Below are 144,179 nucleotides of genomic sequence, written 5' to 3' on the forward strand. Positions count from 1 at the left end.
CTCTGAAGACACAATTATTAATTTCCTCTGTGGTGCTCATCACTATAATATCTAAGTGCTTTACCAACCTTAATTTCTTTTCACAACACCCCTGTCAGGTGAAGGGGTGGTATTATTCCCATTTTACAGATGGGAACTGAGGAACAGAGATTATGGTCAAGTTTCCACTAATTCTGGGTGTTCAATTTGAGATACCTAGGACCTTTTTATTCAGAGTGCATATCATTTTATATGTTCAAAGCAGAGCTCCCCTTGACTTCAGTTATCGCTGTGAGCACTCAGCATGGCCAGAAAAACAGACTCCAGGGTCTCAAGTCTGGCACCCAAAAACTGAGGACAACGCAATGAGTGACCACCTGTGAAAAGTCTGGTGACTCGCCCAGCATCAGCTGCAGGGACAGAATCCAATTCTCCGGGGCAGCATTCATTTGACTTGACCAACCTTTCTCTTCCTGCAGTTTACTGCCTCCTGCACTACACAAACCTGCTCCATCCCAAGAGCAGGTCCATTCTGTGCAATGAACGAGGCAGGGGCCCGATGGAAAAAATAGTATGTGATCATGCATTTGCAGACTATACCATAATGCATGCACCAAGGGGGGCAAATTAAGGTTTCACAAGGAAAGGACAGTTACCTGTTCCGTAACTGGCGTTCTTCGAGATGTGTTGCTCAGGTGTATTCTGCTATAGGTGTGCGTGCTCACCACATGCACCGGTGCCGGAAGTTTTTCCCTTAGCAGTACCCGTACTGGGGGAGCACCGGTGAGACCCCTGGAGTGGTGCCTGTATATCGCACCATAAAGGGGGCTGCACGCTCCCCCCACCCTCAGTTCCTTCTTGCCAGACAACTCCGACAGAGGGGAAGGAGGGCGGGACGTGGAATACACCTGAGCAACACATCTCGAAGAACGCCAGTTACGGAACAGGTAACTGTCCTTTCTTCTTCAAGTGATTGCTCATGTGTATTCCACTATAGGTGACTCCAAGCTATACCTGATGGAGGTGGGTAGGAGTGTTAAGTGTTACCCGGGCGGAGCACCACCCTACCAAACCCGGCGTCATCCCTCGTTTGGGAGACGATCGCATAATGCGAGGAGAAGGTGTGGACAGAGGACCACGTAGCAGCCCTACGTATGTCCTGAATAGGGACATGAGCCACATAGGCCGCTAACGATGCCTGAGCTCTCGTCAAATGAGCCTTCACTATAGGAGGCGGGGGCACCCCTGCCAGGTCGTAACACGTGCGAATGCACGAGGTGATCCAGCGGGAGATCCGCTGGGTGGAGACCGGTCGCCCCCTCATGCGCTCAGCCAATGCACCAGCGCTCTACGCACATCTAACATGTGCAGGCGTCGTTCCTCATTGGAGGAATGGGGCTTCGGACAGAGGATTGGGAGGAATATATCCTGATCCATGTGAAAAGCCGAGACTACCTTCGGCAAAAAGGCGGGGTGAGGGCGCAGCTGAACCTTGTCCTTGTGGAAGACTGTATACGGTGGTTCAGAGGTCAGGGCCCTGAGCTCAGAGACCCGGCGGGCTGAGGTGATAGCCACTAAGAACGCCACTTTCAACGATAAGTGGGACCACAAACACGTGGCTAGAGGCTCGAAAGGAGGCCCTGTGAGGCGTGAGAGCACTAGGTTCAGATCCCAGAGCGGGACCAGGGGTCTGGTGTAAGGAAATGCCCCATCTAATCCCCTTAGAAACCGGGACGTCATGTGATGTGAGAACACCGAAAAGCCTTGCATCGGGGGGTGGAAAGCTGAGATGGCCACTAGGTGTACCCTGATAGAGGAGGGCGCCAGCCCCTGGGTTCTAAGGGACAGGAGGTAATCGAGGACAAGCTGGATAGATGCGGAAGAGGGAGAGGAATCTCTATTCCTCGCCCACATGGAGAACCGATACCATTTGGCTAGGTAGGTTTGACGCGTGGAGGGTTTCCTATTCTCCAGCAGGACCTGTCTCACATCCTCAGAACATCTCCCTTCCTCCTCATTCAACCACGGAGCAGCCATGCTGTCAAGTGGAGCGCAGCCAGGTTGGGGTGGAGGAGACGATCTTCCTCCTGGGAGAGGAGGTCCGGGCGGAGCGGCAGCCTACGAGGGGGGGAATGCCAAGAGTTGTAGTAGGGTCCCGTACCAATGCTGACAGGCCCAGTCCAGGGCTATGAGGATAACCAGTGCCCCGTCTGACCTCACCTTCTGTAGGACCCTGCCTATCAGGGGGAAGGGCGGGAAGGCGTACAACAGGGTCCCGACCATGGGAGCAGGAACGCATCCGATATCGCACCGTTGCCCTCTCCCGCTCTGGAGCAGAATCAGGGACACTGGCGATTCTGGGCGGTGGCGAACAAGTCTACCTGGGGAGTACCCCACTGTAGGAAGATCCACCTGGCCACCTCCCTTTGCAGGGACCACTCGTGTTGTTGGGAGAAAACCCTGCTCAGGTGGTCCACGAGCGTGTTGCTCTTGCCGGGCAGGTAGAAGGCCCGCAGGAGTATGTTGTGGGCTATACAGAACTCCCACAGGAGCTGGGCTTCCTGGCATAAGGCCCGGGAATGTGTGCCCCCCGCTTGTTGACATAATACATGGCGGTCGTATTGTCCGTAAAGACTCTGACCACTTTCCCTTCTATGTGCTGGCAAAAGGCCATGCACGCCAGGCGTACGGCCCTGAGCTCCCTGACATTTATGTGCAGGGTCAGTTCCTCGGGTGACCACGTACCCTGGGTCCTGAAGTCCCCCACGTGGGCTCCCCAGCCCAGGTCCGAGGCATCCGACACTAGATCTAGTGAGGGAGGGGGCTCTCGGAAGGGGATACCCTGGAGCATGTTGCTCGGGAGGGACCACCATTGCAGGTCTGCCACCACCGTTGGCAGCACTGTGACTACCTTGTCCAGGCCATCCCTGGCCTGGGAGTACTGGGAGGCCAGCCAAAGCTGAAGGGGCCTCATCCGGAGCCTGGCATGTCACACCACATAGGTGCATGCTGCCATGTAGCCTAGGATTTGAAGGCACACCCGCGCCGTGGTTACCGGAAAGGCAGTGACCGAGGCGATGAGAGCTTTGAGCGTCTCAAATCTGTCCCGTGGGAGGGAGGCCTTGGCCACCCGGGAATCCAACAGCGCTCCTATGAAATTTATGCGCTGAACCGGGACTAATGTGGATTTCTCCTCGTTCACCACTAGTCCCAGAGCTGCGCAGGTGTTTAGCAGGAAGGTCATCTGCTCCTGCACCTGAGACCGAGACTTGCCCTTGAGCAGCCAGTCATCGAGGTAGGGGAAGATCTGCAGCCCTTTTCTCCTGAGATGGGCCGCCACCACCGCCATACACTTTGTAAAGACCCTGGGGGCAGTAGAAAGGCCAAAGGGAAGGACCGTAAACTGATAGTGATCCACCAGGAAATGGAGGAAGCGCCTGTGACCCTCGAAAATGTGGATGTGAAAGTACGCATCCTGGAGGTCCAGCGCCGTAAACCAATCCCCCGGGTCTAGGGAAGGAATAATAGAGGCCAGGGACACCATGCAGAACTTGCAACGAACCAGGAACTGGTTGAGATTCCGCAGATCGAGGATGGGCCGAAGCCCGCCCTTCGCCTTGGAGATGAGGAAATACCTGGAGTAAAAACCCTTGCCCTGAAATTCCCGAGGTACCCTTTCCACAGCTCCCAGGGAGAGGAGGCGCTCTACCTCCTGACTGAGGTCCCCGGCCAGTTCCCTAGACAGAGGATGGTGGGGAGGGGACAAAACGAACTGTAACCTGTACCCTTGGGAGATGGAGCTGAGGACCCATTGGTCCGACATTATACGGGACCATTGCAGTCGGAATGCCGATAAACGGTCAGTAAAACTCAACTTTATTAACTGGGGGGGTACACTGGCAACAGGCCCGGTGACCCCCGCAACGAGTCAAAAACGCCGTTTCCCTGGCCTCTTGGCGTTCAAGGGCCCAGGTTGTGGGGCCGAACGGGATTGGCGTTGGGACCGACGCCTCTGCTCTCTGCCTCTTAGGCGGGGGCTCATATCTTCCCCGAGCCGGAGGAGTGGAGGTTTGAGGCCTGGTCTTGTCCTTGGAGGGCGGGACATACAGGCCTAGCATCTGCAGGGTCGTACGGGAATCCTTCATCCCATGCAGACGCGTGTCCATTTGTTCCTCAAACAGAGCCCTGCCGTCGAATGGCAGGTCCTGCATAATGGACTGGGACTCCACTGACAGCCCCGAGAGCGAGAGCCACGACGCCCTCCGCATGGAGACGGCCGCAGCCATCGAACGGGCGGCTGTGTCCGCTGCATCCGAAGCCGCCTGGAGAGCCATCTTTGCCGCCGCCGCACCCTCGGCCACCAAGGCCTGGAACTCCTTCCCGTCCTTGTCTTGAAGGAGGGGTTCGAACTTGGGAAGGGACCCCCAGAGGTTAAAATCATAGCGGCTCAGTAGCGCCTGGTGGTTGGCCACTCTGAGCTGGAAACTCGCGGAGGAATAAACCTTTTTTCCAAAGGCATCGAGTCTCTGAGCGTCCTTGTCCTTGGGGGTGGGAGCGGGCTGGCCGTGCCGCTCACGGTGGTGAACAGACTCTACCACCAAAGAGTTCGGAGCTGGGTGGGTGTATAGGTACTCGTGTCCCTTCGTGGGCACAAAATACTTTCTTTCGGCCTTCTTGGAAATGGGCCCCAGGGAGGCCGGGGTCTGCCAGACGCCAGTGGTGATATTGGCCACCCCTTGATGCAGTGGAAGGGCCACACAACCCGGTGCCGAGGAGGTGAGGACATTAAACAAAGTGTCCGAGGGCTCCTCCATCTCCTCGGCCTGGAGCTGGAGGTTTGCTGCCACCCTCCTAAGCAGCTCCTGGTGCGCCTTAAAGTCCTCCTGAGACTCCGGAGGCAGCACTGCAACTGAATCGCCCAGTGCCGGGGAGATAGGTGGCGCGGTGCCTTCAGCGACCGGCGGCATTTTGGCTCGAAGTCCGGGCCCTGGCCCGGGGTCAGTGCCGGTGGTTCAGCACCCGTGGTCCGATCAGGGTGCCAGAGAGGCGACGCCGAGTGGGCCTGAGAGGCTCCCGCCACGGAGCGGGGTCCCAGCTGTGCGGGTGCCTGAGACCATGGTGTCCACTGACACCATTGTCCTTGCCAGGGAACCGCCTGGCACTGAGACGTATGGGGGCCTGGCAGAGCCGGTTGCTCCTGCGGTGCAGAGCGGCCCGGGGAGGGACGGCTGCGCACCGATGCCGAAGTCCTGTACGAGAGCACGGTGCCATATGAACGACTGGAGCGGTCTCTACCATGACATCTCCGGCCCCGAGACTTCGACCTGGACGACGAAGACAGGTAGATGTCAGAGGAGCTGTCTCTGGATTCCCTTCGGCGCCCGTGGCCACGGCGCCTCGGTGCGGGGACTCTCGGGACGCGCTCCGAGTATGGTGTCTCTGGCGGCGGGCGCTAGAGTACGGGCACTGGTGCCGACGGCAGCGAGACCTGTTCCTCTCAGGCTGGCTCGAGGAGGAACGGCGTCGCCTCTTGTTACCTCCTCTACGGTCCCCGAGTCCGGAGGAGTTAGACTCGCTCGCAGAAGACCCGGCTCGCGGAGTAGAAGTGAGTCGCAGGCCTCGGCTCGGCCCTTCCACCCGGGAAGGCACCTTGACCTCTGATACCTCCGGGGAGGGCTGATGGGCGCCCAAGGGCGGCTTCCCACAGAACCAGGTGCCCGACTGAGGTGGCGCTCCTGGCACCGGAAGGGCTAAGATGTCGCGCGCGGCCTAGGCTGCCTCTGGCGTCAAAGGCACCCGCACTTCTGTAAAGGCTCGCACGGACGGGACCGGACTGTTCCGCTCAACCCGAGTTGGAGGCCTCGGTCCCGACAGGGATCGTGGGCTGCCCAACTCGGGTCTGGCCTCAACCCTCTCCTTCTCTCGGCGCCGCTGAGTCTTGCCCTGCTTCTTATTTGGGGAGCGGTGCCGACTGGTCGACGGTGCCTCGCTACGCACCGAAGACGCGGTGCCCGGCGCTGAGTCAGGTCGACGCGCTGGTGCCGGGGCCAATGTCGACTCCATTAGTAGGGCCCGGAGTCGGATCTCACGCTATCTCTTCGTCTAGGGCTTGAAAGAGTGGCAAATCTTACAACGCTCACTAACGTGAGCCTCACCCAGACAGCGAAGACACTTAGAGTGAGGATCACTTCTGGGCATAGAGTTGCGACAAGAGTCGCACAACTTGAAGCCTGGGCCACGGGGCATGCCCCGAGCCAGGCAAGAACGAAAGAAAAGTTCACCGAACTGGATACTACTAAAGGCTATAAGCGCTGCAGCCAAGGCTGGAACAAGTTCCGACTACCTTCACTGGCGGCAAGAAGGAACTGAGGGTAGAGGGAGCGCGCAGTCCCCTTTATGGCGCGATATACAGGCGCCACTCCAGGGGTCGCAGTGGTGCTCCCCCAGTACGGGTACTGCTTAGGGAAAAACTTCCGGCACCGGTGCACGTGGCGAGCACGCACACCTATAGTGGAATACACCTGAGCAATCACTTGAAGAAGAACCCTAATTCTGACATTTCATAGCTTTTGAGTACTTGACTTTGCAACACTAATAATGTTTTTAATGCAGCTTTTTGTGTGTAGTCTCCTACGTTTTTAAAAAAGCAAACTGAAAAACCAATTTCTATCATGTGACATGATACTGACACCCACAGGGTCTATCACCAGGGTTGGGACCCTTGGATCTACCACTTGAGCTAACATTGTAAATGATAACAGCAGGTTATCTTCTATGTGGACCAGCACTAGAGGATGAGACACTTTGTCAAAGGGTTTCACAGATATTTGCTGACAGCAGAGTAATGATTAGACTCAGGAATCTTGGATTCCATTCCCAGGTCTAGAGGGGAGTGTGCTCTAGTGGCCACAGACTCATCTGCCCATTTCCCCAAAGCTTGACCTCTTCTTCCCTCCAACCTGTCGTCCCCACGACCGACTCCTCATCCCAGTCCCATTCTCCTCACCTAGCCAGTCCCAGTCCCAACTCAAGTTTATCGTCCCAATCTTCCCCTCCAAGCGTGTCATATTTGTTTTTTTATCTATTACACAATTCAGCGTTTTGTAGTATTCTCTCATGCACCTTCTTACTCCTTTCTGCACAATTCCAACTTTTTCATTTCCTCATGACATGAACGTCTTTCCAGACCTCGAATCATTTTCCTTGCTCATCTCTACATCCTTATTTCCTTTTTCAGATAGTGTTTGATTTATATAATGGCATAACTTTTTCAGTATTATTTTTCCATTGCATTCCTTATGCAGCCTAATGTAATTCACTTTGACTGTTGTTTCACTTTGAGCAATGATAGACAAGTCTTTTTCTTCAGTATTTAAATTTTGAACCCAGTAATATATCTCAGTAGTTCAGAGTATTATTTCCAATGTGCATTACCATGCTTTTATCAGCAATGAATTTCATCTGCCATCATGCTACTCCGCTGAAGTCAGTTCGAGATACTTCTCTGGTCTCAACTAACCTAGAGATGGTGTAGGCTAGATATTTTCCCTATTGTCCTTTGTGGTAATGACTGATGCAAAGAACTGACTTCCTTGCTATGTCCTTCTCTTCCTTTATTTCTTCCTTTATGCCCTTGGCAGTCCAGCAAACCCAGAGTATGTTGCCTGCTTCTTATTCTGATATATTTTGCACAAAATTGAATTGCTCTTCAGATTCCTTCTAAATTCTTTTTTTATATTCTACTTACCATAGTTTACAATCCTTCATATAAGCTTGCTAGGATTGGACTTCCTTTTCCTGAATACCTGTTTGGCTTGAATAATCTCTTGTACCTTGCTGTTTTTCTTGGTCTTTTTACTTCTTTGGATGAATAGTCATGGCAATTTAAAAATCCTTTATCAGCCTGGAGGGATATGCTTATCTCCTCACTCTTGTCTAGCTTCCTCTTTTTGACCTCCTCCTTTCTAAAGCGTTGGGGCACTGTGCTAGTTTGATACAATTCTTCACCATTGCCAGTATCAGAGGAGCGACTGTGGAGACAGCCAAACAAGCATTTAAATTCGTGTTGTCCCTGGGGTGGAGATCCTTTTCTGTAGCTTAAGCTGGTTGTAAAAAGTTTTTTTTCTATTGCAGGAGGGCAAACCCTTTTTCAAAAGGTGTAACACCATCTCAGTTTATAGTCTGGGATTATTATAGCATTAGTTGGCCACTCAATCCTCACCATAGCTGCTAGCAGCCTTAATAAGATGTACTCTATCACCTTTGCAGAAGGTAGGATAAAATTAGTGTGCTCTCTGCCTTCAACCCATCCAAAATAAGGTTCCTGTGGAACATGATCCAACTCCTGATGAAGCAGCAGTTACCCAGTCTCTCTCTTCTGCAGGGATTAGTGTGGCAGGAGCAACACTTAAAATGACCTAGTTAAATCTTCATGGCCAGAGGGAAAAGATGGGCTCAAGTATTTAGAAAGTTAGCAACTAGGGTCCAAGGCCCTGTGTGTGCTTTTTCTGAATGGGGAATTTGGTAAGTAGTTACAAGTCTCTTGACCAAGTTTTATACACCTGGCTGAATTTCCAGGTATAAAAAGCACCCAGAATTCTCGGTATAGCTTTGACTTTTCCAGCTCAGTACTCAGGAAGACCCTGGATCCACAAAGGGACTGGAGCATTGCAATGCCTAATACCACTGGACCAGTGTACGCCGGAGGGCACTCTGTGCCATTAAAAATTGTGCCAAAAAATTAAAATTCTGCCAATTGTATGTGTCAAATGTGGCGGCTCCAGCATGGCACTGGGGAACACAGGCCAATGGCTGCACCGAGGTGGGAGATCACTGTGCAGCTCCCCCGACCCTGCCAGGACACGGACTCTGGAGAGGCTGCACCCAACCCTGACCCAGCGCAAGGATGGCCTGCCCCAGAAACACCCCAGGGCCCTGCCCCTCCATGCCAGGCACAGCAGGTATGAGTGGGCAGGCTCAGCAAGGCAGGATCCCAGTGTGGAAGGGCTTAGTATGGGGGGATCCAGGTGCAGGTTGAGGGTTCTGTGTGGGGTGGCTCAGTGGGGGATCTAGATGCACAGGGGTTTGGGGGATTTTGGGTGCAATGGTAATGGGACTTGATAAGGGGGTCCAGGTAAAGGTGGTTGGGGCTCAGTGGGAGGGGTTCAGTGTCCAGATGCTGGGGGACTGGGGCTCAGTGGAGTGGGGATCCAGGTGGCTCATCAGGCTGGTCCAGGTGCAGGGAATGTGTGAGGCTCATCAGGGGGATCTGGATGCACAGGGGAGCAGTTCCCTGTACAGGCATCCCTCCCCTGCAGCTGAGGAGTGATGGGTGCAGGAAGGGAGGCAGGGGGAGCTTGCTGCAGTCGGGGGAAGAGTCTGATCCAGCCCCAGATGCCATGCAGGGGAAGAGGAAGTCCCATCCTCCCCAGCCCAGCCGGGGACTAGCAGCTGAGCCCAGTGCAGGGTAGGAGCCAGCAGTTGGGTCTTCCCCAGTCCCGCCCCACAGTGATTTACCTCTTTGCTGGCTGCCCATGGCACCTGAAACATACTGCTGGGGAGGGTCGTAGGACTGCTCTTGTGGTTTCTCTCTGCTTCCCCACCAGAAAGTCATTTTTCTGCAGGGAACAAATTCTGTGCATGTGCAATGGCACAGAATTCCCCCAGGCATAAACAGTGGGACAACCAAGCCAGAGTTAGGCACCTAGGCTCCCTGTACAATCAATGGAGTGAGATAGGCACCTAAGATTGGAATCCACAACAGCTTGCATACTAGTTGGGGAGCCACTTAAGGTAGTCAGTTTGAGGGCTTATGAGAGGGGTGTGTCCTAGGCCTTGCACCTCTAACAGATGCCAAGTCTATGCTGCTGGGAGGCACTTATCACTGTTTGCAATCCACAGTGGAGAACAGTGTCCTGGTGTCAGGTGGCTTATGGAGTTTATGCCAGAGGTGGCAGTACAGGGGTTCTCAAACTGGGGGTCAGGACTCCTCACGAGGTTATTACATGGGGGGGGTCACGAGCTGTCAGCCTCCACCCCAAACCCCACCTTGCCTCCAGCATTTATAATAGTGTTAAATATGTAAAAAAGTGTTTTTAATTTATAAGGGGGGCACACACAGAGGCTTACTAGGTGAAAAGGGTCACCAGTACAATAGTTTGAGAACCACTGATAGTACTTCCCTTAACTTTTATCCCAGTGGTCAGATCATTCACCCAGGATGCAGAGACCCAGGTTCTGTTTCCCCCTCTGCCTTACAGGGAGAAGAGCCCTGTTCAAACCCTACCTCTCAGGAGAGTGCCCTAACCATTAGCCTATGGGACATTCTGATGGGGGGCTCCCAATTGAAGCTGTTCCACCTTGTAAAAATTAGGTTTGGAACAGGGAACTGGACCCTAGGTCTCCCACTTCCCAGGCGAATGCGCTAACCACTGGACTGAAAGTTAAAGGAGGCAACACTACATGTCTGGCCAGATGTTGATCAGGGCCTGAGCTGGTAGGCCTGCTCTCAGCATGCCTAAACAGATTGGGTCCTATAGGGAAGATTGGGGAAAGATAGGCAGAGGAATGACTATCTTTCCCCAGTTTGTGGATCGCAATGGGGATTAGGTATGACAGAGGCCCTTGGGCACCTAGAGTAAAGCAGCAGTGCGCATGTGCAGAGGCAGGAACTTTTGACAGAAATTTAGGTGCTGAGTGAGTTTAGGCACTTACAAAGTTGCAGCTGCTGAACAGGGGTTTTGTGGATCACAGTGGTACCTAAAACTGGGACTTGGCGCCTAAATCCCTTTGTGGATCTGAGCCAAAGAACCAGACAGTAACTACTCGAGTGAGAATCAGTCTCACAATCTATTTCTCCCCACCCCATCTCAGACAAGTTTTCATCTTCACACACTGGGAGACAGCTAATTTGTTGCATTTCACTAGAAGTACCTCCTAGCTTTAGCTGTGCTACTATCACACTTCACTACTTAGTCAATATCTTAGACAGAAATAAAGAATGGTTTCCTTTCTGCTCTGGGTATGGTTGGAACGACAGCATGCTGCAACATGGTCTAACTCCCTTAAGCCTAGGGAACGGCAAGAAACGCTGTTCCCTACAATGCAGTTCTTGGACAGATCATCCGGTTACAAGATGTCTCTTGAAACTATGGCAGTTTCCACTTGGGTTCCTGCTTCCAGCATGAGACTAAGAGTGAAATCCACTGAGGTGGGGTCACCTGTTCTCCAAAGACATTCAGCTATTGAGGCTAGTGTGCAAGAACCAGGATTATTTTAATGTTCTCATGTTGTGCTCACACATCTCTGAAAGTTTTAAAAGCTAGTTTAAGACATTCCTAGGTGCTTCCAGACATGAACTATGTTTCACAGCACATGCATTCGAGGTTTCTGAACTACTTGCTCTATTTATACCAAGACTTTTTAAGCATAAGATTTGCTGCCAGTAATTGATGGATCAATGATTGAAAGCTTTCAGTAACCGGCATTTATTATCAAAGTCATACCGTATACATCTGTAATGTCAACAAGAGGCCACAACTACAAAAAAGATTGTGCACATTGCAGTTTCAATGCAAAACAGTAAAATGGAAATCCATTTGTTAAAAAAGTAATTAAAATTACTCCAGAAAGCAACTGAATTTTTGTAATGTCTTTACATCCAGTCAAATTAAAATGGTTAACAAGAAAAATACAAATTCAAAAGATCTGGTATCAGTGTTTAAAAAGGCAACTAATTTAAGCATTTCTATCAATTCGCACATCAATTTCCCTGCCACGAAGCTGTATCCCATTCATCATCCGGCAAGCTCTCTCAGCCACTTCTGGGGACTCAAATCTAACAACACCACAACCTTTGGACTTCCCATTCTCCATCTTGATGTCTGCGTACAGCACGTGACCTGCAACAAAAGGGTTTGTGTTTAGTGTAATGAAATTACTGCATGAAGCTTAATACCTAACCAGGTTCCTACATGAAATCATCTTGTGATTAAGACTCTGAAAGGTCTCCAATAGAGCATTCCAAATACAGTGATAAAAAGATGTACATTTAGAACATATTTTGGAGTCAAATGCAGCAGAAACAGTTCAGGTGTGATTGACTATAAAGGACTGTTCTCAAAATTAAACAATTTGCCTCACTTAAGATATTTGATTGGAATCTGTTTCTCTTTCCACTGATCTACCCCTTTCAAGCATTTCCCAATTTTAAGAAGATGCAGCTTGACACTCAGTTTTGAGAGAGCCAGACAAGACTTGCCCCCCTTTTTAAGGAGTTCACAGGAAGGGTGCATTGATGCTCCTCTCTATTTTGTAGTGAAGGCCACAGTGCAGTATTATTATTCTTCACTGATGGAACTAACAAGGAGTCAGCATATGGGACTAACTATAGGTAAGTAAAACTCAAACTCGTCAAACAGCTTTGTATCTGGCATCCCCCTCCCAAGATATCCCTACAAAGCCATTCCAGCAAAATACATGAGCCACATCATTGTAAGATTAATCTGTTGGACTGATCTACCCACATCCAGAAATCCTTCCAGCACAGCAGGGAAAATACGTGACCATTAACTGAATGGTTCTAAACTTAATTTGTGTTCTGAAATATTTCTACATGTAAGGCATATCATCTGTGCCAGCAGTTCTCAATCTTTTCCTCTACATAATAAGAGGAAGAATTTCTGAATCTGCCTCCCATCTAGTCCAAAAGCCAAGTCCTTCTGGACCTACTTGAGACCTGCCACCCTCTCCATGTTGAGACCCCATGATGTACATAATGAACTCTTGTAAATGAAGCCATTTCCTCCTTTCACTTTAAATCATCTCCAGTAACGTAACACTAAAGATTAAAGGAATTTGGTTAGATTTCAACTTAATCTTTTATTGGATGAATCTGGTAAGACACAGGACTAGAGTTTTAAAGTGAAGAAGAGTCATGGAATGTTGGTATTAACCGATAACCAGCAAGTGGCATTCTGGGCTCATGGCTCAATGTTACAGAAGACCGTCTCTATTTTAGTATTGAGAAGGTTTGGGGCTTATTTACACTAAAGTTTTCCATTAGAGGAGTACTTCGAATTGTCTGATCTATTAAACTCCTGTAAGAAACAATGATTTACAGTTACTGGTAGGGATGGGATTACTAGTAAGCCTGATGTACCCAGGCGGTCTCCAACTATTGCAAGAAAGATGTACAATTATTGCATGTTACTTTTGGTGGAGAGTATTGCCACTAGAAGGCACAATTATTGGGGAGGATAAAAACCTGACACAGTTGAGGACTGTGCAACAAGCATTTATTCAAAATACAGGTTTTTACTAATATCCAATATTTTCCTAGGTTTGTATGAAGTTTTGGTTAAGTAGTACAGGCAGCAGTTGAAGTTATGATTCAGAAAGAGAATTTCTGATATGTTACATAATGATTTTGTCCTACAGTAAGTTGTTTGGAGGTTCTTCAGTAGTATAAAGTAACTTACCACACTCATTAAATTTGTCCTTCAGCATTTTCCATGTGAAATCAAAAGGAAGCTGGAGAAAGAAAGCAGTCACTCACTGAGAATCTGTTCCATAGTTTATCAATATAATAAGTATAAAACACATGGAACACACAGCATTGCACTGTCCGCACTTACAGGTGCGGAGGGTTGTGTGTCCAGTTAGTAGCAATTAAATGAAAGATTTTTCTACTCAGACTTTATATAACTGTCCCCTGTGCAGCATTAATACATTTGATGGAGACTACACAAATACTTAAGATAGTCTAACTGAAGCCATCAAAATGTGTAACTACTTAGTACTAGCATTTCTTCATCCTCTAAGCACCAACACAAGAGTTCTGTGCAGTCATCTAGATTATGAAAGTGTTACTCACATTTCTCACAAATATCTGGCAGGCTTTTCTGGCCACCCCAGCTGCAGGTCCTCCGGTTCCTCCAAGAGTGCCTGCAAAACTGCCTGCGAAGTTTCCACGATCCATGTCCATTGTTCTTTCAAAACTGCTTCCCATTGCAAGTCCCATCCGATCTATACCTGCCCCCATTCCCTGCCCCATGGTAGGCCCCATTCTCTCCATATTAGTGGCCCCCATGCGATCCAATCCCATTCTGTCCATACTAGTGGCCCCCATGCGATCCAATCCCATTCTGTCCATACTAGTTGCCCCCATGCGATCTAGTCCAGTTGGCATTCTATCTATAACTTGACCCATTCCAGTTCCCATTCCAGCAGGTACCATACGATCCATACTTAGACCCATCCTATCCATGCCAGAACCCATGCGATCTACTCCTGAGCCCATTCTGTCCATAGTGGTACTAACACGATCAATAGCAGTACCCATTCTATCAATACCAAAACCTATTCCAGAACCCATTCTTTCTATACCAGAACCCATTCGCTCAATGGTTGGGCCCATTCTGTCAATGCTGGAAGCTATGTGGTCTATGCCCAGAGGGGCCATTCGATCAATTCCTGGGGCCATTCGATCTACATTAGAACCCATGCGATCCAAAACAAGACCCATTCGATCTATTTCAGACCCTACTCTCTCCATCCCATGTCCCATCCCAGAAGGTATTCTTTCTATTCCCGCACCCAGACGATCAATGCCGGGTGCCATCCTCTCAATTCCAGGAATGCTGGCACTTCCACCTAGAACACAATACATTGAGACGTCATTACCTATGATCATGTGAAGAGGATATTAAATTTGATGCATCTGGATATTCTTGATTGAAACTGTACAATTTGTTAGTGTCCTGTGTATTCTGTAGTTGCAGATTCTGAAGCAGAACTGTGCTTGAGAACCTAGGGTTGTTTTTTTTTTTTTTTTATGAGAAGTCAAGTTTCTAGCCCTTACACATAAAGCTTTCAAATGTGAACCAAGTGTAAAGAGATGCAGCGTCTGAAGCCGGCAAATTCAAGAGAACAGTTGTTGGATTTGTGTTCACAGCTCACATCAACAATTTAAGTGTAATTTCAGCTGTCAAAACATAAGCCTGCTCAAGCACTAGCAGATATTGGGGTTGGGCAGTGAGGTTGCTAGTTGCTGGGAGTAGAATGAGTTCAAGACCCTTCTCCCAAAAGGATCGGAATAGACTCTGCTCCTGCCAGCCAGAAGTGGTAAAGAGATGCAAGCCAAGAGTTTTAGCTTTCTCCTGGTGCTAAAACCAACAGATTCCAGTGCAAGTATTCACTGCCAAGGCAAAAGCCTGCAGTATATTTAGCTTTTTAATGTGGAGAGAAGCAAAAAAATATTTTAACTATTTCTTTGATTTTAATGTACTGATCGTATCATTTCCATGTATTCCTCCATTTCTGAACGCTCCTAAATCTGCTACAGAATTGTGTCTGTTACAGAAACCAGATAATTTGGGTGTCACTTGCTATGGAATACAGGGTCTCAGTTGAGTTTATAGAGAACTTAATTACTTTTTAAAGTTCTGTATGTTGCCAAGTGTATATTAGGGTTGCAACCAAGGCTTAGTTTTATCACCAATAATTTATGCTTGGAAAATCTGTTTGGCCTGAAAAGTGTCAGGTTTATTGTTAATACTAGTGACAAGTTTTCTGCAAACAGGAGTAATTTCAGTTACCATCCATGTCTAAAGTTTCTTTGAGCACATCTAGCCCCCCAAATCAGCTATACCACTCCAAAACTTTCCCTCATCTCCTTGAAAAGATGTGCTAGAAAGCAAGCTGTGATTAACTTAACAATTGTTTGACTTTTGGCAACTGTCTGAGCAGGATTAGGCACTATATTATGCATTTGTGTGAGCATGCTGCCATCTATTGAGCAACTGTAGCTTAACAAAGAACATATGGTATTTATACTGCTGACAGCTGACATCTTCAGCTCATGCCTAGGGAGTAGTCTCAGCTAGCAGGTGTTTTATTATGAAGGGATAAGCTCTTGGTATTTAAATGTTGCATGCTCATTTGTATCTTAAGACAAATTTGAACCCCACTGTGACTCAAAGGGGGAAAAAAGGCATGTTTGGGCTCAGGCTCATTTACAACTTCCCAATATTTCTGAATAATGATTATGTACGAGATGCTGATGTAGTCTGACATTTTTGCAAACAGTACTGACATTATAGTACACCACAAAATTTGAACAGTAATAAAAGGGCCTGAAGTTTATTTGGTCTTTCTTTCTGGGCTTGAGGTGCAAATGTGGTACAGATAGCACAACATGCCGGGGAATGATTCTCCCTGAATCATTTTAGGCATCCGGTATGTGCATGAGATGCCAACTGCACCGCTTGAACTAGTGTTTCTTCACACTGGGATTGTGCATACTGAACAATAAAGCTGCCCTTAAATTTACGATCCAGTCTAAATCTAAACTAAACATTCTAAAAACTGACTACTAACTATAAAACTTCAATTAACATAAGCTAAGGTAAAGGCAGTACGTAGGTGGATCAGAGTGGTTCACATCCTTTCACTGATGTGGTTAGCAGGTAGATTTTAAATAACATGAACTAATTTAAAATGAAGGTTGGTTACTTGTAAGCAGAGTTCTCTGACAGCAGAAAAACTAGGGTATTTTAATTTGGACTCCACAGGAATAGGGAAAGGGTGTTGGGGGTATGAATATGCAGAGTCCATCTCAAAGAACTCCAATTACAAGTAACTTATCTTCATTTCTTCAAGTGTCCTCTGCATATTCCCACTCTTGGGACAGTTTGGCAACCAACATAGTAAATTGGATGGAGCGATGTGGAGTTCTACTTGCACAAGGATTGGAGTACCGCTCTACCACGCTGGGATTGGATGCCATATCCAATGCATAATATGTTATGAAAGTGTGAAATGATTTCCATATACCAGCTCTGTATATATCTCAAAATAAGGGGAATGTGTTTATTAAAAAAAAAAAAAAAAAATGTAGATTCTACTAGAGCCATAACAATGAGCTCTAAATGGACTAGGATGGACACTCTAAATGGACACTCAAAAATCTCATTGTTATATCATTAGAAAATATAGAACGGTTGACCATGTGAGGATGGAAAGCGGATATTGCTAATAAGTGAGAACTAATTGCCAAACCCTGATGTTTTAGGTGTAGTAAGTTATCCACGAGATGCTGAATTGAGGACTGCATTGGCAAAAGACCAGATGGAAAAACACTTCCACTTCAACATGGAGGACGACTTTCTACTATTCAACAAGTCATTTGCTTGGAGCAAGTTCACAGGCTCGTCTAGGATTTTAGCCATAGAGCATCCAGGCTGTTAATTTAAGTTCCTGCCCATAGGTTTGGGTGCAACAGCTGACTGTGATCTTGCAAGATTAAGTCTAGGTCCAATGGAAACAAAACCAGAGCCTCCAGTGACAGATCCAGGGGAGTGGGGAACCAGTGCTGCCGGGGCCACTCTGGGGCTATTAACATAGACGGCATGATCCAGTTTGATCTTTAGCAACACTGTAAGAGTGAATTGGGAAAACATAGTAGGGTTTATCCAGGGTATCAGGAAAGTGTCTGATGGAAATGGGACTGCCACCTGGTAGATAGAAAATTGATGGCATTTCCTGTTGGGTTTTGGTTGCAAGTAGACCTATCTGAGGATTCCTCCACTCTGGAAAATGCGTCTGGCTACATCTGGTCAGAGAGACCACTCGTGGGGACTCGTAAATGATCCACTTTGGCAGTCTGCCCACTCATTCTGTGCCCTAGAAGGTAAGAGGCTTCAAGAATGATTGAACTGGCGCTCCAATATTCCAATTCTGAACTGCCTCGACATAGTGGGGAAGAGCAAGCTCTTCCCTGCCTGTTGAGGTAAAACATTGCCACTGTGTTGTCAGAGAACAGACTTTTCCACTGCCAGGCTAGGCAGACAGCCTGTAGGTCCCTGATGCTGATATGTAGAGCGAGATCCCCTTGAGGGACATAAAACCTGAGTATGGAGGGCAACAGATGAGCCGCTCACCCAAGGGCAGACATGTGCATCAGCAAAGATTGAGGGTGGACAAAGGCAATGCCTGCACAAACACTGACTGGGTTTGTTCACCAGTCTAGAGAAGTCAATACTCAAGAGGGCACATTTAGCAGAGTCCCGATGTTGAAGATTTGATGAATAAACAGAGGTCAGACAGCTCTGAAGAGTCCTGAGATGTAGGCTGGCATGCTGGACTATGTATGTGCCATATGCCCCAGCGCCTCATACAGTTTTGAGCTGTTGTGAGTAAGCACTGAGATCAGCAACAAGGGATCGAACCGTTTGGAACCTTATATCGGGAAGGAAAGCTCTGGCCTGAGTAGAGTCCAGCACTGCTCCTATGAACTCTATCCTCTGATCTGGGCAAAGTAGCTTTTTCTAAGTTGATCAGCAGACCCAGGGTTTTACAAATTGACTACATGAGAGATAGACTGGACAGTACCTGAACCCTGGACTGGCCTCTGACTAGCCAGTCATCCAGGTCAGGGTAGACTTGTACTCGGAGCCTCCTCAGAAAAGCAGCTACCACTATCATACCTTTTCTGTCAAGTATCAAAGGGGTAGCGGTGTTAGTCTGGATCTGTAAAAGCAGCAGAGAGTCCTGTGGCACCTTATAGACTAACAGACGTATTGGAGCATGAGCTTTCGTGGGTGAATACCCACTTCGTCGGATGATGCATGAAAATGTAATGAAAATGGCCCATTTCCAGCAACTGACAAGAAGATGTGAGGAACTGTGTGTGTGTGGGGGGGGGGGGGGGGGGGGGGAGGAGGAGGAGAGGAGAAGGAAAGGAGGAGAGAGGAGGGTAGGAGAGAGAGAGAAGCATGGGGAAATAGTTTTACTTTGTGTAATGGCCCATCCACTCCCAGTCTTTATTCAAGCCTAATTTAATGGTGTCCAATTTGCAGATTAATTCCAATTCAGCAGTCTCTTGTTGGAGTCTGTTTTTGAAGGTTTTTTTGTTGTAATATTGCGACTTTTAGGTCTGTAATCGAGTGGCCAGGGAGATTGAAGTGTTCTCCAACTTGTTTCTGAATGTTATAATTCTTGACATCTGATTTGTGTCCATTTATTCTTTTATGTAGAGACTTTCCGGTTTGGCCAATGTACATGGCAGAGGGGCATTGCTGGCACATATCACACTGGTAGATGTGCAGGTGAATGAGCCTCTGATGGTATGGCTGATGTGATTAAGTCCTATGATGGTATCCCCTGAATAGATATGTGGACAGAGTTGGCAACGGGCTTTGTTGCAAGGATAGGTTCCTGAGTTAGTGTTTTTGTGTGTGGTTGCTGGTGAGTATTTGCTTCAGGTTTGGGGGCTGTCTGTAAGCAAGGACTGGGCTTTCTCCCAAGATCTGTGAGAGTGATGAGTCGTCCTTCAGGATAGGTTGTAGATCCATCCTATGACTGTGTGCAGAATGCACACATGTAATCACTTGAAGAACCACTCAGTTTGGGATACCTCCCATACAGCTCATGAGAACACGTAGTTTCTCAAAAGGCATGGTTTCAAATACATTTTAGGGAGTACACTAAATTTTAGTCAAAGTTGCAACTAGATTCTCATACCACAGCAGAAGAGATTATTCCAAACATTACTTGTCACTATTGTAAGCACAATTCAGATGAATAGCGCATAGCACAAATACAGCCTTTGTTTGCTTACCTATTCCCCTGTCCAGGGTGTCTCCAAAACTACGAGACATTCCCATCTCATTTCTTCCAAAGTCTCTGTCAAATCCTCCGCCCATCGCACGATCCATCTCTGCAGAAAGTATTAATTTAGTAGATTTCCAGGACAACTTAGACATCCTGAAGAGAACATGTCTCTTGTAATATTTTAGCAGGTGAACTGTGAAACAAGTGTTTTTGCCATGTATTGCTTCTTTGAAATACAGACCCACACACGGAGGTTTTTTTGTTTGTTTTTACACACACACACAAATTGCAAGATCCTTGCACTTCCTTTTCCTAGTGGATCTTGGCAAGGTGTTTGGAGGACCTGTATCTATGGATTACATAGGACTAACCTAAGCTCCTGCTCTGTCCCCTAACAGAACATCAACACTCCTCTCTCAACCTATTTACGATGATGAGGAAGCCAAACCTTTCCAAGTACAACTGTAATATCACTCTATCCAGGTCCTCCCAAGAGCTAGCCAAGATTTCCTCAAAGTTAGGATTTAATATTTCAGTGTTAGAAAGTGGTCAGGAAAAGCTCTGGAAAGTTTAGGCTGTTTTATACCCCATACGAGCAAACAAGTGTTTATTTTTAAATGTGAATCTGCAAGGGAAAGATTGATTGTGATCATTTTTGCTTCTTCATGATGAATAAAGAAAGGCTAAATCAGTTTTCAAAACTCAAGGGTTTTCCTAATTTTAATTTACATGTGAAGGTAAGGTCTTATCCATCCCAGAAGACTAGGGAACTGAGTAAAAAGGGCTATCACAAGTGAAACCTGAGCAATTGAGAGGGAAAAGGAATTTTTAGTCAAGCTGGTTGGAACTGTTTGTTGGCATCTTTAACTGAAATGTGTAACAAGTGGAAAATGAGATCTTTGTTGAAGATGCATCACTCCCATTCCGACAAGAAAAGATTGAGAAAACTCCAGTTTTTTCCAGGGAGACCTACAGCAAAAGTTAAACTTGACACTGCTGTTACCGCTAGTGGTAAAAACAAGCAAAAAAATAAAGCTTTCAGGTTCTCTTTACACAATATAAAGGAAATGTGTTCTTTTCCTCTCTTTTGTAGGTAGCCTTAAAGCATACAATGCTCCAACAGGATTGCCAATCATTACTAATTCAATTATACCATCCAAATTTGTGGAAAGGAAAAAAAAAAAAAAAAAGAGTTCCATGACAAGACATTTACTGAGGCTGGGGATCTATAATGTAGGAATCAGTGCCTCACCACTCATTCTGCCCATATTCATTCCAGATGGAAAGCGACCCAGGTTGTCCATGCCACCAAAAGGACCCTCCATCCCTGAAACAAATTATAGTATCTCTAAGATAAAGGTGACATTAAAAAGTGCATTTCAAATAAGTCACCACACTAGATCAGAATGTGTTATTCCACCTATTTACTCTTTGGTAATATTGCTAGGAATATTCTAGGAAAAGCAGCCACATGTAAAATGCCATCTCAAAACGGTACACGTTGGAGGCATAAGGGAATGTTTACAAAATTAAAACTAGCATTAACAAAAATTCCTTGTAACTGAACTGTTCAATTTAGTCTCAAGATGTAATATGGCCACAAGCCCATGCTCTAACTTTTGTAAATATCCAGCAGCAGTCGTTAAGAGTCATAAGTGGTTAACATCTTGGTTTATATTTCATCTGAAGATCTCACCCCTCAAGGAGCACAATACCTATTAGCACAACATATGGTAATTTATTACTGCTTTAAAAACAAGGGTCACTACTGACTCAGTGACTGTTTCCAAGTAAACAAATGCTTATCTGGCATTATTCTCCCTAAATTAAGATATTTCCAGGGAGATGTCAGCCTACGTAAATGTTAGCTAATACCAAAGACAGATAAAGATATATCTATATATGAAAAAGCTATTTGCACTTCAGAACTGCATGTACAGTAGCTTACCTCCCATTTTATTCATTCCAAAGCCCATGCCTTCCATTCCCATTCCTCAAAATAAAAAAAGAAAGCTTTATTTACAGATGGAATTATACATGCATACAATCAATCTGATGTTTGCAGGAATGGGGACTTAGATTTTGGTTTAAAAGCTTATACTGAGAAAAGTAGTGAACGAGCGGATCTACTAACAAGAGCTCTTTGGGGGAGAAGATGACATGGAATCCTTTCTAAAAGGACAAAACAGCAGAAAAATCATGAGCTTACACAAATTGAAAGTTGTTAGATATGCAACTTCTCAATTGGTTCATTCACAGTAGCATGTAATGAATCCAGTATTCATTTTCCAGGCAACTTAGAATTATGGATTCTAAATGGAGGTCAAATTAACAGTTACTGATGTTTGGTATCTAGTAGGAAGCCACAAATCACTTATGAATTATGACAATACTTTGAAATGCAACACCTTCAGGTATCTGACTTGGAACTTGTGTGTTCTATTTTGACAAGAAGCATTATAGCCTCAGGTGAAGTGCCACTTCCCTATCGGACATAAAAAGAAAGCCTGACCCAAGCACAAACAATCCCACCTCAGAATATTACCATAGAGGAACACTGATAAGAGGGAACACTATCAAGTAGTTCGAGGGCTAAATGTAGATTTCTGAAATCAAAAGGCTTTCCAAACTCATTAAGAAGTTTTCAACAGAAGACTACTTTGAAAGTTTAACATCCCCTTGTACTGTTTGCTCCTAGTGTACAAGAACCAGAAAATGAGATATGTACTAGACAAGGGGTTCCCAAAGTGTGGTATATGTACCACGGGTGGTATGTGAGCTTGATGTTCCATCTATTCATTTAGAATTTAAGGTGGTACATGAACCAATAGAATTTAAGGTGGTACATAAATCCACTCTAGTTTGGATCATCAAGGAGGAATAATACTTACTTTAGCGGTTTGGATTTTTTGAAGCATGTTTTGGGTTCTCTTTACTGGAAAGACAGCAACCCTAAGGTCATATGAAAAGCTAGGAAAAAGACTTAATGAAGCGCACACACAGTAAGAAGTGTGATTTTCTTACCTCCAGGTCCCATGTTGGGCATTCCCATGCCTTTGTTTAAATGATTTGCATCAATAGGCTGACCTCCTGGTCCTAATCCCATGCCAATACCACCAAGCCCATCTAGAGAAAAAAGTAATTTATTTTTTTTTGGCACAGATGATAGCAAGCTTTGTTCTTAAAGTGACAAAATTACTATTTTGTTCTGAAGATCTCAGTGGATTCCCACTCTTGGTTCTGTATTTCTAGCACTTAAGTGTGAACTCTCAAAGCTCTGAAGTTGGATCTGAAATAGCGATGATAGGTGGTGTGATGCCACCTCTCTCTACTTCCTCAAGCATCTCCCTCCCTCTCCCCATTTAGGTACTTTCAAAGGTAAGCCCTGATGCAAGAGCTGAAAGTCTTCTAAACAGCAAGATGGAAAAAAGAATGAACGTTTACTTTTGGATGATGGAGGATAAGAAACGAGTCAATATAAAAGTTAACACCCCTCAGTTTGAGATCAGTGGGAATCCAGTGGGGCACATCTCATCCTTTTTAGAGTATTGTTCTTGATCATTCAATAGCCAAAGTAAGGAAACAGTCAACTTCCGTCCCACATACAAATGCACTTACTAGGGATTGTAGATGCATCCCTGTGGATACTTAAATGCTATACAGTCCAAAGCACAAAGCCAGCCTCCTTCCTTTAAGAGGCATGATGTTTCCAGACACCATCTTGACCTTCCCTTGACCCAGAACTGATTGAGGGATCCCCAAACCACAGAGGCTAACCCTTCCTGGTGCCTTGAGTATTAGGGAGTACCTGGAATAAAAGCCCTTCCCCACCTCACCTAGCAACATTAGCTTTATGGCAACTCTTTGCCAAGGAGGCTTTCCTGCACCATTCCTGCAGTATAGCAAACTGAACTCCTGCAAGCTAAAAATTCAAGGTGTTCGTTTTAAAGGAACTTACGAGGAAGCTGTTGAGGTCGTTCTGGAGGGAAGAAGTCCCCCTTTGGAAAGGCTCGCTCATCCTGAAAACAGTTAAACAGCGTTAAACCCCACACACGAGATTACTGGCAGCACCTTTTAATGGAACCAACACTCTGAAAGCTATGACAATTCCTGGCAAACAACATCCATAACTGTACTATGGACTTACTGCCAAGTAGGTAATTCATAAATATGGCCATTTCCTGAAGTTACGTTTTGGGGGATTACCCAAGAAGAGAATTCTCTATGGGCAAGGTACTGGCACTTTGGCCTCCTCAATGCAGCTTGAGAAATAGCAATAGGGGAAACTTGGAAATCTGGATTTAGCTACACTAACAAGATCAAATGTATTTAAATAGTTTAGATGCTTGCTGATGGCGTAAATAAAATTGTTTTAACATGCACTAAAGCATTCTGTTAAAGCAATTGCAGCTGTCCTCAAGAGTGCTCTACAAACAGCGATCCTATCCATAAGACAGATATGTATCAGTAAACAAAATGTTACTCCAGCTTTGAGTGATGAAACTAGTTCAAAATCCAGATTCATTTGCTCCTTTGCCTCCGTTATGCTGCCACACCACCATTCTATGGTAGCTGCTTGTGTTTCCTATATGCTTAGGCTGGGTTTGAAGCAGCAGCACGATGGTGAAGAGTTCTGAGTGCTTAACCAGTCTGATGACCTCTCACATTTCATCCTACAAACTAAATGTGATGAAACAATGCTCACAGTTGCATCTCCACTTCTCTCCTTGCCTTCCCCTGCCACACCAGATTAACACATTGCTTGGTTCTCAACTTGTGAGTGTTCCATGGACCACAGTTTGAATGCCAGCCATAAGATATCCAACACAAGTTCTGATATCACATTACACAGTAAGAGGACTGAATATACTTACCATTTTTACATGCATTGGTCTGTCAAAAAGCAGCTGCCCGTTGAACATTGCTAATACTTAAGTTAAGGATATTTTTTCAAAATGTTAGTCCAAAAATCTTACTGCTAAAAAGAACAATTTAAAGTTAACAGCAGTACAGCTTCAAATGTCTGGCAGTGTATCAGCGCCACCCCACAGCAGGGAGGCTCTTAAGCAAAACAGGCAGACATGGAATAAATAACTGGTAACTCGTGTATCAGTAACAGGTTAAGAGATAGGACAGAAAGGGTAGGAATAACAGTTTTCATAGAGGAGAGAGATAAATACCAGAGTCCCCCGCAAGGATCTGTACTGGGACCAGTGCCGTTCAACAAATTCATAATTGACCTGGAAAAAGGGTTAAACAGTGAGGTGGCAAAGTATGCAGACAAAAAATTACTCAAGTCCAATGCTGACTGTGGAGAGTTACAAAGGGATCTCACTAGACTGGGTGACTGGCAATAAACGGCAGATTAATTCAATGTTGATAAATACAAAGTAATGCACACTGGAAAACAATCCTAACTACACATACAAAATGATGAGGGCTACATTAGCTTTTATGACTCAAGAAAGATCTTAGAGTCATTGTGGATAGTTCTCTGAAAACACCTGCTTAATGTGCCGCAAAAGTCAAAATGGTTAATGTTAGGAACCATTAGGAAATGGATAAATAAGACAGAAAATACCATAATGCCACTGTATACATCCATAGTACGCGCACACCTTGAATACTGCATGCAATTCTGACCGTCCCATCTCAAAAAAGGTATTAGAATTGGAAGAGTACAGAGAAGGGCAAAAGTGATTAGAGGTATCGAACAGCTACCACATGAGGACAGATTAAAAAGACTGACTTCAGTTTAGAAAAGAGTCGACTAATGGAAGAAACAATAGACGTCTATAAAATCATGAATGTTGTGAAGAAAGTCAATAAGGAAGTGTTATTTACCCTTTCACATAACACAAGAACCCAGAAGTCACCCAAAGAAATTAACAGGCAGCAGGTTTAAAACATAAGGAAATACTTCTTCACACAACGCACAATCTGTGGAACTCATTGCCGGGGATGTTGTGAAGCGCAAAAATATAGCTGGGTTCATGGAGGACAGGTCCATCAATGGCTATAAGCCAAGATGTTAAGGAGCACACCACTGCTCGCTGGGTGTCTCTAAACTTCTGACTGCCAGAAGCTGGGACTGGATGACAGAAGATGGATCATTCAATAATTGCCCCATTCCATCCATTCCCTCTGAAGCATTGGTCTGACCCAGGATGGCCATCCTTGGTATCCCTCCCTGGAACTTAAAATCCATCAGTTGAAGCTTCAAAAGTATCTTAATCAGTGTTTTTTGGTTGGGAAATATTAAGATTATAAACATATTTAATCCTAACCAAAAGAGTCATTAAGACATTATGACAGGTTTAGAGTGGTAACCGGGTTAGTCTGTATCAGCAAAAAGAACGAGTACTTGTGGCACCTTAAATTTGTAAGACATTATGTATCATTAAAAACTATGCATTTGAAAGTCAGAAGATGATTTTGGAGGAATTTTAAACTAACTCTACTCCAGAAACTTTAGCAACTTTGCTCAGTCCTGTAACTCTCAAACTCCGACATGTCCAGTTTGACACATGTACCTCTACTATAAGATGCAATAGTACTTAGTCTTATATGAACCTCATTCCTGACATACACCCCATTCTCTAATCCAGTGGTCTCCACTTTTTTGACCGCGCACCCCATCAGTAAAAAATTTTGAGCACGCACCCCCAACATATGTATATTTATTTATGTATAAATTATATACGTGTACTACTGTACTAATATATTATGTACATTATAAAACAAAAAATAGAAATTAAAAAAGGATGAGATAAAGAGGAAATAAACAATATTTTTTAAATATTTTTTTATTTTATTATTAACGGTACAAAAAACCTTTTTGCTCTCACTAAAAATATTATTAATAATAATATTTTTAGTGAAAGCAATGTGATTGAATATGCTTCGTTATTTTTGAAAATCTTAGTTTAACACTTTGTGATACAGCGATTCTAAGTTCTGGTTTCGCACCTTGGTTTTAATGGCTGTCATAACTGAAAAAGATGCCTCACAAAGATACGTAGATCCAAATGGAAGAAGTGCATCATTAGCTTCGCTTACTAAATCATCAGCGAACCTCTGTGTGGTACAAAAGATTTTCATGGTCACTCCCCATCTCATTACAAAGTATTGTAAAGATTCTACTTTTTTTGTAAAGGTCTTGTTTTTATAAAATTAACCACATCGATGACATCCTGTAGCACTTTGTGCACTTCTGGATCCAACTTCTTTGCTGCAATAGCTTGCCTATGAATGACGCAGTGAATTAATTTCACGTGTGGTGCTCTCTCTGTAACCTTACCCTGGAATCCTCTCTTTATTCCAGTCAAAGCAGCCGCTCCATCAGTGGTTACACACACAGTTTTTCCATAAAACATTGTTTTTATTAAAGAAGTCATTTACTGTTGAGAATATATCTTCTCCAGTACATCTTTCCTTTAGTGGCTCACAAAAAAGTAGTTCTTTGTGTATTTCATTATTGAAACAGAATCTAGCAAATACCATAAGCTGAGACATGTTAGAAACATCTGTACTTTCATCCAACTGTATAGCAAACCTCCCACACTGTGTAATTTGTTCTAATACTTGTTTTTTCAAATCTTCAGCAATGTTTTCTATGCGTCTTCCAACAGTATTTGCTGACAAAGGAATGCATTTTAGTTTGTCACCATATTGTTTTCCGTATATTATTTCATCCATTTTTACCGCGGCAGGAAGAACAAGTGTTTTCCCCAATGGTATGTGGCTTTTTGTCTTTTGCTATTAAGTAAGAAACCTCAAGAGAGGCTTCTAAACATTTATCATTAAGTTTAGTGAAATTTTGTAAAGTACTGGATTGAGTATTGCATGACTTTAAACATCGCTGAAAAAATTGTAGAGGTTTGTCTTCATGTTCTGGATGCTTAGTTTTTAAATGTCTTGCTAATCGTGATGGCTTCATACTATCATTAGCTAATATCTCAAGGCACAATATACACTTAGGGAGAGGTTCATCGTTAACGATAGTGGATGTAAATCCATATTTCAAATAGTCTTCTTGCTCATTTCGAATTTTTTTGGCCAACTTCTTGTCAGATCTGATTAGATCGGCATTGTTTTTACCTTGTAATGTGGCTGACGAAGAGCTTGTACTAGGAGTAGGAGAACTGTCAGCTCTGTCATTTTCTTGTTGTTCGCTTGTGCTCACGTTATTAGTATTATCTTCAATCCGTGGTTTCTTTGCAGGAATCTTTTTAAGCCACTTGTCCATTTTGTGTGGGTTAGTTTAGTTAAAACTAGATAATATGATCCATAAATCCACTTAACCGGGCACACGTAAACTGCAATACATCGCAATACGCTGAAAGCGAACGAACGAGTGAGGGTGCCACTGTCAACCCCTCCGCGTTGTGGAACTCCCACTCTTCCCTCAGAATACCTCGAAGGGCTGGCTCCAGGCACCAGCGTAGGAAGCATGTGCCTGGGGCGGCACACTGTAAGGGGCAGCATTCTGGCCAATCTTAGGGCAGTGCTCCTCCGGACGCCCTTCCCCCGCCCCCACCCCCCCTCCAGCGGCGCTCCTCCTGCCTTGCTGCCCTTTTGCCCCGGCGGCGCTCCTCCTGCCTTATCACCCTTTTGCTCTGGCAGCGCTCCTCCTGCCGCGCCCCCCCAATAGATCCTCTTGCACACCCCCTGGGGTGCACACACCCCACTTTGGAGACCACTGCTCTAATCCACCTCCCATTGTGAGCCAGCTTAAAAACATCATAGCTATCAAATCTCATCTCCCCCCCTTTTATCTGGATGCCTGATTTGGAAGACAGTACTCTGAATGCTCAGCCTTTAACTGAAAAGTTGAATTGTAAAATTCTTTCTTCCTTTATTTGTTACAAGTGCTCACAAAGAAAAATATGAATAAAAATTTGTTTCCCCTCTGCATCAGGATCACTTGCTTGGCATCTGTGATTATCACATTTATTAGCTATCTTCCAAGAAAGCAAGGGTAGACAGGACCAGAGTTTACAGTATAAAAAGCAGGTACGTTTAAAAAGGTCCAGACCTTCATACATCATAAAACAGGGAATGCCACAAACCTCTCTCTCCCAATCTCCCTCACTGGTCATCCATAAAGGGATTTAAAATAAACCCCTCTAGCAAATCTATATTGTGTTTAATTATTAGGTACACCCAAGAGGCAGCTGTGTATATTTCCAGCCAAAGATATGCAGTATGTTGTTGCAAACTGGAGCCCCTTTCCAATACGTTCTTGTTTCCTCAAGTCAACAGTTTACTTAAGCTAGAGAAAAATAAAGTTTCATTTACACCCAGGTTTCTTCACCGATTTCCTCAGTGTCTATGACAGGGTGCCAACGTATTACCACGAGGCAAGATGATGGTGCTTAAATTTCAATATGAGACACAGAAGCACTATCAGAGTTTCTTAACTAATGCCAATTCTACTAGTCTGCCATTTGCTTTCACACGAGAAATCAGATGGTACATGATGGACTGGAAGTCTTGTCTGGTACCTAGGAAAACCTCATTTTAGGGGTCTTTGCGTCACTATTGCAGAATTTCTTCAGAAAGGATACATATAGCCTGAACAGCTTCAATAGATTGTTCAAAAGTAACAGTGCCAATCCCACGACTTTTGCCATCTTTGTCTTCTAGTATGTCAGCTCGAACAACCACGCCAGCCATGCTGAACACTTCCTTCAGTTTCTTCCAGCCAACCTTGTAATCCAACTGAAAGAAAAACACACAGTTTGAAACGTTCTGTAATGTTTCTCCCAACAAGTAGCCACAAATATTGTTTATTGAAAGCTTCCTGAACTAGGTACTATAGATTTGAGAATAAATTCAATAATCTTTGCAAAAATGGTAGAAAGTGTTAACTCAAAGATAGTCAGCTATGAAAGTTTCAAACCAGAGCAAAGTGAATACAAGCCGTTCACGCATAGTGAGTACCTTAACTCTAGAAGAATCCCGCTGATCAGTATTAGTGATAGAATACCTTTTAACTGAGTTACTGAGTTTTGCTACAGTGTAAGTGCACAGCAAGAAGTATTCTATAATAAAGGTTTCAGAGTAGCAGCCGTGTTAGTCTGTATCCACAAAAAGAACAGGAGCACTTGTGGCACCTTAGAGACTAACAAATTTATTAGAGCATAAGCTTTCGTGGGCTACAACCCACTTCCCCACGAAAGCTTATGCTCTAATAAATTTGTTAGTCTCTAAGGTGCCACAAGTGCTCCTGTTCTTTCTATAATAAAGTGATAGGTTTCTTTATACAGCTAGATGTCATTTTTTAATTTATACTTCGTAATGTAGTAGTCTGGAGATTCAGTGCAGGGTGCAGTACTGAGGTGTCATTATGTGGAATGTGCACTTTTTGGCTGTATGTCACGTGAATACTGTATTTCATCTAAGCCATGATACGGTCACCCCTACTCATGTCAAGTATGTAGGCAACGTTGTTGTAGCCATGTTGGTCCCAGGATATAAGGTGTGTGAGGTGAGATCTTTTATTGGACCAACTTTTGTTGGTGAGAGAGACAAGCTTTCCAGCTTAGACAGAGCTCTTCTTCAGGTCTGGAAATGTACTCAGTGTCACAGCTAAATACAAGGAGGAACAGATTATTTAGAATAAGTAGTTAGCACATTTCAAGGGATCATTCAAGGTAAAGTGGTCCCAATAAATGCACTAAATGCCTATGTGGATGAAACCAAACCAATCACCATGCGAGTCTAGAATGAACTCGCACAGGAAAATGATAAAAAAGACAAAAACACCATGTTACCTGTGGGCGAACGCTTTTCACAAAGCGATCACTATCTCTGACCTATTAGTCTACATCCTCAAAGGAAACCTGCACAAGACTTTCAAAAGACGAGCCTAGGAGCTTAAATTCATAAGTTTGCTAGACCCTAAAAATCAGGGGCTGAATAGACACTGGTTTTATGGCTTATTACAACAATCTATATTCCACTAACTATATTCCCTCCCCTACCTCCAATGACTGGAGGGATGTTAACGGACCATTTCACCTTGAATGGTACCTTGAAATGTGTCAACTACTTATTCTAAATAATCTGTTCCTCCTTTTATTTAGCGGTGACCCTGAGTTTCCCACACCTCAAGAGCTCTCTGTAAGCTCAAAAGTTTGAATCTCTTGCCAACAGAAGTTGGTCCAATAAAAGATAATACCTCACCCATCATGTCAAGTAGTACTTTCCTCAGCAGGTAGTCCAACTGAAGACAACAGGACTGGTTACAGAGTAGGACACTAGATGATCGCGATGGTCCCTTCTGACCGTAGTCTATTAATAGTCTGATTACTCAAAGTAAGTAAATTTGCCAGAATAGAGCCTGATCCCTGGCAGATAGCTCTTCATTTGGAGAGCAGTACCTAATCCAGTTAAATCCCAAATCTTCTGCCCAGACACCACACTGTACTTACATTTGCAACAAATACTGTACTTCCAAGTCTCCCAGCCTGTAAAGCATGGATAATCTCATTGGGTATGTTGGGATTATTGAGGATGCTGGGTGGTATATTGATCATTCCAGGGCCTCCTGGTCCTGGGCCAATACCCATGCCACCAGCTGCTGCCATGGCCTTCTGCATTGCTCTCCTGGCATGCTCGCCATCAGGATCCTGCAAAACAGTAAGAGTAACATGTACAACAAGATGGCAAAACTCACTAAACTCAATATGGACACTACAGAGCCAACACTTTACTCCCAGTAACACAGGGGGGTTTAATGGCAAGACTCCCATGATTCAATAATAAAGTCATCAGTAAAAAGTAGTTCATAAGCCTGTATCAGGGCACCACTTCACTGCTTGTTTTTGAAAAAAGTTAATAGGTAAGAGGAACAATCTAATAGTGACTCAAGAATCATACTTGAAAAGCTCAAACTGAATTGAATATGGGTTTCACTGAAAGCTGTCTGAAGGAGCATGAAGGGCAATAAATGACAGCAGATTCCAGATAGCAAGGAGGGAAAACCTACTTACTCAGATACTCGGGATACAAAATTATAAATGCTTAAATGACCTGGAACATGGGTTAACAGCAAGCTACATGTGCAAAGGATACTAAATTGAGAGCGTGAATATCAGTGTAGATGGATAACAGGGACCCAGAGAGGCAGGAAATTAAGATTCAGTATAGAATAGAGGCCCTGTCTACATTAGTTTTAGCCACTGGAGCAGTTACACCAATATTGTTGTACTGCTGACTGAGCACCTTGTGTAGACAAGCCAAAGAAAGCTTCTACCTGAAGAAAATCCAGAAGAGAATTAACATGGGGAAAGCCACCACGAAGAAGATCTATTTAGGAGACTGTGGACAGCAAGTTGTAGATACAAGCTTATGATGCAATAAGGAACAAGAGAATTAGTGCACATGTAACCCAAAATTACAGAGGCATAGCAAACTATGCACCAGAGGAATGAGATGCAGTACATGCAGAAAAGAATTAAGTGGATTAGGGGACTGGAAAGGTTAATTTGAGAGGAAATACGGTTTAAAAAAACCCAAGACATTCAAAGGCATATAAATGCTCAGTTAAGGTCACCCAAATGAATATAATTCTGTCTCCAACAGTGACAACTAGAAACAGACAACCTTATCCATTGATTCACCCACCACCCAGGAGATCATTAAAAGCCAATAAATAGGAAATAAACAGGATTTTTGGGATAACTTTAGAAGTTTGTTTCCATACTTTTCAATAATACAAATATTTTTGTAAACTGGTTCCTTAGCCTGTAATTTCCAGACAAGCATTAGTTTGACAATCACAACTATTTGGGGTTTCTGGCAGAGTGGATAAATTCTTGCAACTTTAACTCTGGGTTAAGATCTAGTTTTTTAAAAAGTCTTCAAGATAACAGCTCTCTCGACAAACCTTGCAAGCCATGCAGGGACAAATCCCAGGGTCTCCCAGACAACCTCCTAGCTCCACATACGGCTCTCTCTATTCAGGACCCCGTGTTCCTCAAATGGCCTTCCCTTCTTGCTCTTGTTCAAGGCTAGCCACACCTACTCTCATCTGGATTCACTCCAGTCACTCCAACCATCCACACTCTGAAAAGCATGCAAACTGGGGTGACTTAGTCAACTGAATGAGGGAGGCAACCTAGTGACAGAGGATGCGGAAAAGCTAATGTACTCAATGCTTTTTTTGCCTCTGTCTTCACAAACAAGGTCAGCTCCCAGACTGCTGCACTGGGCAGCACAGTATGGGGAGGAGGTGACCAGCCCTCTGTGGAGAAAGAGGTGGTTCGGGACTATTTAGAAAAGCTGGATGAGCACAAGTCCATGGGGCCGGATGGGCTGCATCCAAGGGTGCTAAAGGAGTTGTCGGATGTAATTGCAGAGCCATTGGCCATTATCTTTGAAAACTCATGGCGATCGGGGGAGGTCCCGGATGACTGGAAAAAGGCTAATGTAGTGCCCATCTTTAAAAAGGGGAAGGAGGAGGATCTGAGGAACTACAGGCCAGTCAGCCTCACCTCAGTCCCTGGAAAAATCATGGAACAGGTCCTCAAGGAATCAATTCTGAAGCACTTTGAGGAGAGGAAAGTGATCAGGAACAGTCAGCAAGGATTTACAAAGGGCAAGTCATGCCTGACTAACCTAATTGCCTTCTATGATGAAATAACTGGCTCTGTGGATGAGGGGAAAGCGGTGGACGTGTTATTCCTTGACTTTAGCAAAGCTTTTGATACGGTCTCCCACAGTATTCTTGCCAGCAAGTTAAAGAAGTATGGGCTGGATGAATGGACTATAAGGTGGATAGAAAGCTGGCTAGATCAGGCTCAACGGGTAGTGATCAATGGCTCCATGTCTAGTTGGCAGCCGGTATTAAGCGGAGTGCCCCAAGGGTTGGTCCTGGGACCGGTTTTGTTCAATATCTTCATTAATGATCTGGAGGATGGCGTGGACTGCACTCTCAGCAAGTTTGTAGATGACACTAAACTGGGAGGAGTGGTAGATATGCTGGAGGGTAGGGATAGGATACAGAGGGACCTAGGCCAAAAGAAATCTGATGAGGTTCAACAAGCACAAGTGCAGAGTCCTGCACTTAGGACGGAAGAATCCCATGCACTGCTACAGACTAAGGACCGAGTGGCTAGGCAGCAGTTCTGCAGAAAAGGACCTAGGGGTTACAGTGGACGAGAAGCTGGATATGAGTCAACAGCGTGCCCTTGTTGCCAAGAAGGCTAACGGCATTTTGGGCTGTATAAGTAGGAGCATTGCCAGCAGATCGAGGGACGTGATCATTCCCCTCTATTCAGCATTGGTGAGGCCTCATCTGGAGTAGTGTGAGGCTTAAAACGGGATACAGTACAAGAAGGATGTGGAAAAATTGGAAAGTCTAGCAGAGGGCAACAAAAATGATTAGGGGGCTGGAGCACGTGATTTATGAGGCGAGGCTGAGGGAACTGGGATTATTTAGTCTGCAGAAGAGAAGAATGAGGAGGGATTTGATAGCTGCTTTCAACTACGTGAAAGGGGGTTCCAAAGAGGATGGATCTAGACTGTTCTCAGTGGTACCAGATGACAGAACAAGGAGTAATGGTCTCAAGTTGCAGTGGGGGAGGCGTGGTTGGATATTAGGAAAAACTTTTTCACGAGAAGCACTGGAATGGGTTACCTAGGGAGGTGGTGGAATCTCCTTCCTTAGAGGTTTTTAAGGTCAGGCTTGACAAAGCCCTGGCTGGGATGATTTAGTTGGAGATTGGTCCTGCTTTGAGCAGGGGGTTGGACTAGATGACCTCCTGAGGTCCCTTCAAAACCCTAATATTCTAGGATTCTAACTGTGCTTCAGTATTCGTGGTAATATTGGTCTTTCACTGGTTTTGAAAGGGCTCTTCGGCTTGTAAAATATTACAGAGATGTAGCTAAATCTGTTCCTGAGATACAAAGAGCCAGAAGCACATTGGGAAATTTAATAAAATGACTCTTAGCTGAGATTTGGAACCCTAAGAGCTATAAAATACCTTGCCTGTTCAGCATAAAAATCGAACTCAGACAAATATGGTGTGTACAGTTTCAGGTGGACTACTTTGGTTTTAGCATTATTAGGGAAAGGTGGTTAAAAAAGACTTACCAGAATAGCTTCAATGTTAACTACAGAAAAGCTTGTTTGTCTCCATAATGACTTGGCTACCTACTAAAGAATACTTGTACAGTCAGACTTCAAGGAGGGCAAGAACACTTTTCATCTGAGGATCTCAAAATGTTTTAGAGGACAAGTATCATTAGCACCATTTTACAGATTTGAAATGAAGGCAGAAATGATTAAGTGATTTGTTCAAGTTCACTTAATAGTCAATAGTAGTTTGGACTCCAAGCTGCCTAAACAATAACTAAATGTAACAAGATGACAGAAAAGAGGTGGGTGAGATAATATCTTTTATTGGACCACCAGTGATTTCTGGACCACATTTCAGGTTGCATAGAATGTAGGTCTTAAAAAGCTAATACTAATTAAAAATGTTTTGATTATGGAGGGTTTTTTTTAAATTCCAATAGCTACTTCCTTGTAGCGAATGATAATTTGAACACTGCAGCATTGCACTAGTGTATTAGAAAGTGAAATGGACAAGGGGGAGTGTTCCAACAAATACAGAACTCAAAATGACAAAGACCCCTCTAGTAATTAAAGGTTAGTTCATTCATTCAGCCTACAAGACTTCCAGTAAGGGGCCCTAATTTATATCAATTGGGAAGGTGGATTTTTCTATGTTAACTAATCACTGGTAACTGAAGTGAGACCAGACAGCAGTCAGATGGCAGCAATTTCACCAACTCCTGTGCTGGACCAAATTCAAATATATGGAGATATACCTATCTCATAGAAAAGACGGTTACTCACCGTTGTAACTGTTGTTCTTCGAGATGTGTTGCTCATATCCATTCCAATTAGGTGTGCGCGCACTGCGTGCACAATCGTCAGAATTTTCTACCCTAGCAACACCCGGTGGGTCGGCTGTGGAGCCCCCTGGAGTGGCGCCTTCATGGTGCTGGATATATACCCCAGCCGACCCAGTGCCCCCTCAGTTCCTTCTTGCCGGCTACTTCAACAGTGGGGAAGGGGGGCGGGTTTGGAATGGATATGAGCAACACATCTCGAAGAACAACAGTTACAACGGTGAGTAACCGTCTTTTCTTCTTCGAGTGCTTGCTCAGATCGATTCCAATTAGGTGACTCCCAAGCCTTACCTAGGTGGTGGGGTTGGAGTGAGACATTGCTGTGTGCAAAACCGCTGACCCGAACGCAGCGTCGTCTCTGGATTGCTGCACCAGCGCATAGTGAGCTGCAAATGTGTGGACTGACGACCAAACTGCAGCTCTACAAATGTCCTGGATCGGGACTTGAGCCAGGAAGGCCGTCGAGGAGGCCTGGGCCCTTGTGGAGTGAGCGATGAGGCGCGGCGTCAGGGCGCCGGCCAGGTCGTAGCAAGCACGAATACAGGACGTGATCCAAGAGGACAGGCATTGTGAGGAGACCGGCGAGCCTTTCATCCGGTCGGCCACTGCAACGAAGAGTTGTGTTGTCTTCCTAAACGGCTTTGTACGGTCAATATAGAAAGCCAGGGCCCTACGTACGTCCAAAGAATGCAAACGCTGGTCTTGGCGAGTAGCGTGTGGCTTAGGATGGAAAACCGGGAGAAATATATCCTGGTTCACGTGAAAAGGTGAGACTACCTTGGGAAGAAAGGCAGGGTGGGGGCGAAGCTGCACCTTGTCCTTATGGAAAACAGTGTATGGGGGCTCGGACGTAAGAGCCCCGAGTTCAGAAACGCGCCTTGCTGAGGTGATGGCTACCAGGAAGGCTGTCTTCCAGGATAGGTACAGGAGTGAGCAGGTAGCCAATGGCTCGAACGGAGGCCCCGTGAGCTTGGAGAGAACCAGGTTAAGATCCCACGTCGGAACAGGCTGGCGTTGCTGCTGGTACAGTCGGTCTAAGCCCTTGAGGAATCTAATGACCATCGGGTTAGAGAAGACTGAGGAAGCGAGTTCTCCTGGGTGGAACGCCGAAATCGCGGCGAGGTGAACCCTGATTGAAGATATCGCCAATCCCTGCTGTTTTAGGGATAGGAGATATTCAAGTATGAGAGGAATAGGCGCCTGTAAGGGGGACGTGGCTTGCTGCTCGCACCAACAGGAGAACTGTTTCCACTTGGCTAAGTAAGTGGTCCGTGTAGAGGGCTTTCTACTTCCCAGCAGAATCTGCTGGACGGACTGCGAGCATTGCCGCTCTGTCCGATTCAGCCATGGAGCATCCACGCCGTGAGGTGGAGCGATTGCAGATCGGGGTGACATAGTCGGCCGTGGTCCTGAGAGATGAGATCTGGACACAGGGGAAGTGTGATCGGTGTTTGAACCGATAGCTCCAACAGTGTGGTGTACCAGTGCTGCCTCGGCCAAGCTGGAGCGACTAGAATTACTTGCGCCTGGTCTCTGCGTAGCTTGAGCAGTACCCTGTGGACCAGTGGAAATGGAGGGAAAGCGTAGAACAGGTGGTCTTTCCAGGTTAGAAGGAACGCGTCCGACAGAGAGCCCAGAGCTCGCCCTTGCAGGGAGCAGAATGCGTGGCACTTCCTGTTGGCTCGAGATGCAAACAGGTCGACCTGGGGAAATCCCCACCTCTGGAAGACGGAATAGATGATGTCTGGGTGAATTGACCACTCGTGTGTCTGGAAGGACATGCTGAGACAGTCCGCTAGTGTATTCTGGACTCCAGGGAGAAACGATGCCGTGAGATGTATCGAGTGGGCGATGCAGAAGTCCCACAGGCGGATGGCCTCTTGGCATAAAAGCGACAAGCGGGCTCCTCCTTGCTTGTTGATATAAAACATGGCCGTGGTGTTGTCGGTGAGAATTAACACACAACGGCCCTGTAGGAGATTGAGAAATGCCTGGCATGCCAGGCGCACCGCCATCAGCTCTCGAACATTGATGTGCAGGGCTAGTTGGGGTGCGGTCCACAGGCCCTGGGTATGGTGCTCCCCGAGGTGAGCGCCCCATCCTAGAGATGAGGCGTCTGTGACCAGGTGCAAGGAGGGTTGTGGGGCGTGAAACGGCACTCCTGCGCAAACCGCCTTGTGATTCAGCCACCAGGTGAGGGAGGTCAAGACCGAGCTCGGAACCGTGACCACCATGTTTAGGTTGTCCTGATAAGGACGGTACACCGATGATACCCAGGCCTGAAGTGGGCGAAGCCGAAGTCTGGCATGCCTGGTTACGTAAGTGCACGAGGCCATGTGACCCAACAGGGCAAGGCACGTCCTTATTGTGGTAATCGGAAAGGCCCTGAGCCCTCGAATGACGCTTGTGACGGTATGAAAGCGATTGTCTGGTAGAATAGCTCGGGCACGTCTGGAGTCTAGGACTGCCCCAATAAATTCTATCCTTTGGGTTGGCTCTAGAGTGGACTTCTCTTTGTTGAGTAGAATGCCCAACTCGTGGAATGTGTGTACTATTATGTGGACGTGAGCTTGAACTTGCTCTCTGGTGCGGCCGCGTACCAGCCAATCGTCTAAGTATGGGAACACCTGTATCCCTTGTCGACGAAGGTATGCTGCCATGACAGCCATACATTTTGTGAACACTCTGGGGGCCGAGGACAAGCCGAAGGGAAGGACTGCAAATTGGTAATGCACCTTGTTTACCACAAATCGCAGGAAGCGCCTGTGAGGCGGATAGATCGCTATATGGAAATATGCGTCCTTCATGTCGAGGGCGGCGAACCAGTCTCCAGGACCCAGGGAAGGGATAATGGTCCCGGATCCAGGGAAGGGATAATGGTCCCCAATGATACCATGCGGAACTTCAACTTTACTATGAATTTGTTGAGTCCACGCAAGTCTAAGATGGGTCGCAGACCCCCTTTTGACTTGGGAATCAGGAAGTAGCGGGAATAAAACCCCCTGCCCCTTAACTCTGGCGGAACCTCCTCTATGGCTCCCATAGCGAGGAGCCCAAAAACCTCCTGTGTAAGGAGATGCTCGTGAGAAGGGTCCCTGAAGAGGGACGGGGAGGGGGGGGGAGGAAGAAAACTGGAGAGCGTATCCCCTCTCCACCGTGCGAAGGACCCAACGGTCCGAAGTTATAAGGGACCAAGCACGGTGGAAACGGGAGAGGCGATCCCGAAAGGAGGGAGCTGGATCCTGGGTAGTGGCTGGGGCGCCGTCCTCGACCGCACCTTCAAAAGTTCTGCCTAGGGCCTGAAGGTGGCCTAGGCGGCCCCTGGTTCTGACCGGGTTGAGGGCCGGTCGACCTTCGCCTACCACCTCGGCCCCGCCTTCTGGCGAAGTCCTGTCTAGGACGAGGCGGGGGAGGGTAGAACCTTTGAGGCTGGGGCCTAAAGGGTCTGCGCTGGGGCCCTGGGACATGCATCCCCAGGGAGCGCATGATCGTTCTGGAGTCCTTGAGGCTCTGCAGCCGAGAGTCCGTCTTCTCCGAGAACAGCCCCTGGCCTTCAAAGGGTAAATCCTGCAGGGTCCGCTGCAGTTCCGGCGGCAAGCCCGAGACCTGGAGCCAGGAGACTCGCCGCATGGCGATACCTGAGGCCAGCGTCCTCGCGGCCGAGTCCGCTATGTCCAAGGAGGCCTGTAAGGAGGTCCGTGCCACCTTCTTACCCTCCTCCACTAAGGCCCCGAACTCTTCCCTTGAGTCCTGGGTAACCAACTCTTTAAATTTCCCCATAGAGTTCCATGAATTAAAGTTGTAGCGGCTCAAGAGCGCCTGCTGGTTAGCCGCTCTGAGTTGTAGTCCTCCCGCTGAATACACCTTACGCCCAAACAAATCGAAGCGCTTAGCGTCCTTCGATTTGGGCGCTGCAGCCTGCTGGCCGTGACGCTCCCTTGCGTTCACCGATGACACCACTAGTGAACACGGTTGGGGATGAGTATATAAGTACTCATAGTCCTTGGAAGGGACAAAGTACTTCCTTTCCACCCCTCTGGCTGTGGGTGGAATAGAGGCGGGAGTTTGCCATATTGTAGTGGCATTAGCCTGAATCGTCTGAATCAGAGGCAATGCCACCCTGGATGGGGCATCAGCCGAGAGGATGCTCACCACCGGGTCCTGTACCTCTACTATCTCCTCCGCCTGGAGATCCATATTACGCGCCACCCTACGTAATAGATCCTGGTGGGCACGAAGATCTATCGGGGGCGGACCTGTGGCGGTCGTGCCCGCCACCGCCTCAACTGGGGAAGATGAGGAGGATGCCTCAGGTGGCAAGGGGTCTAATGGCGGGTCCTGCTCCAAGGGTCCCTGAAGCGGAGCATCACCTGCCCCTGGGTCCAGGGCCTCAGGCGGTGTCGGCACGGGAGCCTCCATGCCCCCTGAGGGAGGGCGGGAGATGGTGGCCTCCGGGACCCTGGGCTCAGACTGTGCCGAGCGAGAGGCTGATGGTGGAGCCCCCTGCGCCTGGTGATACGCCCACGGGGTCCAGAACGACCAGTGCGTAGGTCCCTGTGCAGGGTCCTCCGCCACCTCCTGCCAGTGGCCCAAGTCAGCCGCAGCAGCCTGACCCTGAGGAGGGTATGCCGATCTCGAGGCCCCATCGGAGGAGCGAGACGCTGATCTCGATGGCCAAGGTGGTGCCGAACGCGTCGAAATCGGCTCCGGATGATATGGTGCCGACCCGGAGGTGATCGGTCCCTGCACGGTGCCGGTGAGCGGTACTGGGATCGGGATCGGTGCCGGTGGCCATGTCGGTGCCGAGATCCGGATCTGGACCTAGACGAGGACGACCGCGAGTAGACATGGTACCGGGAGCGGCCCCTCGAACTCGAGCGGCGCTCGTACCAGTGCCGGGAACTAGTCTGGAGTCCGATCGGTACCGATGATCGTGACGGTGCTGAGACGTAGAGCGGTGCCGCGAAGAAGATCTTGGCCGCGAGTACGACCGGTGCCGAGGCGATAGTCGGCGCCGGGACTGCGAGCGGCGTCGGGACCTGCTCCGAGACCGGGAGCGGTGCCGTGAGTCCACGTCCTGAGACGGCGGGCGCACCAGGGCAGGCTTGCCCCTGGATTGCACTGCGCAAGGAGCCGACGGTGCCGGTGGTTGGGGCGGTGCCGGCTCCGTGAGAGCAATAAGGTCTCTCGCCGTCGCGAAGGTCTCTGGGGTGGACGGAAGACAAGGCTCCACCACCGACCGAGTTGGTGATGCAGTCCGCACCGGACTCAACGGCCGCAGTGCCGGAGTCGACGGTGTAGCAGGGACTTGCTTCTGGCGGTCCAAAGGCGGACGCGGCTCTACCCCCGGCACCGGGGGAGCCGGCGTCTTCAGGACAGCAGTCTCCTGCGCCTTGCGGGATTTCTTGTGTCCCGGAGACAAGGACCGGCGCCGAGGCCCCTGTGGCGGGCGCGGTGCCGAAGGAGGCCGGTGCCGTGAGGCCTTGTCCGACTCTGCCCGCGGTGCAGTACCGGTCGGTGCCGCAGGGGCGCTGCGCACCGAGGCGCTCGGTGCCGGGGCTGGACGCGCTGATGGAGGATCCGGGCTAAGTGCCGCCTTCATGAGGAGCTGCCTAAGCCTAAAGTCCCGCTCCTTTTTGGTTCTCGGTCTGAAGGCCTTACAGATCTTACACTTATCTGTCTGATGGGACTCTCCTAGACACTTCAGACACGAGTCATGCGGATCACTCGTAGGCATAGGCTTAGCGCAGGACGCGCACGGCTTAAAGCCAGGAGCCTTGGGCATGAGCCCGGCTATGCGCCGCGGGGAAAAGGGGGGAGAACAACCCCCTTAACCCCCGCTAACTATTTACAACTATTAAAAAAAGGAAACTAATATGAATAACTATCTAACACTATACAACAACTATAACTACAACTATCTACAGAAATAACAGGATAAGCTAGGGAGAGTGGAGAACAGCTATGCCGCGCTCCACAGTTCCAACGACCGTCAGGGGCGGTAAGAAGGAACTGAGGGGGCGCTGGGTCGGCTGGGGTATATATCCAGCGCCATGAAGGCGCCACTCCAGGGGGCTCCACAGCTGACCCACCGGGTGGTTGCTAGGGTAGAAAATTCTCCGACGATCGTGCACGCGGCACGCGCACACCTAATTGGAATCGATATGAGCAAGCACTCGAAGAACTGGAAGGGACCTGAAAGGTCATCGAGTCCAGCCCCCTGCCTTCACTAGCAGGACCAAGTACTGATTTTGCCCCAGATCCCTAAGTGGCCCCCTCAAGGATTGAACTTAATCTTGGGTTTAGCAGGCCAATGCTTAAACCACTGAGCTATCCCTCCCCCCACCTAGCTATCCCTCCCCCCAAACAGTCACCCATTTATCCACAGAATGTCAACTCTGCTTTGGAGGATAGGATTAAAATTCAAAATGATCTGGACAAACTGGAGAAATGGTCTGAAGTAAATAGGATGAAATTCAATAAGGACAAATGCAGAGTACTCCACTCAAGGCAGAACAATCAGTTGCACACATACAAAATGGGAAATGACTGCCTAGCAAAGAGTACTGGGAAAAGGCATCTGGAAGTCACAGTGGACCATAAGCTAAATATGAGTCAACAGTGTAACACTGTTGCAAAAAAAGCAAACATCATTCTGGGATGTATTAGCAGCATTAGCAGTGTTGTAAGCAAGAAACGAGAAGTAATTCTTCCCCTCTACTCCATGCTGATTATGCCTCAACTGGAGTATTGTGTCCAGTTCTGCGCACCACATTTCAGGAAAGATGTGGACTAACTGGAGAAAGTCCAGAGAGAAGAGCAACAAAAATGATTAAAGGTCTAGAAAACATGACCTATGAGGGAAGACTGAAAAAACTGGGTTTGTTTAGTTCGGAGAAGAGAAGACAGAGGGGACACCATAAGTTTTCAAGTACATAAAAGGTTGTTACAAAGAGAAAAATTGTTCTCTTTAACCTCTGAGGATAGGACAAGAAGCAATGGGCTTAAATTGCAGCAAGGGAGGTTTAGGTTAGACATTAGGAAAAACTTCCTGTCAGGGTGGTTAAGCACTGGAATAATTACCTAGGGAGGTTGTGGAATCTCCATCATTGGGGATTTTTAAGAGCAGGTTGAACAAACACCTGTCAGGGATGGTCTAGATAATACTTAGTCCTGCTATGAGTGCAGGGGACTGGACTAGATGACCTCTCGAGGTCCCTTCCAGTCCTATGATTCTATACCAGCAAGAAAATAGCAAAGTTTAGACGGCAGAGTTTAACTGAAAGTTAGGAAAAGAGGTAGTCAAAATATGTGTGGGGGGAGGGATAGCTCAGTGGTTTGAGCATTGGCCTGCTAAACCCAGGGTTGAGAGTTCAATCCTTGGGGAGGCCACTTAGGGATCTGGGGCAAAATCAGTACTTGGTCCTGCTAGTGAAGGCAGGGGGCTGGACTCAATGACCTTTCAAGGTCCCCTCCAGTTCTAGGAGATAGGATATCTCCATTAATTTAAAAAAAAATGTGTAAGGATGAAGATAGCATTTCCATGTATAGTTATCCAGGGGGCAACTTGATTTCCTACCCCAAGAGTACTAACGTTGAAGCTACATTCCCATATCTGATGAAATTAGTCTCAAAGACAGATTCAGGTTCTGCAATGCTAGAACTATACTAATGGCAAATAACTCATAATTGAATATTAGTTACTGTACCAAAACTCTGAATATCTGTAGTATTATTTTCTAACTGTGAAATTATATTTAAAATGGAAATAAGTCTCCAGTGACCTACAGGAACATGCTTACTTGGTGTTCAGATTCACACGTTTTACAAACACTTCCATAACATTCTCTGGAACAGATTTATGGAAAGATTCAGAGAGTCAAGAAAAGTACATATATGTTTTGCAAGTCAAAACACGGAAGTGTACTAGCAACAATGGCCACTTTTGCTTGGTATCTTTTTGTCAATCAGTTCTGAATTGTCACATTCAACACCTAGACTTTAAATTTGGCCAATGCGCACATGTTCATTTTTACCTGAATTTCAGAACAATGCCTCAGATTAAGTAAAGCATATACCTATAACCAAAAGTTTTGACATCCCAGATCTTAGCTGGTGAACTGATTTCATATAGAGGTTTTAGTTTATTATTTTATGTACATACCGTTTCGGTGATTTCATATCCCAATTAGCCAAGCATAAAGTTTATTAGATTATGAACAAGCACTTTAAAAACCAAAACAGAGCAGATTTAAATCTTACTTCTTTCACTTTCAGAGGTCTTCCACTGAGACTATGCTTGTTCAGAACCTCGGCAGCCTTCTTCATGCTTTCTTCCATCTTAAATTCAACAACACTGAGGAGACAAGATAGATTATTAAGAACGTTGCTTGTAGTTTGAAATTGCCCACCCCCGTAATAACTGATAAACTTACGCGCATCCCTGGATGTGGTGATTTCATGGACGAGTAAGAAGGAGGGGAGGAGGGAAAGAGAGAGAAGAAAGTAAGTAAAGCACAAAATGCCAAAAGTTAACTTTAAAAAGATTTAAAATTCATTAAAAGCTACTTGATTTATAATTTAACTCTAAAAAAAATAGTAAGAACAAAATACAAGCTTACCCAATATAACCTTCGTTACCTGGATTCCAAAAAATATTAACTCCTACACATTATCAGGATTATACTGTAGTTTTTGAAGTTGTAATAAGCAAAACTAAGTCCAGGTTCTCCAAGAAAACACCACAAACTTAACATTTCCTGTTCTCTGTAGCCTGTCAAAATCCTCACCATGTTCCTTCATCCTCAATCCATATCCTTTCAGTACACTTAAGTGAGTTCCTATTATGATTTTGCTAAAACATTCCTTCACTTAACAGAAAGTAGCTGGACGCCTACTAAAGCTACGCATGTCTTAAGTTTAGACATTTGCCTTATATTAACTGGCATGGGAAGTGTCATGTTTACAGAACCTGCTTTTGCACACTGAACTTATAAATTCAACAACTACAAATGACATTTTCAAAGACACGTTTTACGTTAACATACCACTGTAGATACTGCTAGGGTCCATGCATAATTCACTCACAGCCAACACCGACTGAGCACAATGCTGATACTATCTGCACATCCCTTCCCACCTCCTCCCCATCCCACAAGGGGCTTTGGGCAGTGCCTAGATATATAGCCACTATCCATACACACTACCTTCTTGATTTCATTTGGTTCCACGCCACCATACAATTACATTTGTCATGTAGTAAAATCCACAGAAGAAATTCTCTCAATCACTTACCCTTGACTTTCCTTCAGCGTCCATTAAGAGCTCCACGTATGTTACCTCACCAACTACAAATCAGATTCCAGACGACACATATACCAAGGGAGAAAAGCCAAGAAAACAATGGGAATTTAGAACAGTCAACAACCTTGTATGGAGCCTCTGCCTTATAAGAAAGCCCAGAAACACTCCATATTCTCTAAACCACCAAGCTGGACATTACAGGTGTGCAGTAAAGTCTTAAAAAGGTAATTAAACAGGTTCTTGATTTTCCTCCACTCAAAAACAAGCTATTTCCACAATATCAGTTTCCTCAGCCTTTAATACTCAAATCACTTGTGGCAATCCAAATCCATGGGAAATTGTCTGCAATGATAGTTTTCCTTTTTCCACAAAAAGAATCAGATTTCTATTGGAGACTGACATAGTATGTAGCCTTCTGTCTAGATATTCCAGACGTTAACCAGCTACAGGTTCATGTTTCACTCTGATTTCTACAAGGGACAGTTCGAGGGGTCTCCAAAACCAAAACTGTACCCAGCTATTTAAGTGTCAGTGACTCAACTAGGTGTTTACTTAGGCTAGATTATTAACCTCCCAATTAAATTGAAGGGGAAAGCGGACTTCATTTTTAGATCGGTTAGGTGTTTAAATTTGACTAACTTCAAGATAGTCTTCATTAGGAAAGTCGTTGCAATTTTCATTCCCAAGACAAGTAATTAACTGAATGCTTAGAATCTGTAGCAAAGAGTACAATTTGTAGGAAAACTAAATCTGCATTTCTCCACAAAAGATTAGGATTGCCAATTCATGATCACTTTAACCAGACTGTATACCTCCAAAATACCACTACCAAAATGGCTGCTGAGTTTGAAGCAAATGGCATACAGAAGTATAGCTGAAGAAACCCATTTAGGCTTGCTTTTCTGGCTTATTTATATAAAAATGAATGTATCCAAACAGACTTTAAATTCCTAGCAAGACTACTTACAGATTAACCCTAAAATGAGACTTTAGTAGGATCTCTAAATCTTGAGAGGTGTTACTTCACCCTCTCCTTCATTTGGATTGATCAAAAACTAACAGGATCAGTAGTCAAAATTGAAAGGGAACTAAAAAAGGATTTTAAATGAATACTGATCCATTACTGATTCTATGACAATGTTAGAAGTGTAGGGCTGGAAGGGACCTCAAGAGGTCATTTAGTCCAGCCTCCCCATGCTGAGGCAGAACCAAGGAATCCTAGACCATCCCTCACATGCGTTTGGTTTAACCCTGTTCTTAAAAGCCTCCAATGAGGGGGATTCCACAACCTCCCTTGGAAGCCTATTTTACTTCTCAACTGTCCTTATCATTAGAAAGGATTTCCTAACATTTAAGCTAAATTTCCTTACTGCAGATTGTGTGTCGTAACTTGAGTGGACATGGAGAACAATTGATCACCATTCTCTTTATAACAGCCCTGAAGATATTTGAAGACTTATCAGGTCTTCCCCTCAGTCGTCTTTTCTCAGGACTAAACATCTCCAGTTTAAAGCCTAACAGATTTATTTGGACATAAGCTTTCATGGGTAAAAAACCCACTTCTGCAGATGCAGATTTTTTTTACCCACGAAAGCTTATGCCCAAATAAATCTGTTAGTCTTTAAGGTGCCACTGGACTCCTTGTTGTTTTTGTGGATAAAGACTAACATGGCTACCCCTCTGATACTCCTCTCCAGTTTGTTTGTTTGTTTTTTAACCTTTCCTCAGAGGTCAGGTTTTCTAAACCTTTTATCATTTTTGTTGTTCTCTGGATTCTACAGTTTGGCCACATCTTCTTTAAAGTGTAGTGCCCAGAACGAGACTCAGATGGAGAACTGTGGCCTACTGGGCACTGGTGAAAGCAGAACAATTACCTCATGTCAATACACCCCAGAATTATATTAATTACTGTGAATCTAGTAGAAGCTTATAAACAAGTGTCTGTTTATAGCCAAGGTTCTAAGCTACATTACCATTCTCATCTTCAGTATTTGGACCATCTCTGAAGACTACAGTTGCCAACATTTGGATCCAAATAGCCAGGTCACTTAGATCAAGAGCACCGTAAATCTAGAGCTGAAGTCTCTATGGCCTACACCGCTGTACTGGGGGGGGGGGCAGCCTCCACTTGCTTTGTGTACACACTAAGCACAGTCTTTGAGAGCTCCGGCCAATACAGCCAAAAAATAGTTTCCAACTACTTTGGGCATAAATATTCAGCATGACCAGGAAATTCTGAAAGCCATTCGTTTAAACAACAGCAGCCAGAGTCCAACCACACTGTGTTTTTACAAGAATGCAAATTTGATTTGAATTTATGTAGTTAAAAAAAAACAACAAATTCCCAGATGACCTGCAACAGACAATCCATTTCACAAAGGCCAAAAGTTGAAGTTACAAGGTTAGAAATCGGCAGTGACCTAATGCTCCCAGTAGCACTATTGGTCCATTGGAAAGATATTGCTCTGAACTCCAAACTACTTATCAAATCAGCTGCAACTGACACATAAAAATCTACACAAACTCCTCCAAACAAGCTTTTTTCCTTGGTCATTGGCTCAACACAGTCAGAAGCTGATTTAACATTTGTCCCTGTAATCAGCCTAATGGCCTTTACAGGAAGTTCTGACCTTTGAACCACAAAATTTACTGAAGTCTTCTTTAGTGGCTATTTCATATCTTACAGAGAACCTTAAAGTTTGTACCAATTTTGCTCCGAGCTTTCAGTGTTCAAATTTTATACATTCACATTTTAAAAAGTCACCTGTATCACAAGTTACACTTAAAAAAAGCCTATTTGAGCCTCCTTCTAGGAGCAGCCAAATTTCAGAATAGGGACACCATGTGACAAGTAACATGCTAGCCCAACATCCAAGATAACAAGTCCAGATTACAGAAGAAAAGTGAGAGGTGCATTCTGCACTTAGTAAATCATGTGGTATGGTCCAGGTGATGTTCTTACAGGGGAAACTATGGATGATATGAGATGGCATAAAAAAAATCCAGTTCCTAGAACCTGAAAGGTAAAGAAAAGGCCCCCTTGGACCCATTCTAGATGCAAAACTACGCAATATTTTAGAAGAGCAGACAGGCATCAGGGATAAAAAAATTACTGGCTAGCGAGTAGCAGGCAAGTACCACTTGCAAAGTACAGAAGAAGAGTGAGATGTCAGTCATGGAAGTACTCTTACCATATATCGGTACACTATTTCCTGGTCCAAGGACTGTATTTCCTTTTCCCTTGTTGGGAGTGGGTGAGGAGAAAAAGGAAAGGCAAAAAAAAAAAAAATACCACTATATGGGAACGAAAAGTCACAATGCTCTCCTCTGCCAGTAGCCAGAAAGTCAGACTGCACTGGGCCACCAACACAGAATGGTACATGAACCCCGCCCTTTCAGCTAGTGTACAGAGGCAATGCTATCTGATCAGTGTTTTTCTGCCTGAGTGGTAGACTAATATACTATGGGACCTGGCAGAAGTTTAAAAAAAAAAAAAAAGGTTCTAACAAAGATTAAAATAAAGTTGTTCACATAGGAAAGAACCACTGCATGCACAAGTACTGAGTTAAGAAATATCATACAAGTACCAGATAAGGATATGCGAGGGTTACTAAAGCTTATGGACTAGTTCCGGGGGATAATAACCTACACTTTCAAAAAGGATGAGCTCAGTGATCGAACAAGTCTTGCCCAATCTAGATACATTTCTACTACCCCTCTGTTTGACACTTGCAAGACTTTAACTTGGAGTAAGAGAATCTGTTTTGAATACCATATTTTGAAGAGAAACTGGGCATCTCAATGAAAAGAACTAAAGTGTTATGAAAATGCAAAATATCAAAGTTTGAAGAAAGACTTGTTATTATAGCAACTGAAAATACATGCCCCAGGAATTCTGCATTATAACAAGTTTAGTGAGTATGTGCGTATTTGCTAGTGTCATTTTTGGCAGAATTTAACTTTTTATTAAAAGTTAGTTTCCAAGTTGCAAAGATTCTTCCATGTAGGAAATTATAAGTTTATTCTACAAAGAGACTAGCTCTGAGAGGCATGAACTGACAATCATCTTGGATTCATCTGAAAGGACATGTGATATGAAGTTTAAAAATATTAAAGAATCAAGTTAGGGCAGGTTTCAGAGTAGCAGCCGTGTTAGTCTGTATCCGCAAAAATAACAGGAGTACTTGTGGCACCTTAGAGACTAACAAATTTATTAGAGCATTTTTCAAGTTAGGGCACTCTTTCAAAATTTGTTTGTTGTAAGTTTTCAACAGAAGAGTTTGGAAAGGAAGTGGGAACCTTATTAAACATGAAATAACAGAAGACCTAATAGGTCTGTTCCATCTCCCTGCCAATAAAGGATTACCACCTATTGTACATTTGTGGTTTGTTTGGAAAGAAGTAGTCTGGGGGAGAAGGAAGAGGATGCATAGTCATTTTTATTTTGAAGTCAATAGAAGATTTTATTAAACAAGTGTGTTCATTCATTTGAAATTTGCTGTAGAAGACAGTCATGCCAATTTAAGTTTCCACAAAATTTGGCCCTTCCCACAAGATGATGGCTCAGAAATAATCATTAAGCACAAAGCCTGCTCTGAGCAAAATGGGTGCAGTTCTCTCTCTCTTTTTTTATTAATAAAAAGGACATTTCAGCTTCCTTTTCCAAAAAAAATCTGTCCACTATTCTATATAAATCCAAACTTTTAGAAAATTTCAAGATTTCCTATTACATTTGATGCATAACGAGCCCCATTATAAAAACAGCCCTCATCTCATTATGGCTTGATTTAAGATATTTTATTGAAGCTCTTTTTAAACAGATGCCATAGATATTAATTAATTAATGACTTCCAAAATATACATAATCACTGTTTTGTAGTGTGCAACTCCATAGGTAGTTTGCATTATGATTTCCAATTAAATCAGGGCTAAAAATCATATTATGTTTTACTTACTTACTGATTGAATGCTGTCTCCAAGCATGGCACTGAATTTTTCTTTGATTTCTGAAGTTTAAAATTGTCACTTTTGTAGAGAAAGCCTTTAAGAAGTGTTCTTTTAAGACACGTTTGACTTTCGCAAGGTCTTCCTAACAAGTTTTGCTAGATCTCATCCATTAATTTTTAGACTATCCCAGACACATGCAATATAGTAAGAGCTGAAATGAGGTGTTAATTCTAGAACTGATTACCAAATTTCATGGTCTGAAGCAGGCAGACATGAGAAGTTATAATTATATATTCCAGAGGCACTGCTTTTATAAAAGGTTGATATCTAATCCACCCAAGCCCTAATGGTGGTTTAGCAAACCTGAAAACAAGAACCTTGGTTATACTTGGTTCATTTTTCAGCCATGAAGGTTATAAAGGTTTAGAAAACTTGACATGAAAGCCTAGATCATGGAGCATTCTTTTGATGACAAATATCCTTACCAGAAAATTTGTCAACTATGATCATGATGTTATGACCAACAGTTAAGTCAGAGTCCCATTTAATAAACTTCCAAGTAAGCAAAAACTATGGTATTGATACTGTCCAGAAGCAAATTAGTTTGACCATGTCTGAGTTTGTTTACAGAGCTCCAACAGAGAAGTCCAAGTATTGCTCAAGCAGTTGCTAGATGGTGCTCAAAGCTTTTCATGCTCCCCCAGTTTCATTTGAAAAGCTTTGAGCATCAGATAAAGGAAAGGTGAAATGTGTTACCATAAAAAGATTCAGTGATTGAGAATCAGTATTGCCCAAACATTCTTCACTAATAAAAAGGACAAATTGAAAGCAGCAAACCCAGCACATTCATGATGGGAGTACACTAAAACTGGTACTGTGTTGAATTAAACTGTTTCCTTAACTTGTGATTTCCTTGATTTTTAGGATTTGTGATGAAACACTTATGCAAACCTATTTCTCAAGTTATGAGAGCATTTTAGGTCTTTGGAACTGCTTTAAATTCCTGAAGCTAGCTATCCCAAAATTTTATATATTGATAGTGTAATGAGACTTACTATGGCTATAGGTGTGTCTACATGAATCTTTATTGCATGACAAGCTGGGCTATACATCTACAGAGCTCCAGTTTCCACACATTTACTATCTATGTGGACCCTACCTCTGCACACTACAAGTCCCCTAGCATACAATGACCACAGTATGTCAAAGGGGTATAGAGTATGATGTTTCAGCCAAGATGCTGGTTTCCAAGGTTAACAGATGAAAATACATTTTAGAATACTGATTTATTTCAACAAAAGAGGGATAGGCAGGAGTTAAAAAAACAGGCTAGAGTTTAAAATTAATAAACGGTTTTAAATAAAGGAGAGAACAAGACATGTGCCTACCAACCAGACTTTGTGTTTGTGTTAGGCACTCTATGGTGGAATCTCCAATAGTGATTAGGGCTTTTTTGTGCTACTGTAATACAAGTGTTTAATAGGAAAGTGACAAACCCAGAGCACACAAAATTGAGACCAGAGTACTCAATTAAAGTTGTTGGTTTTTTAAACAAAAACACAATCACCCACAAACCTGGGGCATGAGCTACATCAGTACATACTGAGTCAGGAAGAGAAAAGCCAACAAGAATATCTGAAGAGTTGATGGGGTGAGTGGGGAGACAATATTTAAACAATGAAGTTTCAGTGCATGTTCGCTCTTGGAAATTTATGCATGTTTGCTCATCTACATAGATCTACTAAATATATCTTATCAAGAAACAGTTTTACATATTGCTTCTCTTCCTACCCTGAATACAAATCCAGAGTGTGTTATTTCTTGTAATTAGGAAAAAGGATGCAGCGAGGGTTACTGCAGATGTAGTCAATGATTCATAACTATTATCTACCGCAAATATGACTTGAGGGTACTTCCAATTACAGCTCTTGCCAGTTTGCTTCTTCAACAGATAAGAGAAAATAACTAAGTTCTTATTAACATACTGTGGCTCCATCTCGCAATTGAGAGTACTAGCCAACTACTTCCTCCCAGGGTTAGAAAATTGTATTCGAAAACTTAGTATTTTAGTAGAATCAGATCAAATACTTCATGTCAAAGTGAATTTAATATGTTTCATGTCATCACACCCCAGATGAGAAAGTTACTAACCTGAACTGCTAACAGCTCTGAGCCACTAACTGCTCTGAAATATCAGATGAAAAGGAAAACTAAATTAGCTTCTCTCTCCCACTTTTTCATTTGTTCGGTGGACAGGATAGAGAGAGCTATTTGGCATTCAACCTTTTTCACTTTTAGGACTTCACATACATACTAAAATGGCATTTCACTAAAAGCTATATGTAGCCTCACTCATCTGCAGAACCTTTTTACCATGTACAATGCTACTGACATCAATTTAGTTCAACAGGGTTTGTTAATCAATACAAGGGAGTTTCAAACAAGAACATCTGTGAGCTTTATTAAAAATGGTGATACTGCACACCTGTAATCTAAGTTTCACCAACAAACAATACACTGAAATAACTGAACCAAGGCATCACTCTTCAGAGCGATATGCCACCTTTTAAAGATTTCAGATGTACACATCTGAAAACCAATTTGGAGAGATGAGCAGACCTCAAAGCTCGTGTCTCCTAAACCATACTTACTGGCACAAAACAGCTGATTGAGGTGAATTGCTTCTACGTTCAGCAACCTGCTATGCCATTGTTGTGAATAGCTTTAAAATCTTCTACATGATTGCTGAGTGATGGAGCCGTAAAAACGTCACCTACATTTATCCTTTATGTTCAAAGCTGTTCCACATGCTCCCAAAACATTACATTTTGGGCCTGTAATTCTTACACATACAAACCAAGAGTTCTAACAGAATTTTCAAAGCCACATTCCTGGTTCTTGGAACTACTACGCCTTGTATCAAGAAATACCAATTCAGCAAGTTCAAGCACAGCACAAGACCACCAATTTGGGTAAAATCAATGACTAGTTAGAATGGATCGCAACTACACAGCAAATCTAAACTGTTAAATATTTTTGAGCAGTCCCAAAAACCAAGAACAATGCATCTGGATATTTAACATGACAAGCCCTGCAGACAGAATGAAGAGGTTTTACTGTTCCCCTAGGAGCATTTGCAGGAATGAATAGCTGAACAGCAAGGCAGGAAACAATCTCACATCGGACTTTTCCATCCACGTGAACTGGAGAAAAACCACAAGACACTTGGAACGGAATTCAACATAATACTTAAAAACATCTACACATAGAGATAGTCCTGTTACCCAATGTTTCTTGCACATCAAGAAAAATTATACAGTTCTAAAACATAGGATCATTCATAATTAATGTAACAATGCTACAGGCAGGCAAAGGCAACTGAAAGGAGAGATATAACTAAGATTACTGATAGTAGTTCAGTTGTTAAATTCAGGTACCACTATTTTATTGTTTCAAGTCAAGACATTTAATTATGAATGTTCCCTATGGCCTACAGTCCTTAAGATTTAATTATATGCATTCAATTCCAGTTTTCCTCCAAAGAAAAAACATTTAAGAACCTTTTGGAAATTTGTGTTCCCTTTCATTTAGGCCACAGCCTGTCAGCACATTACCTAACATTCCTTACCTAGTTTATGCCACAATTAAACATTGGTCACTAATTTGCAAGACATATCAATTTATGGATCATTCTCTTGCTATGTATTTAAGAAGTGACCTACAAGAGAAAATGATCTGTATGCTTTTATGCATCTTTAAAAAATTGGAGACTTCTACATCATAAGTAGGGAGCCCCTACTGTACTACATTAGAAATTCAGATCTTGACTCCTCCGCTTTTCCAGGAAGACTGGAAATGAGTAAGTCCAATATCAATAAAAGCAAACAAGTAAAACTTGAGTGGAAGCATTTTAGAATATTGGCAGAAGTTTAAAGTAATTCAGATTTTTTTCACCTTTGAGGAGGTAAGGATGCTGAATCTATCAATGAGAGAATTCCCAAATACACAAATCAGTCATTCAATATGAAAAAAGGTTTTGGGTGGGGGTGAAAAAGGGGAAGCATAACATGAACATTTTTTCAAGGCCTCCTTTAATGCAGCAAATGCTGAGGCACAAACTAATTTTTCCTCCTTTGTAGGTCACCCTTAAATACATTTGAGTTCTCCTGAATATTGTACAACAATACGGATATTATCTAAACACAAGTCAGACTATTAAATTTTGATTCTAGGACACAACTACATATACTAAATCAGCAGTAGATGGACAACCTACATTATCCAAAAACGTTACATGCTTCAGAGCACGTTATAGTACCTCAAAAACAAGTCCTGATGTAGAAAGTCTGACGTTTTCCATGAGACAATGGCACCTTTCACGCTTTGATGAAGCACTATTAACCACATGCCAACATGCCTACACAGGAACTATCCTGTGTGGAAAGCTGCCTAAGAACAGATATCATGCAACACCAAAAAGGCTTTAATCTAGACCCCTTACAAAACTCATGTCACTAATTCTATCCAGAACAACATCAACTAATAAATTAAAATTTTCAGGACAAAGTCAGCCACTGTTAAGATGACAGACACCACTCTGCCACCCAAAGCAGCCATTACCTTTCTCTTTGACCAGGTCTTTGAGAGATTGCCACTTCACATCAAATGGAATATTTGTGATAAAAGCTCGATATCTTTTAGCAGGGTTGGCATATGGCTCAAAACGATTTCCCCCTCTTTTGACACTTTTCTCTTTCCTTTTTTCATTCTGGCTTGGTCGTTCACCTTCACTGCAAGAAAAATACAAGTATTCAGACGTCGTATTAGCAATTCAGGGGTCGGCAACCTTTCAGAAGTGGTGTGCCAAGTCTTCATTTATTCACTCTAACTTAAGGTTTCGTGTGCCAGGAATACATTTTAACGTTTTTAGAAGGTCTCTTTCTATAAGTCTACAATATATAACTAAACTTTGTTGTATGTAAAGTAAATAAGGTTTTTAAAAAATGTTTAAGAAGCGGCATTTAAAATTAACTTAAAATGCAGAGCCCCCCAGACCGATGGCCAGAAACCGGGCAGTGAGAGTGCCACTGAAAATCAGCTCCCGTGCCGCCTTCGGCACGCGTGCCATAGGTGGCCTACCCTTGAATTACAGCATTAGATGAAGTCAATACATCATACCTTTAAATACACAGGGAAACAGTTCTTGCACATACACCACTATCAACGCCTCAATCTGGAGCCCCCATGCCTCCGGACCCAAGTCCCCTGTAAGCTGCACAGCCGCCTATTTAGCACCGCACAAGTGCTTAGGGAACCCACCCGGGGGAGGGGGACCGCTCCCCCAGCCTCCACCTAGCCCGGACCCCAACCTGCCACAGGAGGGGCGCCCCTGCCCCAACTCATCCTATGACCCGGATCTAGCCGTGGCCAGAGCAGCACAGACCCAGGCACGGCCGGTGCGGCACAGCCTGACCCCGGAACAGCTGGGGCAGCGTGGAGCAGTATAGGCAACCCGCGGAGGAGGGGTGCCTATACTGCAGCCCCAGCGCACCCACAGCAGGGACAGGCACCTCTCCCCCCCAGCCCGGGTGCTGCTGCAGGGAGTCCTCTCACCTCACTGTAGAACTGGAGCACCCTCCTGCACCCCAAACCCCTCATCCCTGGCCCCACCCCAGAGCCCACACCCCCAGCCGCAGCCCTCACACCCCTGCACCTCAACCCTCTGCCCCAGCCCTGAGCCCACTCCCACAAGCATTCCTCGGCCCCACCTCCACCACATGAATTTTGTTACGTGCACATATGAAGGTGATGAGTCACATCACCTCCATATTGGTGCACATAAAATTCATTCTGCACATGGGTGGGGAAAATTAGAGGGAACACTGCTCCGGACCTCCACCCCTGCAGCCAGACCACCCCCTACTGGAGCATCCTGCACTCAAACCTGCCACCCTGATGCCTCACCCCCTGCATCACCCTGAGCCCTGACATCCAGACCCCCATGCCACTGACCCCCCTGCCCAGCCCCACTCTCCTAGCATCCAACCTCCCCCTGCCGAGACCCCCACACCCAGACCCCTCCACTGAGCCCCAACCACCTTCACCTGGAAGCCCCTGCAGAGTCCCATTGCCCCTGCACCTGGAAACCCCCTTCCCCCCCCCCCAAGCCTCTGTGCACCCAGATCCCCCCACTGAGCTGCCTGAACCCAGATTGTCCCACACAGAATCCTCTGACCCCATACCTGGAGCCCGCCACATAGAGCCCCTCCACACTTGGATCCTGCCTGCCCCACACCTGGTGCAGAGGGGCAAGGCCCCAGGGTGTTTTTGGACAGGCCCAGGCCTTGTGCTGGGTCATGGTTGGGTGCAGCTTCACCACTGAGTCCATGTCCCAGGGGTGGGAGGGCGGCAGGTTGATCTCCCACCTTTGTGCATCCAGTAGCCTGTGCTCCTCACTGCCATGCTGGAGCCTCTGCATATATTTATTCATAAATAAAACTTGCCGAATTTTAAAATACGGTGCACCATTTTTTGGCATAGAATGCCCTTAGGAGTATAACATGTATTTGACCAAGCCATTTGGGAGACGAGCGTCACTGGATTCAGCACCTTCACCTTCGATCATGAATCTTCAAACAACATATAAGCCAGCCCACTAAAGCAACTAACAAAATGTAACATTGCTGGTTTAAATTATGCTTTTGCCAATATTTCTAGGATAAAAACTGAAAGCCTTCCAGGCCTTCCTTATGCTTCAACAAAAGCTTAGAGGAGAGCATAGCCCCAATGTTTTCCTGTACACATCACTTAACTCTGACACTAAACCTGTAGAAACAGTAATATGGCATACTTATTTTGAAGGAACAGAGGTTCCTGTGGCACCTTTAAGACTAACAGAAGTATTGGGAGCATAAGCTTTCGTGGGTAAGAACCTCACTTCTTCAGGTTCTACTTGCCTTAGGTTTCCCATTTTTCTGCTTCAAATCTTGAAGTACCCAAGGTATACAAGACAATTTCACTATCACTTGTTAAAATGCATACTATTGGAAAGGTGGGGGAGAAAGAAGCCCTTTATACCTACAATTTTGTTTCAACACAACATTGCAGCTTGAACCTGACCAAAGCTTGAGACTGCATCTGGGTCTAATTTCATTAAGAAAAATGGAGAATAGAAAGCAAGCAAACTGCAGGCTTTAAGCTCCTATGGGGTTAAAGCAATTTATATTTAATTACATGCACACAACAAATTAGAGTTCATGTTACCTAGTAGTTCCTTGTGCCCATTCATAAGTGAAGAATGGATAAACAAACCTCAAAGCCAGGAAACACTAAGTTAAGGTACATACTACCCCGACATTGAATATTAGATTCTGCTCTCTTTCAGCACCTATTAGTACTCTGCCCTTACAGATGCTACTGAACATTTTGGCCAGTATGTGAGCTCTGTATAAGAGTCTAAGTCTTTTTTACCAAAAGGAAACTCAGGTTTAGGTCTGGCACAGCAAATAGGATATGCTTACAATCAAACACTGACCCTATTCCACACAAAGCACAGACTTGTACCACCCCCTTCACTCTGATTTTGAGGATTCCTTCTGAGACATTAGCTTCACTTAACCCTCGCTAAGTCCCAGAGACCACTGTCATGTTAGACTACAAACAATATCTATGCCAAGAAAACCCCCAGGCACCTCTGACCACCTATAGAACTCACTGCTGAAATGAGGCATACACCTCCCCCTCTCTTTATATCACAGTGACAGCTCTGCCAACCTGCTCTAACTAATCCCTCCACTATTCAATACAGCTACCCCTACAGTGAACACAGATGGAGTGCATGCTGTGGAACACACTGGGAGAAAAAAAGGACATTTTCTTAGTCCTTCCCATCTACTTATTATAGATTCAGTTGTTAAAAGCTAGAGGGGGACCATCCGATCCCTAGTCTGACCTCTTGTATAACAGGTCAGAAAATTTAATCCAGTTACCGACTCCTGTTCTGAGTCTAATAACTTGTTTACACCCCTTCCAGAAATGCTTCCAGTTTCTATCGTATTTGAAGACTCCACAAGATGGAGAAACCACCAATTCCTTTGGTAGCTTTTTAACTTTTGCACTCCCATTAATGAATCATTCCCAGGGCTACTGCAGAGCAAATGTTGTGTATCGTAACTCTTCATTTCCTGGTTTTCAGAGGTTTAAGTCTAGCTGCTCTCTTCATTCTACAAGAGAATGAGGCACCACTGGCCAATCTTAACTGTGTTTAAGTTTGGGGGTATTTAATTCCCCCCCCCCTTTTTTTTTTTAAGGGATTTCTCAGCACACCCACCCCGCTACCCCCAACATACCATTGCTCTCCCACTTCACTGCCTCTGGCTCCTTGAAACTGATTAACCTAGCCACAAAATGCACTGGCTGAATGTTAAAAGAACAGGAGTACTTGTGGCACCTTACAGACTAACAAATTTATTTGAGCATAAGCTTTTGTGGGCTACAGCGCACTTCTTCGGATGCATAGAAGTGGGCTGTAGCCCACAAAAGCTTATGCTCAAATAAATTTGTTAGTCTCTAAGGTGCCACAAATACTCCTGTTCTTTTTGCGGATACAGACTAACATGGCTGCTACTCTGAAACCTGGCTGAATGTTAGTCCCTTTACTGCCCCTGCATCATCTCCTTGTCCATTTTTCTGCATGTCCAGCATGGGCTGGTTCTGCCTCTTCCCCAAGTCATTGGCATGAGACCCACAGGTTGAAGAGCGGGATAGAGGATGCAGGACAGTGTAAGGAATAGCATGGAGTTGGTGAAGACTTTTTTGAAGGGAGGAAAAGCGGTATAATCTGCCTCCAATACTGCCTCCTTTCCACTCCATTTCCCCACACTGCTCCAAAAAACCCCTATGTTAGAGGTGCTGTGTATCAGGAACACCTTAGCCAAGTGACCCTACAACTTGCTTTTCTTTGATTACTTACTTCTATTGTTCGGGAAGATTATGTTACCCTGATTGCTTACTACTACAGTCTTTAGAGAGACAAGGTGGGTGAGGGAATCTTTTATTGGACCAACTTGCTGGTGAGAGAGACAAGATTTCAAGCTTACACAGGGACCTGAAGAAGAGCTCTGTCTAAGCTGGAAAGCTTGTCTCTCCCACCAACAGAGGTTAGTCCAATAACCTTTGTTATCTGATATTCTCTCACCCACCTTGTCTCTCTAGTATCCTGCAACCAACATGGCTACAACAACACTGCATTCTAGAGTCTTTAGTTTAATTAATGCTAATTTCCTTGACAATACTATTAAAGTAAAATTGGAGTCTGCATTAAGATTTTAGAGCACTTACAGTAGTCCCCCTGGAAACAGAAAGTAGCGCTTAAACTTAACTACAGCAGAGAGGCAGCTCTGCTATAATAGATATTAAAAAGTAAGCCTGAAGATGGCATTTTTCTGGTAAACTAGGTGAACATTTAGGCCTAAAATTCACCCTCCATGCTATATTAACATAAGGCCAATTGCCACTGATCAAGTGTTAGTTCAAAAAGCCATTTAAGAAAGCCATAGGATTGCAAGCAAAAAGATCAATTTAAGAAGTCACTCCAGTGTGAAATGTGTAGTAATCCTAGATGCAAGTAGGAGGTTGAGAAATATTTTTTCCAGTTTATTTTGTGCATTTGACAGCAGTGTTCAAAGAGAAAATGGAAAGAAAGAAAAAAAAAGTTGTGAACTACAGAAATTGGTAAAAAGACAAACATGTGTATCTTCCATAAATTTTAATTCTAAAATTGAGTGATCTGTCTCTTTAATCACCCAAAATTAAGTTTTGTACAAGTAACCCTAGCTTTTTTCTCCAACAGATGTGAACTTGTGGAAGTCTCCAATATATACTATTCCATTCCATAGCCCCATGTCATTTGGTGCACAGGTCGGATGTTGTGTAGTGAAATAAGCAAGCATTTTATTTTTTATGTCCACATTGAGCAGACCCCTAGTACTATGCTCTCCAATCCAATCAGTTGCACTGGTGTATATTAGAAGTAAAATAATTTCAGTACATTTCCTCCATTTACAGTTTTAACTGCAAGTGAGGCATAGAGCCACAGGACTCCTTTCAACTGCTGCACACCATCTGGCCTCCATACCCAATCAGGCAGGAGTACTGTAGAAACGAGGGTTGGAAGAGATTTATTAAACAAGGTGAGTTACAGCAGAAGTGTCTTATTTTCTCTTTAGTGTTTGTGCTTAACTAAAAAGTGTAGTTTGAGATGTTTCTCTAGAATACTTTTCACTAAACTTTAGGAGGTGCGGCCTCAGTAAGGATTGCAATTTAGCTTCAAAGTAGTATTCTCCTTTAAACTTTGACTAGGGCTCAAAACTTTCTTTTGGACTCCACATTCCTACTTTGTATGAAAAGCTTTGAGTGTTGGCACAATCTGGAACATCAGTTGCAGTTTTTAACACCATGAGTGCTCAATTTTAGATGGCATAGCTACTGCTTCATCAGCTTCTCACTCTCCAAATACTATCCAGATACCTTTCATTTTCCCATTACACGCAAGTCCAGTTTATACTTCTAAAAACTCAAGTGCTTCAGTTTTACAGCTGCAAGGTTTCATTTGCTAAGACAAATCCCAGTACCTGTGACTGTAAACACTCCTCCTCCCTTCACAGTAAGGGTCTGAGTCTGAGGTATAAACTGCAACTTGATGTATCTACATTAGCCGATGAACCTAGCACTCACTAAAAATAGCAATATAGCAGCAGCGGCTAGTCCTGCCTGCCATGATGGCTACACTGATATTTTTAGCGTGACAGCTTGTCAGAACTAACATAGGCATGTCTCCTCAAGGTGGGATTTAGATCTCAAACTCAAAGGTGTAGACATACCCATAGGCCTTGTCTACACTACAAAGTTTTGATGACCAAAAAAAAAAGTCAGCTTTTGTCGACAAAACAGTGGAGGTGTACACACTACAATGCTCCTTCTGCCGACAAAACTCTCCTGCTTTGCTGACAAAATAAAACCACCTCGACGAGAAGCATAGAGCTTTTTGCAGCAAAGTTATATCGACAAAGTGTCAGTGTAGACAACGCATTTGGTTATGTTGCTGTAAATGGCCTCCAGGAGGTGTCCCAGCATGCCCATCCTGGCCGCTCTGGTCAACAGTTCAAACTCCACTGCCCTGCACCCAGGTACCCAGGCTTCTGCCCCTCCCCCTTTAAAGGTCCAGGAATTTTTGAAATTCCACTTCTGTTTGTTCAGCATGGACAGCTCACATCACATCTTCCCAGATGACCATGTAGCAAATACTCTCACACTTGGAGCCCACTTGTGTTGTTGGATCTGCTGGCACAGTGGGGAGAGGAAGCTGTGCAGTCCCACCTACACTCCCCCCTAGGAACTTCAACACCTACAGACAGATTTCTCGTGGTATGTTGGATACAGGCTACGAACAGGACATACATCAGTGCCACCCGACGATAAAGGAACTGAGGCAGGCATACCAGAAGGCAAGGGAGTCAAACCGTCGCCCTGGTGCTGTGCCAAAGACCTGCTGCTTCTATAAGGAGCTGAATGCCATTCTCAGCAGTGACCCCACCTCCACCACCAAGAGCCCCATGGATACTTCGGCAGGGCTGGAGACAGCGAACAGCAGACTCAATCCCAAGGACGAAGAGGTCGAGTTGACGGATGATGTGGAGCACATGACATGGTCATCCGGTGGCGCGGCAAGTCAGGACCTCTTAACTCTGGAGGGGTCTAGCCAATCCCAGCAGTCCATCTCTGGCGCACATGATGCAGGAGAGAAGATCCCTGGTAAGTGATCTTTTTTAATTGATTCCACTCAGTTATATGAGGTAGAAATGTCCTTTGCTTTGTATAGCTGTGTTTGCATGTGCTTCACATTCCACTGTGCAACTAAGCAATGCGGCAGAACAGTGTGTTAATGCACACAGAAATTTCACAGGAATCCTCCAGAGAGATCTCTAGGAAACTTTCCTGAAGGTACCCACCAATCCTCTGCCAAAGATTCCTTGGCAGAGCTGCTTTGTTCCTTCCCCGATAGTAGGAAACTTTCCCATGCCAATCAGCAGTCATTTGTATAGGGACCAAAGCAATACACAGGCGAGCAGCATAGGGATCTGGTCTGAAGCTGCACACATCCTTGCTTACCCTCAGGAGTGACATATTGGCTTCAATGACCCATGCCTGTGGCAAATTGTGGCAACATTTACAATATTGTCCCTAGTTGCCTGCAGTGATTTAAAAAAAAAACAAAAAACGAAATCCTTTGCCCCCTCTTGAGCGCCTGCTTCCCTCCCACCCCCGAACTCACCATGCTTAGGGTGTTCACCGAAGCTGTGAGCTTGCCAAGGGACAGTGAGAAACGGATTAAGAAAAAGAAAAAAGGGGATGCATTTTACTATAATGATTTGATGTGGTGCATGCACTAACAATCATGATTCTGTTTATTGTTTCTTGTGCTTCTGCGCATGTGGCCTTCAGGGCCTTCCCTACACACCAGTGCCTCTGCCAGATAAGGAAGCGACGAAGGAGGACATGTTTCAAGAGATGCTCTAATCCTCAGAAGCCGAAAAACAAGAACGCAGGGCAAGGAGAGAGACTTTAAAAGAAAATTATAAAATAGGCAGAACAGAAAAGAGCCAGGAGCAAATTTTAATGGGCCAGGAATGGATGATAAAAGTGATGGAGGAGCAAACAGATGTTGAAGTCCCTAATCACGCTGCAGGCTGAATTCATGCGCGCTCAGCCCCCCTGCAGCCAACACAGAACTGCTTTCCATGCCCTCCCTAAACCCCTCCCACACATTCCTTGCAACTTCCTGGCCCCTCTCGGTACCCCGCTCTTTCCACCCCTTCAGACATCTTCCAAAATGATAGCTGGACTTACACAAAGCTATAAGAGCCTACACTGCCCTTCATTGTTATCGCTCTTCCTCAAAGCCTTGTGTGTATGTTAATTGGTATTTAATAAAAATATACTCTCTGAAAGATAACCAATCTTTATTCGTCTCCTACACATAGTGGTTGGTGCTGGAATTAATACCCAGTGGCAATTTGATCATTTGCTGAGTACAAAACACGGTGAGGAATCAACATTTTCATGCAAGGTGGCAAGTTAAAGCATTGCAGAGTGCTGTACAGAAAGACATGACTGGAGCTCATTGTCAAAATGCTGCCGCAAAGCCTCCCTGATTCAAACAGCCCCCAATTGTGACCCTCTAATAGCCCTGGTATCTGGCCACTCAAAATCAACTGCCAGGTGATCTGCCTCTGCACACCACCGCAGGGAAAACTTAAGAACGTAAGAATGGCCCTATTGGGTCAGACCAAAGGTCCATCTAGCCCAGTATCCTGTCTTCGGACAGTGGCCAGTGCCATATGCCCCAGAGGGAATGAACAGAACAGGTAATCATCAAGTGATCCATCCCCTGTCGCTCATTCCCAGCTTCTGGCAAACACAGGCTAGGGACACCATCCTTGCCCATCCCGAACAACAGCCATTGATGTACCTATCCTCCATTAAGTATCTAGTTCTTTTTTGAACCCTGTTATGGTCTTGGCCTTCACAACATCCTCTGGCAAGGAGTTCCACAGGTTGACTGTGCGTTGTGTGAAGAAATACTTCCTTTTATTGGTTTTAAATCTGCTGCCTATTAATTTCATTGGGTGACCCCTAGTTCTTGTTTTATGAGAAGTCGTAAACAAACACTTCCTTACCTACTTTCTCTACACCAGTCATGACTTTATAGACCTCAATCATATCTCCCCTTAGTCGTCTCTTTTCCAAGCTGAAAAGTCCCAGTCTTATTAATCTCTCCTCATACAGAAGCCATTCCATACCCCTAATCATTTTTGTTGTCCTTTTCTGAACCTTTACCAATTCCAATATATCTTTTTTGAGATGGGGCGACCACATCTGCACACAGTATCAAGATGCAGGCATACCATGGATTTAGAGAGGCAACATGATATTTTCTGTCCTATTATTTATCCCTTTCTTAATTATTCCGAGCATTCTGTTCGCTTTTTTGACTGCTGTTGCACATTGAGTGGATGTTTTCAGAGAACTATCCACAATGACTCCAAGATCTCTTTCTTGAGTGGTAACAGCAAATTTAGACCCCATTATTTTATATGTATAGTTGGGATTATGCTTTCCAATGTGCATTACTTCGCATTTATCAACAATAAATTTCATCTGCCATTTTGTTGCCCAGTCACCCAATTTTGAGAGATCCTTTTGTAGCTCTTCGCAGTCTGCCTGGGTCTTAACTATCTTTAGTGATTTTGTATCATCTACAAATTTTGCCACCTCACTGTTTACCCCTTTTTCCAGATCATTTACTAATATGTTGAATAGGACTAGTCCCAGTACAGACCCCTGGGGGACACCACTATTTACCTCTCTCATTCTTAAAACTGACCATTTATACCTACCCTTTGTTTCCTATCTTTTAACCAGTTACCAATCCATGAGAGCACCTTCCCTGTTATCCCGTGGCAGCTTACTTCGCGTAAGAGAGTTTGGTGAGGGACCTGGTCAAAGGCTTTCTGAAAATCTAAGGACGCTATATCCACTGGATCCCCTTGGTCCACATGCTTGTTGACCCCCCTCAAAGAATTCTTTTCACCCTTAGCTTCACAAACATTATGGAACACACAGCAGGCTGCTATGACCATGGGAATATTTTCCTCATTTAGGTCTAACCTACCATAAAGGCAGCGCCAGTGTGCTTTTAATCTGCCAAAGGAACATTCTACCGTCATGCTGCACCTGCTCAGCCTATTACCGAAGCGCTCCTTGCTGCTGTCCAGGTTTCCCGTGTAAGGCTTCATGAGACATGGTAGTATAGGGTACACTAGGTCTCAGGATCATTATGTGCATTTCAACATCCCCACCCCCCACCCCACTGCTCGTCATCCCAGACCTGCATAACACTGTGGTACCACCACTCAGTCCAAAAGCGACAGTCCACGTGCAGCTGTTCCATGAATACCAAAAGTAATCTGGTGTTTCTTTCCATGGCACACAGTAGATCAGGAACCTCCGATTCCTGTTCAGATTGGGTGCTCATGATATACTGCATGACCAGTCACAATGGGTTCATAACAGCGACCACAATAGTTGAGAGCAGTGCAGGATCCATCCTTTCAGACAGAGATGGCAGGTGCACAGTAAACTGGGGTTGTTGAAAAATGCCGCGAAATGCAGTCAGAAACCCGTGGAACGATGGGATAGGGAAAAAACTGCATCATGGGACATTGAGCCCACACCCATGATGAACTGCAATCCATTCCACCTTCCCACAACTCCTAGCTACAGAAGGTGGCGAGTAGCACAGTGGGATAGCTACCCATAGTGCACTGCTCTCCATCAATGCCAGAGCACCAACTGTGGACACGCTCTGCCGACAAAAAGAGCATTGTACGAACATGCACAAGCGATGTAATTATACTGGCTTTTGATCGTCAGCGTAACTTGTGACAACAAAACTCTGTAGCATAGACAAAACCTCAGTATGTTTTTTTTAGGATGATTGACTATAGGGATCCAAATTCTTTGGGTGAGTGCAATCGTGGCACACATGCTCAGTTCTCCTAGAAACCAATGTCTGTTCAGACAACCAACCTCAAGGAAGTGGCTTCAACTACTTGCTTTAAAGTGATTTAGGAAAGTTTAACTTGATGCTCTGAAGTGGGGAACATGAGCAGGGATCCATTTGGGCAGTCTAAAAGTCAGTAACTATGGTATTTAAGAGTTATTTTCCTTTAAGAACTGTCCCCATGAATCCCCAACTCTTGGAAGAACAAGCCATAGTGACCCCCCCCCAGGAGGTGAGTTTGAGTACCTCCAACCCTCCCTGAGACATCACTAATACTGCAAAAAAGCCAGTGAGGAAGGTAAGCTGGAAATCCCAATAGCAATGTTCCTCTTTCATCCCCAACAGAAGAGAATCTTTAATATTCTGAGGTACTGTGGCCCAGGTATCCAAGTGGTTATGGCAGTACACCATGCAGACTCCCAAGATGTAGCCTGGTAAATAGTGTCACATGAACACAAGGCTTACCACCCGTAGAAAAAAAGCTACAGGTTTACGATGGAAACCTCTCAAAGGACACTGTCTCCCCAACGGTATGAAAAATCCTCTTAAGCAAGCTTTTCAGCTATGGAGCTCCAGTGAATTCAGCCTTTTGTGGTGGAATGAGAGTGAACTTGTTTAGGCAAACCCTAAGGACTCAGGATGCTTTACACACTTTTCTGAGGGCTTGTCTACATTTGGAATGCTACAGTGGAACAGCTGCAGCACTGGATCTATGCCATTGTAGCACTTCAGTGTAAGCACTTTCCCCATCGGCATAGCTAATCCATCTCCCTGAGAGGAGGTAACTAGGTAATGGAAGAATTCTTCCGGCAACCTAGCACTATCAACTCCAGGGGTTAGGTTGGCTTAATTACGTCATTCAAGTGTGTGGATTTTTCACACCCCTGAACAACGTAGCTGGGTTGACTTAACTTTTGAGTGTAGACCTGGCTGGCCTGAGGTACATCTTGCAGTGTGCGCCCTAGGTACAGTCAGATACAAATATCCAGACACCCAAGAAAGCCCGTTGCTACAGGCAGATGTTTCATGAAAAGCTGGTGGTGAAGACACCAAAGGTTAGAAAGCAGTATTGGTAGAGTCCTTCACCTGGACAAGGTTGGAGATATATTCAATAACTGACTTTCATATCTTGACTCAACTTTGCTGTATGGAGCTTGATCCAACTGATGACCTGCCCCTAGAGGCAGAGAACTTCCCTCTGGAAAAAAGTTCAGTCTCACATGAAGTCAGGAAGAACTCTGCCTCTCTAACCAAAAAGTAGTGGATGTCCTTATTTTGTTCCTCCAGGAGCCAAATTTATAAAGCAGCATGTCTCACTGAAGGCAGCCATCTTGCCATCGCTGCTCAATAACTGCCAAGTCTCACACGTGAAGTGGCCAAAAACTAAGCTTACATCCCAAGATGCTCTGGTCACTATCAGAGCTGAAAGCTCATACACGTGAAAATATTCAAGCCTTTCTCAAGGACCGAATTTGGTGTGCTTGGTTCTAAAAGGGAGGGGAGAGTGAGGGAGGAGGAAAGACACTGGGGGTAGTGAGCTACATATAAGGTGGTCACATCCCCAATTGCTTGTTCTGCAGAATATAAGAAACCTATGGGCTTTTTTTTGCTGAATCAGTGAGTTCTAAGTTTAAGGCCGTGGCTACACTCAAAACTTCAAAGCGCTGCCGCGGGAGCGCTCCCACAGCAGTGCTTTGAAGTGCGAGTGTGATCGCGGCGCCAGCGCTGGGAGAGAGCTCTCCCAGCGCTGGGGCACTTTTTACACTGGCGCTTTACAGCGCTGTAACTTGCTGCGCTCAGGGGTGTGTTTTTTCACACCCCTGAGCGAGAAAGTTGCAGCGCTGTAAAGCGCCAGTGTAGCCAAGCCCTAAGACCTCAAAAAGGCCTTCATATCGCCAGAAGGGGGAAGCACTGGCTGCTTTTCTGGTGGAGACAAAGATGAAATAAGTGTTTCTGGCTCAGCTGCCACATACTCATCTTCCTGTTTTACTGAGCCCCTAAGACGGACATGACAGCTGTTTATAAGCCAAATTTTGGTTGCCATAAATTTATGGCAGGCCAGAAAGTCCAGAGTCAATATTCAGAGCTCTTCCAGCTCCAAGGCAACAAGACAGTCCCATGATCTTATTTCAACCATAAGGACTCATTGACTCCAAATTCCAAAGCATGCCAAAAGACAGCCGTCCTCCACCGACAGGACTAGGAGTCAAGGATCTGGCAAATTATATGCTAGACTTGGCTACCATTATACGCTGGCCTCCGAACGGCCTTTCCTCTCTATCACACACAATCTCCTCAGCAACAGTGGCTCCCATTAATACATCACACCTATCCTCTGCTCCCTACACTAGCTTCTCATAGAATATCAAATCAAGTTCAAGGTCTCTGTCCTTTTCCTCAAGGAATTTGATGGCCTGGGCCCAGTACATCTAAGAGGTTGCCCTAAAGTTCTAAGATGAAGACCATTCTCAACCCCTTCACTCCTCAGGAACAAGTGAACTTTCTACAATAAGGGAAGGTGATCCTGGGGGGAATTCTGCAGCAGTCCGTGGGAGGGGGGGGAGAGGAGGGGAAAGGGCATGTCTGGTTTGGGCATCAGGAGCAGCCAGGGGAGATGTAAATCACCACCTCGGGAGGTGGGGGTGGGGGGGAGACAGGGACAGGACTTCCTCTTCTCCTGCACGGGCTGCTCCTGGGGTCGGGTCAGACTCACCTCCAGGAACCTCCCCCACTTCAGAAAACTCTGCACCTCCCCCCCACTTCCTGACCCCATCATTCCCAGCTACGGGGGAGAGGGGTCACTGTATGGGGAGCTGCCCCTCATCTGCCCAACCCCCATGCATCCAGACCTCCCCTGCACCTGGACTTCCCTGCCAAGCCCCCCCCCCCCCCCAACGCCCATCCCCCTTGCTGAGCCCCAACCACCTTCACTTGGACCCGCCCCCCAGGAATTCCCATTCCTCCTGCACCTCCAACGAGCCCCAGTACTTCCAGATTCACCTTGCATGCATATCCTCCATCAAGCCACCCACACATCAATCCCCCTCCACACACTAAGCCCCTCCACATTTAGATCCTGCCAGGCTGGGCCTGTTTGCCTGACACCTGGATGAGGGGGGCAGGGCTGGGTATGCATGACTGTCACTTTGGCTCACTGTGGGACCACAGAGATGTGCTAATATGCCTAGTAAGGAATCTATCAAAAAACATTTCCTGAATCTTTTTTGTTGTTTGTATTGTTACAAACATACTTGCTGATGGGTATTTTAAATAACTGAAAATTATGTGATTATATTGTGTTATTTTGTTAAATAAAATATGCAGAATTTTGCAAAATTTTAAAATAATGAGCGCAATACTTAAAAATTCTTTAGCACAAAATTCCCTCAGGAGTAATCTATGCAGGAGACAGAACTCAGTGGCTGACCCAAGACTAGAATGAACTCCCACAGGAATTAAGGACTGTCTCATACCTCCCCACCTTCCACTTGAAGTGCAAGGCACATCACTTTAATTTTCCTTTGTTTAACAAAAATAGCAATTATGTGTATATGCATATTCAAAGAATTCCAAAACAAGACATCACTGCACACCCTTCTCCCCCTCAAGAGAGGATGTGAGAACACAAAACATGGCAGATGTTAGTCATGTTGCTTAATGCACTGTTGGAAGGTGCTCAGATAGCATGGTGATGAGTTTGGTATAAGAATCTATAGTTTAAACCCCAGAGATAAACACAGAGGCAAAGTAAATACTGTTTAAGAGTAATGACCCTTATTATGGTCTAACTTAATAAAGGTAGGATAACAAGGCCTGACTGATTCAAGGCATCAGGAAACCATGGCACAAGCTAACATCTCTAACACAAGAGGAACCAGCACCTCACTTTTCCTGATGCTGAAACTTACAAAATAACTGGTAGCAGCTAGGCTTGACTGAATATGACATAACTAGTCTTTTTTATATCAATGGAGGCACACTAGTATGCATTCCTCAGTCTTGCTAGTGGAGGAAATATCAGAGGTTACTAGCAGAGCTTCCACAGTCCCTGATACCAAGACAGCAACACAGAAGAAACACTAGCAGTGAACACCAAGACCTCCACCCTCTACATCAAGTTGGGAGCAAGATAATTTGTCAGCACCATAACTCTTCTGCTTCACCTCCAGCTAGGGAAGTGTCCAGATGCCAAGAAGCTGATCTGAAGTCCCAAACCTGCTTAGCAGACTCAATAATGAAGAGTAGGGATTTATTAAGATCCCACCTGATTTTAGAAATCAAAAACATGGGACCCTAATGACATTACTGCATTGCATGAAACAGGTCTCAATTTAACATTTCTAGCTGCCTAGCATCCCTCACTTTGCCCAAAACAGGCAAAATGGCTATTCAGTCAAGTACTCTATCAGGACCAGCATCAGGAAAAAGTAACATGCCTAAAAAGACAGTGCCCCAAGCAATGTCCATCAACACTTTTCTTTTTAAATAAAAATGCAACAAGCTAACCTTGTGGGGAGGGGGAAGCACACCAATGCCATCCCACCCCACCCCAACCGCCCTCACTCACCCAGACCCCGCGCCTCCCGCACCAATACCATCCTACCCCCCCAACCCACCCAGACCCCCCGCCTCCTGCACCAATGCCACCAACCCAACCGCCCTCACTCAGCCAGACCCCGCGCCTCCTGCACCAATACCATCCTACCCCCCCAACCGCCCTCCCTCAGCCAGACCCCCCGCCTCCCGCACCAATGCCATCGTACCCCCCCCGTGCCCTCACCCAGATGGCTCCCCAGCCTCCAGCTCCTACACCCCCATCCCGCCAGGCCCGACGCCCTCACTCAGCCAGGCCGCCGCTGCCAGCACCGGCTCCTTCCGTCCACCGAGCCCTCGGCCTCTGGAACCCCCTCGCCCGCAGCCGAGCCGGCCCGGCCCGAGGCCCCGGCCCACACGCGCGGGGACGCGGCCTCCTGCTCCCCCGGCCAGGCGGCCACCCACGAGGCGCCAGGGCCCGAGCCCCATGGGGACGGGGTTCCGCCGGCGGCGCCTCACCTCTTAGGGGGCCCGTCCCCGGCGCTGCCCGCCCCGTTAGCCGCCGCCGCCGTCTCCTCCATTTTGCCGCTGCCCTCAGTCCCCACGGCCGCCATTTCCTCCGCGCAGCCCCTTTGTGTAAGCAGCAGCCACCCCGCGCCGTGCCCCGGAGCACGCTGGGAAAGGGGCGGGGCTGTGACCCTGGCGGCAGCGCCTCCGTGCGGCCGCGCTGAGGGCACGTGGTTCGGGTCGCTGACGTCAGGGGGGCCGTTCCCGGGCTCTGGGTGGGGTCCGCGCGATGGCGCGAGACGAGAGCGCGAGTCAGGGCGGAGCTGGGGCCGCTGTGAGCGGTGGGACGGTGCCTGCGGTGGGGGGTCGGGCCGGGCCTGGGGGCCGTGTTGGGAGGGGCCTTGCCTGGAGGTCGGACGGCGCAGGGGGGTCGGGCCATGCTTGGGGTCGGTGGGTGGGTTACACAGGGCTAGGGACGGCGGTCGTGCGGTGCTGGGGGTCGCGCCGTACTTCGGGGGGGCCATGTCCGGGGGTCGGTCCCGTGCCTGCGGGAACTGCAGGGGGGGTCAGACTGTGTTTGGAGGGCGGCGCTGTGCAAGGGGCAAAACAAACAGCTATCTCTCCCCCCCTCCTCCCCCGCACACCTGTCTGCAGGGCTCTGCTCTGACCCTCTCCACCAGCCCCCCAGCTGGCAGCTTGCCAAGACGTCTTCAGGGCTCCCTGCAGAACACAGCTCAGTGGCACTCACATTTTTGACCTGGTGACCCCTTTCACACAGTAAGCCTCTAAGTGTGCCCCCCCATACATTAAAAACACTTTTAAATATATTTAACACCATTATAAATGCTGGAGGCAAAGTGGGGTTTGGGGTGAAGGTTGACAGCTATGACCCCCCCATATAATAACCTCACAACCCCCTGAGGGATCCTAACCCCCAGTTTGAGAACTCCTGTTTCAGCTATTAGTGGGGGAGCCTCGCTGTTGGTACACACTGTCCCAAAGTAGGCCTCATACTTAAACCTCAGTATCCGTGATTTCAGCTTCATAGCATGAAACAAGACTCAACTGAGTCTAAAGTAATTCTTTTATTAGTCTATGAAGAGAGACTGACTCAAATGGTGTATACCTTCACTTGGGTTTTGGAAACCATGTCCCCTGCCTAGTGAGTGCCATTGAGTTGAGGGTGAGTCCCTCCATCAGGGTATGCCGGGTACAGTTCTGCCCTCAGTTTGCACAAGGACAACAACCCTTTATCACTCCTGCCCCAATAATGAGATGGGGGGGGGGGAATCCAACATCAGCCATAAATGATAATTTGGGCAAGCAATCCCATCATGCTGAGCACCTAGGCAGGTGGGTGTGCCCATGAAAACAAGATCAGCTTCTGAAGTCTTTTTCCACAACTCACCACTAGATGTCAGGGAAGAGCTCATTCAGATTCTGCTTACATGTAAATCACCTGGGGTTTAGTTACTTGAGTGCACAGGAACAAAGGACTCTGATAAAGTTTTCATGTGCAAAAGTCAGTTTGTTTTTTCAGAATCAGCTTAACACAATTTCACTAAGACTTAAGTTCTACTTAAAAAAAAAACAATTTACGCTTCAAACAAGCCTCGGAAATGTCAACACATAAGTCTGATTGTATAAATGCCTGAAACTGAGCATTATAAGAGAAGATAAAGGGCTGACCTAGGAGGAAAGGCCTTAAAAGCCAGAGGCTAAATGACCATGGGGAGCTAGAGAACAGGGGAGTTTGAGAGAGGGAGTCATAATATAGTCATGATGGTTAGGAAGGGCCGCATTGCCAATGCTAACACTACTCCTGTCTCCTCCACCTGCGCCTGTATCCAGAAAGAGAACCTAACCATGGACGCCTCTACCCAGATCCTGGTGTGGATTTGCAGACTGTGGCCTGCATTTCCTACTCACAGAAAGCCAGGCTGGGGCAGACCATCCAGTGTGAGAGGTGCCTGCTGGTGGAATCTCTCAGGAAGCAGGTGGGAGAGCTACAGGAAGAGGTACGTAGGCTGAGGAGCATCCGTGCACATGAGGAATTCATTGACAGTTTTCATATGGAGACTTCCAAAGCTTAGGAGGCTACCCAGCTAGAGAGGACTGCTGTCACGCTCCCGGGGAGGAGGATAAGGCTCTGGTACAGGGAGGACACTGGCTGCTGGTTACTTCTGGCAGCAGGCAGTGCTCCACCGCTACTCCCAACCCACTCACCGTGGTGATGAAGAACCATTATGCTGCCCTGGCAACAAGCAATGAGGAATCACCCCCAAAGGAAGAGGAGGAGAAGCCAAGTATCCCCAAGGCTGGGAGGATCACAGACATCACTCCCAGGAGGAAACATAGGATGGTGGTGGTTGGTGACTCTCTTTTGAGGGGGACAGAGGCACCTATCTGTCGCCCTGACATGGCATCCCAGGAGGTACACTGCCTGCCAGGGGCCATATCTGAGACATTGTGGAGGGATTGTCAAGGATCATCCGGCCCTCTGATTAGTACCCCCTGCTACTCATCCATGTGGGCACTAATGATACTGTGAGGTATGATCCTCAGCAGATCAGAAGTGACTGCAGGGCTCTGGGAGGAGGGTGAGGGAGTTGGGAGCACAGGTGGTGTTCTCTTCAGTCCTTCCAGTCAAGGATAGGGACCTTGGCAGAGACAGATGCATCCTGGAGGTGAATGCCTCGCTGGGAGGATGGTGTTGCCAGGAGGGCTTCGGCTTCCTTGACTACAGGATGCCATTCCAGGAAGAAGGACTGCTAAACAGAGATGGGGTCCACCTATTGAGGAAGGGGAAGAGCATATTTGGCTACAGACTGGCTAACCTTGTGAGGAGGGTGTCATAACTATAAAGGGAAGGGTAACAGCTCTCCTGTGTACAGTACTATAAAATCCCTCCTGGCCAGAGACTCCAAAATCCTTTTACCTGTAAAGGGTTAAGAAGCTCGGGTAACCTGGCTGACACCTGAGCCAAAGGACCAATAAGGGGACAAGATACTTTCAAATCTTGGGGGGGGAAAGGCTTTTGTTTGTGCTCTTTGTTTAAAGGGTTGTTCGCTCTTGGGACTGAGAGGGACCAGACATCAATCCAGGTTCTCCCCATCTTTCTAAACAAGTCTCTCATATTTCAAACTTGTAAGTAAAAAGCCAGGCAAGGCGTCTTAGTTTTACTTTGTTTTCTCAACTTGTAAATGTACCTTTTACTAGAGTGTTTATCTCTGTTTGCTATACTTTGAACCTGAGGTTAGAGGGGGGTCCTCTGAGCTCTTTAAGTTTGATTACCCTGTAAAGTTATTTTCCATACTGATTTTACAGAGATGATTTTTACCTTTTTCTTTAATTAAAAGCCTTCTTTTAAGAACCTGATTGATTTTTCCTTGTTTTTAGATCCAAGGGAATTGGATCTGTATTCACCAGGAGTTGGTGAAAGGAAGGAGGGGGGAAGGGTCAATTTCTCCTTGTTTTAAGATCCAAGGGGGTTTGGATCTGTATTCACCAGGGAATTGGTGAAAGGTTTCTCAAAGCTTCCCAGGGAAGGGAATGGTGGCAGCGGACCAGAACTAAGCTCGTAGTTAAGCTTAGAAGTCCTCATGCAGGCCCCCACACTTGTACCCTAAAGTTCAAAGTGGGGATACAGCCTTGACAGAGGGCTTTAAACTAGGTTCAACAGGAACAGGTGACCAAAGCCCACAGGAAAGTCAAAAACATGGAGACCTGGGAGAAGGGTTAGAATCTGGGGGGAACATGGGCTGTTATAGCAGAAATAAGGGAGAAACAAGATAAAACTTTGGGGGGGAAATCAAATCAGTATCTTAGATGTCTGTATACTAATGCGCGAAGTATGAAGAATAAGCAGGAAGAACTAGAAATGCTAGTAAATAAATACAATTATGATTGTATTATTATGAAATACAATTCAAGTTGGCATCACAGAGACCTGGTGGGATAATATGCATGACTGGAATATTGGTATAGAAGGATACAGCTTGCTCAGGAAAGACAGGCAGGAAAAAAGGGAGGAGGTGTTGCCTTATATATTAAAAATGTATACACTTGGACTGAGGTTGAGATAGAAATAGGAGACAGACTTGTTCAAAGTCTCTGGGTAATGATAAAAGGAGTAAAACAAGGGTGATGTCATGGTGGGGTCCACTACAGACCACCTAACCAGGAAGAAGAGGTGGATGAGGCTTTTTTTAAACAACTAACAAAATCATCCAAAGCCCAGGAACTGGTGGTGATGGGGGACTTCAACTACCCAGACATCAGTTGAGAAAATAACACAGCAGCAGGGCACAGATTATCCAACAAGTTCTTGGAATGTATTGGAGACAATTTTTTATTTCAGAAGGTGGAGAAAGCTACTAGGGGGAGGCTGTTCTAGATTTGATTTTGACAAATAGGGAGGAACTGGTTGAGAATTTGAAAGTGGAAGGCAGCTTGGGTGAAAGTGATCATGAAATGATAGAGTTCATGATTCTCAGGAATGGTAGGAGGGAGAACAGCACAATAAAGACAATGGATTTCAAGGAGGCGACTTTAGCAAACTCAGGGAGTTGGTAGGTAAAATCCTATGGGAAGCAAGTCTAAGGGGAAAAACAATTGAAGACAGTTGGCAGTTTTTCAAAGAGACATTAGGGCACAAGAGCAAACTATCCCACTGCGTAGGAAAGATAGGAAGTATTGCAAGAGACCACCCTGGCTTAACCAGGAGATCTTCAACGATCTAAAACTCAAAAAACAGTCCTACAAAAAATGGAAACTCGGAATACAAATATGTAGGGACAAAATTAGAAAAGCCAAGGCACAAAATGAAAGGAAATAAGAAACAAGGCAACAAGCAAACATTCTACAAATACATTAGAAGCAAGAGGAAGACCAAGGACAGAGTAGGCCCGTTACTCAATAAGAGGCGGGAAAATAATAACAGAAAATGTGGAAATGGCAGAGGTGCTTAATGACTTCTTTGTTTCAGTTTTCACCAAGAAGGTTGGTGGCGATTGCACGTCTAACATAGTGAATGCCAGTGAGGTAGGATCAGAGTCTAAAATAGGGAAAGAACAAGTCAAAAATTACTTAGACAAGTTAGATGTCTTCAAATCACCAGGGCCTGATTCAATAGCAGGGGGGAAGAGATAGCTCAGTGGTTTGAGCATTGGCATGCTAAACCCAGGGTTGTGAGTTCAATCCTTGAGGGGGCCACTTAGGGATCTGGGGCAAAATCAGTACTTGGTCCTGCTAGTGAAGGCAGGGGGCTGGACTCGATAACCTTTCAGGTCCCTTCCATACCTATGAGATAGGTGTATATCTCCATATATAAAAAATGCATCCTAGAATACCCCAGGAACTGACTGAGGAGATATCTGAGCCATTAGCAATTATCTTTGAAAAGTCATGGAAGACAGGAGATATTCCAGAAGACTGGAAAAGGGCAAATATAGTGCCCATTTATAAAAATGGAAATAAGGACAACCCAGGGAATTACAAACCAGTCAGCTTAACTTCTGTACCCAGAAAAATAATGGAGCAAATAATTAAGCAATCAATTTGCAAACACCTAGAAGATAATAAGATGATAAATAAGAATCAGCATGGATTTGTCAAGAACAAATTGTGTCAAACCAACCTGATAGCTTTCTTAGACAGGGTAACAAGCATTGTGGAAAGGGAGGAAGCGGTAGATGTGGTATATCTTGACTTTAGTAAGGCTTTTGATACTGTCTCACTTGACCGTCTCATAAACAAACTAGGGAAATACAACCTAGATGGAGCTACTATAAGGTGGGTGCATAACTGGTTGGAAAATCGTTCCCAGAGAGTAATCAGTGGTTCATAGTCATGCTGGAAGGGCATAACGAGTTGCGTCCCGCAGGGATCGGTTCTGGGTCCGGTTCTGTTCAATATCTTCATCAATGATTTAGATAATGGCATAGAGAGTACACTTATAAAGTTTGCAGACAATACCAGTACTGCGGAAAGGGATCTGGGGGTCATAATGGATCACAAGCTAAATATGAGTCAACAGTGTAACGCTGTTGCAAAAAAAGCAAACATCATTCTGGGATGTATTAGCAGGAGTATTGTAAGTAAGACATGAGAAGAAATTCTTCCGCTTTACTCTGCGCTGATTAGGCCTCAGCTGGAGTATTGTACAGTATTGTACAGTACAGTTCTGGGCGCCACATTTCAGGAAAGATGTGGACTAATTGGAAAAAGTCCAGAGAAGAGCAACAAAAATGATTAAAGGCTTAGCAATCATGACCTATGAGGGAAAATTGAAAAAATTGGGTTTGTTTAGTCTGGAGAAGAGAAGACTGAGGGGGGACATGATAACGTTTTCAATTACATAAAAGGTTGTTACAAGGACGACAGAGAAAAATTGTTGTTCTTAACCTCTGAGGATAGGACAAGAAGCAGTGGGCTTAAATTGCAGCAAGGGCAGTTTAGGTTGGACATTAGGAAAAACTTCCTAACTGTCAGAGTGGTTAAGCACTGGGATAAATTGCCTAGGGAGGTTGTGGAATCTCCATCATTGGGGATTTTTAAGATCAGGTTTGACAAACACCTGTCAGGGATGGTCTAGATAATACTTAGTCCTGCTTTGAGTGCAGGGGACTGGACTAGATGGCTTCCAGTTCTATGATTCTATGATAAAAGCCTTCTGCTGAAACCAGTTACTCCATGAGCTCAAAACAACTGTGCTGTGGATCTACAGATCCCAGCCTGTTGGTGACACCCGGGGAGGGGTCAGTGTGGTTCCACAGGATGGAATTTTTGTATTTGTCAAATTCTACGTTTTTTAAAAGAATTAGGAAATCACATTTAAAAAAACTATAAGGAATGTTAAGGTTGCAAAGTCAGGAACTCAAAAATAATGAAGTGCCAGATTAAGGATACCTGTTCAACCTTAATTCGGCCCCCTTGTGTGTATGCATTATGATACAGTCTGTAATTACATGGTCAAATGCTATACTTCCACTGGACCCTGCCTGCCTTGAACAGGCACGCGGCAGTGGGATTATGACTCCATGGGCTGCCGGATTTCAGGTTCCTGTCTGGTTCTCCTGTTCTCCCACATACACACAATGTTGTCCTTCTCAGAGAATGCCAGGTCAGTGTCCCAGCTAGGGTTGCCAGGCGTCTGGTTTTCGCCCGGAACACCTGGTCGACCAGGCCGTTAAAAGTCCAGTCAGCGGCGCTGCAGGGGCCCAGGGCTAAGGCAGGCTCCCTGGCTCTGTGCGGCTCTGGGAAGTGGCCACCAGGTCCCTGTGGCCTCTAGGCACATGGACAGCCAGGGAGGCTCTGCGCGTTGCCCGCACCCCGAGTGACAGCTCCGCAGCGCCCATTGGCCGGGAACTGCTACCAATGGGAGCTGCGGGGGTGGTGCTTGCAGGCGTGAGGGCAGCATGCGGAGCCTTACTGGCCCCTCCGCCTAGGAGCTGGAGGGACCTGGCGGCTGCTTCCTGGGAGCCACGGTAAACGCTGCCGGGACCTCGCACCCTGTCCCACATTCCAACCCCCTGCCCCAACCTTGAACCCACACCCCGAAACCCTCATTTCTGGCCCCAGCCCAGAGCCTGCACCCCCAGCCCAGAGCCCATACCCCCCTGCACCCCAAACCCCTCATCCCCAGCCTCACCCCAGAGCCCACACCCCCAGCCAGAGCCCTCACCCCCCTCCCGCACCCCAACCCCCTGCCCCAGCCCAGTGAAAGTGAGTAAGGGTGGGGGAGAGTGAGCAACGGAGGGAGGGGGGATGGAGCAAGCAGGAGGCGAGGCCTCAGAGAAGAGGCAGGCCCTCAGGGATGGGGCGGGGCAGGTGTGTTCAATTTTGTGGGATTAGAAAGTTGGCAACCCTAGTCCTAGCCCAGGCAACAGGACTTCAGGTCTCTGACCTCAGGGATGCTTCTGGGTTCCTCTCCTTCCCATGTTGTCTCTTGAATCCCTTTCTATTACGTATAGCTGTTTTCTCTCATTCCTTCCCTCTGCCTTCTTGGCCCCCATGACCAAGAGACTGCACGGAGGGGCTCAGTTCCTAATGGGAGCACTGGGCAGTCCTCCTGAAAGGTGCGAGGTGGCACTGCCCACTCTGGCCCAGTGCTGATCTCAGCGCTGACCTCACCGTGCTGACAGCATGGAGTCACGTGCAGAGCTGAGATCATCTCTCTGTCCTTTCTCTCACGGGTAGCCAGGAGGACATAGTGTGTCTAGCGATCGCACTAGTGGTCACTGGGTCTGCCTCTCCTGCCTAGTCTGAGCAGGTGTCCTATGGCCAGGGACTGAGAATCCTGTTAGTACTGGGGCAAAATCAGTACTTGGTCCTGCTAGTGAAGGCAGGGGGCTTGACTCGATGACCTTTCAAGGTCCCTTCCAGTTCTAGGAGATAGGATATCTCCATTATTTTTAATTTATTTTTTATTTACTGGAAATAGTTAGGGATAAAAATCCACATTTTCCCCTGCACCAGCTGTCCAATTTGCCAGGTACATCATGATAGCCCCGTTCCGGATCGAAGGATCTAGCCATGCTTCACATGCTCTTGCAGGGGTAGACTGGCTGGACCTGATTCCTCTTGCAGTGACACTGGTGTCAATTATTAATAACTTTGTGGAAGTCCTTGAGATTACAGTGGTGTAAAAACTGTGGGAAGGAAGAATCAGGCTCATAATGTTTATATTAAAAATCTAGGGTTTTGTGGTAACAACAAAATCAGACACCTCTGTAACAGAAGGGCACCTCTCTCCATTTGTACCTAGTCTGGCAGAAGGAAAATCACATCTCCCACAGAGGCTGCTGAGATGAGCGTGCAGAGACTGAATCTTTGGAAAGGGCATGTCAAGGCTGCTTCCCCACTCTGAACTTTAGGGTACAAATGTGGGGGCCTGCATGAAAACTTCTAAGCTTAACTACCAGCTTAGATCTGGTCCACTGCCACCATTCCCAAAGCTAATTCCCTTCCCTGGGAAGCCTTGAGAAACTTTTCACCAATTCCCTGCTGAATACAGATCCAAACCCCTTGGATCTTAAAACAAGGAGAAATTAACCATCCCCCCTCCTTCCTCCCACCAACTCCTGGTGGATCAAGATCCAACCCCCTTGGATCTAAAAACAAGGAAAAATCAATCAGGTTCTTAAAAAGAAGGCTTTTAATTAAAGAAAAAGGTAAAAATCATCTCTGTAAAATCAGGATGGACAATAACTTTACAGGGTAATCAAAGAGCTCAGAGGACCCCCCCTCTAGCCTTAGGTTCAAAGTACAGCAAACAGAGATAAACACTCTAGTAAAAGGTACATTTACAAGTTGAGAAAACAAAGATAAACTAACACACCTTACCTAGCTGTTTACTTACAAGTTTGAAATATGAGAGACTTGTTCAGAAAGATGTGGAGAACCTGTATTGATGTCTGGTCCCTCTCAGTCCCAAGAGCGAACAACAACCAAAACAAAGAGCACAAACAAAAGCCTTCCCCTCCCCAAGATTTGAAAGTATCTTGTCCCCTTATTGGTCCTTTGGGTCAGGTGTCAGCCAGGTTACCTGAGCTTCTTAACCCTTTACAGGTAAAAGGATTTTGGAGTCTCTGGCCAGGAGGGATTTTATAGTACTGTACACAGGAGAGCTGTTACCCTTCCCTTTATAGTTACGACAGGGCAAGAGACAGAACGATATCTAATGTCCTTTATGACATGCGGAGGCTGAATTTCTAAATCATCCTGTGGAGAGGCAGATGACCCGTCCCACACCAGCAGCCAAGAAGGGGTTAAAGAACTCCTGTGGTCAGCTTCAGCCCCCGTCCATCGCACCTGTGAGGCGTGTCAGGCCTGGGGGCTGGTTCTTGTGGGTGACACTCAGTGCAGTTTGTGGTGGTGCTGGGAAGCAAGCCGAGCTAGGGCCCCTGACGAGGGCCCTGTGATACTAATGGAAGGGTGGCTTGAGGATGGCACCTGCCCGAGCCCCTGAGGAAGAAGCTGGACCCCAGAATTAAACCCCAGCCCAGCCTTTAGTAATGCAGAAGAGTGGGTGCTGAGATGGCCTGCAGTTTCCCCTACCCTGTCACGAGGAAGGGGCCTGACCTCCTGAGGGCTGTGGAAGTATTTTCCTCTTCTTAGGACTGCTCCATATCCCTGGCAGGGGGTGGACTCACTTAGAGGTGCAGCTGGAGGGCTGTACCCCATATCCCAGGACGGGACCCTAGGGCTGCTGCTGCCCAGAGAATGACACTTGAGGGAAACGAGGCACATACCCTCAGCACAAGGGGGCCATCTCGAGACATAACCTTCAACACCCCCACATGTGGGAATGAAGCAAGAGAACATGTCTAAGGAAATGAATGAGGCAGGATCCTGTGGAAAAATAGTAAGTGATCATGTAATTAAAGGCTGTATCATAAGGCATACCCACACCAGGGCCAAATGAAAACACAGGCACCTTAATTCTGGCATTTCCTAACTTTTGAGGGCTGAGTAAGGAGTTAGACACAATTCTGCCACTTTTCATTTTTTGAGTAAACTTAATTTGTTCTCAAGAGCTCCCAAGCTAAATCAGTCATTCGGTATCAACCTGTCCATTCTTTCATTATCTTTAGAAACGATTTTCTAGAGACCCATTTCATAGATTCATAGATTCATAGATTCTAGGACTGGAAGGGACCTCGAGAGGTCATCGAGTCCAGTCCCCTGCCCGCATGGCAGGACCAAATACTGTCTAGACCATCCCTGATAGACATTTATCTAACCTACTCTTAAATATCTCCAGAGATGGAGATTCCACAACCTCCCTAGGCAATTTATTCCAGTGTTTAACCACCCTGACAGTTAGGAACTTTTTCCTAATGTCCAACCTAGACCTCCCTTGCTGCAGTTTAAGCCCATTGCTTCTTGTTCTATCCTTAGAGGCTAAGGTGAACAAGTTTTCTCCCTCCTCCTTATGACACTCTTTTAGATACCTGAAAACTGCCATCATGCCACTATTATTCTAAAGAGAGAGAGAGAGAGAGACTGGGTATTTATTTTTGTATAACATCCCTATTTATATATTTATGCACTTGTAAAAGTCTTCTCTTTTCCAAACTAAACAAACCCAATTCTTTCAGCCTTCCTTCATAGGTCATGTTCTCAAGACCTTTAATCATTCTTGTTGCTCTTCTCTGGACCCTTTCCAATTTCTCCACATCTTTCTTGAAATGCGGTGCCCAGAACTGGACACAATACTCCAGCTGAGCCTGAGGCAATAGCAGTGAATGATTAGGTAACACACACCAACCCATCCGGCAGTATCTCTGCACTTTGTCAAACAAGGCCATTTTCAATGGGGACCTGTGACTTAGACTGTCCTATGACATGCCTAGAAAGTATAAAAAAGCATTTATTTAAAAGCATCAATGCATGCTTATTTATCAGAGTACCAGTTCATAATGTAGAGCCTTGTATGAGGCAGTTTGATCTTGCTGTCTGTGCAAAGGGCTGGGAGTTTGCTTCCAAAAGGGACTTAGGAATAATGGGTAGTTACATTTCTTAGGAATGGTGAAACAAAACAAAACAAAAGTTAATTCTGTGAGACATTTGTAGTAGCTCAGAGTAATTAAATAGTAAATAACTAAATTACTTAAGTATATTTTTGCTTAGTAATTGAATTATTTTAAAATTACTAAGTAATTCCATTTCTTTTGAGAATGACAGTATTAACAGTACTACAAAATGGACAGATTTTTAGCTAAGTAAGAGATAATAATTGTTATTCATTATAATGGCAACACAACTCACTGTATATTACAGACAAGTAAAAACTACATTAGAAGGATGCTAAGGTTGCAAAGTTAAACAATCAAAGTTACCCGGTTGCAGAATGGCTCTTTGCCTGTGGAACCAGAAGGTCTGAACTGGCCGTAGTGCTCGGAAAACCACCTTCCAATAGCCGTGCAGCCTCTTGTCTTGGTTTTATAGCGAGGCTCCTGATCTTTGGTGATTTTGCTAAAGCCCCAGCTTCTGGAGCCACACGATTACCCAAGATGCTCCAGCTTTCACAGAACCCCAAAGGCTCAAAAACCTGAAGACAAAGACCCCAAAATGATTAATTTTTAAAATCTCGTGATTTTGGGTGCCCTGACTCAGGATTTCTGAGCCCTGGGAGGTTGGCGAGGCTGTGATAGATCAGGCACCCCCAGAGCAGGTATATGGGCTCAGCCTGGGAGTAAACCACTGAGCCAAATTCAGTCCTGGTGCAAATGGTGCCCCCCTCCACCTCATTCCCCAGCTGAATTTGGCCCACCACATTCAATTCCCAAGGAATGAAAAGCAGCCCAAAGCGTTGCCTTGGGCTGGGTCGTGCCTCTCCCAGCTGGAACAGCAGAGCCCTGGGGGCATGAGCACACTGGCACTAGCAGGCCCTGGTTTAACTGAGAAGGGGCTGGAGGCAGGTAGAGTGACCAGATAGCAAGTGTGAAAAATCGGGACGGGGTGTCAGGGCCGGCTCTAGGTTTTTTGCTGCTCCAAGCAAAAAAATTTTTGGCTGCCCCCCACCCCAGCCCTGGGCTCTCACCCCCCCACCAGTGCCCTCCCCCACCCGCACCCCCTGCTGCCCCAGCCCTGGTCTCTCTCTTCCCCCCCCCCCCACCCGCACCCCCTGCCGCCCCAGCCCTGGGCTCTCCCCCCCCCACCCCGATGCACTGCTGCTGCCAGGGCCGGCTCTAGGCTTTTGCCACAGGAAGAAACAAACAAACAAAAAGATGGCCGGAATGCTGCCCCTGAAAATGTGCCGCCTCAAGCACATGATTGTTTTGCTGGTGCCTAGAGCTGGCCCTGCGGGGTGTGGGGTAATAGGAGCCTATATAAGAAAAAGCCCCAAATATCGTGACTGTCCCTATAAAATCAGGACATCTGGTCACCCTAGAGGCAGGACATACCCTCTGGAATGTGCTTCCTGCTCCGAATCTCCAAAACCTGGTGGGCAGAGGAATGAAAAACAAAATAGAAATAGGGGGAATAAAATTTGTAAGTGATTCAGCTCCATCAAGCTGTGTTCGTCCCAAGCAGGGGGACACCCTAACCCGCTTGCCTCGCTTCCCCCCCCCCCCCCGTCATAAATCAGGGCCTGACCCTGCAGAGACTTAGGGACTCCTCACGTGAGTAAAGCAATGTGCACGAGCCTTGTAGGATTGGGCCCTTGGGCTCTAAGGCCAGGAACTGGGCTGGATTCAAATGCAGAGACTTGACTCCAGCTCCCAGGTGAGTGCCCCTAGCCACTGGGCGACAGCCAGAGCCCAACAACTGTTTCGTTATTCATGCCAAGAGGGACACCTACAACAGGAGAGACCGAACGAGAGCCAGCCCAGAACAACCACCAGGCTGGTTCAATCAACTCTGCTTGATTTGGAGCAGGGATTGGAGCCCGGGTCCCCCCACTGGCCCCTGGGCAACGGGCCTGGGGCTCTCGCTCACTCTCTGTGTGAGATGGGGCTGACTTGGAGAGGGTTTGTGGCGGAGACTCCTGAGCAGATGGAGGTGCTTCTCTCAGGCCCGTGTGTCAGCTCCTCAGGTTGTGGTCAGTGGGAGTGAGGTGTCTAGGTCCCTTGGGGGATCTGGGCCCTAAGCCTCCCCCTGTCCTCGGCATTGCCCAGGCAGCTCCCAGCGCAGCGTGCTGGCTACCGAGAATCCCTTTCCTAGGTGCTGGCTCTCCCCAGGCATCGTACAGGGAGCCTGGGTGCCCACCTGGGGCTGGGAATCACACTGGGCGGCAGTAGGAGGGAGGTGACTTCTAACAGCGTCTAAGTCCCGTTGTGAATCTAGCCCCTGTCTTGCCATGCGTTCATACAGCACCTAGCGCAGTGACTGGGCCTGTGGGTCCCAGGCTCGTAGGGATGTCTTCCCCCAGGCTTTTCCTGGGAGAGGGATGAGCTGGGGGGAGCAGAGGGAGGGCTCTGGGTGGGCTCAGACTGGTGGGTCTCAATCCCCAGTGCAATGCTGGGATAGTCAGGCCCATTGATACCTGGTGACTGTCCCGGCTGCTCTCCTTGCTCAGCTCTTCCTCCCCCTCCCCCCGCCACACGCCCCGCTGTCCTGACTCAGGCAGGAAGGAGACAGGGTTTCCTCTGGCTTTGTTATCTGCTGGAGTCAGGTGCCAGCCCAGCCCCGCTTCCTCCCTTGGTGCCTGGAGCAGCGGCTCAGCAGCCAGCGCCTGCTGTCTCTGCTCGGGCGTCACAGGTATCCGCATGGAGCAGATCCCTTCCTGCGGATCTGGCTCAGGCTGACAGGACAGCGAGTCTTGCTGATGGGAGTGGTGCGTTCCCCAGGGCATGGGAACTGGTAACAGGGGGGTCCAGTTGCTATCCTCCCCAGGGATTATAACTAGAATCCCGGAATACTGGGGCCTCCAGGTAGGGACCTTTGACCCCGGGGCAGAAGCCATCTGGGTGTGTGGCCATGTGCTGATGGGGGGATGTGATGGTACATGCCTAGCCCCACCACCCTGGGAACCCACAATACAGGGAAGCCAGTGAATGGGTGGCACACAGGGATGGGGGCATGCGCAGCTGGGCTAGGGGCACTGTGTGAGCACTGGCAGAGGGTCAAAGCTGGGGTCTGCATGGGGGAAGCTCCCCTCCCCAACCTGCTTTACCCAGGGTTAGCAGTAACTCTGCTGGTAGAGGTGCAGGCATGGGCCGTTCTCACCCTGGATCGGCAAAACAGTGGAGCAAACAGCTTCATTGGGTGTTGAGGTCAGGCAGGGGGAGGACGTCTCTGGTTTTGCTTTTTAGATCTTACTTCCAAAGCAGGACGAATGGAGAAGAGCCCAGCCACGTCTCACTCCGCCCCTGAGAACGGGAATTCCCTGATGGCCAGGGAGCAGCAGACAATGAGCACATGGGCACACGAGAACCACCCAAATGCAAAGGAGAGTGATCGCGAGGCAGAGGCTGGCCAAAGGAAAAGACCCTCCTGAGCTACGGCAGGCCTGCCGGGGTGGAGGGGAGATGGGAAAGGTGCACTGGGTAAGATGTAATGAGCAAGGGCGGGGGCTGGGTAAGCCTTGCTGTTGGCCCCAGCACTGGCAGTCTCGTGCCTAGCACCGCTGATCCAGGCCATCTCCAGTAAGATGGACACGTGATGTGTGTGTATGGTGAGGGGGGGTACACAGGTGTGTGTGTTTAACAGGAGTCAATGTACAGAGACATGTTGGATTTCAGGCTCGTAAAGTGCCCTCTGCATGGCTGCAAGGTGCTGACACTGAAAGGGGCGCAGGTTCTGGCCACCAGTAGCAGGAGGGTGGCATGCTCCATGCACCTGCTGCAGAGTTGGGCAAGAGGGGCCTAGGTGGCCCCTCCGGGGTGGCGAGTGAACAAGATGGCCCAGGGCCCCAGGGGGATGCTGGCACCTTCCTGGTCCCGGCAGTGCCAGGAGCTAGAAAAGCTGTTCAGCTGGGCAAAGCGCTGGGGGCCCTGGTTCTGAGGAAAGGCTGAAAGCTCTGACAGAGGGAGCTGCGGGAGTGCAAGGGGGAGCGGGGGAGCCACCTAAGAGGATCCCAGGGATTTGCAGGAGGATGGATTGGAGCTCAGCAGGGCAGGACAATACATGGATGCCCTGGCAAGGTTTAGAAAGGCAAAGGAGCTGGCTGTGCGCTGCCCTGCAGAAGCCAATCACCAGGCGCACGAATGCGGGGACAGTGGCATGGGCACCAGCGGCATTGGGGGCCCCAGCTGGGATTCAGAGGCAAACGCTAGTGAGGGGCAGACTGCTCTCCACAGCCAGGCTCCACAAGGACTTTCCACCCATGACATGGGCAGGGCCATTGGCCCTGGCGCATGGGGCAGCGCTGGCAGAGAGGCCCCAGCCTGTGTCCCTGATATGTGGGGCAGCTCTGGGGGAGGGGCCCTGGCCCATGGGGCAGTGTTGGGGGAAGGTCCCTAGCCCGTGTCCCTGGCGCATGGCAGTTCTGGGGGAGGGCCCAGGCACATGGAGCAGCGCTGGGGGAGGGGCCCTGTGATGGGGTGGCTGCCCCTCACTGGCAGAAAAGGGGTTAAAAGCAGCCCTAGGGAGGCCACACCAATCAGAGAAGGGCTGAAGGGAGCAGCCAATCAGGTCAAGCAGGCCCATATAAAAAGTCAGGCTTACTGGCCTGTAATTTCTGGGATCACCTCTGGAGCCCTTTTAAAAAATTAGCATCACATTAGCTACCCTCCAGTCATTGGTACAGAAGCTGATTTAAATGATTGGTTACAAACCACAGTCTCTCAGTCCCCACCTGTAGCCCCTTCCTGCTGACGATGGACTGGAGTCCCAACCCACAGTCCCTTTCTCTTCCTGATACTCTTAAGCTCAACCTGCAGCCCACATCTTCTACTGATTCACCACAATCCACCTTTAAAAAGCGACAAGGGGTCCTGTGGCACCTTATAGACTAACAGACGTATTGGAGCATGATCTTTCATGGGTGAATACCCACTTCATCATCCAGACTAACACGGCTACTCCTATGATACAATCCACCTTTAGTTTCTCTGCCCCTCACATGCCTCAATCCCAACATACAGCCCCTTAGTTCTTATGAAGTTACACACCAGCCCTGACAACTTGACCTCTGCCCTCTTTGAGCAGTGTCCCAGCCAGCCCCCGCCAGACATCACAGCACCGTATCTGCCCAAATGATATACAGCACTGCAAGGATCTTTGACAGTCCCCACCTGCCAGGGCTGCAGCGCTCCGTCCCTGGATTGGAATCATGGCCCTGTGCACAGGGGCTGTGCTGTGTCTCCGGCAGGGCTCTCGGTGCTGTCAGAGCTCTGGGATGCTGGAAGAGACTCCTCTTGTTAGATACAGAATAAGTCAGAAAAGTTCAGTCAGGAACATTTCTACCAGGGCAATTCTCCATTGAGATCCCCAGAGATGGGAGGATTCTCTGTCATTCGGACTCTTTAAATCAAGACTAGACATTTCTCAAAAGATCTGCTCTAGCTCAACCACAAGATATGGGCTTGGTACAGGCCCCCCTGGGTGAAACTCCATGGCAGCTGGTCAGAGTGGATGGTCATAACAGTCCTTCTGGCTCTGACTCATTGATCTAGGGAAAGGTGCAACATTTCTCCCTGGCTCTGCCTCGCCCAAGTTGTACTGGATAAAGTCATCCACAGCTGCCAGTTCTGCAGGAACGAGCCACTGTCTGAGCAGCAGCCAGGAAGGGACCCTTCGAGATGCACCAGCTCCCCACAGCGCTTGACTCTGGCTGACAGGCAAAGGGTGGCAGCCGAACCATGTCATGTACACTGTGTTCACGCTGTAGCCGCAGGGTGAGTTGAAACAGAACCCTGGTAATGGGACAAACTGGGGGGGAAGCCATGTTTCATGCACAAGATTGAAGTGGGGGGTGGGGAGAGGCTTTAGACCAGAAGACTAAAGGCCAATTCTGAAAGTGGTCCCTGATTTAAAGTGCCTCAAGTTCTGGGCACCCAGGTGTCATCGAGTCATTGCTTCCTAGCCAGGCAGGACCATTAGACCCTGTAGTCTGACCTCCAGCATCACACGGGCCAGAGACGTGCCAGTGCCAAGCCTGTGACTTTGGTGAATTGTAACTCCAGGAATAAACAACCTCCTGCTTTCCTGTCCTGGGCCATCTCACTGACAGTTGGGGGGGGGGGGGGGGGGTTTGGAACCAGTGGCTGAATGGGGAGGCCTGTCTGCCGAGTAAAAGGCTTTTAGACAGTTTTGCTGAGTGTCCAAAGTTTCATCATATCCCTCCATCTGCTCAGTAACATCCCATCACTCCACAGCATCTGAGACCCAGGAGATGGTGACACTGACTTGCACAACAGGCAGTTTTCAAGGGCAAGAACAGGAAGAGGCTGCAGAAATTTGAGACTTTCCTTTAAACTAGACATGATTTTCCATCAGCGAAGCAGCTGGAGCCAGAACCCTGGTGCGGAGAATGTTTTCCTAGCTGAGCTCGTAACCAGCCAGGGCTGCTTTTCAGGAAATGCCGGGAGCTGGGGCGGTGACTCACTTGTCCTGTCTATTCAGGGATTCATTAGCTGCACAAGGGAAAAAATATAAAACACCCGGCTGCAAACTGGGAAATTTCCTAATCAGCTGGTCCTTCCAGCTCCGTCTCTCCCCAGCTGCGTCTGCACCAGGCTGAAGCTGCCTGTGGTGTGAGTGCCCGCAGGGGGGGGGCCAGGTGCAGGAGCTTTGACTGCTGGGTTGTCTGGTCTAGTGGAGACGCACCCCTGGGCTGGCAAATGGCGCCATTGCAGCCGCTCGGACAAACTGTGACAGCCACACTCAGTCCTCTCTCCAGCGATTGCAGCCCCAGTGCACTGTGGGACCTATTCCCCAGAGGCACATTGCGGGACTACACAGGAGGGTCAGTGCAATGGTCCCCTCTGCAGGGGGTCCTTTGGATCCTCATTAGAGCAGCACAACGCCCAGCACTGCACAGCTCCCAGGGAGGGCGCGGAGCCGGACTGCAATGGGAGGGGCAGGCCCAGAGGCCTATGTGGCTCCCAGCTCAGTCTCTCCCCAGAGTAGGCTGATGCTTCCTGGGGGAAGGTCAGGAGTAGTACGGGAGGGATGTCTCTGAGGGAGGGACAGGCCATGTCTGTACAATGGACCCCCAAGAATGGTGGCATCTGCAGTGTCCGTGATGCCCAGCAGGTGGTGCTGCAGGGCAGGCACTTGGAGTCAATGTCTGTTCTGGGTCCCTCCCCGGCTAGTGCAGCTTCGGAGCCAGCTGGGAGAAGGCTGTGTCTGCACTTGACTTTAGTGTCCAGCCCCTGCACAGCTGCAACGCCAGCTGGGGGCCCTAGTGTAGACAGGCTGCTGGCCGCATTGCACCACAGTAGATGCTGTTACAGGCTGCACGCCGCCAGGGCTGAAAGTAACTTAAAGGACTTGCCAGTACTCTGGAGTCCTGAGGAGGGGCGTGGCCTCCACCGGAGGAGGCGGGGCCTTTAAATCCCCAGGCCCTTTAAATCAGGGGCTAGGGCTGTGGTAGCAGCAGCTGGGAGCCCCAAGCCCTTTAAATCACCCCCTGAGCTCCCAGCTGCAGAGGTGGCTGGGAGCCCTGGGGTTCGGGGGCGATTTAAAAGGGGCGATTTAAAGGGCCCAGGGCTCTAGCTGCTTACCGCAGCGGAGCCCCAGGCCCTTTAAATTGCCGACGGAGCCCCGGGGCTCCAGCAGCAGGGCCTGGGGCTCCTGCTGCCGCTACCCTCCAGGGCCCTTTAAATCGTCTCCAGAGCCCTGCTGCTGGAGCCCTGGGGTAGCGGTGGCTATTGAAAGGGCCCGGGGTGGTAGAGGCAGTGGGAGCCCCGAACCCTTTCAATAGCCACCAGAGCCCTGCCGCTGCTACCCCAGGGCTCCAGCAGGCTCCGGGGGCTATTTAAAGGGCCCGGGGCTCCCACTGCCTCTACCGTCCCAGGCCCTTTAAATTGTCCCCGGAGCCCTGGGGTAATGGCAGTCAGGCTCCAGCGGTGATTTAAAGGGCCCGGGGCGGTAGCGGTGGCAGGAGCCTGGCAGCAATTTAAAGGGCCCTGGGCTCCAGCCCTTTAAATTGCTGCCTCCGGAAGCCGGTCCACCCCGGTATGGCGCACCAGCTCTTGCCAGCAGGGGTGGCAGGTTTGTAGAAATTTTGGTGGTGCCCAGAACCTGCCCCTGCCCAAACTCCACCCCCCACCTGCCCAAGGCTCTGGGAGGGAGTTTGGGTGAGGGAGGAGGTCTGGGGTGCAGGCCCTGGGCTGGGGCAGGGGACTGGGGGGCAGGGTGTAGGCTCTGGGAGGGAGTTTGGAGATGGGAGGGGGTGCGGAGGGAGGGGGTACAGGGGTGAGGGCTGTGGGGTGAGGCTGGGGGTGGATTTGGGGTGTGGCTGGGGATGAGGGGTTTGGGGTGTGGGAGGGGACTCAGGGCTGAGGCAGAGGATTAGGGTGCCTGGGGATGAGGGGTTTGGGGTGTTGGAGAGGCTCAGGGCTAGGACAGAGGGTTGGGGTGCGGGGGGATGAGGGCTCTGGCTGGGGGTGTGGGCTCTGGGGTGGGGCAGGGCTGGGGATGAGTTTGGGGTGCAGGCAGGCTGCCCTGGGACTGGAGCCAGAGAAGAGGACTCCCCCCAGCCCTCTCCCTGCCGGCAGCAGCGAGCTCTGGGGTAGGGACCCCCTTCTCCCCCCCTGGCAGCACACTAACCCCCCCCCCCACTGTCACTGCACGTGCTCCTAGAGCCCCTCTCAGGTCCAGGAATCCCCCTCGCCTCCCTTGTGGTGGGTGCCATGCCAGGGGGGCTGCCATCACATGTGCGCCTCCTCCCCTGCTGCTGCCCCTCACTGTAGCCTCACTGGCGGTGGGGGATGGGGCTGCCCCTTGCCCAGCGTGGGGCAAGAGCAGTGACTGTGGGCAGGGGGGGCGGCTGTACTGGTAGAGGGTCCCACCGGAAAATGAAAGGGTCTGAGGGGGAAGGGCAGCCTGCCTTGGCAGTAGTGGAGGGGGGCACTAGGACCCTGCGGCGGCAGTTAATGCAGGCAGGCAGCATGGAGCTTCAGGGGAGAGACACAGCCGGATCCAGGGAGGTGCATGGGGGCAGCAAAGGGGGGCCGGGGCACACTCAGGGGAGGCGCGGGGGGGCAGCAGGTGGGGCCAGGGGGGAGACCCGGCCCCAAACATTCGAGGAGCCGGGCCCCCGGACCCTCAGTATTGCTGGAGCCAGGAGGAGGAGTCAGAGAGGGAGAGAATGCTCCATTTTTCTTACCAGTCCTCCATACCGGCCCGTACCGGCTTACTTTCACCTCTGCACGCGGCCCTCACTCGCTCCCAGCCCTGGGGCTGTCCTGGCACTGGTGGAACAGCAGGCCAAGTCCCCAATCTGCCTGGGGTAGCTACAGTCACAGAGGGCGCTGCAGGGAGCTTCCAGGGCATTTTGTTACCAGTGGCCGTACTGTGAAGACCCCGTCTCTCCCCAGCTGCGTCTGCACCAGGCTGAAGCTGCCTGTGGTGTGAGTGCCCGCAGGGGGGAGCCAGGCGCAGGAGCTTTGACTGCTGGGTTGTCTGGTCTAGTGGAGACGCACCCCTGGGCTGGCAAATGGCGCCATTTCAGCCGCTCGGACAAACTGTGACAGCCACACTCAGTCCTCTCTCCAGCGATTGCAGCCCCAGTGCATTGTGGGACCTATTCCACAGAGGCACATTGCGGGACTACACAGGAGGGTCAGTGCAATGGTCCCCTCTGCAGGCTACACTGGCCCTGCGGTGTGAAGGGGGCCCTGAGGGAGGATCCCGTCCTCCCGAGCCTTGCTCTAGGCACTGGCTATTACAGCAGGACAGGGTGGGGCACCACTGCAGGCGCTGGGGGGGGGGGGGGGGAGGGGGGAGACGAGGGTGCCACAGGCGTGTCAGGAACCTCCCTCCACCTTTCACATTATAAATGGGTTGGAGGTCCTGGCTAGGTCCTGGCAAGTCAGGAAGGGGCTCCAGGGACCCCGGATGTAAAGCCTGGGTGGTGGCAGGATACTCTTAGCATGGAAAGACTGAGGAATGGCTCCGAGTCCGGGAGCTGCCCCTCTGGGCAAACACACCAAGAGCTGCCCCAAGCAGCCAGCACGTCCCTCTGCGCTTGATGCTCCATCGCTGGGTGTGATTGTTACTAGATGTGACCGGAATGGGATGCTCCAGAGTCTCTGCTCCTTTGTGGGGTCAGCCGGATGCTGCGGGGCTGAAAGGCCCAGTCAGCGGCATCTCACTGCTGCTTCCTCCTGTAACCTCTGCTCTGCCAGCCAAATGTCAGTTTCTCTCTGTGCCATAGGCTGCTGGGCCCTGCTGCTGCTTGGATCCACCTGGCACCTCAGTGTCTGGCGCTACCAAGCCAGCAGGAAACTGGCTTTTCTTGTTTTGTTCCTATGCAAGGTTTTTGTAGAGGGTCAATTGCAGAGAAGGGCCAGCATTACGGGGTGTGTTCACTCAGCTCTGTTCAGCTGCCAAAGCAGGATGTTGTGTGCATCCCAGGCCATCCCCATGCTGCGATCACAGAACAGCGTTGCTCAGTGGTTAAAGGAAAGGCCTGGGAGCCAGGAGACCTGTGGACTAGTCCCCCTCCCTGGGCTGTGGTTTCCTTCTGGGGAAGTGGGGCAAACACCCGTCCCTCCTCATAAAGCCCTTTGAAACCTTGGAGGGACGGGGACTGCAAGCACCAATTGTTGCCAAGAACATACCAAGCATCAAAGAGGGACTGGACATTTACGTGAAGAACAGGAATCGTCAGCATTATAATGGGTGACACTAAAACACAGAGCTTGGCAGGAGAGTGTCCACCTCTTGCTTAAGCCAGGCTCTAACTACTAGAGGCCAGATGATACCTGCATCTTCCCCTGAATCATCTGGTGTCAGTCACACAGACAGGACATTGCACTCGGGCTCTGATCCAGCCTGGCAGCTCCTACCTTCTGAACCAGCGCTAGCACCACAACCCAGCTGCTCTCAGAGGTGAGGCAGGTGCTGGTGGGAGCAGGCCCAGGCCCCATGGCAAGGGCCAGAATCGACAAGCATTAGGTGAAATGTACAAGGAGGTCAGTGTTTGCCACAAGGAAAGTGGATCAGTTTGGGAAGCTTGGTCCAGTGGTTAGAGCTCAAGATTGGGAATCAGGAGAATAAGTCTATTCGCAGATCTGCCAGTGACTTGATGGGTAACCTTTCCGCCTCTCTGTGCCTCAGTTTCTCCACTTGTGTAATGGGGATGATGCTACCTCCCCACTTCACAGGGTTCTTCGTTCATGTTTGCAAAGGGTTGCAAGGTCCCTGCATGGATGGTGCTGGAGGAGGGCAGACCTTGTAGCTTCTCACTGAGGAGGCCAGCAACAGAAGTCGGTCAGAAAAGGGAACTGAGAATCATAGAATATCAGGTTTGGAAGGAACCTCAGGAGGTCATGTAGTCCAACCCTCTTCTCAAAGCAGGACCAACCCCAATAAATCATCCCAGCCAGGGCTTTGTCAAGCCGGGCCTTAAAAACCTCTAAGGATGGAGATTCCACCACCTCCCTAGGTAACCCATTCCAGTGCTTCACCACCCTCCTAGGGAAATAGTGTTTCCTAATATCCAACCTAGACCTCCCCCACTGCAACTTGAGACCATTGCTTCTTGTTCTGTCATCTGCCACCACTGAGAACAGCCGAGCTCCATCCTCTTTGGAACCCCCCCTCAGGTACTTGAACGCTGCTATGAAATCCCCCCTCACTCTTCTCTTCTGCAGACTAAATAACCCCAGTTCCCTCAGCCTCTCCTCGTAAACCATGTGCCCCAGCCCCCTAATCATTTTTGTTGCCCTTTGCTAGACTCTCTCCAATTTGTTCACATCCCTTCTGTAGTGGGGGGACCAAAACTGGACGCAATACTCCAGGTGTGGCCTCACCAGTGCCGAATAGAGGGGAATAATCACTTCCCTCGATCTGCTGGCAATGCTCCTACTAATACAGCCCAATATGCCATTGGCCTTCTTGGCAACAAGGGTACACTGCTGACTCATATCCAGCTTCTTGTCCACTGTAATCCCCAGGTCCTTTTCCGCAGAACTGCCACTTAGCCAGTCAGTCCCCAGCCTGTAGCAGTGCATGGGATTCTTCCTTCCTAAGTGCAGGTCTCTGCACTTGTCCTTGTTGAACCTAATCAGATTTATTTTGGCCCAATCTTCCAATTTGTCTAGGTCACTCTGGACCCTATCCCTACCCTCCAGCATAGCTACCTCTCCCTCCAGTGAACTTGCTGAGGGTGTAATCCATCCCATCATCCAGATCATTAATGAAGAAGTTGAACAAAACCGGGCCCAGGACAGACCCCTGGGGCACATCAGTTGATACCAGCTGCCAATTAGACATTGAGCCGTTGATCACTACCTGTTGAGCCCGATGATCTAACCAGCTTTCTTTCCATGTTATAGTCCATTCATCCAATCCATACTATCCACAGAGCCAGTTATCTCATCATAGAAGGCAATCGGGTTGGTCAGGCATGACTTGCTCTTAGTGAATCCATGCTGACTGTTCCTGATCATCTTCCTCGCCTCCAAGTGCTTCAAAATGGATTCCTTGATTTTTCCGGGGACTGAGGGGTCTGCAGTTCCCCAGATTCTCCTTCTTCCCCTTTTTAAAGATGGGCACTATATTTGCCTTTTTCCAATCAGTGGGACCTCCCCCGATCGCCATGAGTTTTCAAAGATAATGGCCAATGACTCTCCAGTCACATCAGTCAACTCCCTCAGCACCCTCGGATGCATTGCAACTGGCCCCATGGACTTGTGCATGTCCAACTTTTCTAAATAGTCCTTAACTTGTTCTTTCACCACTGAGGGCTGCTCATCTCCTCCCCATACTGTGCTGCCCAGTGCAGCAGTCTGGGAGCTGACCTTGTCTGTGAAGACTGAGGCAAAAAAAGCATTGAGTACTTCAGCTTTTTCCACATCATCTGTCACTAGATTGCCTCCCCGATTCAGTAAGGGTCCCACACTTTCCCTGACCTTCTTTTTGCTACTAACATACCGGTAGAAACCCTTCTTGATACCCTTCACATCCCTTGCTAGCTGCAACTCCAATTGTGCTTTGGCCTTCCTGATTACACCCCTGCATGCTCGAGCAATATTTTTAGGCTCCGCCCTAGTCATCTGACCAAGTTTCCACTTCTTGTAAGCTTCCGTTTTGTGTTTAAGCTCACGGAAGATTTCTCTGTTAAGCCAAGCTGGTCGCCTGCCATATTTGCTATTCTTTCTGCACATCGGGATGGTTTGTTCCTGCTCCCTCAATAAGGCTTTTGTAAAATACAGCCAGCTCTCCTGGACTCCTTTTCCCCTCATATTAGCCTCCCAGGGGATCCTGCCCATCAGTTTCCTGAGGGAATCAAAGCCTGCTTTTCTGAAGTCCAGTGTCCGTATTTTGCTGCTCTCCTTTCTTCTTTTTGTCAGGATCCTGAACTCGACCATCTCATGGTCACTGCTGCCCAGGTTGCCACCCACTTCTACTTCCCCTCCCAATTCTTCCCTGTTTGTGAGCAGCAGGTCAAGAGGAGCACGGCCCCTAGTTGGTTCCTCCAGCACTTGCACCAGGAAGTTGGCAGACTTTAGAAAACTCAGGGAGATGGTAGGTAAGATCCCATGGGAAGCAAGTCTAAGGGGGAAAACAGTTCAAGAGAGTTGGCAGTTTTTCAAAGAGACATTATTAAGGGCACAAGAGCAAACTATCCCACTGCATAGAAAAGATAGGAAGTATTGCAAGAGACCACCCTGGCTTAACCAGGAGATTTTCAATGATCTGAAACTCAAAAGAGAGTCCTACAAAAAGTGGAAACTTGGTCAAATTACAAAGGATGAATATAAAGAAACAACACAAGTATGTAGGGACAGAATTAGAAAGGCCAAGGCACAAAACGAGATAAAAAACAACAAAACATTTTACAAATACATTAGAAGCAAGAGGAAGACAATGGACAAGGTAGGCCTGTTACTCAATGGGGAGGGCAGGGGGGAGAAACAATAACAGAAAATGTGGAAATCGGAGACGTGCTAAATGACTTTTTTGGTTTGGTTTTTCCACCACAAAGGTTAGTAGCAATTGGACGTCTAACATAATGAATGGCAGTGAAAATGAGGTCGGATCAGAGGCTAAAATAGGGAAAGAACAAGTTAAAAATTACTTAGACAAGTTAGATGTCTTCAAGTCACCAGGGCCTGATGAAATGCATCCTAGAATACTCAAGGAGCTGACCGAGGAGATATCTGAGCCATTAGTGATTATCTTCCAAAAGTCATGGAAGATGGGAGAGATTCCAGAGGCCTGGAAAAGGGCAAATATCCTACCCATCTATAAAAAGGGAAATAAGGACAACCCGGGGAATTACAGACCAGTCAGTTTAACTTCTGTACCGGAAAGATAATGGAGCAAATAATTAAGCAATCAATTTGCAAACACCTAGAAGATAATAAGGTGATAAATAAAAGTCAGCATGGATTTGTCAGGAACAAATCATGTCAAACCAACCTACTAGCTTTCTTTGGCAGGGTAACTTGTGGAAGGGGAGAAGTGGTAGATGTGATATATCTTGACTTTAGTAAAGCTTTCGATACTGTCTAGCATGAGCTTCTCATAAACAAACTAGGGAAATACAACCTAGATGGAGCTACTATAAGGTGGGTGCGGAACTGGTTGGAAAACTGTTGCCAGAGAGTAGCTATCAGTGGTTCACAGTCATGCTGGAAGGGCATATCGAGTGGGGTCCTCCGGGGATCAGTTCTGGGTCCAGTTCTGTTCAATATCTTCATTAATAATTTAGCTAATGGCACAGAGAGTACACTTACAAAGTTTGCAGATGATACCAAGCTGGCAGGGGTTGCAAGTGCTTGGAGGATAAGATTAACATTCAAAATGATCTGGACAAACTGGAGAAATGGTCTGAAGTAAATAAGATGAAATTCAATAAGGACAAGTGCAAAATATTCCACTTAGGAAGGAACAATCAGTTGCACACATACAAAATGGGAAATGACTGCCTAGGAAGGAGTATTGCAGAAAGGGATCTGCGGGACATTGTGGATCACAATCTAAATATTAATCAACAATGTAACACTGTTTCAAGAAAAGCAAACATCATTCATAGCAGGACTGTTGTAAGCAAGACACAAGAAGTAATTCTTTCACTCTACTCTGCGCTGATTAGGCCTCAACTGAAGTATTGTGTCCAGTTCTGGGCAACACATTTCAGGAAGGATGTGGACAAATTGGAGAAAGTCCAGAGAAGAGCAACAAAAATTATTAAAGGTCTATAAAACATGACCTATGAGGGAAGATTGAAAAAAATTAGGTTTGTTTAGTCTGGAGAAGACAGAGTGGGGACATGATAACAGTTTTCAAGTACATAAAAGGTTGTTACAAGGATGATGGAGAAAAATTTTTCTTCTTAACCTCTGAGGATAGGACAAGAAGCAATGGACTGAAATTGCAGTAAGGGCAGTTTAGGTTGGACATTCGGAAAAACTTCTTGTCAGGGTAGTTAAGCACTGGAATAAATTGCCTAGGGAGTTGTGGAATCTCTGTCATTAGAGATTTTTAAAAGCAGGTTAGAGCAACACCTGTCAGGGATGGTTTAGATAATACTTAGTCCTGCCTTGAGTGCAAGGGACTGGTTTAGATAACCTCTTGAGGTCCCTTTCAGTCCTACAATTCTATACATTCACATTTAGCCATAGTAAAACCCATATTATTTGGTTGCACCCAATTTCCAAGCAATCCAGATCGCTCTGAATCAGTGACTTGCTCTCTATTATTTGCCACTCCCCCAATTTTTGTGTCATCTGCAAACTTTATCAGTGTGATTTTATTTTCTTTCAGGTCATTGCTAAAAATATTAAATAGCATACACAACCAAGAACTGATTGCTACAGGGCTCCACTGGAGAAACAGCCTCTTGATGATGACCTCGTTTACAAATACATTTTGAGACCTATCAGTTAGCCAGTTTTTAATCTATTTAATGTGTACCATGTTAATTTCATATCACTCTAGTTTTTTAACCAAAATATTGAGCAGCCCCAAGTTAAATGCCTTGTAGGAGTCTAAGTATATTATGTCAACACTATTACCTTTATCAACCAAACATTGTAATCTCATAAAAAAAGTATCAAGTAGTATGACCGGATCTATTTATTATAAACCCATGCTGATTTGCATTAATTACATTACCCTGCTTTACTTCTTTATTAATTGAGTCCTGTATCAGCTGCTCCATTATCTTGCCTGGAATCGACATCAGGTTGACAGGCCTATACCTACCCAGGTCATCCTGGTTACCCTTTTTAAAACCTGGCACAACATTAGCTTTCTTCCAGACTTCTGGAACTTCCCCAGTGCTCTAAGACTTACTGAAAATCAACATTAACAATCCAGCGAGCTCCTCCACAAACTCTTTTAAAACTCCTGTGTGCAAGTTGTCTAGGCCTAGTGATTTCAAAATGTCTAACATCAGTAACTGCTGTTTAACATCCTCCAGAGATACTAGTGCAAGGGAAAGAGTGTTACCACCATATGATGAGACTATATCATGTTTTCCCCCCAGCTACAGAACAGAAATATTTATTGAAAATGTCTGCCTTTTCTGCATTATTGATAATTTTACCATTTCCATCTAGTAATGGACCAATATAATTGCCAGGTTTCTTTTTGTTACTAATATATTTTAAAAACTCCTCCTTATTGTCCTTAACTCTGCTGGCCACAGATTTTTCTTTGTGTCCCTTTTCAGTCCTAACTTCTGATTTATAGTCATTACTATCAACTTTCCCTTTCTTCCATTTGTTATATCATTTTTTTATAGCTGCCATCACTTCAACCTGGTTTAGAAGAGGTTTTTTGACCAGTACAGCCTTCTTCCTCAAGTGTGGTTTTTTGGACTCTGAAGCAGAGGAAGACGCTTGTATTTGCATGCCTTTAGCCAGAAGGCAGCTTTCAGCTGTAACTTAGCAGCGCAGGTATCTAAACGCTGGGGCTTTACAGAAGCAGGGCTGCGACAATCTTCGCAGTACTCTATAATCATGGCCTGGCTAAGTGAGACTGGAAGGCTGTTTCTTTCCAGCAAGCATTTGTCCCTGAGCACATCCTGCCTCTTCCAATAACAACACAACCACCACAAAAGTTGTTTCACTTTTATTTACATAATCACACGGTGTATTTCCTCCGGGACACGAGAACGTGCGAGAGCAGAGACGCTGATTTTCCAGACTCCACAAGAGCTAAATGTCTCCGCTGGGAAGGAGGAGGCCCTAGAGGATTCAAAAGTGGGTATCACCATTTTACAGGGGCACATGCAACAACTCAGATTACTTGGAAAGTACTATCAATACAAGGATGCAGAGAGAAAATAAAGTTACACTGCCATGGGAGAGGATCAGCCACCCCTATCACCTGAGAGAGGGACTCCCAGGTTTCACAGTTGCAGACTTGTATCAACGCTGGGTTTCTATTTGAAAGACTGGTTACATTAGAGTCATTACTATTATCATGACTGCACATGACTATGGGCTGAATTTTGAGACTTAGGTCTGTGCTAGATGTGTCATAGGAACCACCTCCCAGGGGCTGGTTGGATCTGGGGAGGTCAAAGAAAAGGGAACACATTTGGAGAAAAATGCACCCAAGACATGGGTGTCTTCACAGTGAATGGCTGTAACCAGATCTCACACCCCGGGGAGGAATGGAGCAGCATGTGCAACACACAAATGCAGAAAACAGCAAGGAGTGGGCGGCAGCTTCTACTTAAGAGCAGTTAAGCCTGGAAGTGTGGCTGTGCTTTTCCAAGAACCCAGCAGCCAGTGTCAGTGAGTTCCGGTGGCTCTTGGAAAGCACTAGAGAGACCTGGCCAAACCTGTGGAGCAGCCTGCAGCTGCATTCAGGAGCTGCCAGGAGTCTGAATGGGCTCCTCGTGATTTCACACAAACGCTAACAGGATTTTGATTACTGTTGTGCAGCCACCCACTAGTCCCTCAGATTGCACCTCTGCTGAAGGAGCCTTTCATGTCTCACAGGGCTGGAAGGAATTCAGTAGGGGATGCCAGCCTCCTTGGAGAGTCTAGATTGAACTGAAGGGGTAAGGGAAGGCTGCTCCTAGAATGAAGGATAACCAGCAGAAGGGAAGAGACAAGGGCCTTCCCAGGAAGTTGGGGAGAAAGGCAGCAGTGGGAAGAGGGGAGCAAACCCTCTGTCCTGTATGGATGTGACAAAGGAGAGAACTATTGTCCCAGGTACCCAGGAACAAGGCACACTTGCTCAGCTATCAGACGAGAGAAGAGACTTTCCCTCAATCAGTGATGGGAACATGCACAAACCTGCAGAGAACCCTGGGAGAAAAAAGGGAAAGACGTTCCACAGCAACCTACCGCCCAATCACAAATGAATAGTGCCAGGCAGACACAGGAGGGAAGCCTGCCACACAGCAAAGCCCTGGCCACATGGAACCATCGACCCCAGTAGAGAGAGCTGAGCATTTCGCATGGTCAGTTAGGCAAGCATTGCCCATCAAGGATTTTTTTAATTTGATCCAAACCGAAAGGGAGGGGAGAGGGGCCGCTCTGGCGAAAGGATCCAGCTCAGCCAGGCAGGAGAGAACACGGAAAAGGGGAGGTTGGATTTAGAATCCAGCAATTTGGGAACTACGGGACTAAGGCCCAGAACTGTGCTATCCAAGCGAAATTCCATCTCTGGGTTCAGCGACTCGAGTCCCAGAATCATGGTGCATGGATGCAAGTATAGGGCTACAATTCAAGCCTGCCTACTCTTTGTTATTTCCCTTAATAGTTGCAGTATTTGGATCTCAGAATATTGCTCTCCGAAATCGCTCTCTAGAATTAGAGCACTTGCCAAGGCTGCATTCGCCTAGACCATGGTTACAGAACACCTGCAGACTAGATCTGTTCTGGGATGTGGAAGCAAAGCACTGTGTACAGTAGAATATTAAATAGAGGAGGGATTATTTGAGGGTCACAGAAGTGGGGGATGGAAGAGGATGAGGCAAGGACTGAAGGCCAAAGCCAGGAAGAGGAACATTTACACTAGCTATTAAGGAAGAGTTGCTGGAAATCCCTTGACAGATCTTCCACTGCAAGGTGTCAAGGGCATTTGCTAAGCTTATTGCAGAGGCAACTGGATGCACCAGGTGGCAAGAAGAGGAACCCATGCCCTAGACCCATGGACTAGAGAGTGACCCAGGAGCCCATTCAGCCCTGAAAACCCAGGAAAATACCTGTGTTAGGGCCACCAATGGTCCAGGCAGCGATTTCAGTGACTCTCCAAATAGCAGCACCAGGGGCTGTGTGTACAGAAGGTCACTATGCAGGGAGTCCTAAGGCTTTCCCGACCTGCTGCTTGGGCTGCAGAACATGAACGTGTCCAGTAAGGTACATGCAGGAGCTAATGGTAGTGTATCTCCGACTTCTAGCAGGGTACATGTTGATCTTAGGGAACATGAACAGGATACATTAGCCAATGAGAACCCAACTCTGCTCTTTTGGGGGTGGCGACAGCTCCTCTCTTAGCCTTTAGTAGTTTTAAGCAAATAAGGGTCTCCTGAATGGGCTGTCTCTGGCCCATGCAGTGATTTTTAGGATCATATCCTCTTAGCACCTAGAGTCAATCACTGTGTTATGTTTAGCAGGAATAATATTATACCAACAGCTGAACACAGCAGAGTCCTAGGGATAAAGTGATAATTTCATATTTTATGAGCTCACAGCTTCAAGTGAGAGTTTTCATATTCTGAAAGATTGTGAAATTTTCAAGATTACAGTATTTTACAATACAAAATGTCTCCATTCAGTATTATGTCATTTTACTCCTTCTGGGATTATAATAATTATTAAAAGCACACACAACCTTGTCAAAAGGACACCACCACCACTACAGAAAACAAAGGAGAAAACCTGCTGCGATGATCTGAAAATCCATGTAGTGCAAAGGAGACGGGAACTTTTAGCAATGTCCAGTGAGAAGTGTTCTTTATATGCTCATCTTGAGAAACAGCCCAGATTCAACCTCCGAGTGAGATCAGGCTGCCAGCTTCTATACTGAAGCTTAGAACAATGTCTATATCAACACAAAAGGACTGAAACACAATATGCATGGCCATTAAAAATAATATTTATATATAGCTATATAGAGGGATTTTTTCCACATAATGTATTTAGTTTTAAGAAAGAATTCTGGCAGATAAACACATATGGCTTTCTGTCTCTGTGGACTCAGCCCTTTGGGGCCATCTCTCACAGCCAAATGTTTATCATCTGTTTGTTTGCCTCAAACTAAAGTACTGTACTCGCTGAGTGCAAAGTCCCTTTGGTTGGGATGACTGTTTTGCCAGGTCGCTGCAGCTTCCACACATCTTGTCTACAGAAAAAGATTCAATCCGCTTCTCTGCCGACATTCCTGCAAAAGCCGCTCTCGTCCTCTCCTTGCTCACAGCTGCCCCATTCGGAGGATACCTGGCATGGGATAACTCACACAGTTGTTTCATCTGCATTCTTCTTCATGAGCTTGGTGGAGAGCAGGGAATGCTGGACAGGATGAGGGCTCTTGGAGTCCGGAATCATTAAGCGGACTTTCTGATTGGTCCTTCTCCACTCTGAATACAGCTGGCAATGATAACGGAATGAAACCTGATGGACAACAAAGTATTAGTCTGATTACTGAGCTGCCTGGGCCTGCCACAGAATGGATGGGAGGTGAATGTCTGTGCCCAGTAGAGGATAATGCTGGGAACAGCTACTGTGATACAATGGCAGCACTACCTGCTTTCCTGAGCCCTGCAAAATGTATCCCTGCACTCTTTCCACAGCCCACTGAAGCTAAGGGAGACAAAGCTGTGCCTGAAGTGGCTGGGACACAACTCTTCAGGCCTTGAGCTTCAGGCCTTTGCTGAGGAATTTCACTGATGGTTTGTAAACTCAAGACCTTGATTTCTGTTTTCTTATTTTAAGACATTGTCCCTAACTAGTAATACAGACCAGCTGGATTTGCTGAGAGCACACATTCCTGGGCCAGAGTTTGCTTGATTTGGTTTACACCAGTCCCAGTGCCCTCTGGAGAGGATCCATGGAGATACCATGGAAGTACAGGGTGTCTCTGTAAGGGACTGCAACAGGAATCTTAGTCCTGTGCATGAGTTAAGCAGAGCGCCAGATCTGGGGTTAGAATGAACGTCCCACCAGGCATTCTGGGAGGGAACATTCAGCAAGGCGGGTCTATAGCAGGATCAGGAGGATGAGTGAATCTCATATGGTCAAATCCCTACAATTGGCAGGCGATGGTGGAGCTTGGCCCCAAGCTCTGTTTTTTGAAGTTCTTGCAGTAACTTGTTTTCCTGTCTGCAGTTACTACACTTCGGTTGCGCTTTCAGCCTTTCCTCATTTCCCTCTGAAAACATTCCTGCTCCCAGAGGGACCTGCGTTTCCTCCCACAGCTGAGCCCATGACTCAGCCTGAACCAGAAGTGAGGCAACTGAAGTTTGCCAGGCCATATGGCTGGATGGAACTAGAACCCCTGAAGCAGGCTGGGATGACGGACATGAGACTCCACAAACTGTTTCAAATCAGGACGCTGCAGCACAATTTGGGCTAAGTTTTCACACCAGACCTGGGGTTCCCAAAGCTGAAGGGGAGGGGAACACTCTTGTCGTGGCCTACCCACAGAGTTGTGAACCATCACCTGCCTATTTGCTCCCCACCTCCAATGTTCTCCCTTTCTGGCCATACGGCAGCAGAGACAGCGTGTGTGTGTTTGGGGAGTGGAAAAGGGATGGAGAGAGAGAACGAAAACAAAATAAAGAGCCACATCCACAAACCCACAGAGAAACTAGACAGAAAACGGAGGAACCACAACACAGTGAGGGGCATAACACTGAAGAAGGGGGGCAACAATCTATGTGGGGAGGGGAAGGCTCCAACCAAAGAAGGCTGGGAACTATGCCCCAGACTTTGGTCAGTTCTTTGTGTTTCAGAAAGAGGGGGTGGGGGTGGGCACACAGATAAAACATGACATGACACTGCCTTTAGATGTCAAATTCAGACTGATTTTCCCCCTCTCTCAGGCCATGTGCTCCTGACTGACTTCTTCAACATGCCCTGGAGGTGGGCAAGTGGGGAGCGTGCATGAAGAACCTGTTCCCAGTAACAATGCCCTGAGCATCCCATGCACAGCTGAGGCAGAGAGCCCAGAAATTCCCAGTAGTCTATGGTGCCTTGTTAACTACAAGGCAGTGACAGACAATTTTAAGGCAGTATTGCTGGGCTGCTCTGCTATAACAGAGAACTCTGCGTACTGTGAGTAAGAAAAAATGGTTACTAACCTTTCGTAACTGTTGTTCTTCGAGATGTGTTGCTCGTGTCCATTCCATTGTAGGTGTGTGTGCTCAACACATGCACTGGTGCCGGTAGTTTTTTCCTCAGTGGTATCAGTAGGGGACCAGCTCTGGCGCCCTCTGGAGTGGAATGCGTATGCGCTGGTATAAGGGGCACTGCCGGCCCCCTCCCTCCCTCAGTTCCTTCTAGTCAGAACTCCGACAGCGGCGAAGGACCGTGGGTCATGGAACGGACATAAGCAATACATCTTGAAGAACAGTTATGAAAGATTAGTAACCGTTTTTTCTTCTTCAATGATTGCTCATGTCCATTCCATTGTAGGTGACTCCCAAGCAGTACCTCTGGAGGCGGGCAGGAGTTCATGGCCGTGTCGACTGCAACACAGCTTTGCCAAATCCAGCGTCATCTCTGGCCTGCTGGGTAATGGTGTAGTGCGTGGTGAACGTATGTACCGAAGATCATGTGGCAGCCCTGCAGATGTCCTGGATAGGAACATGCACCAGGAAGGCAGCCGAAGACACCTGAGCGCTAGGCGAGTGAGTCTTCACTATCTGTGGAGGTACAGCCTGCGCCAACTCGCAACAAGTGCGGATGCAGGTGGTGATCCAGTTTGAAATCCTCTGAAAAGACACCAGACGACCCTTCATCCTGTCAGCTATTGCAATAAAGAGCTGAGTTGATCTGTGGAAGGGCTGGATGCACTCCAAGTAGAAAGCCAAGGCACGCCTGACATCTAGAGTGTGCAGGTGTCTGTCCTCGTTGGTCTTGTGAGGCTTGGGTCAGGACACTGAGAGGAAGATATCCTGATGGACATGGAAGTGCGACGCCACCTTCGGCAGGATAGGGTCGCAGCTGCACCTTGTCCTTGTAGAACACCGTATACGGAGGCTCCGAAGTGAGGGCTTTAATCTCGGAGACTCGCCTCGCCGAAGGAATGCGACCTTCCATGACAGGTGTGAGAGAGAGAGCAAGAGGCTCGAATGGAGGACCAGTAAGCCTGGAAAGGACTAGATTGAGATCCCATTGGGGAATCAGATCCCGGACCAGAGGAAACAGCCTCTTGAGGCCCTTGAGGAACCTGATCTTCTTATGTGAGCATACTGATCTTCCCTGGACGTGCGGATGAAAGGCTGATATGGCTGCCAAGTGCATCTTGATCGATGAAAAGGCAAGGCCCTGGCGCTTTAGATGCAGGAGATAGTCCAGGATGGATTGTAAAGAGACACTAACGGGAAATATTCCGCTCCAAAGCCTAGCAAGAGAAGTGTTTCCACTTCGCAAGGTAGTCAAGTATCAGAGGGGTAGCCGTGTTAGTCTGAATCTGTAAAAAGCGACAAAGAGTCCTGTGGCACCTTATAGAGTAACAGATGTATTGGAGCATAAGCTTTCGTGGGTGAATACCCACTTCGTCGGATGCATGTGGTAGATGGCTCTAGTGAAGGACTTTCTACTTTCCAGAAGAACCTGATGGGAGCAGGCCTGCTCCTTGGGGCTCAGCCACGCAGCATTCATGCTGTGAGGTGGAGAGAAGTGAGGTTCGGGTGCAGCAACTGTCTGTGATACTGAGAGAGCAGGTCCGGATGGCCGGGAAGAGTCCATGTGGCTGCCATGAGAGTGCCGAACCAATGCTCGCGAGGCCAGGCCGGTTCGATCATAATGACTTGTGCCTGATCCCTCTTGATCTTGGAAAGGACCCCTGCTGATTAGCAGGTCTGGTGGAAAGGCATACATGAGACCCTCTGACCATGACAGAAGGAAGGCACCCGACAGCGAGCTGCTGTCGAGGCCTTGTAGTGAACAGAATTGGTGGCATTTCCTGTACTGTCTGCTGGCAAACAGGTCCACTTGGGGAGCTCCCCATCTCTGGAAGAGCATCTGGGCAACCTCTGAGTGGAGGGACCACTCGTAGTGAGAGAAGAAGGACCTGCTGAGGCGATCCACCAGCGTGTTCCGGACACCAGGGAGGTTCGAGGCTTCCAGGTGGATAGTGTGCTGGATGCAGAAGTCCCACAGGCGAAGGGCTTCCTTGCTCCCCCTTTGTATGTTGACATAGAACATGGAGGCCGCGTTGTCTGTCAGTACCTGCACCACTTGACTTGGGATGTAAAATGTTAAATGGTTAACCGATAAGCATCAGTCTTATCGGTAAGGTATTCCGGTTAACGTTTAAACTGCTGCGGGACTCCACTGCCGGCCCCCAGCACCCTGGCTGTTGGCCTCCTGTGCCCAGGGTCTCGGCTGGCTGCCAACCTGTGCCCCAGCGTTCTGGCTGCCGGCCCCGCGCCCAGGGCTCTGCGTGGGGAATGCGGCGCAGCCAGGATCCCGGGTGCGTGGGACAGCAGTGGAGCCTAATGGTTAAACATTTAACTGGTACAATTTTAAAAGTTTAAACGTTTACTTTTTTTAACGGCTATTTACATCGTTACACTCGACCAGATAGATGGGGGAAGAAACACTTCACACACCAGGCAAATGGCCCTGAGCTTTCTGACCTTTATGTGAAGCGACAGCTCCTCCCGTGACCTTTTGTTTTGAGGGCACCACGGTGCGCTCCCCAGCCGAGGTTGGACGCATCCAACACCAGGGACACTGTGGGCCATGGAGCCGCGAATGGAACCCCTTCCATCAACAGATTCGGGTTGCACCACCATTGGAGGGAGGTGAGTAACTGGGCCAGGATCGTGAGGAACCCCTCCAAGGGGTGTCTGGCTGTGGAATGACAACCACGTTTGAAGGGACCTCAGCCACAGTCTTTGATGCTGGACTATGTAGGTGCACGCAGCCATGTGCCCTAGGGGTCTGAGACAGACCTGAGCTGTGATGACTGGGTGTGCGATGACTTGGGCAGTCAGATCTGACATTGCTCTGAACCTGGTTTGTGGTAAGCACTTCTGGCTTGGGTAGAGTCGAGGACTGCTCCGATGAACTCTATCCTCTGAGCAGGGACCAATGTTGATTTTTGTTTGTTTATCAACAGGCCCAGGGCATGACAAGTGGCTTGCAACACCTCGATACTGCACTGCATCTGCTTGTGGAAGTCACCCTTGATGAGCCAGTCATCCAGCCAGGGATCGATCTGGACCCCCCGATGTCTGAGGTAAGCTGCAACCACTGCCATGCACTTTCTAAACACTCTTGGTGCTGTTGCTAGGCCGAATGGGAGCACTGCGAACTGGTAATGTGTCTGACCGACCACAAAACATAGAAATCTCTTGTGTCCGGGAAATTTTGAGGTGTGAAAGTAAGTGTCTTTTAGGTCGAGGGTGGCATACCAGTCTCCAGGATCCAGGGAGGGGATGATGGAGGCCAGGGAGACCATGCGAAACATCAACTTCTTGAGATATTTGTTGAGGTCTCGCAGGTCCAGGATGGCCGTAGCCCTCCTTTGGCCTTCGAAATGGGAAAGTACCTGGAGTAAAAACCTTTCCCTCTTCATTCTGCTGGAACTGCCTCCACTGCCCCCAGACACAGGAGGGCTTGCACCTTCTGGGCGAGCAATTGCTCGTGAGACGGGTCCCTGAGGAGGGACGGGGAAGGGTGTTGGAAGGGGGGATAGAACAAAATTGGAGGATATACTCCGCTGCCACTGTATTGAGGACCCAGCGGTCTGTAGTTATGGAGGTCCAAGCGGGGAGGAAAGGTAACAAATGGTGGGAAAATAAAGAGTGAGACAGATCCTGGTTGCAGGCTGGGAGGTCGCCCTCGAATGTCCCCTCACAATGATTGCCTGTTTTTGTGAGGGGCACGGCTCGAGCCCAAATGCGGCCCCACTGCAGGTGATTGGCCTTGGCGACGCCTATATCCCCATCTCTTTCTGCAGTACAGTTCCATTCTGGTCTGGCCCATGAACCTCTGCATTTGCTGAGGTTTAAATCTCTTTCTAGCATGGGCCGGAGTGTACAGGCCCAGCGAGCAAAGAGTGGCCCTTGAGTCTTTTAGGCCGTGTAATCTGCTGTCCGTTTGTTCAGCAAACAGGGCCGAGCCGTTGAACGGGAGGTCCTGAATGGACTGTTGGACTTCTGCCAACAGACTGGATGATTGAAGACATGATGCCCTTCTCATGGCCACCGCAGAGGCCATCGCTCTGGCTGCAGAGTCTGCCGCGTCTGAGGTAGCCTGGAGGGAGACTCTTGCAATTGCCCTGCCCTCCTCTAGTATGGCATCGAACTTCCATTTGGTGTCCTGCGGGAGTGAATCAGCAAACTTGGCCGTGAACTGCCATACACTGAAATGATACCTGCCGAGCAGAGCCTGGTGGATTGCGATGCGAAGCTGTAGGCTGGCTGTAGAATAAATTTTCCTGCCCTACAGATCAAGTCGTTTGGCATCTTGATTTTTTTGGGTCGATCTGGGCTGCCCCTGCCTGTTGCGCTCGTTGGCAGCCGTGACCACCAGAGACCCGGGAGAGGGCTGTGTATATAGGTACTCAAACCCCTTTGCAGAAACGTAGTATTTGCACTCTGCCCTCTTAGAAATGGGTGGCAGAGATGATGGGGTCTACCCAGGGCCGGTGCAACCACTAGGCGAACTAGGCGGCCGCCTAGGGTGCCAAGTGGTTGGGGGCGCCAAAAAGCACGCTGAGGGGAGGCGGTGGAGTGGAGGTGAGCTGGGGTAGGAGGGAGCGGGGAGGGCATGCAGGGGAACCGCTCCCCGCCCCAACTCACCTCCGCTCCGCCTTCTCCCCTGAGCACGCCGCTCCTGCTCTAATTCTCCTCCCCTCCCAGGCTTGCTGCGCCAATCAGGTGTTTGGCGCGGCAAGCCTGGAGGCGGGAGAAGTGGAGCGGTGCTGGCGTGCTCAGGGGAGAAGGCAGAGTGGAGGTGAGCTGGGGCGGGGAGCTGCTGCAGGGGGAGCTGCCCGGGCGGAGGGGGGGGGAGCTGCCCGGGCGGAGGGGGGGCACCGCAGAGCTGGGAGCTGCCGCAGGGGGAGCTGCCGTGGGGGGGCTCTCCGGCTCTTCCCCATGGCCCCGCCCCTGCTCCGCCCCAACCCCACCTCTTCCTGCCCCCGGCTCCGCCCCAGCCCTGCCCCCACTCCCCTGAAGATTGCAGCCAGGCCCGACCCTGCACTCACCGCATGGTAAGTGGAGCAACCCGGCCCCAGCCGCAAGTCCTGGGGGGGCGGTTCCCTCCTCCCTCCTCCCCCCAAGCCTGGGAGCCAAGGGAGCAGAGCAGGCTGGGGCCCCAGGCCTCCGCGGGGGGGGCCGGGCCCCAGGCCTCCGCGGGGGGGGGGGCCGGGCCCCAGGTCTCCGTGGGGGATGGGGGGCTGACTACTTCCTGGGAAGTGGAATGACCCGGCCCCAGCCTGCTCCGCTCCCCTGGCTCCCAGGCTTGGCGGGAGGGGGGAACCGCCCCCCTGCACTCGCCGGCAGCGCGGCTGGGAGCCAGGAGAGCGGAGCAGGCTGGGGCTGGGTCACTCGACTTCCCGCAGGAAGTGGCCAGCCTCCCTCCCCCCCGTAGGCCTGGGACCAGCCCCCCCGCGGAGGCCTGGGGCTGCGTAGGGCACCAAAATAGCTAGGGCGGCCCTGGCTCCCCAGGCCGGAGGGGGGGGTGCAAGGTGGAAGTTTTGCCTAGGGCACGAAATATCCTTGCACCGGCCCTGGGTCTGCCACAGGGCTTTTACAATTTTTACTACCCCATCGTGCATGGATAGAGCCACCTTTTCCGGGGCGCTGCCGCAAGACATCAAATAGGGAGTCCGTGGGTTCGGACATCTCCTCCGCCTGCAGTCCCAGGTTGGCTGCCACCCGTTTAAGCAGCTCCTGGTGGGCTTTGACATCGTCCTGAGGCACAGTCTGCAACGGGCCAGCTACTGCCTCATCAGGCAATGAGGCGGCGGCGGCCAGCCCAGGAAGAGGGGCGGGTTCTATGTCCCCTGCCTGGGGAACCACGTCCACTGGAGGAAGTAGCTCTTGGGCCCCTTGGACCGATGTGACGTCCGAGCCCGTGGCCGGTCGAGACACTAAGGCTGAAGGTTCTTCCAGTGCCCCTAAGACTGAGCGCTGGGCCTGAGGTCCCCCAGCCTGGGGAATTGCCCATGGGTTATAGACTTGCCAGGGCCCAGGCCACTGACCCTGCGGCCGCATGCCTGCCGGTTGGCTCTGGGAAGAACCTGCTTGCTGTGCAGGTGGTCCCTTGGGGGCCATCAATTCCTTACTCTCATAACCCAAGGAGGAACAGTCTTCCTCTGGTGACCACGGTGGCGCCACCATAGGGTAGGCTTCCCCACTATGTCTGGCGGTCTTGTGCCTGCCAATTGGGCAGTGGTATCGGGACCGCGCTGAGCTATGTCGCATATCCGGCAATCAGCAGCACTGCTCATATGCCTGGTAATAATCTGGAGAACGACGCCACCCGCTTCAGGAACGGTGCGCAGGCTCCAGTGACCGGGATCGGGAGTGCGGAGATTGTCTACGATGCTCCGGTGACTGACGTCTGGATTCCGGTGACCGGCAATGGTCCGGTGACCGGCGATGGGGCTCCGGTGACTGTCCCTGGGGCTGTGGAAACCAGTGTCTCTTCAAAGAGCGGTGTTGAGACTCCGGGTGGGGAGTGCTGAGGCTCTGGTGAGCGGCACCTGTGAACCAGGGAGTGGCACCTTTCGGGTGACCGCTGCCAGAGTTCTGGGGACCGGTGGCGCACCTCTGTGGCCCGGTCCCGCAGATCTGGTGATCGATGTGTGGATCCCGGAGATCGGTGCCTGGAGCTCAGCGATCGCCGGGAACCTGCTGAGTAGCCGCGGGTCTGTGATTTGGGACGCGGCTCTGGTCCTGGCAAGTGGGCCCGGGTACGGTGCCGCGGGGGTGACTTCTGCAGGGGTGCTATTGAGGGCTTTCCCTCAGAAACGGGTGGGCAGGAGGGGTCCTTAAGCCTTTCTTCCTGAGGAATAGGCGGCACCGGGAGAGAGAAGATGTCTTTTGCCGCTTAAAAGGCTTCTGGGGTGGACGGAACCATGAGGTACCACACGCCTCTACCACTCCCTGGGGTAGGAGGCAGGTTGCGGGGTGGACTAAGCCCAATAGGCAAGGCTGCCACCTGGCTACGCTCTGGTGATGGCGAGATGGCCCAATTCGGTCCAGGCTCCTCTTTTCCCTTATCTTTACCCTTACGGGACCCTGGGGAGTGTCCCTTCCTTGTGCCTTTTGTCCCGTACCGGTGACAAGGACCGGCGTCGCGAGGCAGCCAGTGCTGGGGGCACACTTCTTGTCAATGCCAAAGTACTCGCACCGAGTCCAAATGTGCAAGCTCCGAGGGTGGTGCAAGAGCAGATGTCATGAGGAGTGCATGGAGCCTGATGTCTCTCTCCTTTCTGGTCCAAAGCTTGAATCCTTTGCAAATACAAAGGATAGGTTTCTTACAGTAATTGCACAGCTTGAAGCCTGGGGAGCGGGACATGCCCTGTCCCTGGGCTCAGTCCCTCGGGGGACTATGAATAACTAAATACACTAACACCTTTCTACAACTATTTACACAATAAAAGTTCAAACAACCACTGAAAGAGAGGTTTCAGAGTAGCAGCCGTGTTAGTCTGTATCCTCAAAAATAACAGGAGTACTTGTGGCACCTTAGAGACTAACAAATTTATTCACTGAAAGAGAGCCACTTGATAGAGCAAGGGGAGCGTTCCACCACTGACACTGGCAGTAAGAAGGAACTGAGGGAGGGACGGGGCTGGCAGCGCCTCTTATACCAGTGCATACGCGCGCCACTCTAGAGGGTGCCAGAGCCGGTCCCCTACGGATACCAATGAGGAAAAAACTTCCAGCACCGGTGCATGTGGCGAGCACACACACCTACAATGGAAGAAGAAATGACTGCTCTGCTACAAGAAACTTACTGTTACAATTTTTCAAGTGAGAAGAGGAGGGCAGGTCTCCTCCAGCTTGGCTGGAGTCTGACTTTTAAACAGACCACTTTGTGGCCCCTGGCCATTTTCTCAGAGCTTTGAAGAAATCCTTTTGATAGCTTCCTACTGGAATTTCAGTGACCCCAGCTGATCTCCAAGAGGAGTCCCACAAACCATTCTAAAGGCTAGTGCTCCTTTTCCCTCTTCGCCATAACAGTGCTGCTCTTGGACAGAGCCTGACTATACCTCACTGATATCTTTTATAGAGCCTTGACCAGGCTGACAGGAGTGCAGACTCCTATGGTCTTTGGGTGTCTCAGACAATATTTTATCCACAGTATTGTTTTTACCATAGTGCCAAGATTCGGGGATTTTTAATTGAAAACAGGAAGACAAAGAACAGCTGGGCTTCTTACTCCTCTCCCCATGCTCGCTAACCACACCGGTCCCCATGCTAATGTCAGGCTTAGTCTGTCCACTTCTACATCCCACACTGCACACACTACACCAAAAGGGCATGTTGCCCTAATGTCCATCTGCAGACGTTCCTGATGATGTGCAGTGAATTCGCATGCACGGGCAGAAACTCGTTTTCAAGTGTCATTGACCTCAGCAGGTTACATTTTAAACTTTCATTTATTTGTATTTAATGGGAACAGCCAAATATTTGCCCCTTGATATGGACTAAGGGCTGGGCAGCTATGGAGGAAGTGCAGACACAGCCATGACTGAGCTCTGGGAACATAAACTATCCTCCTGGGATACTCTGATTTGAATTCCTGTAACTGAGAAACCCCTTTAAATGTAACAGGCCCTGGGCTCAGGCACTGGGTGGCACTTGGCATCTATTGCCTGTTGCTGTTCACTCACCAGTGTCCAAAGGACGTAGATAGTAAAAAGTGCAATAGTAAGTGCTATCAGTCCGATGGCTTCCAGCCGGCTGTTGAATTGCAAGTGATCCTGGGCACCACGGAGACACAGCCAGCCCGAGATTGCCGCCAGGGGAGTAATGAACAGAAAACACACCATGTCACAGAAGAGGGTCCTCTTCTCATTACGAGGGCCAGGATCCTTCAGCCACTACAGGAAGAAGAGGAAAGAGGTGATTAGGCAGTGGCACACAAGAGCTAATACATACACATGTGTGGGAGCGAAATAGGAGCTATAGTGTGTTTGGCTTCTCATTATTTGCATCCTATAAATGCACCTGGTGCTTTATAACAATAACCCACAAGGCCTCATAAAAACTGGTTAAAAATGCAGAGCATGTTTTTTGAAACACTAACCAAGCATACGGGAGGTGCTAACACATCTGCATGTGCAGAGGGGAACACCTGGCTAAGAGCGCGCTCAAAGCAGAGTGCTGCTCTCCAAACAGCAGCAAAGGGCAGGCTGCTGCTGGCAGACAAGGCATCGTAGACGCTGAGTGCCGATCTTTCTAAGCGATGCTTACTGTAATCGTACAATGCAAATGGGCCAGCCTGACAGTTTGTGCAGGATTCATTGCTTTAGCAGCGAGGATTCATCTCTTGTATTAAGAAGTTTTGTTTTAGGCCTGCAATCCAATCTAGCTGGCTCTGGGACCTGGGCAGGGAGCTGAGAGGAAGCAGGAGTTCCTGTTCACTCTGCCAGCAGGAGACATTTCTTTCACTGAATTAGAGAGAGCAAATACATCCTCCAAAGGTGCTGAATCTGAGTGATATCAAACATGCCACAACAGTCACATCAGAGTAGAGCTGGTTAGAAAATTTCTGACAAAACCACGGACAGTTTGATTTTGCTGAAGGTTGGATGGAATTCGGGCAGGGCTCTGATGGAAGCCTACCTGGTTTTCTGCCAACTTGCCCACCTGGGTCCTCTGCAGCCTGCCTGGTGGGCTGTTGGGGACCCTGGGCTCCCAGGTCCACAGCCCACCAGCCAGACAGCCCGGAGGTGGGGCACCATTCCCATCTGGAGAATCTAAACATTTTTGGGTTTTGTTCCTAATTAAACCAAAGTTCGAAATCCTCCGTGAAATGGAATTGCCTTTCTAAAATTGAGAGATCTCCAAGACTTCGCTTCACCTTGGGCCTCTCCTAGGCCCTGCAGTCCAGTGCCCCCGCTGCTGCTTACCCAGACCCTTCTGTCTAGGGGATGATTAACTCCAAATAAGATATTCTCGATGCTGTCATCGCCTCAGAGGCGGCAAACGGGGGGGGGGGGGGGGGGGGGAGAGAGAATCCCTGCTGAATTAACTAAGTAGGAAATCAGGATGAGAAAAAAAATCAGCACGCAGGATGTGGACTGAAAGCCTCTTGCCTGAACAGGGCAGGCTGGCTGGCTGCTGAGCATCAGAAAACCAAGTACAGTCAGGGAAGGCGACTCAGACCCACCGTCTCTTATAGCGCACCCTGTGTCAAAAGCTCTGACTCAGCTGTAAAACGATCCTGTTTCCTAGGGAAAGCTTCCCCCAAGGGACTCGACTACTCTTTCCCCCAGTCTCAGCCCAGCCACAGAGGCTGGGGAAGGGATTTTGCTATTTGCACAAATAAACTTGTGGGCAAAGGAGCTGAAATCTTTGTTTCACCCTGACAAAGCTCAAAGTCAATGTCATTTCCATTGTGTGAGGAGCCATTGGCAGCTGCTTTGCACAACCGTCCCGAAGACACTGTCAAAGCAAGGGCTATGGGCCAGGAGACACTCACCAGCCAGACGCTCTTTGTCAGGACATTCTCCCTTCTTTACAGACTTGCTCCCTTTCTCCCTCTGTGCATTTGGTGATGCAGTGATTCCCCCCCCCCACAATGAACCCTTGTTCTGTGTTACGAGGATGAGCCTGTGTAAATGTTCTCTTTCTAGTGTACCAATCAGAAGGTAGGAAGCTGTTTTAGTAAGGACCCAGCTCTTTCTCTCCCTCCAGACAGAGGGTGCTGACACCTCATTATTTGTTTCTTGCAGAATGGTCTTGATTTAGTAAAAGTGCTGGTTAATTTTTATGCTGGACACCAAGTTTTACAACAGGAGTTGCTCTCTTCCGAGGATTATACTACATTTAACCTTCTTTAAAGAAAAAAAGAAAAGAAAAGAAGGAAGGAATCTGTAGGTGCTAGCCATACCCAAGGTTTCTATGGTGAGGTGTAATGCAGACCAAGCTTTTGGATTCCTGCTTGGTCCATGCTCCAGAACTGTTGGGTTTCTTCTCATTCAAAAATGATTAAACAAACAACAAAACAAGAGACCAAACCAACAGATAGAGCACCACAGAGTGAGTCACAGTCCCGGGAAGGGAAGACACGCCAAGAGAGCCAGTGGCCAGCCAGGCATAAGAACCGTAACAGAGAGGATTGCAGTGGGGTGAGTTCCATGGTAGGGTCACTGGGAATAAGAGAGTCCCAAAAAGCAGTTATGCTGTAGGTGACTGTATAATTAAACACTGCAGGGTAATGGCAGCTTAAGCGAACGAATCTCTGTCTCAGTGGAAGCTCCTTCCGCAATGGATTCCCTGGGTACCCACTGCTGCAGAGGCAGACTGAGGCAACAGCGCAGTGGTTAGGCACCCCACGTGTACAGGCTGAGGACATTGCAAACAGGGCTGGTGATTTGCTAAGAGAAGGGGAAATGAGAGTGGAATTAATACAACAGAGCCACTTAAACCGACACCTGCTTAGAGAAGTGGTTTGCACTAATCCATTTATGTCTCTGTTCTTCAGAAGTAGTTTAAGAGGATTACGGCTCAATAGCCCACTCCTCACCCTGTCCATCACCACCACCCTGCAGGCCATCAGACGGGTGGTGGTGATGGACAGGGTGAGGAGTGGGCTCCCTCCACCTGGGCACTGCTTGGCCAGGCTCTGGCAGTGACACACTCATTCTTCCCTCTTCCTGGAGTATTTTGTTCCTCACCACGCTAGAGAAAGTGGGATCCTGCTCATTGCCCTCCTCCTTCGCAGTGTGCTTCACTGGGCCATACTGCAGCCACTGGCTTCCTTCAACACATTCCTTCACTGAGTGGCACCAAGCAATGCTCCAAGCCCCATTCCTATCATGTGGGTCTGGGTATTCCACTAGAGGAGACTGCAGTTTTGTTTCAATTCCAGCTGAAGGCATTTCCGCCTACTGGGGAGGGAGTAGCCATGCTGCAGGCGGAGTACTCGAGCAGTGAGAGGGAGGGGACAGAGAGCTGTGGCTCACTGCTATCGCACGGCCCAGAGCAGTAGCACAGCTGCTCCAAGAGGGCAGAGCAAGGAAAGGCCTGCTTCTGGGGCTCCGCTCTCTGACCAATCCAGTGCCCAAGAGATGTGCCAGGACCCCTCCAACCAGCCCTCCCCTAACTCGGCAGCACATGGGTGTCTGATGGCCTGCAGGGTAGTGGTGATGGACAGGGTGAGGAGTGGGCTATTGAGCCATAATCCTCTTAAACCACTTCTGAAGAACAGAGAGACATAAATGGATTAGTGCAAACCACTTCTCTAAGCAGCTCTCGGTTTAAGTGGCTCTGTTGTATTAATTCCACTCTCATTTCCCCTTCTCTTAGCAAATCACCAGCCCTGTTTGCAATGTCCTCAGCCTGTACACGTGGGGTGCCTAACCACTGCGCTGTTGCCTCAGTCTGCCTCTGCAGCAGTGGGTACCCAGGGAATCCATTGCGGAAGGAGCTCCCATGGGAAACATGGGTTACACTAGAGATGCTAGGTAGGGTGGGGACAGGCCATGAAGGGCACTGAATGTGAAGACAAGCAGTTTATGTTTGATGTGATAGAGAAGGGGAAGCCAATGGACGGATGCAAAAGGAGGAGAGACATAACCAAAGCAACAGTCTAGGAGAATGATCTTTGCAGCAGCATTCTGAAAGATATGAGCGAGGCAAGATTGCATTTGTCAAGGCCAGAGAAAAAGATGTTGCAATAGTCGAGATCACAGGGTATGTCTATACAGCAAAGAAAAGCCAGCGACTGGCCCGTGACAGCCGACTTGGGTGTGCAGGACTCTCATTGCTGTGTAGACTTAGAATCATAGGGTTAGAAGGGACCACAACTAGGGTGACCAGATGTCCCGATTTTATAGGGACAGTCCCGATTTTGGGGTCTTTTTCTTATATAGGCTCCTATTACCCTCCACCCCATCCCGATTTTTCACACTTGCTGTCTGGTCACCCTAACCACAATGGTCATCTAGTCTAAACCCCTTCCGAGATGCAGGATTTCTTGTGTCTAAACCATGCAAGGCAGATGGCTCCAGCCTCCTTTTGAAAACCGCCAGTGAAGGAGTGTCCACAGCCTCCCGAGGCATCTGTTCCATTGCCCTACTGTTCCGACAGGTAGGAAGCTTTCCCTGAGATTTAATCTAAATCTGCTGGGCTGTAGTTTGAACCTGTTGCCTCTTGTCCTGCCCTCTGTGGCAAAAGAGAAGAACATTTCTCCATCTTTTTTATGGCAGCCTGTCACGTATTTGAAGACAGCTATCATGTCCCCCCTCACTCTCTTCTTTTCCAAACTAAACATACCCACTTCCTTCAGCCTTTGCTCGTATGGCTGCATTCCATCCCTTTGATCATATTGGTTGCTCACCTCTGGATCCTTTCCAGTTTCTCCACATCCTTTCTATACATTGGTGACCAAAATTGGACACATACTCCAGCTGAAGCCTAACCAGCACCAAGTAGAGCGGTAGGATCACCTCTCGTGACTTTCATGCTATGCCTCTGTTCATGCAACCTAAAATTGCATTTGCTTTTTTTTTTTTTTTTTTGCAACAGCATCAAACTGCTGATTCATGTTGAGGTTGTGATTCACCACAACTCCCAGATCCTTCTCAACAGTGCTACTGCCAAGCCAGTTATCCCCACTCTGTATTGGTGCATTTGTTTTTTCTTCTCTAAGGGTAGCACCTTACATTTGTCTTTGTTGAATTTCATTTTGTTGTCTATAGCTCAGTTCTCCAATTTATCAAGAACGCTTTGTATTTTAGATCTATCCTCCAAAGTGCTGGCAGCCCCACCCAGCTTTGTGTCATCTGCAAACTTGATCAGTCTGCTTTCTGTTCCTACATCCAGGTCTTTAATAAAGATGTTAAATAACATCGGACCCAGAACAGATCCCTGTAGAACCGCACCTGAGACCTCCCTCCAATCTGACATTGTTCCATTGATAGTTACTCCTTGTTTGCAGTTTTTTAACCAGTTATGCATCCACCTAATGGTAGTTCTGCCAAGCTCACATTTCTCCAGCTTACTTATCAGAATGTCATATAGGACTGTGTCAAAAGCCTTGCTGAAGTCCACATTCCCCCATTCTCCAAACCAGTTACCCTGTCAAGGAAAGAAATCAAGCTGGTTTGGCATGATTTGTTCTTGGTAAATCCATACTGGCTGCTAGTGATTACCCCCTTCATTCTCCAGGTATTCACAAATTTAAAGTTTTACACATTGCTCTAGTACAGGGTTTCTCAAACTGTGGGTCAGGACCCCAAAGTGGGTCGCGATCCCATTTTAACGGGGTCGCCAAGGCGGGTGTTAGACTTGCTGGGGCCTAGGGCCCAAGCCCAAGCCCCACCGCCCGGGGCTGAAGCCAAAGCCAAAGTCCCACTGCCCGGGGCTGAAGCCTGAGAGCTTCAGCTCTGGGAAGGGGGACTAAGGTTACATGCCCCCTGCCCAGGGCAGAAGCCCTTGGCCCTCTCCTGCACCCAGGGCACCAGGGCTGGGGTGGGCTTAGGTCTCCCCTCCTGGGGTCATGACACCCTATTTGGGGGGTAGGGTGTTTGCCTCCCAGGCTCCCTGGGCAGGCTCCCTGCCCAGCCTTGGGCAGGTGCAGGGTCCAGACACTGACTCCCCACAGCTGCCCACATAGCTCTTATCCCGACCCAGTTTCGGCCAAGGGGCAGGGCCTCAGAGCTGCAGCCAGGCCATGGTAAGAGCCACATAGGCAGCTGTGGGGAGCTGCAGGAGACCCTCCACCTGCTCATGGTGTGGGGGGCCCGAGCAGCCTCCCCAGCCCATGTCCCCACCCCGGGTAGGTGGAGGGTCCACACCGTGGCCCCCTATAGCTGCCCGTGTGGCTCTTACCATGGCCTGGCTGCAGCTCTGAGGCCCTGCCCCTCGGCCGAAACTGGGTCGGGATAAGAGCTGTGGGGAGCCTGTGCCCCTCCACCTGGGTACAGAGCCTGGGGGGCAGGGACAGGGGGCTGCTTTTGGCCCCACCCTGGGCAGACTCCTCATCTCCTCTTGGCTTCCAGCTTGGCTGGAGGCGGGGCCTTGGGGAAGGGGCAGGGGTGGGACCACAGGGGGTGGCCCTTGGTCCCCCCACTTTTGGGAAGGCTCTGCCGCCCTTGGGAAAGGCTGTATCTTAGAGATATTATGAAGAAAGAATCAGCAAGGTTTAGACGTAACCTGGGTGTGAGGATCTAGAGAGAGGTCTGAGTCAAAGATGACACCCAGGTTAGAGGTCTGAGTGACAGGCAGGATGGTGGGTTTTTTTTAACAGTGATCAAGAAAGGAGAGGCTGGGGAGATTAGATGCTCTGTTTTAGCCATGTTGAGCTTGAATGATGGCTAGACATTCAGGAGATATCAGTGAGAGACAGATTTGAGTTTGGACAGAAGGAGACAGGTCTCACGTAGAGAGGTAGATTTGCATATCATCAGCATAGAGATGGTAACTGAATTTGTATTGGTGGATGAGATTGTCCAGAGATAAGGTGTAGAGAGAAGAGAAGGGGACCAAGGACAGAGCCCTGTTGCATCCCCCCTAGAAAGTTGTTGATGGTGGTGAGGAGAAGATGAGGTGATTCACAGATTGCAAGGCCAGAAGGGACCATTATGATTATCTAGTCTAATCTCTTGTACAGCACAGGCCAGAGAATGTCCCCAAAATAATTCCTAGAGAAGATCTTTAAGAAAAACATCCAATCTTGATTTAAAAATTGGCAGTAATGGAGGATCCACCATGATCTTTGGCAGGTTGTTCCAATGGTTAATTACTCTGTTAAAAATCCTTAAAAGGATCTTTCAGAGGACACACCAAAGGAGCAGTGAGAGGCAGAAGGAGAACTAGGAGAGGACAGAGTCACAGAAGCCATGTTAGAACAAGATTTCAAGAAGAGGAGCATGGCTGACGGTGTCATAGTCAGCGGCCAGGTCAAGGAGGATGAGGATGAAGTGCTGGTTCTGAACTTTAGCTTGGAAGCGATTATCACAGATTTTTGGTAAGAGCTATTTCAGTGGAATAAATTGGAGAGGAATTGGAAGAGAGGCAACAATTGTCAACTGTGTTCAAAGGGCTTAGAGATGAAAGGGAGAAGGAAGATGGAGAGGCAAGTAGGGTCAAGCGAGAGATTTTTGTTTTGTTTTTTGGGAGAGACTAAAGCATGCAGAGGAAAGAGGCAGAAGAGAGAGAGAGAGGCCCAGGAGGAGAGTAAGGGAGTGGATGAGAATGGGTGCAAGGATGATCAGGAGATGGGATGGGAGAGGTCACTGGGGCAAGTGGAGGGGCTAGAGGAGGACAGCAGACAAGAAACATCGGCATCTGTGGAGGATGACAGAATTGTAGGACAGGAAGGTCACATTGTATTTTGTTAATTTTCTCTTGGAAGAAGTCAGCAAGAACTGGAAAGGAACATGACAGAGAACCAGAGGAGGCGGCTGCAGTGTTTCCAAACCTGACTGGAAGCTACTGACATTAAAAAGAAAATAAGAGAATGTAAAATCCTCCATCTGTTGTTACAGTTCCAGTACAGCGCTCCCACTTGGCCGCTCCCCAGACTGCTGTGAGGGGATTCAGCTGCTGGATCCTTGGGTGTTTTAAGCTTTCAGAGTCTCAGCAGAGTCCCGGTACTGCCCCTGTCTTGAGGTCCCTAGGCACAATCGGGGTGCAGAACCTCTCTCTAGCACCCTCTCCTGAGAACTGTGCCAAGTGGCCCATTGCCCAGCCCTGGGCCAGTGATGAGCCTTCAGACACCCCCCCCCCGCCCCCCCCCCCCCTAGTTTAAACACATCGTCTTCCAGAATTTCAGCCATGTGGGTATTCTGGGCAGACAGTTCATGTCTTTAAGGGGCACATCACAGGTATAATGCATGAAATGCACAGCCACTCTGCACAGGATTCTAATACTGTCCTTTAATCACATGAGAAATACACCAATCTGTACAAAAATAAACTGCATGCATTTCTCTGCCTCCTTTTCCTCACCGCTCCAGAACATTCATTGGGCTGGGGTCAGAGTCGTCTGGGGCATCCAGGATCCTCTGCTGCAGTGCATGGCTTGTGTTTTCAAACATGGAGCCTTCTCTCCCCAGACCACCTTCTCTGACCTTGGCTGATCTGTCCCCTTCCTCTCTCCTGCCCAAAACTCCCTGCATGGCTCTGTCTTTCCTCTGTGATTCCTTTATAAACCCCTGCTTTGTCACCTCTGTCTGCTTTGTTTGGGAGCTGTCCACTGATGTCAGCCCCCAGCAGACAAGCAGCAGGAAGTGGCTTCTCCCTGAATAGGAGGCTGCTGGGTTCTAAGGACCTACCACTGTGCCTGGTCTGAGGAAGGACTGCTTAAAGCAGGGGTGGGCAAACTACAGCCTGGGGACCGCATCTGGCCCTTCAGACATTTTAATCTGGCCCTCGAGCTCCTGCCGGGGAGCAGGGTCGGGGGCTTGCTCCACGCGGCTCCTGGAAGCAGCGGCACGTTCCCCCTCCAGCTCCTAGGCGTAGGGGCAGCCAGGGGGCTCCACACGCTGCTCCTGCCCCTAGCACCGCCCCTGCAGCTCCTATTGACCAGCGAACGGGGCCAATGGGAGCTGCAGGGGCGGCGCCTGCAGACGGGGCAGCATGTAGAGCCACCTGGCGTGCCTCTGTGTAGGAGGCAGAAGGGGGACATGCCGCTGCTTCCGGGAGCTGCTTGAGGTAAGCCTCGCCTGGAACCTGCACCCCTGACCCTCCTCCCGTGCCCCAACCCCTTGCCCCAGCCCTGATCCCCCTCCCGGCCTCCGAACAGGTCGGTCCCACCCTCCTGCACCCCAGAGCCCGCATCCGCAGCTGGAGCTCTCACCCCCCCACCCACACCCCAACACCCTGCCCCAGCCTGGAGCCCCCTCCTGCACCCTGAACTCCTCATTTCTGGCTCCACCCCAGAGCCCGCACCCCCAGCTGGAGCCCTCACCTCCTTCCGCACCCCAACCCCCAATTTTGTGAGCATTCATGGCCCATCATACAATTTCCATACCCAGATGTGGCCCTCGGGCCAAAAAGTTTGCCCACCCCTGGCTTAAAGCCTTGTCAGCAGTGGAGGACACACAGACAGAGGCACTCCACGATACAGCAATTTCATAACTCCACAACACTGAACAGAATTTATCAGTTGTAGAGATTCCCCAAATCACCACCGTTGGCAGGCCCATGCAACACACTGCAACTGGAGCAGAAAGGGGAATGAAACCGCAAGACAAACTCATTTAAAAACATCAAAAATACTGAGATTCATGCAAGACAAAAACCACTGACCTTCATAAAATAACAAAATTAGGTGAATCTGATCAGTTAACAGGACTAATTAGAGACTGAATTATTTGTAGTATAACTGATAACCAAGTCAAAGTAAGATTATTTCAAAGTTAAGTTAATTTCTTGCAAAGTACAGCAGATAATTGCAGGGTGTGTGAAAACTGTGCTTCCTAACCGTTTGCATACAGTGAAAAAAAATCAGAGTGCATTTAATTTAAAACGGATGCTATGGCATAAAGACAGAATGGAAGGGTACACAAACTGCAAACCCAGATTTGTATGTAACAAACATGGAAGCAAGTCCAACATGGTGCAAAGTGACCAGTCCAAAGGTTACAGTGTCATGAATGCAATAAAAGCAATCATTTTGCAGTGAAATAGAAGAACATACAATAATAGACATACAGCTGGAGGACAAAACTGATGATGATGATGATGATACAGAAACAGAGCTCTTTTTTGGGTCACTTCATACATTTCAAAGCAAGGATTTACAAGAGCTTAGTTTGCAATGTTGTAAATACGTGAACAAGGTATGAATGTCAAAATATTGGGTGACTGGCAAGAGAAAAACTTTTTGGAATTTAAAATGGTTATTGAAACACACATATTGAAATATTTGGATTTAACAAAGACCTTAAGACCTTGGGCTGGGGAAAGACCAGGGATGGTTCAGGGTGGATTTTACCACCCAAACATGATACCTTTAGGTAGTTGTTCTTAGTAAAGTTATGGCCCTTCAGCATGAGTCACAAAAGTGTGTGCCCATTCTCTCACTGGCCCTGACCTTCACATGATTTCTCTCTCTAGGTTCTTAGATAACATGTGCTGCTCTTTCAGTTGGACTGATCTGTCATTGGGCTTGTTAACAGCTGCTGCTGTGAAGTCAACAGCACATCTGCCAAACCCAGGAACGAGAGTAGGAAATCAGTTCAGACACCAGTTTTGTTCCCCCTGGAAACCTTGATTACTCGGGCCTGGTCTACACTACGAGTTTAGGTCGAATTTAGCCGCGTTAAATCGAATAAAGCATGGACACGTCCACACAATGAAGCCCTTTTTTTTGACTTAAAGGGCCCTTTAAACCGGTTTCTTTACTCCACCTCCGACGAGGGGATTAACGCTAAAATCGGCCTTTCCGGGTCGGATTTGGGGTAGTGTGGATGGAATTCGACGGTATTGGCCTCCGGGAGCTATCCCAGAGTGCCTCATTGTGACCGCTCTGAACAGCACTCTCAACTCAGATGCACTGACCAGGTAGACAGGAAAAGCCCCGCGAACTTTTGAATTTCATTTCCTGTTTGCCCAGCGTGGAGAGCACAGGTAACCATGATGGAGTCCCAGGATCGCAAAAGAGCTCCAGCATGGACCGAACGGGAGGTACGGGATCTGCTCGCCATATAGGGAGACGAATCAGTGCTAGCTGAACTCCGTAGCAGTAAATGAAATGGCAAAATATTAGAAAAAGTCTCAAAGGCCATGAAGGACAGAGGCCATAACAGGGACGCACAGCAGTGACGCGTGAAAATTAAGGAGCTAAGGCAAGCCTACCACAAAGCCAGAGAGGCAAACGGAAGGTCCGGGACAGAGCCGCAGACATGCCACTTCTATGCGGAGCTGCATGCCATGCTAGGGGGTGCAGCCACCACTACCCCAACCCTGTGCTTTGACTCCATCAATGGAGAATCACCAACAGGGAAGCGGGTTCGGAGTATGAGGAAGATGATGATGAAGACAATGAAGATAGCTCACAGCAAGGAAGCGGAGAAACCGGTTTCCCCAACAGCCAGGACATGTTTATCACCCTGGACCTGGAACCAGTAACCCCCGAACTCACCCAAGGCGTGCTCCCAGACCCTGAGGGCGCACAGGGGACCTCTGGTGAGTGTACCTTTGTAAATATTACACATGATTTAAAAGCAAGCGTGTTTAATGACTAATGATTAATTTGCCCTGGCAATCGCGGCCAGTACAGCTACTGGAAAGGTCTGTTAACGTGTATGGGGATGGAGCGGAAATCCTCCAGGGACATCTCCAGAAAGCTCTCCTTGATGTACTTCCAAAGCCTTTGCAAAAGGTTTCTGAGGAGGGCTGCCTTATCCCGTCCGCCATGGTAGGACACTTTACCACGCCAGGCCAGTAGCACGTAGTCTGGAATCATTGCATAACAAAGCATGGCAGCGTATGGTCCCGGTGTTTGCTGGCATGCAGACAACATCCATTCCTTATCTCTCTTTGTTATCCTCAGGAGAGTGATATCATTCACGGTCACCTGGTTGAAATGGGGTGATTTTATTAAGGGGACACTCAGAGGTGCCCGTTCCTGCTCGGCTGAACAGAAATGTTCCCCGCTGTTAGCCACGCGGTGGGGGAGAGGGGTGAAGTGATCATCCCAGAGAATTGGGTGTGTGGGGGGGAGGGGGGTTAGTTCGGTTTGTGCTGCATGTTAACCCGGAAACCGCAGCCCCTCCTTTTACATTGCAAACACATTTTAAATGGCCAACCCAACGGGTGCTTGGTATGGGAAATGGGGGCGCTGCTGTTTGAAACCATTCCCACATGTTATGAAGGTTAAAAAAGCCAAAAGACTGTGGCTTACCATGGCTGCCTGCAAGCCGAATTCTGTTGCCTGGCACTGCGTGAGTGATCTCTCACACCAAACCGGCGGGCCCTCAATATAAGAGGAAAAATGCGACCTTGTAACGAAAGCACATGTGCTGTGTAATGTGAACAGAAAAATTTAACGTGAAAGAGTGTACCCATTGTTCTCTAAAATGTGTCTTTTTTAACCACCTCTCCCTTCTCCTCCACCAGCTGCAAATGTTTCTCCTTCGCAGAGGCTAGTGAAGATTAGAAGGAGAAAACGGCGGACTCGGGATGATATGTTCTCGAGCTCCAGATGTCCTCCCACACTGACAGAGCACAGCAGAATGCGTGGAGGCAGTCAATGTCAGAGTGCAGAAAAGCACAATATGAACGAGAGGAGAGGTGGCGGGCTGAATCGCGGGCTGAAGAGAGCAAGTGGCGGGCTGAAGAGGATAGGTGGCGTCAGCTTGCTGACAGAAGGCAAGAGTCGATGCTCCGGCTGCTGGAGCATCAAACTGATATGCTCCAGCGTATGGTTGAGCTGCAGGAAAGGCAGCAGGAGCAGAGACCGCCGCTACAGCCCCTGTGTAACCAACAGCCCTCCTCCCCAAGTTCCATAGCCTCCTCACCCAGACGCCCAAGAACGCGGTTGGGGGGGCCTCTGGCCACCCAGCCACTCCACCCCAGATGATTGCCCAAGCATCAGAAGGCTGGCCTTCAATAAGAGTTACAGTTTTAAACTGCAGTGTGTCCTTTTCCTTCCCTCCTCCCCCACCCCTCCCGGGCTACCTTGGCAGTTATCCCCCTAATTGTGTGATGAATTAATAAAGAATGCATGAATGTGAAGTAACAATGACTTTATTGCCTCTGCAAGCGGTGCTCAAAGGGGGGAGGGGAGGGTGGTTAGCTTACAGGGAAGTAGAATGAACCGGGGGGGGGGGGTGGTTATCAAGGAGAAACAAAAAGAAGTTTCACACCGTAGCCTGGCCAGTCACAAAACTGGTTTTCAAAGCTTCTCTGATGCGCACCGCGCCCTGCTGTACTCTTCTAACTGCCCTGGTCTCTGGCTGCGCGTAATCAGCGGCCAGGCAATTTGCCTCAACCTCCCACCCCACCATAAATGTTTCCCCCTTACTCTCACAGATATTGTGGAGCGGACAGCAAGCAGCAATAACAATGGGGATATTGGTTTCACTGAGGTCTATCCGAGTCAGTAAACTGCGCCAGCGCGCTTTTAAACGTCCAAATGCACATTCTACCACCATTCTGCACTTGCTCAACCTATAGTTGAACAGGTCCTGACTACTGTCCAGGCTGCCTGTGTACGGCTTCATGAGCCATGGTATTAAGGGGTAGGCTGGGTCCCCAAGGATAACAATAGGCATTTCAACATCCCCAACGGTTATTTTCTGGTCCGGGAAGAAAGTCCCTTCCTCCAGCTTTTGAAACAGACCAGAGTTCCTGCAGATGCGAGCATCATGTACCTTTCCCGGCCATCCCACGTTGATGTTAGTGAAACGTCCCTTGTGATCCACCAGGGCTTGCAGCAGCATGGAGAAGTACCCTTTTCGGTTTATGTACTCGGTGGCTTGGTGCTCCGGTGACAAGATAGGGATATGGGTTCCGTCTATCGCCCCACCACAGTTTGGGAATCCCATTGCAGCAAAGCCATCCACTATGACCTGCACATTTCCCAGAGTCACTACCCTTGATATCAGCAGGTCTTGATTGCGTTGGCTACTTGGATCACAGCAGCCCCCACAGTAGATTTGCCCACTCCAAATTGATTCCCGACTGACCGGTAGCTGTCTGGCGTTGCAAGCTTCCACAGGGCTATCGTCACTCGCTTCTCAACTGTGAGGGCTGCTCTCATCCTGGTATTCTGGCGCTTCAGGGCAGGGGAAAGCAAGTCACAAAGTTCCATGAAAGTGCCCTTACGCATGCGAAAGTTTTGCAGCCACTGGGAATCGTCCCAACCTGCAACACGATGCGGTCCCACCAGTCTGTGCTTGTTTTCCGGGCCCAGAATTGGCGTTCCACGCCAGGAACCTGCCCCAGTAACACCATGATTTGCACATTGCTGGGGCCCGTACTTTGTGAGAGGTCTATGTCCATGTCAATTTCTTCATCACTCTCATCGCCGCGCTGCAATCGCCTCCTTGCCTGGTTTTGCTTTGGCATGTTCTGGCTCTGCATATACTCCAGGACAATGCGTGTGGTGTTCATAGTGCTCATAATTGCCGCGGTGATCTGAGCGGGCTCCATGATCCCAGTGCTATGGCGTCTGGGCTGAAAAAAGGCGCGAAACTATTGTCTGACGGAGGGAGGGAGGGGCGAGTGATGACATGGCTTACAGGGAATTAAAATTAACAAAGGTGGCTGTGCATCAGGGAGAAACACAAACAACTGTCACACAGAATGGGCCCCCCAAAGATTGAACTCAAAACCCTGGGTTTAGCAGGCCGTTGGTTTCACGGAGGAAGGGGGAAGCAAATGAATACAGAACAAATCTGGTCCATCTATCTTTTACATCTTAGGCTGGCAGCAGACGGTGCAGCATGACTGATAACCATCGGCATCTTCTGGGTGCTTGGCAGAAGATGCTGCATTACGATTGCTAGCCATCATCGTCAAGACGGTGCAGTAGGACTGCCGGCAGGACTGAGTCTCCAGGAGACAAAACATGTCTGCCCAGGTGCCTCTGACCGAACTCACTGAGGAGTACGACGATGATGGATACCAATCGTAATACACCATCTACTGCCAAAAGGCAAGGAGCTGCTGCTGTATAGCAATGCAGTCCCACGTCTGCCAGCACCCAGATAGCCGATGACGGCTACCAGTCATACTGCACCGTCTACTGCCAAAAGGCAATTAGCTGCTGCTGTGTAGCAACGCAGTACCACGTCTGCCGGCACCCAGATGACATATGGTGACGGTGAGCTGAGCTGAGCTGAGTGGGCTCCATGCTTGCCGTGGTATGTCGTCTGCACAGGTAACCCAGGAAAAAAGGCACGAAACGATTGTCTGCCGTTGCTCTCACGGGGGGGGGGGGGGGGGGAGCCTGACGACATGTACCCAGAATCCCCCGCAACACTGTTTTTGCCTCATCAGGCATTGGGATCTCAACCCAGAATTCCAATGGGCGGCGGAGACTGCGGGAACTATGGGATAGCTACCCACACTGCAACGCTCCGGAAGTCGACGCTAGCCTCGGTACTGTGGACGCAGTCCGCCGACTTAATGCACTTAGAGCATTTTATGTGGGGACACACACAATCGACTGTATAAAAACCATTTCTATAAAACCGGCTTCTATAAATTTGACCTAATTTCGTAGTGTAGACATACCCTCAGTGCAGGTCAGCATTACCAGGAGCACGAGCTTCCCAATGACAGGAGTGAGTTGTTAGATTTAGGCAGCACTTATAACTGCTGGGAGCTTCTGGGGCTGCAGCTTGTACCAAAGGAGACTGGAAATCATCCATTCCTGGATCAGGATGCTGGCAGCCAATGGCAGTCTCTCACTGACTCAGGTATCGACTGGGTGGCATGTCCTATTAATAAGCAGGTAGCTAGGCACAGTTTCTAGTTAGCCCATTTACAACATTGCAGCAGAGGACAGGAAAGGGTTAAAATGATTTTAAATGTTTAAATTAATAGTTAAAATAAAGAGGAGCGAATTAGCCCTATAAATAGCCTCCAACAGGAAACCAGCAAAGGGCTCCAAACTAGGGATGTAAATATTATTTTTAAAAGTTCACCGTTTAAAGGATTAAAATTATATCGTTTAATCGGTTAACTGCTGGGACTGGGGCTGCTCTGGCCGGCCAGCGTGGCTGGGGTTAACAGTTAGGGCGGGTTAACCGGTAAGACTAATGCTTACCAGTTAACCGGTTAACCATTTACTATTTTACATTCCTACACCAAACACAAGAGAAATCACAGACGGTTACACACTCAGTGACAATCTGAGAGCCAGGAAGGGCAAACGGGCAAGGCTCAGGCACAAATGGGGAAAACAGACAAAACTTAAAACCATTTACAAAAAGAGAAAAATAGGTATCAAAGGATTTTGGTGGATCCTTTCCACCTTGCCCCCCCCCCAACCCGAATAGGGGAGAGCGACACAGGGAGGGGTGAATGCAGAGGGAAGTACCAAAGCATTTAACAGACCACTCAGTGCTTTGGCAGTAAGCAGCAGCCAGAGAGATTAATGAAGTCCATGCAGAACAGTGATATTTTCCCAGAAAAGGCTGCCCGTGTCAATAGAAACAGAGACCCAGCAGCATCTTGAAAAACGGCCCCTAGGGAGAAAGGAAGCGTAGACTCAGCAATGAATGACTCAGCTCACATAGTTCTGCCTGAAGGTCTAAAAGAGAGAGCTTCTACAGTTGTCACAGTGCGTCCCAAAAGAGCAAATGGACTCCACGAGCAGCAGATATAGAAACAGACTAACTGATGTACTGGGTTACTAAAACTGATCAGACCAAAGACTTCTTTTGTTCATAAGCAGCAAACCTCTGGAATGAAGGAGTTTCCTAGTTATCGTAAAACCTCTCTGAACACCTGAAATATTAGATGTGTTTTCTAAGATGAATCCTACGGCGTAATTATGCCTTTTGTTTGCACTTGACATGGTTTTACTAAAGTAGCAACATCTGGTTCAAAGTAATTCTCTGCACTTTGACTTCTTATAGTCAGGGGTCTATTCTTAAAGGCTCTAAAGACTGAAAGCCCTTGAACAACACTGGCTGGAAACCAGTATGCTCAGATCACAACTATAATCATACAAAACACTATGTTTAAAGATCACTCATGTAGCAAAGGCAAGCAAACATTAGGAAATGCCAGAATTAAGATTGCCCCTACAACCTTAATTCACTCCCACTCTGTGTATATGCATTAAGATATAGCGTGTGATCATGTAATTGAAATCTTTCTTCCACAGAACCCCTGCCTCATTTAGGGCATAGGCCAGATGGCATTCACTTAATGAGAAGGTATTCAATATTTTGTTTTATCATCATTTTTCAGTGTGTGATTCCAGGGCTTCTATCTGTACACTATTCAAATCCTGCTCTGAACAGAGTATTATTAATTTCCTCAAGGGCTTTTTCATGGTGCTCCTCACTACAGTATCTGAGGGATTCACAAATATTAATCTAGTTACTTTCGCAACACTCCTGGGAGATGACTAGATATTATCTCCATTTTACAGATCAACTGAGGCACAGAGAGGTGAAAAGTTTTGGGTGTCCAATTTGAGATGCTTAGAACCCGATTCTTCATAGTTCAAAGGCCTGGTCTACACTACGACTTTAATTCGGATTTAGCTGCCTTAATTCGAATTAACGCTTGACCCGTCCACACAACGAAGCCAGTTAATTCGAATTAAAGGGCCCTTTAATTCGATTTCTGTACTCCTCCTCGACGAGAGGAGTAGCGTCAAAATCGGTATTGTTAATCCGAATTAAGGTTAGTGTGGCCGCAATTCGATGTTATTGGCCTCCAGGAGCTATCCCACAGTGCACCATTGTGACCGCTCTGGCCAGCAATCTGAACTCGCATGCACTGGCCAGGTGGACAGGAAAAGCCCCGGGAACATTTGAATTTCATTTCCTGTTTGCACAGCGTGGAGAGCAGAGGTGACCACAGAGAGCTCATCAGCACAGGTAACCATGCAGGCTGATAATCGAAAAAGAGCACCAGCATGGACCGTACAGGAGGTACTGGATTTGATCTCTATATGGGGAGAGGATTCAGTGCTAGCAGAACTGCGTTCGAAAAGACGAAATGCCAAAACTTATGAAAAAATTTCCAAGGGCATGATGGAGAGAGGCCACAATAGGGACACAGATCAGTGCCGCGTGAAAGTCAAGGAGCTCAGACAAGCCTATCAAAAAGCAAAGGAGGCAAACGGTCGCTCCGGGTCAGAGCCGCGGACATGCCGCTTCTACGCTGAGCTAAATGCATTTCTAGGGGGGGCCGCCACCACTACCCCACCTCTGACTGTGGATTCCGAGCTGGGGATAATCTCATCAGGTACACCTGATGATTCCGTGGAAGGGGAAGAGGAGGAGGAGGAGGACGAGCTGGCAGAGAGCACACAGCTCTCCGTTCTCCCCAACAGCCAGGATCTGTTTCTCACCCTGACTGAAGTACCCTCCCAAGCCTCCCAAGCCAGCACCCAAGACCATGACCCCATGGAAGGGACCTCAGGTGAGTTTACCTTTTAAAATATAAAACATGGTTTAAAAGCAAGCATTTTTAATGATTAATTTGCCCTGAGCACTTGGGATGCATTCGCAGCCAGTACAGCTACTGGAAAAGTTTGTTAACATGTCATAAGAACATAAGAACATAAGAAAGGCCGTACTGGGTCAGACCAAAGGTCCATCTAGCCCAGTATCTGTCTACCGACAGTGGCCAATGCCAGGTGCCCCAGAGGGAGTGAACCTAACAGGCAATGATCAAGTGATCTCTCTCCTGCCATCCATCTCCATCCTCTGACGAACAGAGGCTAGGGACACCATTCTTACCCATCCTGGCTAATAGCCATTTATGGACTTAGCCACCATGAATTTATCCAGTCCCCTTTTAAACATTGTTATAGTCCTAGCCTTCACAACCTCCTCAGGTAAGGAGTTCCACAAGTTGACTGTGCGCTGCGTGAAGAAGAACTTCCTTTTATTTGTTTTAAACCTGCTGCCTATTAATTTCTTTTGGTGACCCCTAGTTCTTGTATTATGGGAATAAGTAAATAACTTTTCCTTATCCACTTTCTCAACATCACTCATGATTTTATATACCTCTATCATGTCCCCCCTTAGTCTTCTCTTTTCCAAACGGAAGAGTCCTAGCCTCTTTAATCTTTCCTCATATGGGACCCTCTCTAAACCCTTAATCATTTTAGTTGCTCTTTTCTGAACCTTTTCTAGTGCTAGAATATCTTTTTTGAGGTGAGGAGACCACATCTGTACACAGTATTCGAGATGTGGGCGAACCATGGATTTATATAAGGGCAATAATATATTCTCAGTCTTATTCTCTATCCCCTTTTTAATGATTCCTAACATCCTGTTTGCTTTTTTGACCGCCTCTGCACACTGCGTGGACATCTTTAGAGAACTATCCACGATGACGCCAAGATCTTTTTCCTGACTCGTTGTAGCTAAATTAGCCCCCATCATGTTGTATGTATAGTTGGGGTTATTTTTTCCAATGTGCATTACTTTACATTTATCCACATTAAATTTCATTTGCCATTTTGTTGCCCAATCACTTAGTTTTGTGAGATCTTTTTGAAGTTCTTCACAATCTGCTTTGGTCTTAACTATCTTGAGTAGTTTAGTATCGTCTGCAAACTTTGCCACCTCACTGTTTACCCCTTTCTCCAGATCATTTATGAATAAATTGAATAGGATAGGTCCTAGGACTGACCCTTGGGGAACACCACTAGTTACCCCTCTCCATTCTGAGAATTTACCATTAATTCCTACCCTTTGTTCCCTGTCCTTTAACCAGTTCTCAATCCATGAAAGGACCTTCCCTTTTATCCCATGACAGCTTAATTTACGTAAGAGCCTTTGGTGAGGGACCTTGTCAAAGGCTTTCTGGAAATCTAAGTACACTATGTCCACCGGATCCCCCTTGTCCACATGTTTGTTGACCCCTTCAAAGAACTCTAATAGATTAGTAAGACACGATTTCCCTTTACAGAAACCATGTTGACTATTGCTCAAGAGTTTATGTTTTTCTATGTGTCTGACAATTTTGTTCTTTACTATTGTTTCAACTAATTTGCCCGGTACCGACGTTAGACTTACCGGTCTGTAATTGCCGGGATCACCCCTAGAGCCCTTTTTAAATATTGGCGTTACATTAGCTAACTTCCAGTCATTGGGTACCGAAGCCGATTTAAAGGACAGGTTACAAACCTTAGTTAATAGTTCCGCAACTTCACATTTGAGTTCTTTCAGAACTCTTGGGTGAATGCCATCTGGTCCCGGTGACTTGTTAATGTTGAGTTTATCAATTAATTCCAAAACCTCCTCTAGTGATACTTCAATCTGTGACAGTTCCTCAGATTTGTCACCTACAAAAGCCAGCTCAGGTTTGGGAATCTCCCTAACATCCTCAGCCGTGAAGACTGAAGCAAAGAATCCATTTAGTTTCTCCGCAATGACTTTATCATCTTTAAGCGCTCCTTTTGTATTTTCATCGTTAAGGGGCCCCACTGGTTGTTTAGCAGGCTTCCTGCTTCTGATGTACTTAAAAAACATTTTGTTATTACCTTTGGAGTTTTTGGCTAGCCGTTCTTCAAACTCCTCTTTGGCTTTTCTTATTACACTCTTGCACTTAAGTTGGCAGTGTTTGTGCTCCTTTCTATTTGCCTCACTAGGATTTGACTTCCACTTTTTAAAGGAAGTCTTTTTATCTCTCACTGCTTCTTTTACATGGTTGTTAAGCCACGGTGGCTCTTTTTTAGTTCTTTTACTGTTTTTCTTAATTTGGGGTATACATTGAAGTTGAGCCTCTATTATGGTGTCTTTAAAAAGGGCCCACGCAACTTGCAGGGATTTCTGGGGATGGAGCGGAAATCCTCCAGGGACATCTCCATGAAGCTCTCCTGGAGGTACTCCAAAAGCCTTTCCACAAGGTTTCTGGGCAGTGCAGCCTTATTCCGTCCTCCATGGTAGGACACTTGACCACGCCATGCTAGTAGCAAGTAATCTGGTATCATTGCCTGACAGAGCCTGGCAGCGTATGGTCCCGGTGTTTGCTGGCATTCAAGCAACATCCGTTCTTTATCTTGCTGTGTAATCCTCAGGAGAGTGATATCGCTTAGGGTAACCTGGTTGAAATAAGGGAATTTAATTAAGGGGACAGAGGTGGCCGTTCCTACTGGGCTGTTTGCCTGTGGCTGAAAAGAAATCCTTCCCTGCATTTAGCCAAGTGCAAAGGGGGGGGGGAGGATTGGCCCAGAGCTTTTCGCGTTTTGCTAGCAGGGATCTTCCCTGATACCAGCCACGCGGTGGGGGGAGGGAGAAAGCACTCATCCCAGAGAATTAATGGCGGGTGGGTGGGGGTTTGTTAGTTTGGTTCCTGCAGGGATCTTCCCTGATACCAGCCACGCGGTGGGGGGAGGGAGAAAGCACTCATCCCAGAGAATTCATGGCGGGTGGGGGGGGTTGTGTTAGTTTGGTTCCTGCAGGGATCTTCCCTGATACCAGCCACGCGGTGGGGGGAGGGAGAAAGCACTCATCCCAGAGAATTCATGGCGGGTGGGGGGGGGGTGTTAGTTTGGTTCCTGCAGGGATCTTCCCTGATACCAGCCACGCGGTGGGGGGAGGGAGAAAGCACTCATCCCAGAGAATTCATGGCGGGTGGGGGTGGGGGTGTTAGTTTGGTTCCTGCAGGGATCTTCCCTGATACCAGCCACGCAGTGGGGGGAGGGAGAAAGCACTCATCCCAGAGAATTGGATGGGGGGGGGTGTTAACCTTCAGCAGCAGAAAACAAGCTAACAGGAAAACTGCAGCACAACGGGCTTTGCTTGGTATGTGGGAAAGCAGGGCGCAGAAGCCTAAAGACAGTGGCTTACCATGGCAGCATGCAAGGTGAATTCTGTTGCCCGGACCTGCGTCTGTGATCTCTAGCAGCAAAGCCACAGGCACTCAATATTAAGAGGCAAAATGCGACCTTGCACAGAAATCACATGTGCTATGTAATGTGAATAGTATACACCGTGAAAGAGTATAAGCATTGTTCTGAAAAATGTATCTTTTAAAAAAATTCTCTCCTTTTTTCACTCCCTCCAGCAGGTGCAAATGTTTCAAGCCTCCCTACTCCTTCCCGAAGGCTATCCCAGATAAGGCGTCGTAAAAAAAAGACGAGAGAAGAGATGTTTGCCGAAATCATGCAATCCACCAGGAATGAAAGAGCTCATCTGAATGAGTGGAAGGAGACGGTTTGCAAGTATAGGAAAGAAGCCAGTGACCGTGAGGACAGGAGGGACCAACGTGAGGACATGAGGGACCAACGTGAGGACAGAAGGGACCAACGTGAGGAGAGGAGAGACGCTCGAGATGAGAGGTGGCGGCAGGAAGATCAGAGGAGTCGGGAAGCAACGCTGGGGCTGCTGCGTGAGCAAACAGACATGCTCCGGCGTCTGGTGGAGCTTCAGGAACGGCTGCTGGAGAACAGAGTGCCGCTACAGCCCCTGTATAACCCCCCTACCTCCTCACCATGTTCCATAGCCTCCACACCCAGACGTGTAAGAACACGGGGGGGGGGGGGGAGGCTCCGTACACCCTCCCATTCCACCCCAGTGGACAGCCCAAGCAAAAGGCTGCCATTTTTTTAACCTTTTTTTACTGGGCTTTTCCTTCCCGCAGATCCTCCTCCCAAACCCCACTCAGGTTCTGTGCCGCTACAGCCCCTGTATAACCCCCCTACCTCCTCACCATGTTCCATAGCCTCCTCACCCAGACGTTTAAGAACACGGGGGGGGGGAGGCTCCGTACACCCTCCCATTCCACCCCAGTGGACAGCCCAAGCAAAAGGCTGCCATTTTCTTAACCTTTTTTTACTGGGCTTTTCCTTCCCGCTGATCCTCCTCCCAAACCCCACTCAGGTTCTCTCCCTCTTTTTATAATCAATTAATAAAGAATAAATGATTTTTAAACAATGGTGACTTTATTTCCTTTGAAAGCAAGCTGGGGGAAGGGGGAGGGTGGGTTCCTTACAGAGAATGAGTCAATAAAGGGGGCGGGTTTTCAGGAAGGATAAACAAACATAAATTTCACACTGTAGCCTGGCCAGTCATGAAACTGGTTTTCAAAGCTTCCCTAATGCGCAGCGCTTCATCGTGTGCTCTTCTAATCGCCCTGGTGTCTGGCTGCGAGTAATCAGCAGCCAGGCGATTTGCCTCAGCCTCCCACCCTGCCATAAAGGTCTCCCCCTTGCTCTCACAGAGATTGTGAAGCACACAGCAAGCAGTAATAACAATGGGGATATTGGTTTGGCTGAGGTCTGAGCGAGTCAATAAGGATCGCCAGCGACCTTTTAAACGGCCAAATGCACATTCTACCACCATTCTGCACTTGCTCAGCCTGTAGTTGAACAACTCCTGACTCCTGTCCAGGCTGCCTGTGTATGGCTTCATGAGCCATGGCATTAAGGGGTAGGCTGGGTCCCCAAGAATAACAATTGGCATTTCAACATCCCCCACGGTTATTTTCTGGTCCGGAAAGTAAGTCCCTTGCTGCAGCCGTTTAAACAGATTGGTGTTCCTGAAGACGCGAGCGTCATGAACCCTTCCCGGCCAGCCCACATGGATGTTGGTGAAACGTCCCTTGTGATCCACAAGTGCTTGCAGCACCATTGAGAAGTACCCCTTGCGGTTTATGTACTGGGTACCCTGGTGCTCCGGTGCCAAGATAGGAATATGGGTTCCTTCTATTGCCCCACCACAGTTAGGGAATCCCATTGCAGCAAAGCCATCCACTATGACCTGCACATTTCCCAGAGTCACTACCTTTCGTAGCAGCACCTCCGTGATTGCTTTGGCTACTTGCATCACAGCAGCCCCCACAGTAGATTTGCCCACTCCAAATTGATTCCCGACTGACCGGTAGCTGTCTGGCGTTGCAAGCTTCCACAGGGCTATCGCCACTCGCTTCTCAACTGTGAGGGCTGCTCTCATCTTGGTATTCTGGCGCTTCAGGGCAGGGGAAAGCAAGTCACAAAGTTCCATGAAAGTGCCCTTACGCATGCGAAAGTTTCTCAGCCACTGGGAATCGTCCCACACCTGCAACACTATGCGGTCCCACCAGTCTGTGCTTGTTTCCCGGGCCCAGAATCGGCGTTCCAAGCCTATAACCTGGCCCATTAACATCATAATCTCCAAAGCACCGGGGCCCGCGGTCTCAGAGAATTCTGTGTCCGTGTCCATGTCCTCATCACGCTGGTCGCTGCGCTGCAATCGCCGCCTCCTCCTCCTCGCCTCTTTTTTCTGGTCCTGTGTAAGCATAAACTCCACGAGAAAGCGCGAGGTGTTTATAATGTTCAAGACTGCGTTCTGGAGCACAACGGGATCCATGCTTGATGCAGAATGGAGTCTGCAGAGTTCACTCATGAAAAAAGGCGCGAAATGGTTGTCTGCCGTTGCTTTCAGGGAGGGAGGGGGAGGCTGTACCCAGAACTACCTGCGACAATGTTTTTTGCCCCATCATGCACTGGGGTCTCAACCCAGAATTCCAAGGGGGGTGGAGACTGCGGGAACTATGGGATAGCTATGTAAAAGCTACCCACAATGCAACGCTCTGGAAATCGATGCTACTATGGTAGCTTGGACGCACACCACCGAATTAATGGTGCCTAGTGTGGCCGAATACATTCGAATTTATAAAATCGGTTTCCTAAATTCGAATTATATAAATTCGAATTAATCCTGTAGTGTAGACATACCCTTAGCATCATACAGCTCTGTATATGTTCAAAGCCCAGCTCCCATTGATTTCAGTTGCAGCTGTGAGCACTCAGCACTTCAGCAAATCAGACCACATGGTTCCAAGTCAGGCACGCAGAAAACGAGGAGAACACAATTGGTGATCCATTGGTGAAAAATCTGGTTGAAGTGACTTGCCCAGCATTGCACAGGAACTCTGTGACAGAGGCAGGGATAGAATCCAGTTCTCCAGGGCAGCATTCAACTGCCTAAACCATGAGACCATCCTTTCTCTTCCTGCAATCCTCTGCCTCATTCACTGCACACTTTCCAATACTCAACTGTGGCATGGGCTTAGTGGTTCCTCCCTCTTTGGTGAGGGGTAGGCCTTTAGTTTTGGGCAGGTCTCTTGCCTGTCCCAGTTCTGCAAATAGCAACATTTTCCAACTTCTGCAACAAATAAACAAGGTAGAGGACCTATACACAGACAACAGGCTCCTTCACTATCCAACCCTGATTCACTCACCAGAGCAAGTCCTTCCTGTGCACTCAATGAAGTGGGGCATGCAGAAAAAAACAGTATGTGATCATGTAATTAAAGACTAAATCATAATGGTAAGAGGGAAAACAGCACAATGAAGATAATGGATTTCAAGGAGGCAGACTTTAGCAAACTCAGGAGTTGGTAGGTAAGATCACATGGGAAGCAAGTCTAAGGGGAAAAACAGTTCAAGAGAGTTGGCAGTTTTTCAAGGAGACATTATTAAGGGCACAAGAGCAAACTATCCCACCATGTAGGAAAGATGGGAAGTATGACAAGAGACCACCCTGGCTTAACCAGGAGATCTTCAGTGATCTGAAACTCTGAAAAAGAGTCCTACAAAAAGTGAAAACTAGGTCAAATTAGAAAGGATGAATATAAACAAATACCACAAGTATTTAGGGATAAAATTAGAAAGGCCAAGGCACAAAACAAGATTAAACTAGCTAGATACATAAAGGGTAACATGCAAACATTCTACAAATACATTAGAAGCAAGAGGAAGACCATGGACAGGGTAGGCCCGCTGCTCAATGAGGGGGGGGAATAACAATAACAGAAAAATGTGGAAATGGCAGAGGTGCTAAATGACTTTTTTGTTTTGGCTTTTCCCCCAAAAGGTTAGTAGTGATTGGACATCTAACATAGTAAATGCCAGTGAAAATGTGGTAGGATCAGAGGCTAAAATAGGGAAAGAACAAGTTAAAAATTACTTAGACAAACTAAATGTCTTCAAAGTCACCAGGGCCTGATGAAATACATCAAAGGGTACGTCTATACAACCCGCCGGATCGTGTTCAATGTATCAGGGATCGATTTATCGTGTCTCGTCTAGACGCGATAAATCGGTCCCCGAATCGACGCCTGTACTCCACCTTGGCAGGAGGAGTAAGCGGAGTTGACGGGGGAGCCGTGGCGGTTGACTCGCCGCCGTGAGGACGGCCAGGTAAGTCGAACTAAGATACTGCGACTTCAGCTACGCGAATAGTTCAAACCGCCCCGCTAGTGTAGCCCAGGCCCTAGAATACTCACGAAGCTAACCAAGGTATCTGAGCCATTAGCGATTATCTTTGAAAAGTCATGGAAGACAGGAGAGATTCCAGAGGACTGGAAAAGGGCAAATATAGCGCCAGTCTATAAAAAGGGAAATAAGGACAACCCGGGGAATTACGGACCAGTCAGTTTAACTTCTATACCTGGAAAGATAATGAAGCAAATAATTAAGCAATCAATTTGCAGACACCTAGAAGATAATAAGGTGATAAGTAACAGCATGGATTTGTCCAGAACAAATCATGTCAAAGAGGAAGTGGATGAGTCATTCTACAAGCAGGTAACAAGATTAGCTAACACACATGAGCAAATATTAATGGGGGATTTTAACTTCCCTTATATCTGTTGGAAGACTATTACAGCAAAACTTAATATGTCCTGCAAATTCTGAAAATGTGAAGGAAACAAGTAGAGGGTCATCCATTGTGGATCTGGTTTTGACGAACAGGGACAAATCAGTTACAAATGTGAAGGTGGTCAGGAATTTGGGAAGAAGTGATCATGCTCTGATGAATTCAAGATCCTATGGAAAGGAGGACATGAGAACAGCAAAACAAGGACACTAGACTTCAGAAATGTGGATTTCAACCAATTCAGTGAAATAGTAGGCACCAACTCATGGAAAGACCAATTAGGAAGAAAAGGAGCCGAAGGGGGCTGGCAGTTCCTAAAAGATGTAATACTAGAGGCTCAACATCAAGCTATTCTAGCACAGAGAAAAGGTAAGAGGCCAACATGGCTGCACAAGGAGCTTTTTAACAATCTAAAAACCAAAATGGATACATACAGGAAACGGAAGGAGGGGCGTTTCACCCAGGAAGTATACATGGGAATGGTACGAGCATGTAGAGACAAAAATCAGAAAAGCCCAGGCAAAGAATGAGTTACAGCTGGCAAGGAATGTTAGAAATAACAAGAAGGGGTTCTTCAAATATGTCAGGGTGGTGTGGATCTGCTGCTCAATGGAGAAGGTGAGCTGATAACGGAAGATGATAGGAAGGCAGAGCTGCTTAATGCTTACTTAGCTTCAGCCTTCTCACAGAAAATAACATGTGACCGGACGACCATAGTGAACTTACCATAGACAATAAACTTACTTTTATAAACTGTTCAGGAAGGACAGGCAGGGCAGAAAAGGTGGGGGAGTTGCACTGTATGTAAGAGAGGAGTATGACTGCTCAGAGCTCCGGTATGAAACTGCAGAAAAACCTGAGAGTCTCTGGATAAAGTTGAGAAGTGTGAGCAACAAGGGTGATGTCGTGGTCGGAGTCTGCTATAGACCACCAGACCAGGGGGATGAGGTGGACGAGGCTTTCTTCCGGCAACTAACAGAAGTTGCTAGATCACAGGCCCTGGTTCTCATGGGAGACTTTAATCACCCTGATATCTGCTGGGAGAGCAATACAGCGGTGCACAGACAATCCAGGAAGTTTTTGGAAAGTGTAGGGGACAATTTCCTGGTGCAAGTGCTGGAGGAACCAACTAGGGACAGAGCTTTTCTTGACCTGCTGCTCACAAACAGGGAAGAATTAGTAGGGGAAGCGAAAGTGGATGGGAACCTGGGAGGCAGTGACCATGAGATGGTCGAGTTCAGGATCCTGACACAAGGAAGAAAGGAGAGCAGCAGAATACGGACCCTGGACTTCAGAAAAGCAGACCTTGACTCCCTCAGGGAACAGATGGGCAGGATCCCCTGGGAGAATAACATGAAGGGCAAAGGGGTCCAGGAGAGCTGGCTGTATTTTAAAGAATCCTTATTGCGGTTGCAGGAACAAACCATCCCGATGTGTAGAAAGAATAGTAAATGGCAGCCAGCTTGGCTTAACAGTGAAATCCTTGCTGACCTTAAACGCAAAAAGAAGCTTACAAGAAGTGGAAGATTGGACAAATGACCAGGGAGGAGTATAAAAATATCGCTCAGGCATGCAAGAGTGAAATCAGGAAGGCCAAATCGCACTTGGAGTTGCAGCTAGCAAGAGATGTTAAGAGTAACAAGAAGGGTTTCTTCAGGTATGTTAGCAACAAGAAGAAAGTCAAGGAAAGTGTGGGCCCCTTACTGAATGGGGGAGGGAACCTAGTGACAGAGGATGTGGAAAAAGCTAATGTACTCAATGCTTTTTTTGCCTCTGTCTTCACAAACAAGGTCAGCTCCCAGACTGCTGGACTGGGCAGCACAGTATGGGGAGGAGGTGACCAGCCCTCCGTGGAGAGAGAAGTGGTTCGGGACTATTTAGAAAAACTGGATGAGCACAAATCCATGGGGCTGGATGCGCTACATCCGAGGGTGCTAAAGGAGTTGGCGGATGTGATTGCGGAGCCATTGGCCATCATCTTTGAAAACTCATGGCGATCGGGGGAGGTCCCGGATGACTGGAAAAAGGCTAATGTAGTGCCCATCTTTAAAAAAGGGAAGGAGGAGGATCCGGGGAACTACAGGCCAGTCAGCCTCACCTCAGTCCCTGGAAAAATCATGGAGCAGGTCCTCAAGGAATCAATTATGAAACACTTAGAGGAGAGGAAAGTGATCAGGAACAGTCAGCATGGATTCACCAAGGGGAAGTCGTGCCTGACTAACCTAATTGCCTTCTATGATGAGATAACTGGCTCTGTGGATGAGGGGAAAGCAGTGGATGTGTTATTCCTTGACTTTAGCAAAGCTTTTGATACGGTCTCCCACAGTATTCTTGCCACCAAGTTAAAGAAGTATGGGCTAGATGAATGGACTGTAAGGTGGATAGAAAGCTGGCTAGATCGTCGGGCTCAACGGGTAGTGATCAATGGCTCCATGTCTAGTTGGCAGCCGGTTTCAAGCGGAGTGCCCCAAGGGTCGGTCCTGGGGCCGGTTTTGTTTAATATCTTTATTAATGATCTGGAGGATGGTGTGGACTGCACTCTCAGCAAGTTTGCAGATGACACTAAACTGGGAGGCGTGGTAGATACGCTGGAGGGTAGGGATCAGATACAGAGGGACCTAGACAAATTAGAGGATTGGGCCAGAAAAAACCTGATGAGGTTCAACAAGGACAAGTGCAGAGTCCTGCACTTAGGACGGAAGAATCCTATGCACTGCTACAGACTAGGGACCGAATGGCTAGGTAGCAGTTCTGCAGAAAAGGACCTAGGGATCACAGTGGACAAGAAGCTAGATATGAGTCAACAGTGTGCTCTTGTTGCCAAGAAGGCTAACAGCATTTTGGGCTGTATAAGTAGGGGCATTGCCAGCAGATTGAGGAACGTGATCATTCCCCTTTATTCGACATTGGTGAGGCCTCATCTGGAGTACTGTGTCCAGTTTTGGGCCCCACACTACAAGAAGGATGTGGAAATATTGGAAAGAGTCCAGCGGAGGGCAACAAAAATGATTAGGGGTCTGGAGCACATGACTTATGAGGAGAGGCTGAGGGAACTGGGATTGTTTAGTCTCCAGAAGAGAAGAGTGAGGGGGGATTTGATAGCTGCTTTCAACTACCTGAAGAGGGGTTCCAAAGAGGATGGAGCTCGGCTGTTCTCAGTGGTGGCAGATGACAGAACAAGGAGCAATGGTCTCAAGTTGCAGTGGGAGAGGTCTAGGTTGGATATTAGGAAACACTATTTCACTAGGAGGGTGGTGAAGCACTGGATTGCGTTACCTAGGGAGGTGGCGGAATCTCCTTCCTTGGAGGTTTTTAAGGCCCGGCTTGACAAAGCCCTGGCTGGGATGATTTAGTTGGGAATTGGTCCTGCTTTGAGAAGGGGGTTGGACTAGATGACCTCCTGAGGTCCCTTCCAACCCTGATATTCTATGATTCTATGAATAAGGGGGAAGGGATGCAGATCTGGATAAGCAAAGAACACGTCAGAGATCTTCTGAACAATTTGAATGAATTCAACTCTGTGGGGCCAGAAGCTATGCACCCGAGGGTACTGAAGGAATTAGCTGAAGAAATCTCGGAGCCACTGGCAATAATATTTGCAAACGCATGGATGACAGTAGAGGTCCCAGAAGACTGGAGAAGGGCTAATGTAGCGCCCATTTTTTAAAAGGGGGGAAAAGGAGGAGCCAGGGAACTATAGACCAGTCTGCCTAACTTTCAATAGCTGGGAAGCTACTAGAGCAATGTATAAAACATTCAATTTGCGAATACCTGGAGGATGAAGGGGGTAACACTAGCAGCCAGCATGGATTCACCAAAAACAAATCATGCCAAACCAGCTTGATTTACTTTTCTGACGGGATAACTGGGTTGGTGGATAGGGGGAATGCAGTGGACATAATATACCTGGACTTCAGCCAGGCTTTTGGCACAGTCCCACATGACATTCTGATAGGTAAGCTGGAGAAATGTGAGCTTGGCAGAACTACACCACTACCCCGATATAATGCGACCCGATATAACCCTAATTCTGATAGAACGCGGTAAAGCAGTGCTCCGGGGGGGGGGGGGGGCGCTGCACACTCCGGCGGATCAAAGCAAGTTCAATATAACACGGTTTCACCTATAACACGGTAAGATTTTTTGGCTTCCGAGGACAGCGTTATATCGAGGTAGAGGTGTACCATTAGGTGGATACATAATTCCATTAATAGTTACTCTTTGTTTGCAGTTGTTTAACCAATTAAGTCAGATTGGAGGGAGGTTTCAAGTGAGGTTCCACAGGGGTCTGTTCTGGCTCCGGTGATGTTTAACGTCTTTATTAATGACCAGGATGTAGGAATAGAGAGCATTCTGATCAGATTTGCAGATGACACAAAGCTAGGGGGGCTGCCAACACTTTGGAGGACAGAGCTAAAATACAAAGGGATCTTGCCAAATTGGAGAACTGAGCTATAGACAACAAAATAAAATTCAACAAAGACAAATGTAAGGTGCTACACTTAAGAGAAGAAAAACCAAATGCACAAAGTGTGGGATAACTGGCTTGGCAGCAGCACTGCTGACAAGGATCTCGGAGTTGTGGTGGATCACAGCCTCAACATGAGTCAGAATG

At 47.8% G+C, this 144,179-nt stretch overlaps 3 protein-coding genes across 4 annotated transcripts in view; all 3 read right to left on the reverse strand.

Moving 5' to 3' along the window:
• Positions 1-11,443: 11,443 nt before the first annotated feature.
• On the reverse strand, positions 11,444-43,873 carry LOC135894018 (heterogeneous nuclear ribonucleoprotein M-like). The gene is made up of 12 exons (XM_065421993.1): positions 43,780-43,873; positions 31,029-31,226; positions 29,160-29,313; positions 24,465-24,514; positions 23,549-23,609; positions 22,615-22,716; positions 21,539-21,583; positions 20,843-20,917; positions 19,598-19,696; positions 13,853-14,631; positions 13,458-13,509; positions 11,444-11,879 (listed from the first exon to the last, which is right to left on the reverse strand). Exons 1-12 carry the CDS (start codon positions 43,855-43,857, stop codon positions 11,716-11,718), a joined length of 1,857 nt encoding a protein of 618 aa, XP_065278065.1. The 5' UTR covers positions 43,858-43,873; the 3' UTR covers positions 11,444-11,715.
• Positions 43,874-44,799: 926 nt separating this feature from the next.
• LOC135894251 (heterogeneous nuclear ribonucleoprotein M-like) lies at positions 44,800-70,554 on the reverse strand. Its single transcript, XM_065422316.1, has 3 exons — positions 70,442-70,554; positions 54,388-54,557; positions 44,800-44,864 (listed from the first exon to the last, which is right to left on the reverse strand). Exons 1-3 carry the CDS (start codon positions 70,534-70,536, stop codon positions 44,800-44,802), a joined length of 330 nt encoding a protein of 109 aa, XP_065278388.1. The 5' UTR covers positions 70,537-70,554.
• A 31,863-nt stretch (positions 70,555-102,417) lies between these two features.
• Positions 102,418-144,179, reverse strand: part of MARCHF2 (membrane associated ring-CH-type finger 2) — a 65,628-nt gene continuing 23,866 nt past the window's right edge. Inside the window, exons 3-4 of one of the 2 annotated variants that reach the window (XM_065422285.1) lie at positions 112,988-113,197; positions 102,418-102,576 (exon numbers count right to left, since the gene is read on the reverse strand). In XM_065422285.1, the coding sequence (XP_065278357.1) occupies positions 102,418-102,576; positions 112,988-113,197 (369 nt within the window). The remainder of the gene's footprint in view (positions 102,577-112,987; positions 113,198-144,179) is intronic. The other variant, XM_065422286.1, reaches the window with a different exon arrangement.

Source organism: Emys orbicularis, chromosome 24, assembly GCF_028017835.1.
Source record: "Emys orbicularis isolate rEmyOrb1 chromosome 24, rEmyOrb1.hap1, whole genome shotgun sequence".
Taxonomy (NCBI): Eukaryota; Metazoa; Chordata; order Testudines; family Emydidae; genus Emys; species Emys orbicularis.

Coding starts and splice junctions, on each gene's coding strand:
- LOC135894018 (XM_065421993.1), bottom strand. CDS start 43,857: ATGGAAGAAAGCATGAAGAAGGCTGCCGAGGTTCTGAACAAGCATAGT. Junction 21,584..22,614: donor GCCCAACATGGGACCTGGAG/GTAAGAAAATCA, acceptor TTTTATTTTGAG/GAATGGGAATGGAAGGCATG. Junction 19,697..20,842: donor GAATATGGGCAGAATGAGTG/GTGAGGCACTGA, acceptor TACTTTCTGCAG/AGATGGATCGTGCGATGGGC.
- LOC135894251 (XM_065422316.1), bottom strand. CDS start 70,536: ATGGCGGCCGTGGGGACTGAGGGCAGCGGCAAAATGGAGGAGACGGCG. Junction 54,558..70,441: donor GGGGACGGGCCCCCTAAGAG/GTGAGGCGCCGC, acceptor TTTTTCTTGCAG/TGAAGGTGAACGACCAAGCC. Junction 44,865..54,387: donor AGACCTGGTCAAAGAGAAAG/GTAATGGCTGCT, acceptor TCTGATTTGTAG/TTGGTGAGGTAACATACGTG.